Source organism: Salmo trutta, chromosome 6 (genome assembly GCF_901001165.1).
Source record: "Salmo trutta chromosome 6, fSalTru1.1, whole genome shotgun sequence".
Taxonomy (NCBI): Eukaryota; Metazoa; Chordata; class Actinopteri; order Salmoniformes; family Salmonidae; genus Salmo; species Salmo trutta.
The window spans coordinates 27,278,355-27,400,250 of NC_042962.1; the positions used below are offsets into that span (position 1 = coordinate 27,278,355).

The 121,896-nt window shown below is 42.1% G+C and overlaps 9 protein-coding genes across 14 annotated transcripts; 7 read left to right on the plus strand and 2 right to left on the minus strand.

The window, feature by feature from the left end:
* Positions 1-17,915: 17,915 nt before the first annotated feature.
* LOC115195777 (delta-type opioid receptor) lies at positions 17,916-32,555 on the plus strand. The gene is made up of 4 exons (XM_029756012.1): positions 17,916-18,051; positions 18,294-18,595; positions 30,209-30,561; positions 31,237-32,555. Exons 2-4 carry the CDS (start codon positions 18,357-18,359, stop codon positions 31,770-31,772), a joined length of 1,128 nt encoding a protein of 375 aa, XP_029611872.1. The 5' UTR covers positions 17,916-18,051; positions 18,294-18,356; the 3' UTR covers positions 31,773-32,555.
* Positions 32,556-42,846: 10,291 nt separating this feature from the next.
* On the plus strand, positions 42,847-46,819 carry LOC115195782 (tripartite motif-containing protein 16). Its single transcript, XM_029756018.1, has 6 exons — positions 42,847-43,514; positions 43,872-43,964; positions 44,821-45,054; positions 45,257-45,413; positions 45,561-45,620; positions 45,818-46,819. Exons 1-6 carry the CDS (start codon positions 42,942-42,944, stop codon positions 46,360-46,362), a joined length of 1,662 nt encoding a protein of 553 aa, XP_029611878.1. The 5' UTR covers positions 42,847-42,941; the 3' UTR covers positions 46,363-46,819.
* Positions 46,820-52,872: 6,053 nt separating this feature from the next.
* On the plus strand, positions 52,873-73,827 carry LOC115195779 (tripartite motif-containing protein 16-like). Of its 2 annotated transcripts, none has more exons than XM_029756015.1 (6): positions 52,873-53,573; positions 53,942-54,037; positions 59,220-59,453; positions 59,692-59,851; positions 59,999-60,058; positions 60,256-61,666. In XM_029756015.1, the coding sequence occupies exons 1-6, from the start codon at positions 52,980-52,982 to the stop codon at positions 60,783-60,785; spliced, it is 1,674 nt and encodes a 557-aa protein (XP_029611875.1). In that variant the 5' UTR covers positions 52,873-52,979; the 3' UTR covers positions 60,786-61,666. The 2 variants fall into 2 exon arrangements, with proteins under 2 accessions (XP_029611875.1, XP_029611876.1); XM_029756016.1 differs by lacking the exon at positions 60,256-61,666 and adding an exon at positions 73,534-73,827 and having other exon boundaries at positions 52,875-53,573.
* Positions 73,828-75,911: 2,084 nt separating this feature from the next.
* Positions 75,912-79,855, plus strand: LOC115195780 (tripartite motif-containing protein 16-like). The gene is made up of 6 exons (XM_029756017.1): positions 75,912-76,601; positions 76,959-77,054; positions 77,911-78,144; positions 78,347-78,503; positions 78,651-78,710; positions 78,908-79,855. The coding sequence occupies exons 1-6, from the start codon at positions 76,008-76,010 to the stop codon at positions 79,435-79,437; spliced, it is 1,671 nt and encodes a 556-aa protein (XP_029611877.1). The 5' UTR covers positions 75,912-76,007; the 3' UTR covers positions 79,438-79,855.
* Positions 79,856-80,527: 672 nt separating this feature from the next.
* Positions 80,528-87,973, plus strand: LOC115195778 (tripartite motif-containing protein 16-like protein). 2 transcript variants are annotated; one of them, XM_029756014.1, is made up of 7 exons: positions 80,529-81,206; positions 81,561-81,656; positions 85,531-85,764; positions 85,993-86,152; positions 86,300-86,359; positions 86,719-86,789; positions 87,539-87,973. In XM_029756014.1, the coding sequence occupies exons 1-7, from the start codon at positions 80,613-80,615 to the stop codon at positions 87,698-87,700; spliced, it is 1,377 nt and encodes a 458-aa protein (XP_029611874.1). In that variant the 5' UTR covers positions 80,529-80,612; the 3' UTR covers positions 87,701-87,973. The 2 variants fall into 2 exon arrangements, with proteins under 2 accessions (XP_029611873.1, XP_029611874.1); XM_029756013.1 differs by having other exon boundaries at positions 80,528-81,206; positions 86,719-87,973.
* A 5,015-nt stretch (positions 87,974-92,988) lies between these two features.
* Positions 92,989-98,735, plus strand: LOC115195783 (E3 ubiquitin/ISG15 ligase TRIM25). Of its 2 annotated transcripts, XM_029756019.1 has the most exons (6): positions 92,989-93,671; positions 94,030-94,125; positions 94,989-95,222; positions 95,467-95,623; positions 95,769-95,828; positions 96,026-96,981. In XM_029756019.1, exons 1-6 carry the CDS (start codon positions 93,078-93,080, stop codon positions 96,553-96,555), a joined length of 1,671 nt encoding a protein of 556 aa, XP_029611879.1. In that variant the 5' UTR covers positions 92,989-93,077; the 3' UTR covers positions 96,556-96,981. The 2 variants fall into 2 exon arrangements, with proteins under 2 accessions (XP_029611879.1, XP_029611880.1); XM_029756020.1 differs by lacking the exons at positions 95,467-95,623; positions 95,769-95,828; positions 96,026-96,981 and adding an exon at positions 98,580-98,735.
* Positions 98,736-99,683: 948 nt separating this feature from the next.
* LOC115195784 (charged multivesicular body protein 5) lies at positions 99,684-105,181 on the plus strand. The gene is made up of 8 exons (XM_029756022.1): positions 99,684-99,859; positions 102,357-102,461; positions 103,374-103,420; positions 103,575-103,668; positions 103,763-103,834; positions 103,993-104,101; positions 104,340-104,455; positions 104,650-105,181. The coding sequence occupies exons 1-8, from the start codon at positions 99,791-99,793 to the stop codon at positions 104,698-104,700; spliced, it is 663 nt and encodes a 220-aa protein (XP_029611882.1). The 5' UTR covers positions 99,684-99,790; the 3' UTR covers positions 104,701-105,181.
* Positions 105,182-106,050: 869 nt separating this feature from the next.
* fastkd3 (FAST kinase domains 3) lies at positions 106,051-110,252 on the minus strand. Of its 3 annotated transcripts, none has more exons than XM_029756025.1 (7): positions 109,992-110,012; positions 107,569-109,061; positions 107,355-107,440; positions 107,057-107,231; positions 106,860-106,929; positions 106,637-106,751; positions 106,051-106,437 (listed from the first exon to the last, which is right to left on the minus strand). In XM_029756025.1, exons 2-7 carry the CDS (start codon positions 109,025-109,027, stop codon positions 106,339-106,341), a joined length of 2,004 nt encoding a protein of 667 aa, XP_029611885.1. In that variant the 5' UTR covers positions 109,028-109,061; positions 109,992-110,012; the 3' UTR covers positions 106,051-106,338. The 3 variants fall into 3 exon arrangements, with proteins under 3 accessions (XP_029611885.1, XP_029611883.1, XP_029611884.1); XM_029756023.1 differs by lacking the exon at positions 109,992-110,012 and adding an exon at positions 109,154-109,777; XM_029756024.1 differs by lacking the exon at positions 109,992-110,012 and adding an exon at positions 110,037-110,252 and having other exon boundaries at positions 106,052-106,437.
* A 438-nt stretch (positions 110,253-110,690) lies between these two features.
* myl12.1 (myosin, light chain 12, genome duplicate 1) lies at positions 110,691-115,422 on the minus strand. Its single transcript, XM_029756026.1, has 4 exons — positions 115,304-115,422; positions 113,815-114,018; positions 112,473-112,634; positions 110,691-111,877 (listed from the first exon to the last, which is right to left on the minus strand). Exons 2-4 carry the CDS (start codon positions 113,996-113,998, stop codon positions 111,705-111,707), a joined length of 519 nt encoding a protein of 172 aa, XP_029611886.1. The 5' UTR covers positions 113,999-114,018; positions 115,304-115,422; the 3' UTR covers positions 110,691-111,704.
* Positions 115,423-121,896: the final 6,474 nt, after the last annotated feature.

Genomic DNA, 121,896 nt, shown 5'->3' on the forward strand with positions numbered 1-121,896 from the left:
GTTGGCAATCAAGCCTACACCTGTTGTGTCATCTGCAAACTTGATGATTGAGTGGGGGTGTGCTTGGCCACGCAATCATGGGTGAACAGGGAGTACAGGAGGGGGCTGAGCACGCACCCTTGTGGGGCCCCAGTTTTGAGGATCAGCGAAGTGGAGGTGATGTTTCCTACCTTCACCACCTCGGGGCCGGTCTGTCAGGAAGTCTAGGACCCAATTGCACAGGGGGGGGTTCAGACCCAGGGCCTCAAGCTTAATGATGAGCTTGGAGGGTACTATGGTGTTGAATGTTGAGCTATAGTCAATGAACAGCATTCTTGCATACAGTAGGTATTCCTCTTGTCCTGATGGGATAGGGCAGTGTGCAGTGTGATGGCGATTGTATCGTCTGTGGTCCTATTGGGGCGGTAAGCAAATTGAAGTGGGTCTAGGGTGACAGGTAAGGTGGAGGCGATACGATGCTTCATTATGACAGAAGTGAGTGCTACGGGGCGATAGTCCTTTAGTTCAGTTACCTTTGCATTCATGTACTGATCCTTTGCTCTACTGTTACAATTGCTTTGTCTATTCAGGTTCTGATATCCTAATCACGCTACAACCTTGAATCCTAATATCCTAATCTCACAGCACCAGTTGTTCTGTAAACACCAGAGAGAATCCCACAACATCGGGAACCATCCGTGTCCTTTGTTCCTCCGTTCGACGTCGATGCCTGAGCATGTCATTCATAGACGCTACTGAAAGCAAGCGCGCAACACACGGAAATGGAAATGCAATTATCATGTGGAGTTTCACCAAAGGTGTTCACTCTTGGCCAGTTCCCCTGGCGTGAGCAGAGCCACATATCATATCGTATGGAGTTGGACTTCACCCCGGCTATGTTCTCCTAATGTGAACGCAGCAACCTTGAATCGTATGGGGTTGAACCTAAGTATCACAACACAACCATAGAAGACACCCCAGGAGACCTGCACTGTGAGAAACATTGTGAGCGCGCCTCACTGCATGCAGAATTGACCGGAACTACAGATGCCAAAGAAAATATGAGAGAGAGATAGAAATCGCGAGAGAGAGTACGAGTGAGAGAGAGCGAGAGAGAGAGAGAAAGTGTGTGAATGTGTGTGCAGTTGGAACACATGTCCCTGAACTTGTTTTGGATACTGTAAAGGCAGAAAGGCTGGCTTTTGGCCATGGGTAGCTGAAACAGTCCAGTGGTGTTAAACTCAGCCCTCGGATACAGAGCTAGTCAGCCCTCTAAATGGGACACGTCTGTTGGTGTGAGAGTCAGATGGTGCTCTGGGCATCTCTCCACTGATGACTTCCCAGGCATGAGTGAGTCCAGTCCTTCGTGTTTGGCCTCAAGCTGGAGTGTTGTATATCTAACTGGGACAGTTACTGTTAACCATTAGGCTGGAATGACATATGAAAACAAGGTCTTTATTCAATAGGGCACATTGTAGCAAAATGTTTTACCACTGAAAATATTGTTTGTTATTGGACGTTTAGGTAGTCCCTCTCTGTTTCTGTCTGTTTTCTTCAGTTTAGTGATTAATGAATACGACCTGATGTATTTGTTCACTGCGTTTATACTAATATTGGAAATATGGAAACAGAGAGGACTAGGCGACGCGAGAGGGTCGACTCCGCCCAAAATCTCTCAGCGTAGATTAAGCAGACTTGGGGTTCTACACTGAGTGTACAAAACATTATGAACCCCTGCTCTTTCCATGACATAGACTGACCAGGTGAAAGCTATGATCCCTTATTGATGTCACTTGTTCAATCCCCTTCAATCAGTGTAGATGAAAGGGAGGATACAGGTTAAAGAAGGATTGAGACATGGATTGTGTATGTATGCCATTCAGAGGGTGAATAGGCAAGACAAGAAATGTAAGTGCCTTTGAACAGGTTACGGTAGTAGGTGCCAGGCGCATCACATTGTGTGAAGAACTGCAACGCTGCTGGGTTTTTCATGCTCAACAGTTTCCCATGCGTATCAGGAATGATCCACCACCCAAAGGTCATCCAATCAACTTGGGGGAAGCACTGGCATCAACATGTGCCAACATCCCTGTGGAACGCTTTCGACACCTTGTAGTCAATGCCTCGACGAATTGAGGCTCTTCTGAGGGCAAAAGTGTGGTGGGGGGTGCAACTCAATATTAAGAAGATGTTCTTAATGTTTTGTACGCTCACTGTATTTTCGGCTGGCATTAATCCAGCACAATTGTCGAACACATGCTCGTTTGCAATTTCGACGTGTGAAAGCCGGCGCTCATCTATTTTCAAACCCTAGAGCCATGATCGGTAATTTACGTGTCTTATATCAGCTGACTTGAGCTGAGGTGGCAGGGGTGGCAATATCTGAGGTGTGTCCTTAAAGGGTGACCGCTCACACTTCGCAAACAACAGGTGTGGACTAACAGTGAAATACTTAGTTACGGGCCCTTCCCAACAATGCAGGGAGAAAGAAAATAGAGAAATAATAGAAAGGTAAAACACGTAATAATAAAAGTAATAATAGATACACATTGAATAATGATAACTTGTCTATATACAAGGGGTACCACTACAGAGGTGATTTGCAGGGGTACGAGGTCATTGAGGTTGATAGGTACAGTACCAGTCAAAAGTTTGGACGTCTTCATTTTTTACTATTTTCTACATTATAGAATAATAGTGAAGACATCAAAACTATGAAATAACACATTTGGAATCACGTAGTAACCAAAAAAGTGTTATTCAAATCAAAATATATTTCAGATTTTAGATTCTTCAAAGTAGCCACCCTTTGCCTTGATGACAGCTTTGTACACTCTTGGCATTCTCTCAACCAGCTTCACACATATGCTGGGCACTTGTTCGCTGCTTTTCCTTCACTCTGCAGTAGGTGTGTCCAAACGTTTGACTGGTACTGTGAATATAACTAAGAATAAAGTGACAGAGAGGAAACAGTAGCAGCAGCGTATGTGATGATTCAAAAAAGTTAGTGCAAAAAGGGTCAATGCAGATGGTCCGGGTACCTATTTGGTTAACTATTTAACTAACAATTTAGCAGTCTTATGGTTTGGGGGTAGAATCTGTACATGGTTCTGTTGGTTTCAGACTCGGTACCGCTTGCCGTGCGGTAGCCAGGGTTGGGTAGATTACTTTCTAAATGTAATTCATTACAGTTACTAGTTACCTGTCCAAAATTGTACTCAGCAATGTCATTTTTTGATTACCCAAACTCAGTAACGTAATCTCATTATATTCCGTTACTTTTAGATTACTTTCCCCTTAAGAGGCATTAGAAGAAGATAAAAATGTATGTTACCAATCTATTGCAGGATAACTCAATGTTAAAGTTTACATAGCCATATATGGATGTTAAATTTGACTTCATAAGTTGGTTATGTAGGCTTCTTGTAACCCAGTGGTTTCCAAACTTTTTATAGTCCCGTACGCCTGGAATATACATCTGTCCAAATGAAAGCTACCCAGTCAAATGCTAGCTATGGGGATTCATTAAAGTAAAAAAGAAGTCTACATTGTCCAAACCGAAACAGTCACAACCAAAACAATTGACACCATAGAGATACATATTATTATCTGTGTCATTATGGCGTGTGACAGCCTCAATAGGTGCTGACAGTGCTGTCTCCATTTTGAAGTTGCATGCGCCATGCTCTACCAACTGAGCTACAAAGGACCACCATGTGGGTAGTGGACAAGTGCACACATTAGGAAAAAGTGTAGAGTAATGAAATGCATAGTAGGCAGGGGGCTCCAACCTTCCAAGAGCCAAAATATTAATATTCCAAGAGCCAATAATATCTATTATGTTCTGTACTCTACTGAACTGTACTCTACTATCCTCTACTGTTCTGTACTCTACTGTAGTGTACTCTACTGTTCTGTACTCTACTGTAGTGTACGCTACTGAACTGTACTCTACTATCCTCTACTGTGCTGTACTCTACTGTAGTGTACTCTACTATCCTCTACTGTGCTGTACTCTACTGTAGTGTACTCTACTATCATCTACAGTGCTATCCTCTACTGTAGTGTACTGTACTGAACTGTACTCTACTGAACTGTACTCTCCTATCCTCTACTGTTCTGTACTCTACTGTAGTGTACTCTACTGAACTGTACTCTACTATACTCTACTGTTCTGTACTCTACTGTAGTGTACTGTACTGAACTACACTCTCCTTAAATTGACTTACTCGAGTTTCTTACATTTGAAGAAAAGGCCCATGGAGTCTTGATCTAGTGGTCTTGGTATTGAGATCACTTGAGACCACGTACATTTGGCCTTTAACTTGTCATGGTCTCAAATCACTGGGTCTGGGTCTTGGGACCAATGTCCAGGTTTAAATCTTGGTCTTGGCTCATGATCTTGGACAATACCTTAATCGTTGGTTTACAAACCATAGACAACCCAATTTGAAGAAGACGTTACTCTCTGTTCATTGACTTATCGCTCCCACCCGATAGGAAAGCCTACCTAGCTGACTATAAAATGGTGGAAGCCCTCAATGGCAATGTCCACACTAAAACGGGTTATATCCATCTAGAGTACTCTATATATCTCTATGATTGACACTTGATTGTTAGTCCACTATATTTCCTGACACTTATTGGAAAACAAATATTTTATTGTGATAATAATACATGTCATTCACATGTTCGTCATTAGATATGGTAGGAAGTAAGCAGTTCATTTCAGAGTGAATATGCCAGGTCACAACTGAAACATGTAATGAACACGAGGGGAGACAGAGAGCTGGTTTCAAGCGCAGGGTGCAGCAGGTGTTTATAGCAAAGGACCACAGGAGGAGGCAGGTAGCTGGGTCCAGGGGCAGGCAGAAGGTCATACAAAGAGGGTCCAAAAGGGCAACAGTACAGGCAGGGGAAAAGGCTAGTAACGTAGTCCGGGAGATCAGGCAAGAGGTTGATGACAGGAAATCCGAAAGTAAAAAGTACAGGCAGGGAATAGGCGTGATTAGTGAGACAGGCAAAAGGCGTGATTAGTGAGACAGGCAAAAGGCGTGATTAGTGAGACAGGCAAAAGGCGTGATTAGTGAGACAGGCAAAAGGCGTGATTAGTGAGACAGGCAAAAGCTATCATACACGGGAGGCATCAATCACAGGAAACCAAGCGGGCCAAAAGAAGTGTGTCACAAAACAAACAATACCTCACAGTGATGGGGTGCAAAGAACTGAACTAAATGGTGTGTGATAATGACATACAGGGGTGTGAACAGGTGATTAGAATTCAGGTGATTGGGATCTGGAGATTGAGCTGCGTTCAGGGGATCTATGTGTTTGAGAGTGTGAGTTGGCGGCAGATGTTACAAAACAATGATATCACTACAGAAATGCCTGTTTTTTTCTCCATAATAAACATAGGGAAAGCAACGATTTAAACATCTAACGACATATGTATATATTTTGTTATGTACTGTATGTTGAAGACCATAACTAATGAATATATACTGAACAAAAATATAAACCCAACATGTAAAGTGTTGGTCACATGTTTCATGAGCTGAAATAAAAGATCCCACATCAAGAAGCTGATTAAACAGCATGATAATTACACAGGTGCAGTTTGTGCTGGGTACAATAAAAGGCCACTCTTAAATGTGCAGTTTTGTCACACAACACAATGCCACAGATGTCTACACTTTGAGGGAGTGCGCAATTGGCATGCTGACTGCAGGAAGGTACACCAGAGCTGTTGCCAGAGAATGTAATGTTAATTTCTCTACCATAATCCGCCTCAAACATCGTTTTAAAGAATTTTGTTGTACGTCCAACCCGGCCTCATAACCGCAGACCACGTTTAACCACACCAGCCCAGGACCACATCTGGCTTCTTCACCAGGCTGGTGATACTAAGGAGTATTTCTGTCTGTAATAAATCCCTTTTGTGGGGAAAAACTCATTCTGATTGGCTGCACCCCTGCCCAGTCATGTGAAATCCATAGATTAGGGCCTAATAAATGTATTTCAATTGACAGATTTCCTTATGTGAACTGTAACTCAGTAAAATCGTTGAAATTGTTGCATGTTGCGTTTTATATTTTTGTTCAGTAATGGAGTGTTTCTGTTTATTACTGTCACTTTCTGTGTGAATTATGAGTGGACGGTTCTTGTGTTGCCCGGGGTTCAGTGCGGGGGAAGGCTGCATTTGGTATAGTGCACAAAGTTTAATAGGGGCATCCAGACGCTGTCTGGGCCTCCTTCTGCGCTGTGCCCCCGCTGAGTCAAGGAGTGTGTGCCTCACATGGTATGGTTAGATCTATGACAGTCTTTTGTTAAACTGACACTGTTTCCCCTTTTCTTTTTCTTTATCAATTACTAGACAAAAGAAGGAAGCGAAAACAAATGTGTTGGAGGTCTCCTCTTGCTTTATCTTTATTTTGCATTGCCAAGTGCAACATGGACTCATACTAGGAGCAACACTAGGGGTCCAACCTCCACTAGAAAGACAGGTTGGGATAGGGATTAGACTTTTGGGGGTAATTGTATTTTGTAACAAAAATCAATAAATTGTGAGAGTGGTATTGGAGGACAACTGGAGGTTGATTTACAGTTAGTATGGATAAGTGTATCAAAATGGTGGTAAGGACAGTGATAAGTATCTTAAAATGTAACCCATCATGGTAATCTGTGAATTAAGATTAGCTAGCCATAATGCCAATGGTTTGGCTGATAATAAGAATAGAAGAGCAGTTTTTACATGGCTTAAGGAGAAGGGTTACCATATTTATTGTCTTCAGGAAATTCATTCAATATCTTCTGATGAAGTGGTCTGGGAAAAATTAGTGGGATAGTAAAACCTATTTCAGTCATGGGTTCACGAAATTCAAAAGGTCTTATGATCCTACTCAAAAACAATTTGGATCTTGAGAAACAATCAGTTAAAATACTGTAGATCCTCAAGGAAGATGGATTGCCTTGAAATGTATGACTTGATGACAAACATTTATGGCTCATATATCTATATGGAAAGAATAATGAAGATTCAAACTTCTTTGAAAATATTTACAATAATCTAATTAGTCACCAAAATGTAAGTAACTCTGTTATAATGGTATGGGACTACAACACAGTATTAAGTACATCACTAGACCATAAAGGCAATCATACTACCAATTATCACCCTTTGGTGCACAAAGAGACTACAAATATGCCTTCGGAAAGAATTCAGACGGCTTGACGTTGTCCACATTTTATTACGTCATAAAATGAGTTATTTACACCCGGGGAACCCTTTGCAGGATAGATAGATCACAGAGAAGGAGTTATTTTCATACGACAGGGGGAAAAAAAACTGTAATTCCGAGCCTCCAGAATTGTAAATCTATTTAGAAAATGAATGAGAGGAGATGGGTAATGTTACAGGGGAGAAAACACAACATGATTTAAAAATGGTAAATGATGCCCAATCGTTTATTTTTCTCTCTCCCTCACTTCCCCCTCTCTCATTTTCTCCCTCCCTCTCTCTCTCTCTCTCTGATCTACAATCCTGCTTGATCTACCCCAAGACCTGTCCCCTTGCTCATCATTTCTGCCCCCCCCCTCTCTCACTCTAGCTCCCTCACTCTTTGATGTAGTGTGCACTGTGCAGTGGGTCTGCACTCTGCAGTCCCGTTGGCTCTGGCACCGGCTATAAACGCCCAGGCGTCCCGTCGCGCGCAGTCTGCGCTTTGGAGAGATGATCACCTGTTCCTCGGGGCCACACATCAAACGGGGAGCCCTGCTGACTGTGTGCACTAAGGCTGAGCTGACCCTGGCCATGGTCCCAACCACACACACTTACTCAGCACCCACCCAACGTGAAGCAAATCCCGCCTCTGCAAGGCGTTCTGCTTTGTTTGCATCAGCGGGCTCCTTGGACCAGAGGGGTAAACTTCAAAGTAGGATCAATGAGTTAGCCAGTTAACTTGCCTAAGTATTCTGAAATAAACTTGAAAAGGCCATGGTCTAATTGACTCAACAAGCAAAAACATAAATCTAAGTTTAACTTTCTTAACGCTCCAGAAAATCAATAGTTATTTCCGGTTGTTTATCAAAGTTAGCTGGCTAACTCATTGATCCTGCGTTGTAGTATACCCATCTGTCCTTGAGTTTTAGTGTACATTTGGTGGTTTTAGTTGTTTTGACATCGATTTTATATGGATTTTCGGTATACAGTGTACTGTAGAGGTCCCCATTTAAAGATCTGAAGTGTAATAGTTCATTTTTCGAGGCGGTAAATATGAAATAGGCCTGCGCACTGCTTATAAATGCATCCATCGCATGATGCTGTTTTATTGGATCCAAATCATGTTTTCACGCTAGTAAAGCTGCTCCTCCTGTTGTAACATTTTTAGGCTTAGCCCTGTCAAGAGTGGATGACGGGTGAGATTTTCTTCCTCTTCTAACTCCATGCTGTATGAGGCAAGACTGGTTGGTAAAGATTATCCCTGTTGGTTAGTCCTTATGTCAGCTCACCATTCCTGGTGACAAAACACATTCAGGCCTTACGACATCCTTGTTAGAAGTAACAGCACAACAGCAGCTTTCGGAAAGACACGCACTTAATCAGGGCAGATAAGCTGCAACTTCAAACCTTTTTTTTTGGACAGCTGGCTTCTCAATTCCCTCACTCTCTCACCAGTGGTTCACGTCATAGGCAAAACTAGCCAGCGACATCTTAACTTCAGCCGTAGACCCATACTAAAGGGGAGAAGTGAAAGCAATCGGTAACTTTGATTAATCAGAACAGACAGACGGATGTGTTCTCATGGAGCCTTGAGCAGATAGAGTACAGCAGGATGCTTATTACTTGTTATGACCCCAGAGCATCATTGCAATTAACTTCTGAGAGAGGCAGTGGGGATTTTTCAGTAAGTTCTCTAAGTAAGTAATTAAGCCTATCTATACTCTGGCTGTTATTCCCTTCTCACGTCTCGGTTTAATGACACAGAATTGCAAAGGTGTCCCAGTGCAATAATTTCGCATGAAAATGACTGAATATTAGCATTTATCATGCATGAAAAGGAATGAATAGATTCTCAAAATACCAGCCCAAACTCCACAGGATTGCAAAATATCATGTATGTGACATGCACGGCCATCACCATGCTTCATGGTAGGTATGGGGTTAGACAGGTGATGAGCTGTGTGTGTGTGTGTGTGTGTGTGTGTGTGTGTGTGTGTGTGTGTGTGTGTGTGTGTGTGTGTGTGTGTGTGTGTGTGTGTGTGTGTGTGTGTGTGTGTGTGTGTGTGTGTGTGTGTGAGAGAGAGAGAGATGGTGTTTGGGTACTTTTGGATTCTTTAAACAGTTTCTCTCATTGAACAGGTCAGAGTCTATGTTTGAAATTGTTGAGTGGCATGGAGGTTTTAGCCAATACACTGTAGTAGAGGTCTTCACAGGTCCAAAAAGTTGGGACCCGTTCAGAAATGGACCTGAAGATATCCCACCATGACCCGATATGCATAAATCTTTTTTTTTTTTTTAATATAGAGACCCCAGGACAATTAGGCCGTACTGTGAGGGAGTTACAGAGGGAGGAGGGAGGGCGAGATGAGAGACGAGAGACAGCAACCAACCAAGCTGACTGAGTGCATTAAAAAGAGACATGTAGAGAGAAAGAGAGAGTGAGTGAGTGAGTGAGTGAGTGAGTGAGTGAGTGAGTGAGAGAGTGAGAGAGTGAGAGAGTGAGAGAGTGAGAGAGTGAGAGAGTGTGAGAGTGAGTGTGAGAGTGTGAGAGTGAGTGTGAGAGTGTGAGAGAGAGAGAGAGTGAGTGAGAGAGAGAGAGAGAGAGAGAGAGAGAGAGAGAGAGAGAGAGAGAGAGAGAGAGAGAGAGAGAGAGAGAGCGAGAGAGAGAGAGAGAGAGAGAGAGAGAGAGCGAGAGAGAGAGAGAGAGAGAGAGAGATTCACGATGTGATTTTCTTCTTTTTTAATCAAGCTACATTTTATCCTCCTGCTGGCAAAGGGTTTTTATTCAACTTGTGTGTGTTTGTCAGCAATCCCTTCAAGTGAAATCCAGGAGAATGGCACTGACCCTGACCCCAAACATACTCACAAGAAAAATAAACAAAGACAGAACCCAACAACAAGAACAAGACCCTGCATTAGACATGCCAGTGCTAAACTAAGATTAATTCAACCATACATTTTATAGGAGTTGGCTCACTGGCTATAGAAGTACCCAAGTGTCAGTATGCCATTCACTGGTCATCTGAGCGTATCACTCACACAAGCACACACCCACACACCCACACACACCCACACACCCACTATTTTAAATCATTGCGATCCTAGAGATTCTTCCAGGGAATAGATACAATCATCAAATGACCGGCGCAGATTTAAAGCCACATTACTATTGATCTTTGTCCCTCACTGTTTCAATAAACGGAAAGATCATAAATTCATTTCCAGCAACAATAGGTTCGTGGGAGGATAGAAACGTAAGCTGTTCGTCAAATTGGATCTCTGTGTTTTCACACTGCACAGTATTCTTGTTTGCTGCCATGAGATTGAAACCCTTGGTCTGTGGACGGCTACTGACCAAATAGACAGTCAGCAAGTATTACAATATATGTGTAAGAGATGTAGTCTAAACATGGCTTGGAAGATTAAATGGAATTCTATATAAAATACAGATTAAACATCTCAGCTTTAGGCTAAATAGTTACTTGACATGTGCTTGTAAAGTGTAACACATTGACAAATGTTAAAATACAGTGCATTTGGGAAGTATTCAGACTCCTTGACTTTTTCCACATTTTGTTATGTTACAGCCTAAGGTTTTTAGATTTTTTTAGCAAATTTATAAAAAATAAAAACAGAAATATATTATTTGCATCGGTATTCAGACCCTTTGCTATGAGACTCGAAATTGAGCTCAAGTGCTTCCTGTTTCCATTGATCCACCTTGAGATGTTTCTCTGACATGCACTGTCAACTGTGGTAAATTCAATTGATTGGACATGATTTGGAAAGGCACACACCTGTCGATATAAGGTCCCACAGTTGACAGTGCATGTCAGAGCAAAAACCAAGCCATGAGGTCAAAGGAATTGCCCGTAGAGCTCCGAGACAGGATTGTGTCGAGGCACAGATCTGGGGAAGGGTACCAACACTTTTCTGCCTCATTGAAGGTTCAGTAGAACACAGTGGCCTCCATCATTCTTAAATGAAAGAAGTTTGTAACCACCAAGAATCTTCCTAGAGCTGAATGCCCAGTCAAACGGAGCAATCGGGGGGGAGAATGGCCTTGGTCAGGGAGGTGGCCAAGAACCCGGTGGTCACTCTGACAAAGCTCCAGAGTTCCTCTGTGGAGATGGGAGAACCTTCCAGAAGGACAACTATCTCTGCAGCACTCCACCAATCAGACCTTTATGGTAGAGTGGCCAGACGGAAGACACTCCTTAGTAAAAGGCACATGACAGCCTGCTTGGAGTTTGCCAAAAGGCTCCTAAAGGACTCGCAGACCATGAGAAACAAGATTCTCTGGTCTGATGAAACCAAGATTGAACTCTTTGGCCTGAATGCCAAGTGTCACGTCTGGAGGAAACCTGGCACCATCCCTACAGTGAAGCATTGTGGTGGAAGCATCATGCTGTGGGGATATTTTTCAGAGGCAGGGAGTAAGGATCGAGGCAAAGATGAATGGAGCAAAGTACAGAGAGATCCTTGATGAAAACCTGCTCCAGAGCACTCAGGACCTCAGACTGGGGCGAAGGTTCACCTTCCAACAGGACAACGACCGTAAGCACACGGTCATGACAACGCAGGAGTGGCTTCGAGACAAGTCTCTGAATGTCCTTGAGTGGCCCAGCAAGAGCCCGGACTTGAACCCGAACAAACATCTCTGGAGAGACCTGAAAATAGCTGTGCAGCAATGCTCCCCATCCAATCTGACAGAGCTTGAGAGAATCTGCAGAGAAGAATGGGAGAAACTCCCCAAATCACGAGTGCCAAGCTTGTAGCATCATACCCAAGAAAACTCGAGGCTGTAATCGCTGCCAAAGGTGCTTCAATAAAGTATTCAGTTAAGGGCCTGAATACTTATGTAAATGTGATATCTCTGTTTTTTGTTGTTTTTGTAAATTAACAAAAATGTCTAAAATCTTGTTTTTGGTTTGTCATTATGGGATATTGTGTGTAGATTGATGAGGGGAAAAAATATTTAATCAATTTTACAATAAGGCTGTAACATAAAACAAAATGTGAAAAAAGTCAAGGGGTCTGAATACTTTCTGAATGCATTTCTTTACATTCTATTGTGTGACAAAGTGGGATTAAAATGGATTTAATTGGAATTTTTGTCAACAATCTACACAAAATAACCCGTCTTTGCCCAGTAGGATATGACTTGTGAAGGTTGATTTTATCCTGCACTCATGTTGAAATTAAAGCATTTCTCATCTGTGTCTCTCGTCTCATCTGAGTCCTCCTAATCAAATGCAGTCAATCCATTTTGCAGCTGATGAACAGTGTGTGCCTCCATCCCTCTCCTTCAAATCAAGGCATTTTCTAATACCATTTGAAAATGCAATACCCAAATGTACAACCACCGTTGTCCCTGAGACCTCTAATCAAGAAAGCTGCTTATGCAGAGTAAGTATGCATTCCAAATGGAATCCTATTCCCATAGGGCTCTGGTCAAAAGTATTGAACTATATACAGACGTGCTCACACTTGTTGGTACCCTTACAGCTCATTGAAATAATGCTTCATTCCTCCTGAAAAGTGATGAAATGAAAAGCTATTTTATCATGTATACTTGCATGCCTTTGGTATGTCATAGAATAAAGCAAAGAAGCTGTGAAAAGACATGAATTATTGCTTATTCCACAAAGATATTCCAAAATGGCCTAGACACATTTGCTGGTATCCCTTAGAAAAGATAATAAATAATTGGGTTATAGGGATATTTCAAACTAATTTGTTTCTTTAATTAGTATCACACTAATCACACACAATCTTGTAATCAGTCATTCAGCCTATTTAAATGGAGAAAAGTAGTGAATGTGCTGTTTGGTATCATTGTGTGCACCACACTGAACACGGACCAGAGAAAGCAGAGGAGAGATTTGTTTGAGGAGATCAGAAAGAAAATAATAGACAAACATGGTAGAGGTAAAGGCTACAAGACCATTTCCAAGCAGCTTGATGTTCCTGTGACAACAGTTGCAAATATTATTAAGAAGTTTAAGGTCCATGGAACTGTAGCCAACCTCCCTGGGCGCGGCCGCAGGAGGAAAATCAGCACCAGATTGAACAGAAGGAGAGTGCGAATGGTAGAAAAAGAACCACGGATAACTGCCAAAGAAATACAAGCTGAACTCCGAGGTGAAGGTACGTCAGTTTCTGATCGCACCATCCGTCGCTTTTTGAGCGAAAGTGGGCTCCATGGAAGAAGACCCAGGAGGACTCCACTTTTGAAGAAAAACATAAAAAAATCCAGACTGGAATTTGCTAAAATGCATATTGACAAGCCACAATCCTTTTGGGAGAATGTGCTTTGGAGTCAATACTGGAGCTATTTGGCAAATCACATCAGCTCTATGTTCACAGATGAAAAAATGAAGCTTTCATAGAAAATAACACCATACCTACAGTGAAACATGGAGGAGGCTCGGTTATGTTTTGGGGCTGCTTTGATGCGCCTGGCACAGGGTGCCTTGAATCTGTGCAGGCCACAATGAAATCTGAAGACTATAAAAGCATTCTGGAGCGAAACATACTGCCCACTGTCAGAAAGCTCTATCTCAGTCGCAGGTGATGGGTCCTCCTACAGGATAATAACCCAAAACACACAGCTCAAAGCACCCAAGAATGGATAAGAACTTTTGGTTTTCTTTTGTTCTACTGTATTATTGACTGTATGTTTTGTTTATTCCATGTGTAACTCTGTGTTGTTGTATGTGTCGAATTGCTATGCTTTATCTTGGCCAGGTCGCAGTTGCAAATGAGAACTTGTTCTCAACTAGCCTACCTGGTTAAATAAAGGTGAAATAAAAATAAATAAAAACATTGGACTATTCTGAAGTGGCCTTCTATGAATCCTTTCGAACATCTGTGGAAAGAGCTGAAACTTGCAGTCAGGAGAAGGCACCCATCAAACCTGAGACAGCTGGAGCAGTTTGCTCAGGAAGAGTGGGCCAAACTACCTGTTAACAGGTGCAGAAGTCTCATTGAGAGCTACAGGAAACGTTTGATTGCAGTGATTGCCTCTAAAGGTTGTGCAACAAAATATTAGGTTAAGTGTCCCATCATTTTTGTCCATGCCATTTTCATTTGATTCATTATTTACAATATTATGTTGAATAAAAAAAAATCAAAAGCAGTCTGATTTCTATTAAATATGGAATGAACAATGGTGGATGCCAATTACTTTTGTCAGTTTCAACTTATTTCAGAGAACATTATGCATTCTTCGGTTTTTGTGGAGGGGTACCAACAAATTTGAGCACGTCTGTACAGGGAATAGGCTGCCATTTTGTATTACTACCTTAGAGATAGCAGTCCAGGCTTCTCTGCCAGGCTTACTTTTGGGGATATCTTTATGAAATGTCCAACGTAACAAATGAAAGTAGACTCCGCCAGGTGACACCCTCATTATTTCCATTTGTCTGATTTGCCTGACGTTGTGAGATCCGTTTGTGATGGAAGCTGTGAAATACAGTTTCCGTTCAGGTCAGGAAGATTTCACTCCTTAAATCCAGAGATGACTTGAGCCTTACATCAACAACTACCAGAAGAGCAAGACACGGGATGTGATCCACGCACAAAATGTCAAGACATCCACGTGGACAATCGATTCAGTGGGAAAATAAATCACACTGTTATTTTAAAGAAATGTATTACATTTCAAAATGGCCGTCATACGTTTCAAGCATTGCAGTTGAAAAAGCCATTTCGCTTTATTATATTTTCATGAATAACACAAGGTTGAGCCATTGATGCTATTCCTTTATGTAATACAGAGTGTTGCTGGAATGTCATACCATATTACTTCTATTTTGACAGAGACACAAACCAGTTTACACTTTCAAAAAATGATGAGAAATGCATTAGGAAATGTATTAGAACCCCACCCCAGCAGATAAAACATATTGTTCAATGCTTAACGGAGAACTTCCAGGGAAACATTTTTGCTCTTCTGTAGTGTTTGAACACAATGTCCGATGATCTTCCACAAAAATACAACTGTTCAACCAAAATAAGATATTTTTTTTGAGGAAAAAGGGGCTTGAAAATATAACCCTTTAGAGTAGAGTTTCCTAAACTCGGTCCTGCCCCCCTGGGTGCACATTTTGGTTTTTCCTCTAGCATTACACAGCCGATTCAAAGCTTGATTATTAGTTTGATTATTTGAATCAGCTGTGTAGTGCTAGCGCAAAAACCAAAACGTGCACGGGGGGCAGGACCCTGCTTTAGAGTATGACTAAAGATTGACGTGGAGAGCTATCAATCAATCAATCAATCACATATATTTATAAAGCCCTTTTTGAATCAGCAGTTGTCACAAAGTGCTTATATGGAAACCCAGCCTAAAACCCCAAAGACCCCAAAGAGCAAGCAATGCAGATGTAGAAGCACGGTGGCTGAGGGTTGAAACAGCAGGTCCAGGACAAGGGAGCACGTCCGGTGAACAGGTCAGGGAGGATATAACCCCACCCACTTTGCCAAAGCGGACGCCCTATGCTCCCGAAGGGTCCAAGAGGATTATGTCAAGTCAGAGTTTGACTGAATAATCATCAGTACTATAGCAATATAGAATAAAAGTGCACTAATCAATAGACAACTATGGAGACGATGACTCTTAAACATTGCATGACCTGTGCTTCCTGCTGTTTGTGTATCTGCTGAACTCATTTGAACTAGGGACCCATCATGCATGATATCCACTATGTGAATCACTGCGGAAGCATTTTGGCTTGTGCTAACGAGGTTTGATTGCTCATTTGTTTTCCCCTCTGATTAGCCGTAATTAGTGGTAAGAACTCATGGATCCTTGGTTTCCCTCAGGCTACCCAGGATACTACAAATCGAGACTGAGACCCAGGATTTCCAATCACATCAGTTAGAGCTTGTAAACGCATTTCCAGACATACACAGAGTAGCCACTACACTGAGTGTACCAAGGAATACCTTCCTAATATTGAGTTGCACCCCCCCCCCCCCCCTCCCTATTTACCCTCAGAACAGCCTCAATTCGTCAGAATGGATCTACAAGGTGTCGAAAGCATTCCACAGGGATGCTGGCCCATGTTGACTCCAATGCTTCCCACAGTTGTGTCAAGTTGGCTGGGTGTCCTTTGGGTGGTGGACCATTCTTGATGCACACGGCAAACTGTTGAGCGTGAAAAACCCAGCAGCGTTGAGGTTTTTGACACAAACCGGTGCGCCTGGCATCTACTACCATACTCAGTTCAAAGGCACTTACATCTTCTGTCTTGCCCATTCCCCCTCTGAATGGCACACACAATCCATGTCTCAATTGTCTCAAAGCTTAAAAATCCACCTTTAACCTGTCTAGGACTGAAGTGGATTGAGCAGGTGACATCCTAAAGGGATCCTAGCTTTCACCTGGATTTACCTGGTCAGTCTATGTCATGGAAAGAGTATGTCATGTTCTTAATGTTTTGTACACTCTATGTATTTAACTACATTACAGGATAGAGGATAGGCACTGTGTCACTATCGGTAATATGCATACTGCACAGCATATGATTATTCACAGTGCATAGTCACATAGCATACATCCAGGACATCCTCTTTGACAGAGGGTCTTTTGTGTCTCTGATAAATGATTAATGATGATGGATGATTGGTTTTGTGCTGCTCTAACATACATTTTCATGCAACCAGAGGTTAGAACAAGAGGCACAGCGGAATTATCTTATTTCTATGATCAATCTGATTATTGATGTATGTTATATCAACTGGTATTATTGCCTTGATGTTATGGCTACATGTTTTTAAATTATTTCATAAATGAAACCAATTTATTACACAGATGTTCTCCAAATAACTTGTTGAAGACCCCTGCAGAATAGAAAAGTGTTGAAGTTAATTCTAACAATTCAAGTGAGTCTGGAGTAGATTAGCATTATATATTACTCATGGTCAATAACTTCCACATATAATACTATATAGTGTAATAATAATTGATATGATGAAGATACTATTGTTGTGAATAAAATGATGTAATAAGGAAACGGATGTATGTATTTTCTTTGCACACTTCGTCTCTCACAGTTGTAGGCTATTCCATGGTTACATCGAATTATATGGTTACACGGGGACGTAGACGTTGCCTTGAGGTTCATAGAGATCCTATGTTGAGGCTCATAGAGATCCTATGTTGAGGCTCATAGAGATCCTATGTTGAGGCTCATAGAGATCCTATGCTGAGGTTCATAGAGATCCTGTGTTGAGGTTCATAGAGATCCTATGTTGAGGTTCATAGAGATCCTATGCTGAGGTTCATAGAGATCCTGTGCTGAGGCTCATAGAGATCCTATGTTGAGGCTCATAGAGATCCTATGCTGAGGTTCATAGAGATCCTATGTTGAGGTTCATAGAGATCCTATGTTGAGGTTCATAGAGATCCTGTGTTGAGGTTCATAGAGATCCTATGTTGAGGTTCATAGAGATCCTGTGTTGAGGTTCATAAAGATCTTATGTTGAGGTTAATATAGATCCTATGTTGAGGTTCATAGAGATCTTATGTTGAGGTTAATAGAGATCCTGTGTTGAGGTTCATAGAGATCCTGTGTTGAGGTTCATAGAGATCCGATGTTGAGGTTATTGTTATTTCTCTGACGTCATATTTGAGCGGGAGGGCGCGGCACTACCCGCGCTGTGCGTGTGCTCGAGTCTCCGCTGAGCCGCGGTGTTGTGCTTGTCTCTCTCATACTCCACTCTACAAAGTTTGGCGAGCCATATCCTTCTGCAATCAAACAGCAAAGATCTAACATCGTTTCGCTCTGCACAATTTCCATATTTTACAGACACAAAAAAAAGGAACAGAAGGAACTAATATCCAGAGGGTAAGTTACCAATTGCCCGGATTGGTGAAATGATGCATTATGCATTAAGCTTTAATTGTGTTATCACAGTAAAAATACGATTAAATTACTCTGTATATATAATGGAGTTGGATCGTTTTCATTCGTTTTTTGAACGGCACATAAGAAAGTTGGTTTAATATACAAACGTAAATTATGAATTATAATTTGACGCACACCAACTTTTTAATCGTTTCTCTCTCACTGGTTTCCTTCCCGCATAGCCAAAGGCATATGCTGGTAGCCCCATTATCTCTTTTTCGTTAGGTGGTCAAGCATAACCAAATATGGAAGGCACCCCGGTTGAAATTTTCAAAGAAGACAAGTGCCTCACGGCGCTCATCGAAGACTGTTATATGAATGCTACTTCGCAGTCTGGATACCCAGAAGGTCACAATCTGACTTTTGACTCTGACTGGGAAGAGGACCCCATGTCCCCAATCATCCCCATCATCACAGCTGTGTACTCCGTGGTGTTCGTGGTGGGCCTGGTGGGCAACTGCCTCGTCATGTACGTTATCATCAGGTAAGGTTTTATCGTGATCTATTTGTTCACTCACCTTGCATTGCATTGCATTGCATTGATATCAACTTTGACAATTTATAGGCTATTGCTAAAGATTTGGGTGAAATTAAGGGTATGCAAAAAATACAACAATACAGTAAGATGCCCATGCAATACACCTGACTACATTTTAGCACCAAAAAAACAAAAAGTACATATTTATGACATCTGTAACTCTTGTGAGCCACCCAGTGGCAGGTGCATGTTTAAACTTTATTGTACAAAGTGTACAAACACTATATGATTGGTTGATTATTTTGTTTCAATCATGACCTATACGGAACATATACTGTACCGTTCTATTGGAGGGAACAATACCTTTTTACTATTGGGCTTTTTTACAGTTGGAATGCTACCTTTTTGGGGCAGTGTTTAAAAGTGGTCCTCTATAATGCTTGCACCTCATTGGGTTTTATTTATGTGGTGTAGGCAAATAAATCAGAGCTGGTGTCATGTGCATTGCACCAACGCCTCACAAAGTGCTCCAGACATTACCGCAAATCAGATTGATCGCACATTACCTGTCTTCCATAGGGCCATTCCGTCACCTCCCCAAGTTAATTCAATTCTATTGGTTAGCTAATTGTGATACTCTCAGCTCTCCATTTTTTGTAGCCAGCTCAGTTCAGAATTTGTATATTTTTTATCTGGTTGACTTATTTTTTATCTTCACATTTTCTTCTTAATATAATTTTCCTAAGTTATACATTTAGTAATTTATTTTACCCAGAAGTCAAGTTCTAGTGAAAATTTCAGTCCATGAGAGATTATACATTTATCAATCAGGAAATGGAATGCACTTGCAAAGGGGATCAAAATATGCCTTATTTCACATGATTTATTAGCATATAACCATATGGGCATAATGGAATTCCTCTACTGTACTTCTGAACTGAAGTGGCAACATGTCTCTGTTGTTATGGTTAAATTACCACCACAGAGCTGTGATTGATTTTAGGGAAGATTGTTTTTTCAGTCCTGTTGTTATGGAGTTATTTCACCTGTGACAGAAGTCATTGGAAGATGGAGGCCTCATCACCCCTGCGATGGCTGGAACTTTCTCATGTGCTCCTAAGGACTAGGACTTGACTATGGTTATGTCCCAAATGGCACCCTATTCCCTATATTGTGCACAATTTGACCAGAGCCATATGTGTAACATACAATATGTTTTGTGCAAATTGCAACAAAATGAGAGACAAGCTTTTTATGGGAGGGTTAAACGATATGCAAATATACAGTACCAGTCAAACGTTTGGACACACCTACTCATTCAAGGGTTTTTCTTTATTTTTACTATATTCTACATTGTAGAAATAATAGTGAAGACATCAAAACTATGAAATAACACATATAGAATCATGTAGTAACCAAAAAACTGTTAAACAAATCAAAATATATTTTACATTATAGATTCTTCAAAGTAGCCACCCTTTGCCTTGATGACAGCTTTGCACACTCTTGGCATTCTCTCAACCAGCTTCACTTGGAATACTTTTCCAAAAGTCTTGAAGGAGTTCCCACATATGCTGAGCACTTGTTGGCTGCTTTTCCTTCACTCTACGGTCCAACTCATCCCAAAACATCTCAATTGGTTTGAGGTCGGTTGATTGTGGAGGCCGGGTGATTTGATGCAGCACTCCATCACTCTCCTTGAGGTGTGTTGGGTCATTGTCCTGTTGAAAACATTGTCCTGTTGAAAAACAAATGATAGTCCCACTAAGCGCAAACCAGATGGGATTGTGTATCTCTGCAGAATGCTGTGGTAGCCTTTCTGGTTAAGTGTGCCTTGAATTCTAAATAAATCACAGATAGTGTCACCAGCAAAGCACCCCCACACCATCACACCTCCTCCATGCTTCACGGTGGGAACCACACATGCGGAGATCATCCGACACGGTTGGAACCAAAATTCTCAAATTTAGACTCATCAGAACAAAGGACAGATTTCCACTGGTCTAATGTCCATTGCTTGTGTTTCTTGGTCCAATCAAGTCTCTTCTTATTATTGGTGTCCTTTAGTAGTGGTTTCTTTGCAGCAATTTGACCATGAAGGCCTGATGCGCGCAGTCTCCTCTGAACAGTTGATGTTGAGATGTGTCTGTTACTTGAACTCTGTGAAGCATTTATTTGGGCTGCAATTTCTGAGGCTAGTAACTCTAATGAACTTGCCCTCTGCAGCAGAGGTAACTCTGGGTCTTCCTTTCCTGTGGCGGTCCTCATGAGAGCCAGTTTCATCATAGTGCTTGATGATTTTTGCGACTGACTTCCTCATGAAGGTGGTTGAGAGAATGCCAAGAGTGTGCAACAAGGCAAAGGGTGGCTACTTTGAAGAATCTATAATCTAAAATATATTTTGATTTTTCCAAAAGGACAACCATCTCTGCAGCATTCCACCAATCAGGCCTTTATGGTAGAGTGGCCAGACGGAAGCCACTTCTCAGTAAAAGGCACATCAGCCCTCTTGGAGTTTGCCAAAAGGCAACCTAAAGATTTTCAGACCATGAGAAACAAGATTCTCTGGTCTGATGAAACCAAGATTGAACTCTTTGGCCCGAATGCCAAGCGTAATGTCTGGGGGAAACCTGGCACCATGCCTAGAAGCATGGTGGTGGCAGCATCATGCTGTGGGGATTTTTTCAGCGGCAGGGACTGGGAGACTAGACAGGATCGAGGCAAAGATGAATGGAGCAAAGTACAGAGAGATCTTTGATGAAAACCTGCTCCAGAGCGCTCAGGACCTCCGACTGGGGCGAAGATTCACCTTCCAACAGGACAACGACCCTAAACACACAGCAAAGACAATGCAGGAGTGGCTTCGGGACAAGTCTCTGAATGTCTTTGAGTGGCCCAACCAGAGCCTGGACTTGAACGAGATCGAACATCTCTGGAGAGACCTGAAAATAGCAACGCTCCCCATCTAACCTGACAGAGCTTGAGAGCATCTGCAGAGAATAATGGGAGAAACTCCCCAAATACAGGTGTGCCAAGTTTGTAGTCATACCCAAGAAGACTCTATGCTGTAATCGCTGCCAAAGTACAGAGTAAAGTACTGAGTAAAGGGTCTGAATACTTATGTAAATGTAATATTTCAGTTTTTTTGTTTTAATACGTTTGCAAAAATGTCTAAAAACCTGTTTTGGCTTTGTCATTATGGGGTATCGTGTGTAGATTGATGAGGGGAAAAAAACTATTTAAAACATTTTAGAATAAGGCTGTAACGTAACAAATTGTGGAAAAAGTCAAGGGGTCTGAATACTTTCCGAAGGCACTATATATGTTAGCCTATATTCTTCATTATAAACTGGGTGGTTCGAGCCCTGATTGCTGATTGGCTGACAGCCATGGTATATCAGACCATATACCACTGTTATGACAAAACATTTATTTTTACTGCTCTAATTACGTTGGCAACCAGTTTATAATAGCAATAAGGCACCTCGGGGTTTGTGGTATATGGCCTACAGTGAGGGAAAAAAGTTTTTCATCCCCTGCTGATTTTGTACGTTTGCCCACTGACAAAGAAATGATCAGTCTATAATTTTAATGGTAGGTTTATTTGAACAGTGAGAGACAGAATAACAACAAAAAATCCAGAAAAGCGCATGTCAAAAATGTTCTAAATTGATTTGCATTTTAATGAGGGAAATAAGTATTTGACCCCCTCTCAATCAGAAAGATTTCTGGCTCCCAGGTGTCTTTTATACAGGTAACGAGCTGAGATTAGGAGCACACTCTTAAAAGGAGTGCTCCTAATCTCAGCTTGTTACCTGTATAAAAGACACCTGTCCACAGAAGCAATCAATCAATCAGATTCCAAACTCTCCACCATGGCCAAGACCAAAGAGCTCTCCAAGGATGTCAGGGACAAGATTGTAGACCTACACAAGGCTGGATGGGGCTACAAGACCATCGCCAAGCAGCTTGGTGAGAAGGTGACAACAGTTGGTGCGATTATTCGCAAATGGAAGAAACACAAAAGAACTGTCAATCTCCCTCGGCCTGGGGCTCCATGCAAGATCTCACCTCGTGGAGTTGCAATGATCATGAGAACAGTGAGGAAATAGCCCAGAACTACACAGGAGGATCTTGTCAATGATCTCAAGGCAGCTGGGACCATAGTCACCAAGAAAACAATTGGTAACACACTACGCCGTGAAGGAATGCAATCCTGCAGCGCCCGCAAGGTCCCCCTGCTCAAGAAAGCACATATACATGCCCACATGAAGTTTGCCAATGAATATCTGAATGATTGATTCAGAGGACAACCGGGTGAAAGAGTTGTGGTCACATGAGACAAAAATGGAGCTCTTTGGCATCAACTCAACTCGCCGTGTTTGGAGGAGGAGGGATGCTGCCTATGACCCCAAGAACACCATCCCCACCGTCAAACATGGAGGTGGAAACATTATGCTTTGAGGGTGTTTTTCTGCTAAGGGGACAGGACAACTTCACCCCATCAAAGGGACGGCCATGTACCGTCAAATCTTGGGTGAGAACCTCCTTCCCTCAGCCAGGGCATTGAAAATGGGTCGTGGATGGGTATTCTAGCATGACAATGACCCAAAACACACGGCCAAGGCAACAAAGGAGTGGCTCAAGAAGAAGCACATTAAGGTCCTGGAGTGGCCTAGCCAGTCTCCAGACCTTAATCCCATAGAAAATCTGTGGAGGGAGCTGAAGGTTCGAGTTGCCAAACGTCAGCCTCGAAACCTTAATGACTTGGAGAAGATCTGCAAAGAGGAGTGCGACAAAATCCCTCCTGAGATATGTGCAAACCTGGTGGCCAACTACAAGAAACGTCTGACCTCTGTGATTGCCAACAAGGGTTTTGCCACCAAGTACTAAGTCATGTTTTGCTGAGGGGTCAAATACTTATTTCCCTCATTAAAATGCAAATCAATTTAGAACATTTTTGACATGCGTTTTTATGGATTTTTTGTTGTTATTCTGTCTCTCACTGTTCAAATAAACCTACCATTAAAATTATAGACTGATCATTTCTTTGTCAGTGGGCAAACGTACAAAATCAGCAGGGGATCAAATACTTTTTTCGCTCACTGTATATACGACGGCTAAGGGCTGTATCCAGGTACTCCGTGTTGCGTCGTGCATAAGAACAGTCCTTTGCCGTGGTACATTGGCCATTTACCACACCTCCTTGTGCCTTATTACTTAAATAATTAATGGCCGTCTTGCCTAATCTGTCCTGCCTACTTCTTACTTAAACTGTGTACTAATCGTACTACATGCTCTTTAGAACATACTGTTTCTACAAAAAATGATGCATTAAGCAACAAATATCAGCATACTTGGCTCATCCTACTGAGAATGCATCATGTAATGCGCAATTACGTTGATTCCCACCATTCGTTCATTTTGGTATAGCATGTCCCAGCAGCTGATTATCAGTTGTTGTCAAACACACGTGGGTCTCGAAAGACAATTCTCTTCCTCAATAGTGTGCAGCGAATTGATGAAAAGCCGAGATGAATATGACATCCTGGCATTTGAAGCATTCTACTTTGTGTATTATTTCGCATACCCAAAATGCCTACTATTTTGAACGCAAGTAGTCGGATACAGCTAGTGACTATATATAATTTATTTAAACGTCCCAAAATGTATGTACCAACCCCAGATTGCCACTTTAAAGTATATATCTGTTTAAGTAGATTACTTACATGATTACATGATTGGGACACAATTTAAAGCACCCCTCCCCCGTGGATGTTGCCGCTACTATTTTAACATAATTTCCTGTCCAAGAGAGGAAATGCACCACAGGAGGTTGGTGGCACCTTAATTAGGGAGGATGGGCTCGTGGTAATGGCTGGAGCGGAGTCAGTAGAATGGTATTTGCTCCATTCCAGGCATTATTATGAGCCGTCCCCTCAGCAGCCTCCAGTGAAATGTATGTTTAGGTTCCACCGCCGAAGAATGATGAAGGTTACTTATACATATTCACGAATTGGGTGTGGGAATTTCCTCACGGAGTTGATAAACATCAACAAATAGGGTACTTACAGCTGTCAGTGTAACTAGCTAGCATACTAACCTAATCTAGCTAGCTAATCGTCTCTTGTTTTTTAACCTTTTTTTTTACTACACCATATTCAAATGATTAGCCAGATGGCTCTATGGCTGGAACTGGAGCTGGATTTATCATAAGCATTGATATAGGGAAAGCTTTACCACAGATGGAAACCACTGGCCTATCTTTGACTTCGCCATCTATTGTTATCTCCAAAGTTTTGGCATCTTCCATAAATTGAGGCCGTGAATCCACCATAGAAATCGTTTGAAAGAATAAGATGAAGCTCATGGTTTTCACAGGGGAAGTGAAATGATAGGCTACAATGACTTTGCTCATGATCGTAAATCACCAGTGGTGGAAAAAGGGCTCAATTATCATACTTGAGTAAAAGTAAAGATACTTTAATAGAAAATGACAAAAGTGAAAGTCACCCAGTAAAATACTGCTTGAGTAAAAGTTGAAAAGTATTTGGTTTTAAATATACTTAAGTATCAAAATGGAATTGCTAAAATGTATTTAAGTATCAAAAGTAAAAGTATAAATCATTTCAACTTCCTTATTAAGCAAACCAGACAGCACAATTTGTAAAAAAAATAAATAAATATTGGACGGATAGCCAAGGGCACACTCCAACACTCAGACATAATTTACAAACAAAGCATTTGTGATTAGTGAGTCTGCCAGATCAGAGGCAGTAGGGATGACCAGGGATGTTCTCTTGATAAGTGTGTGAATTGGACCATTTTCCTGTCAAAATGTAACGAGTACTTTTGGGTGTCAGGGAAAATGTATGGAGTAAAAAGTACATTTATTTTATTTCCCCCCCCAAAATAGTGGAGGTGCAAAAACATACGTTTGCTCCCCCTATTTTTATTTGCTCCATGGCTCAGGCGGCTAAGTGGACACAAGGGTGTTTGGCTCATCTCAGTCGCGAAGAGGAATAACTTTGCAACGTTTTCTGATTAAAAAAACAATGCCATGCTGGTGGGTGGTAACATTCAAATTAACTCAGCCCTGATACTAACGTAGGCTGAAAATAATGTGTATATCATATGAAAAGACACCGCATTCACATAGATTTGCACGAAGAGGGTAGTTCAGATTTGTCACTTCAAGCCCAAATTTACACTATATATGCACAAGTACGTGGACACCCCTTCAAATTAGTGGATTTGGCCATTTCATCCACACCTGTTGCTGACAGGTGTATAAAATCGAGCACACCGCCATGCAATCTCCATAGACAAACATTGGCAGTAGAATGGCCTTACTGAAGAGCACTGTGACTTTCAACATGGTACGATCATAGGATGCCACCTTTTCAACATGCCAGTTTGTCAAATTTCTAAACTGCTAGAGAAACCCTAGTCAACAGTAAGTGTTGTTATTGTGAAGTGGAAATGTCTACTGTATGAGCAACAACGGCTCAGCAGTGAAGTGGTAGGCCACACAAGCTCACAGAACGGGACCGTTGAGTGCTTTAGAGTGTAGCGCGTAAAACTCGTCTGTCTTCAGTCGCAACACTCATTACTGAGTTCCAAACTGCCTCTCAAAGTAACGTCAGCACAAGAACTGTTCGTCGGGAGCTTTATGAAATGGGTTTCCATGATCAAGCAGCCACACACAAGCCTAAGATCACCATGTGCAATGCCAAGCGTCTGCTGGAGTGGTGTAAAGCTCGTCACCATTGGACTCTGGAGCAGTGGAAACACTTTCTCTGGGGTGATGAATCACGCTTCATCTTCTGGCAAGTCCGATGGACAAATCTGGGTTTGCGGATGCCAGGAGAAAGCTACCTGCCCCACTGCATAGTGCCAACTGTACAGTTTGGTGGAGGAAGAATAATAGTCTGGGGCTGTTTTTCATGGTTCAGGCTAGGCCCCTTAGTTCCAATGAAGGGAAATCTTAATGCAACAGCATACAATGACAGTCTGTTCGATTCTGTGCTTCCAACTCTATGGCAACAGTTTGGGGAAGGCTGTTTCCTGTTTCAGCATGACAATGCTCCCGTGCACAAAGCGATGTCCATACAGAAATGGTTTGTCAAGATCGGTGTGGAAAAACTTGACTGGCCTGCAAAGAGCCCTGACATCAACCCCATCGAACACCTTTGGGTTGAATTGGAACGCCAACTGCGAACCAGGCCTATTCGCCCAACATCAGCGCCTGACCTCACTAATGCTCGTGGCTGAATGGAAGCAAGTCCCCGCAGAAATGTTCCAACATCTAGTGGAAAGCCTTCCCAGAAGAGTGGAGGCTGTTATAGCAGCAAAGGGGGGGACCAACTCCATATTAATGCCCATGATTTTGGAATGAGATGTTCGACGAGCAGGTGTCCACATACTTTTGGTCATGTAGTGTATTATACTTTGACTAAAACAATGACTTATTGACTTAAATGGTTGTGCAACATCATGGGTAAGCTCTGGCCATCATCTTTCAGCTCGAAAAAGTGGATTTCAACTGGTGTGGGCGTTTAAAAGTATGACAGCTGCTAAGCTAGCCCTGCCAAGGTTTTTTTTCTCCAAATCAAAATATCAGAAAGAAATGACTTTACACAGTACATGACTGTTGTCATTTTCTCCCCTAGTTACATATATAGTTGTTTACAGATACAAAATACCTTGCATGAGAATTTAATTACTTTTAATCTGCCTCATGTTGTTGGGACTATCAATAGAATCACCAGCTTAGATGATAACAATTTAACAGATGGAAGAGTTTTCTCATTGGGTTTCATCAAGTTCTTTAATTAACTGTCAATAACAATCTTACATCACCTGAGTTCAAATACTATTTGAAATCTTTCAAATACTTTTGGACCCCCAACCATTATTTGAATTGTATTTAAACTATTCCATGACCAGCACACCTGATTAAACTATTCAACTAATCATCAAGCCCTTGAATCAGGTGTGCTAGTTCAGGTCTACAACAAAATTGTGAAACGTTCCAAGTATGGATAACACATAGACTTAGATAGACATCGCATCATTGAATTCATTGGCTGATCCCTGTTGATGACCCGGATGGAATCATGTGATCCTTCCTAACCCATAGGAAGTCCACCTAGTTGACAACTTAAAAATGGTGAAAGTCCTTAAATGCTAAAATGGTCTTTTGGGCACTAGAGTCCTCTATCTATCTCTATGTGGTAACTGCCTACGTGAAATGTGTATGGAAGTGGGCATGGTGAAATAAGTGGGTGGATCATCGGCGATGGGCGTAACATCAGTGCTATGTGATTGGTTAGACGGTTTTGATTGAGAGGTGTTGTTTTTAAATTCTTAAAATGTTTTCATTGGTCAGTTCCTGTGTGGTGATGGCATCCTATACTGACGGTATGAGGTCAATATCCTTCCAGGTTACCCGGGCCAGGTCGATTAGAAAGGCCTGCTCGCTGAAGTCTTTTAGGGATCATTTGACAGTGATGAGGGGTGGTCGTTTGACCGTGGGCCCATTACGCACGCAGGCAATGAGGCAGTGATCGCTGAGATCCTGGTTGAAGACAGCAGAGGTGTATTTAGAGGGCAAGTTGGTCAGGATGATATCTAAGAGGGTGCCCATGGTTACGGATTTAGGGTTGTACCTGATAGGTTCCTTGATAATTTGTGTGAGATTGAGGGCATCTAGCTTAGATTGTAGAATGGCCGGGGTGTTAAGCATATCCCAGTTTAGGTCACCTAACGGTACAAACTCTGAAGATAGATGGGGGGCAATCAATTCACTCATCGTGCCCAGGGCACAGCTGGGGCTGAAGGAGGTCTATAACAAGCGGCAACGGTGAGAGACTTGTTTCTGGAAAGGTGGATTTTTAAAAGAAGAATCTCGAACTGTTTGGGCACAGACCTGGATAGCATGACAGAACTCTGCAGGCTAACTCCGCCCCCTTTGGCAGTTCTATCTTGTCAGAAAATTTTATTGTTAGGGATGGAAATTTCATGATTTTTGGTGGCCTTCCCAACCCATGATTCAGACACGGCTGGGACATCCGGGTTGGCGGAATGTGCTAAAGCAGTGAATAAAACAAACTTAGGGAGGAGGCTTCTAATGTTAACATGCATGAAACCAATGCTTTTACAGTTACAGAAGTCAACAAATGATAGCGCCTGGGGAATGGGACTGATGCTGGGGGCTACAGGGCCTGGGTTAACCTCTACATCTCCAGAGGAACAGAGGAAGAGTAGGATAAGGGTACGGCTAAAGGCTAAAAGAACTGGTTGTCTAGTGCGTTCGGAACAGAGAGTAAAGGGGGCAGGTTTCTGGGCACAGAAGAATAGATTCAAGGCATAATGTACAGACAAGGGTATGGTAGGATATGAGCACAGTGGAGGTAAGCCTAGGCATTGAGTGATGATGAGAGAGGTTTTGTCTCTAGAGGTACCATTTAAGCCAGGTGCAGTCACCGCATGTGTGGGGGGTGGAACAACAGGGCTAGCTAAGGCATATTGGGCAGGGCTGGACGAGCTCTACAGTGAAATAAGACAATAATTACTAACCAAAACAGCAATAGACAAGGCATATTGACATTAGGGAGAAGCCATGTGTAGCCGAGTAATCATAGGGTCCAGTGAGTAGATAGGCGACCTGGAGGCATGGAGATTCAGACAGCTAGCAGGCCGGGGCTAGCAGCAGGCTAGCAGATGGGCCTCAGGGGGACGTCGCAACAGGGAGCCTGTTGAGTCCCCCTCGTTCGGTTACGTCGGCAGACCAGTCGTGATGGAGGTCCAGGCCAAGAGTTATTATCTGATGGATTTATTCGGCTAGCCGGGAGATGGGCCAAGCTCGAAGCTAACAACAGGCTAACTGGTGCTTGCTTACTTGCACATCATCGTCTGCACATCTATCACTCCAGTGTTAATGCTAAATTGTAATTATTTCGCCTCTATGGCCTATTTAATGCCTTACCTCCCTAATCTTCTACATTTGCAAACACTGTACATAGATCTTTCTATTGTGTTATTGACTGTATGTTTGCACTGCTTTGCTTTATCTTGGCCAGGTCGCAGTTGTAAATGAGAACTTGTTCTCAACTGGCCTACCTGGTTAAATAAAGGTGAAATAAAAAATACAAATAAAAAAGAAGGTTAGGAGAATTCAAGTAGGAAATTAGGAGAAATAGCGTAGCAGGTTAGGAGAATAAGGTTAAGGTTAGGAAAGGGGTTAGGGTTAGGCTTAGCTAAAATGCTCTCGCTCACAGAAACAGTCTTGAGTGGCAACAAATCTGCCCAATTAGCTGTTCGCTTTCCATACACTCACTTGTGTTGATACGCCCGTCTATGTTGACACACCCATGTTCCCGCAGCCATGTTGAGTTGCAGTTACCCATGACTTAAACGTCTGGGGGTCCCCGAGGAGAGGTTTGAAAAAGGCTGCTCTAATCTGCCAGATGGATGGAGTTTGCACTGGAGTTCCACTGTGCCAGACAAGCTGAATCAAGCCCAGATAGAGTATTTAAGATGATTTCAATTTGTATTTAAACTCAGATGTGGACCTAACACATTCTACCCTCCATTCTTGACTCTGTTTTGAAACAGGTATACAAAGATGAAGACAGCCACCAACATTTACATCTTCAACCTGGCTCTGGCCGACGCCCTGGTCACCACGACGATGCCTTTCCAGAGCACTGACTACCTGTTGAACTCGTGGCCGTTTGGCGAGGTGGTGTGTAAGGTGTTCATCTCCATCGACTACTACAACATGTTTACCAGCATCTTCACCCTGACCATGATGAGTGTGGACCGCTATGTGGCCGTGTGCCACCCAGTCAAGGCCCTGGACTTCCGGACGCCGATCAAAGCCAAGATCATCAACATATGTATCTGGATGCTGTCCTCTGCAGCAGGGGTACCAGCACTGCTACTGGGTGGCACCCAGTCCAACAATGGTGAGAGCGCTGGTATGCATACATGCAGGCACACACTAAATCATAAAAGCACGCACACACACACACACACACACACACACACACACACTCATGAAGCACGCACACAAACATGAATGCATGAATATGCACGTACGCAGGCAAACACACACACACATATACACACACACACACACACAGTTCTTATGGGTGAAATTGTCCCAAGAGAACATAATGAACATGCCTTACACTGTGCACAGATTGAGTTGGTTCATTTTGTTTTTACTCTCAGATTCCTTAGGTGGAGTGAATCAAAGTGCAGAAGTGCCCGTCTAATCCTAGAACATAAAGGTCTTAATACAGACCATCTCTCCTCTACTTTGTAGAGGGGAAATGCATTACGTCTAAGCCATCTGTTGGTAATGAGCTTGCCGTTATCATTACACCACATATTGTTTCTGAATACAGATGGAGCTGTGGATAAGTGCAAAAAAAAATCAAATCTGCGCTATTAGTAAGATGTTCCCTTTTTGAGTGCGTATTAGCCGTTCCATAACAGTGTCGCCGAGTGAGAGATGAACCAGACGCAGCGTGAAATGTTATGTGTTCTCAGAACACTTTGCTTGAGCGTAGGTGCATTTCATCAGTGCTTTTTCTTTCTCGACCTCCCCTCCCCTCCCCTCCCTCCACTCCCTCTAGGAACCACGGAGTGTGCCTTGCAGTTCCCGGAACCGTACGTGTACTGGGACACCTTGATGAAGGTCTGTGTGTTTGTGTTTGCCTTCGTGGTGCCCGTGCTCATCATCACCGTGTGTTACACCCTCATGGTGCTGCGACTCAAGAGCGTGCGTCTCCTCTCGGGCTCCCGGGAAAAGGACCGGCAGCTGCGGCGCATCACCCGCCTGGTCATGGTGGTGGTCATGGTGTTCGTAGTGTGCTGGACGCCCATCCACATCTTCATCCTGGTCAAGGCGCTGGTGAGCGTGCCCGAGACCACCGCCGTCATGGCCGCCTACTTCTTCTGCGTGGCGCTGGGCTACACCAACAGCAGCCTCAACCCCGTCCTCTATGCCTTCCTGGATGAGAACTTCAAGAGGTGCTTCAAGGACTTCTGCCTGCCGAAAAAGCTGAAGGGGGACAATGCCTCAGGGAAGACCAATAGGAGCACCGTGAGGGGAGGAAGGGAGGCCCCACTTCCACTGGAGAACCCAGACGGGACTAGAAAGCCGGCATGACTAGCCATGGAGATGTCTTCCATTTCCCGCGTTGGAAAGGAAGACTCCAATGATCTGGGCCTAACCCAGGTGACATCAGGAATGTAAGCACACACAACAGTGCTAATTTAGATGACTGGTGTTCGTTCCATTTGTTTTACTATTAGGCCCAAATCATTGGTCCGTTTCCTCACACTTAGAAAAGGATATATCAATATTCTTTGATGTCAAATTTATTTGCACACATCAAGAGGGAAATAAAACATTTCACATGCCAACTATATGACACACTTCAAATGATAAGAACCTATATTATCTCAGTTTTACTGTGTTCCTTCATAGTTACTTGTTATGCTGACTCTGCATCTGCACAGTTCTAAATGGATTGCAAGATGCAACATCCTCCTTCTAGCCTTTGCCATTCAATTAAATAGTTATCCTTGCCAAAACATCAATAATGATTGGGGAAGCACTTTAAAGGAGCAACCGGTGATTGGCACATCCATCGATTTTGCCATATCTGTCTCTACCAACCAATGTGTATGTGGTGCAGAGATCTATTACCTCCTTTGGGAGTGGGGTACCCTTATGGGTGGCAGGTAGAACAAGGCAGTTAACCCACTGTTCCAAGGCCGTCATTGAAAATAAGAATTTGTTCTTAACTGACTTGCCTAGTTAAATAAAGGTAAAACATTTTTTTTTAAATGGCATGATAACACAAAAACCTTCAGTATTTTTCAAGTCAAAACAAATTTGATTTGTCACATGCGCCAAATACAACAGGTGTAGACCTTACAGTGAAATGCTTATTTACAAGCCCTTAACCAACAGTGCAGTTTTAAGAAAATACCCCCCCCCCAAAAAGTAAGAGATAAGAATAACAAATATTTAAAGAGCAGCAGTAAATAACAATAGTGGCGCTATATACAGGGGGTACCAGTACAGAGTCAATGTGCGGGGGCACCGGTGTCGAGGTAATATGTACATGAAGGTAGAGTTATTAAAGTGCCTATGCATAGATAATAACAGAGAGTAGCAGCAGTGTGTGTGTGTGTGGGGGGGGGGGGGGGGGGGGGCAATGCAAATAGTCTGGGTAGCCATTTGATTAGCTGGTCAGGAGTCTTATGGCTTGGGGGTAGAAGCTGTTTAGAAGCCTCTTGGACCTAGACTTGGCGCTTCGGTACCGCTTGCCGTGCGGTAGCAGAGAGAACGGTCTATGACTAGGGTGGCTGGAGTCTTTGACAATTTTTAGAGCCTTCCTCTTACACCGCCTGGTATAGATGACCTATCTATATATCTTTTTGGGGCTAGGGAAAGGTTGTATTCTATGGAGATGAAACACAGGCCTCTGCATGGTGGTCTGCAGGATAGTAGCTACTAAAGAGCTGCTGGAAATGAGTCAGTCAGAATATCCTTTATACATGTTGATGAAATCCTCAGGGACATAGAAAGTACTGGGTGTTAGACATTTTGCCTTGTAATATACTCACCGGCCAGTTTATTAGGTACACCACCACGTTCATAGAAATGGATCGCTCCTACAGACAGTGAGCCGCGTGGCCATGGCTTGCTATATAAAGCAGGCAGACAGGCATCGAGGCATTCAGTTAATAATCGATTGAACGTTAGTATGGGCAAAACAAGTGACCTAAGCAACTTTGAGCGTGGTATGATCTTTGGTGCCTGGCGCGCCAGATCCAGTATTTCAGAAACGACCGCCCTCACGCACGACAGTGTCTAGGAGAATGGTGCGGCAAACAAAAAACATCCAGTCAGCGGCAGTCCTGTGGTTGATAACAGCTCGTTCATGAAAAGAGGTCGAAGGAAAATGGCAAGAATTGTGTAAGCTGACAGGCGGGAGCCATAAACAGACAAATAACTGTGCAGTACAACAGTGGTGTGCAGAACTCGTCGATCTTTGTCACGGATGGGCTGTTGCTATCACGTTTGCAGTAGACGACCACACCGGGTTTCACTCCTATCGGCTAAAAACAAGAAGGGTCTCCAGTGGGAACATGATCACCAACACTTGACAATTGAGGAGTGGAAAAACATTGCCTGGTCCGATGAATCTCAGTTTCTGTTGCGTCATGGTGATGGCAGTCAGGATGTGGCGTAAGCAGCATGAGCCCATTCTGCCTGGTGTCAACGATACAGGCTGGTAACGGTGGTGTAATGGCGTGGGGAATGTTTTCCTGGCACACGTTATGTCCCTTGATACCGATTGAGCAACGCTTGAATGCCACAACGGGTCTGAACATTGTTGCTGACCAAACCCAATAGAGTATCTTTTTATGTGAGATGGAACAGGCTGTTCGAAGCATGATTGTACCGCCATCCAATCTGCAGCAACTGCGTGATGCCATTGCATCAGCATGGACCAACATCCCTGTGCAACATTTCCAACACTTTGTAGAATCCACGTCCCGAAGAATTCAGGCTGTTCTGTTGGCAAAGGGGGGTCCGACCTGGTACTAGATGTGTGTACCTAATAAACTGGCTGGTGAGTGTTGCTGCTGATGACAATTCACTACAAAAAAATATGTTATGCTTAGAGTTTTATTTGCTATATTCTATAAATGAATGTAGTTGTCTACTTATTTACATATCTTATTGACTTGATTTTTGGTCCATTTGTGTTTTTAATGTATCTATTTATCTTACTGTATTTATCTTGTATGCATCCCAAATAGCACCCTATTCCTTATATATTGCATATGTAATCCATGGACCCTGGTCAAAAGTAGTGCACTATATGGGGAAGAGGGTGGCACTTTTTTTTGTAATGCAAGTTTGTCATTCTGTATGTTTCCGGGCCATATGTTTTGCCGAAGCAGCAGCAATTCTTCCTGGGGTCCACACACAAACATAAAACACGACAAGTAACAAAGCACTGAAACACTGATCGACAAGAACAGTCACACAAATGTAAAATATGATATACAACAAAAACAACAAAAAAATAAAATATATATGTATGTGCCTTTTACGTCCAGGATAAAGCATCTCCAGCCAGAAGTAAAGGTTTGATACTACAACATGGACACTGGGGTCAATTCAGCACTCACATTTATCAAAATACAGCCTTGCCAAACCCAAAGTCAAGCATGTATCTGTGTGCTGTTTGACCCTAGTCTGGCTGATGCTTGGGGGACTTCGAGAAGCCAACAAACTTCCCAGTGAGCTAAATTTGTTTAAAAGGACGTTGAAAAGATGCTGTAACGACGTTAAAAAGACGTCTTTTCAACCAATTTTGCTCACTGGGAACATGTTCGTTAAGAAGAGTTACTGTAGGTGACTTGAGACAGGCTCATGTGAAAATCCTGGACTTGAATGTTTTTTTCAAATTTGACAGAGGGCTTACATCAACGTTGACGTCTGGAGCTATCTCCTTTGTGTCAAGTTGTTCATTTTATGATATCAATCGCGTGCTGTTTATATGGCTTGCGCCTGGATATGCGTGTTCATATTTGTATATTCTTACCGTAGAGAAACATGAGTATATCAATGCAACCTAAGAAAAATAAATACATTCAGATTACTGTGTGATAAAATATACATAAATAAATACTATATGCATCGTATACATAAATTGCGTAGTCAGAAAATATAATTGCACAGGCATTTTGAAATGTGCCAGTATTTCACTCATGTCAAGGAGCATTGCAACGGGACATATTTAAACTAAATCATTCAAGTGTTTAAACGTTTGGTCAAGCAACGTTAGCGAAGTAAATGCTTGATAGTCAGCTCGGTTTGTAAATGTTCTAATTCTCACCGCTTATCCTTTGGAATGTATATTCAATGACTTTAAGATGTACTGTGTAACTTACACGTCTTTCATTCTTCGAACGATGGCATTTGTAAAACATATGATTCATTCTCAGAGCCATGTAGTACGTTATAAATACATTCCTCTTCAGTTTAAAGGGGCAATCTGGGACTGTTTCATCCATTTTTGGACTGTTAAATGAAATGCAACCATTGATTCTTACAGAATATAACTTATGAGTGCTTCATGAGCTTAGTTCAACTATTATCCCAGGACTCAAATTCTAAAGTTGTTTGTCATTTTGTTTTCATGAATGGTCAGTCCTCGCATCAATAGCTCTGTCTATGAATTTCTGAGTGGTTATATTACATTTCTCCAGCCCCATCCCTCAGCTGTTTTACCAAATCAAGTGGCGTTGTGACTGCTTTGTTGTTTTTCAAATCCCAGATTGCCCATTTATGAGAGTTTGATAACCGACCTAATTCAGTCCATCGTATCTGAATAACGACCTGGGTAGAGCACTGTTGATCATAGCCTTCGAATGATTTTAAAAAGGAAGATATATAAACACAATCTTGGTGTATTTTTAGACCTGTTTCGTCGTGTCCTTTTCTTTATGACTAATTGCTGTGTATTTGTTGGAGTACAGACACCCGTTTAGTCATATCAAAGGCACAGACACACAGTTATGTAAGTGGCTGTCTTGCTGTGAAAACACAGAACCACTTTTTTTATGTGTTTAGAGTTGAGGGCAACAAGACTTTGAGATATGATTCAAAATGATAACAATGGTTTATTAATTCATACGAGACAGAAATGTGTTTTCTGCTGTACCCAATTCTGCTGTAGTTTGAGAAAACATGTCCTAATTTGTCATGAACTGTTGTTTAATATCACTGTTTCAAAATCTCGTTCACCCGTTCAGTTCTCTTTCAAATGTACAGGAGGTGCTCAGCAGTGGCGTCATTAGGCCTGGGTTTCCGTGTCTTCAGCCCCGCGTGTTTTTGATGCAGCCCCGAACCATGCAGTACACAAATGAAATATATGTTTTACTGACAACTTTAATGACAAAAAAAACAATCCAATATACTGTGCTAGGCAGTAGCAGGCGCTGCAAGAAGCCCCTGGAGTGACGCGGTGCCTGCTGTGGTGTCAGACGCGGTGCCTGCTGTGGTGTCAGACGCGGTGCCTGCTGTGGTGTCAGACGCGGTGCCTGCTGTGGTGTCAGACGCGGTGCCTGCTGTGGTGTCAGACGCGGTGCCTGCTGTGGTGTCAGAACGCAGTGGACCATTATTTTTATTACTCTTTTTATTCACTTAGCTACTTGCGTTTTCTATGGTGGTTGCATTGCCAAGATGTTAATCTGCAAGTAAGAATTTCATTGCGCTGTGTACTCCATGTATGTTATGTGTATATGACAAATAAACAAACTTGAACTTAGACGGGAAGGGTAAGGGCTGCCAGAAAGAGAGGGGAAAAGATGACCAGCTTTGCGGTTAGATTTTTGTTGAACAAAACATTGAAAATGCATAGGGCCTTAAAGGTGCTACATATAGGATTTTGGGGAATTTTTGTGAACTCACACTTAAGCCTTTTACTTTCGGTTTTGGTCCACCTGCTTCAAACAGCTGTAAAGCCACATTTTTTTTGTTATTTAAAGGATAGTTCACAGCGATTTTTAGATGGTACAATGATTCCCTACACAATTCAGTGCTTGTTCTCATATAAACTCAATTTATGTGAGAAACCAATTGGCGACTGTCACAGCAAATCACAACACTGGGGGTATGTAATACTGTCAAACACTATCATTCCACTATTACTGCCATTATATTATGGCACTTTTCTGAAATTACAATGCAAAAATTCTAAAAAATGCTGTGTAGCACCCATTTTGTAAGTAGGATAATAAGTAGGATAATTTTGGTCTTAACTCAGTTTTGGATGAAACTGACTTTTTATGAGACTGCATCAGAATGTAAATGAAGGTTGGGTTTGTTTCAATCCTGCCCAGAGTTGGGAGCATACAAGTAATCATCAATTCGGAGTGCAGCAGCACCCGACCCGATCGTAATGATTGTGGTAAATTTGGATTGACTTTGGATATCCCTATGGGGCTAATTAGGGACAGTATGTTAAAATTCCAAAAGCTCCAAATTTCAATTACTTAAAAACCTCAAACCAACAATAAATTGTAGAAATTAATTTACAAATATTGTAAGCATTTAACCTTTTACTGCAGTGGGCTAAATCAGGGTTACACAGAGTGTTTCTTGTTAGTCTTAAACAAATCGACTTTGAAACAAAAGTATACACCCACTGTACCATATCAGATATAGTGTTAAAATGTAGTCAATTTTGAGTTTGCATCCCAATATTACATCTTATATACATCATAGAAGACTGAAATACAACAAAACCGTTTGACATAAAAACACCGGATTTTCGGCAGTTTTTTATGTTTATAAATTATGAAAAATATGAATAATATTCCACCCATGAGGACACTAGAGGGTGATTTGGTCATTTGACTGCAGGAAAGGCTGAGAACTAAAAGGTGTGCAACATGAAAGTATTTAATATTTCTCATTTACATTGTGTAATTTATTGATGGTCCCTAACTAGCCCCGGCAATAGGCCTGTTCTGTTCTTCTGGTGTCTCTCTCCATCATATCGAAAGTCAGGTCCCACACCAGCCAGCTGAAGCTAATTGGCAAATTGGCGAAAGTGCAGTCGCCCTTTAAATCTAACTAATTACATGTAGCACTTCTACCTTGCTACCTTTTCAGATGAGCCAAGGAGGTGGACAGATGAGAACAGCAGGCAAGTGGAGCACTTAGAACAGCAGCAGCCAGGGGGAAATGGTAGGGAAGAGGATGATTTAGGTGACCCGGACACAGGCCCGGAACAAGTTAAGCTACCCCGGTATCCCCTTGACCATTTTGCATTGCAAAACTAAAGGAACACTAGATGAGACACAGAGACGGCAACAGAAGAATAGGAAATGATGGAGAGAGACACCAGAATAACAGAACAAGTCATAACAGAAGAAGATAGACAAATGAGACGGTAACAAACAAGAACCTGAGACCGCGACAGACGGCACGAGAGAAAAGTGACAGAACAGGACAGATGGAGAGAGAGAAAAGAGGTGGGTTGACCACACAGTATACTGTATCACTTCAAGCTGCTCTATAGATTCCAATTCAAGAGGTGAAATACAGACAGTGAAAACGACACAGAGAAAGCGAAGGAGAGAGGCAGAGGAGTGGTGAGCAAAAAGCTGCTCTATGGATTCTAATTGTGTGTGTCTGTGTGTGCACACTGGGATTCTTCAATCAGTTTGGCTCATTGGACAGGTCAGAGTCTGACGTTGAGTGGTTTTTGGCAATACACTGTAGATGTACAGTACCGGTCAAAAGTTTGGACACCTACTTATTCCAGGGTTCTTCTATATTTTTTTTACTATTTTCTACATTGTAGAATAATAGTGAAGACATCAAAACTATGGAATCATGTAGTAACCCCAAAAATATTTTATATTTGAGATTCTTCATTGTAGCCAACCTTTGCCTTGACAACTTTGTACACTCTTGGCATTCTCTCAACCAGCTTCATGAGGTAGTCACCTGGAATGCATTTCAATTAACAGGTGTGCCTTGTTAATTGGTGGTATTTCTTTCCTTCTTAATGACTTTGAGCCAATCAGTTGTGTTGTGACAAGGTAGGGGTGGTATACAGAAGATAGCCCCTATTTGGTAAAGACCAAGTCCATATTATGGCAAGAACAGCTCAAATAAGCAAAGAGAAACAACAGTCCATTACTTTAAGACATGAACGTCAGTCAATGTAGAACATTTTAAGAACTTTGAAAGTTTCTTCAAGTGCAGTCGCAAAAACCATCAAGCGATATGATTAAACTGGCTCTCATGAGGAACGCCACAGGAAAGGAAGACCCAGAGTTACCTCTGCTGCAGAGAATAAGTTCATTAGTTAACTGCACCTCAGATTTCAGCCCAAATAAATGCTTCACAGAGTGCAAGTAACAGACTGCGTTGAAGTAACAAACTGCGTGAATCAGGCCTTCATGGTTGAATTGCTGCAAAGAAACCACTACTAAAGGACACCAATAAGAAGAAGAGACTTGCTTGGGCCAAGAAACACGAGCAATGGACATTAGGCTGGTGGAAAAAATACTTCCTAAGTTAACTTAGGAAGTATTTTATAAGACTTGGCAAGACTTGGCATTTGTCCTGTTCTGAATTCAGGTTCCATTTGGAAAAGAATGTGATGGGTCAGGCTATGGCCGCTGAAAAAAAGGTAATGAAAGAAAAAGGTAATATCATCTCACTACAACATCTCATTGACTGGGCCAAACTTTTAATCATATTTCTCTCTCAATGAAATTCTCCCCTTTTACTACTACAGATTTATCATATCAAAGGTTATTTGCATGTGGACATTGAATTAACCTTTTAAATAGTTCAATATAGCAGCTAATCTTGCACTTTTCAGAATCTGCAGGATTTTTGAAAAGTATGGGAACATGCTACATTCATAGACAGTTCTATATGCCACTCGTTTTGAAAAAAGGATAGATGATCATAGACCCCAGACAAATGACAAAGAAATAGTAATGTATTTTATTATTTCTCATCATGCATTAGTGCCCTTTAGTTTGTCTAGTGGGCTTTAATGTAGACATCAGAAAAATAACACATTTGGCCTAGGTACACAATGTACCTTTTTATGTTTCATGGTATGTTGGCTGCACATAATATTCAAGTGGTTGATCACAATCGGGTAGATTATACAACACATTATACACACAGAGGCCAATCAGTCATTAACTTTGCTTTCTGTTTCAATATTCAGTATACATTTATGTCTGACTAATATATAGTGAAGGTAGGAACCATGAACTTATAATGAAAGTGATTTACTAGTACTGCGCTTTGAGCCAAAACGTGTGAATAGGCTGCTGTAATGTTTAGTCCTGGATCACAATGCATGTTACTGGAGCGCCCCCTGTTGGAGAAGATGTTACCTCTAAATATGCTTCTGGGGGAAAGTGTGTTGAAATAGCAGTGGGCAGGATTCGAACCCATGTTTCAGAAGTACATGGAGTGTACAAAACATTAGGAACACCTTCCTAAAATTGAGTTGCACCACCTTTTGCTTTCAGAACAGTTTCAATTCGTCTGGGCATGGACACTACAAGGTGTCGAGCGTTCCACATACAGTTGAAGTCTGAAGTATACATACACTTAAGTTGGAGTCATTAAAACTTGTTTTTCAACCACTCCGCATATTTATTGTTAACAAACTAGTTTTGGCAAGGCGGTTAGGACATCTACTTTGTGCATGACACAAGTCATTTTTCCAACAATTGTTTACAGACAGATTATTTCACTTATAATTCACTGTATCACAATTCCAGTGGGTCAGAAGTTTACATACACTAAGTTGACTGTGCCTTTAAACAGCTTGGAAAATTCCTGAAAATTATGTCATGGATTTAGAAGCTTCTGATAGGCTAATTGACATAATTTGAGTCAATTGGAGGTGTACCTGTGGATATATTTCAAGGCCTACCTTCAAACTCAGTGCCTCTTTGCTTGACATCATGGGAAAATCAAAAGAAATCAGCCAAGACCTCAGAAAAAAAATTGTAGACCTCCTCAAGTCTGGTTCATCCTTGGGAGCAATTTCCAAATGCATGAAGGTACCACGTTCATCTGTACAAACAATAGTACGCACGTATAAACCCCATGAGACCATGCAGCAGTAATACCGCTCAGGAAGGAGACGCGTTCTGTCTCCTAGAGATGAACGTACTTTGGTGCGAAAAGTGCAAATCACTCCCGGAACAACGACAAAGGACCTTGTGAAGATACTGGAGGAAACCGGTACAAAAGTATCTATATCCACAGTAAAACGAGTCCTATATCGACATAACCTGAAAGGCCGCTCAGCAAGGAAGAAGCCACTGCTCCAAAACCGCCATAAAAAAGCCAGACTACGGTTTGCAACTGCACAGGGGGACAAATATCGTACTTTTTGGAGAAATGTCCTCTGGTCTGATGAAACAAAAATACAACTGGGGGAGGCTTGCAAGCTGAAGAACACCCCAAGAACAGCCCAACCGTGAAGCACGGGGGTGGCAGCATCATGTTGTGGGGGTGCTTTGCTGCAGGAGGGACTGGTGCACTTCACAAAATGGTAGCGAAATGATGTGGATATATTGAAGCAACTTCTCAAGACATCAGTCAGGAAGGTTAAGCTTTGGTCGCAAATGGGTCTTCCAAATGGACAATGACCCCATTGTCCATTTGAGGTGCAGCATGGTGACTGATCATCTTAAATCGGAACACTTAAACAAAATAATAAACAAATACAAACGACCGTCATGTCTTGCAGGCTAAATACGAGCAGTACAAAATTAAGATCCCACAAACACAGGTGGAAAAAGGCTGCCTAAGTATGGCTTCCAATCAGAGACAACGATAGACACCTGCCTCTGATTGGAAACCATACCCGGCCAAAACATAGAAAATAAAACATAGAATGCCCACCCCACACCCACCACATAGAGAAACAAACCCTCTCTCTCAGGTCAGGGCGTGACAAAGTTAAACAATTTAAAGGCAATGCTACCAAATACTAATTGAGTATTCATTCTCTGTACTATTATTCTGCTATTTCACATTCTTAAAATAAAGTGGTGATCCTAACTGACCTAAGACAGGGAATCTTTACTAGGATTAAATGTCAGGAATTGTGAAAAGAACTGAGTTTAAATGTTTTTGGCTAAGGTGTATGTAAACCTCCGACTTCAACTGTAGATTCTGGTCCACGTTGAGTACAATGCTTCCCACAGCTGTCAAGTTGGCTGGATGTCCTTTGGGTGGTGGACCATTCTTGATACACACGGGAAACTGTTGAGCGTGAAAAAACCCAGCAGCAAACCAGTGCGCCTGGCACCTACTACCATACCCTGTTCAAAGGCACTTAAAACTTTTGTCTTGCCCAATCACACTTTGAATGGCGCACATACACAATCCAAGCCTTAATTGTCTCAAGGCTTTAAAATCCTTCTTTAACCTGTCTACTCCCCTTCATCTACACTTATTAAGTGGATTTAACAAGTGAATAAGGGATCAATAAGGGATCAAAAAGGGATCATAGCTTTCACTTTGGATTCACCTGGCCAGTCAATGTCATGGAAAGAGAATGAACCCTAAACTACCCTAGCATTTTATGAATTGTACTACATTGCTCTCACCGTCCCTCTAACTAACCCCACCTCCTGGCATAACCAGGAAGTCCCTCCCCCTCCCACAAACTCTCTTCTGAGAAAACGAAACTTATCTGAGTCGCGGTGTCGTTTGTCTGAGTGAAAGCGAAAAGCAGTCCAAATGGCTCAGCAGGGAATTCTGCTGGACCAGGATCAGTTCTGTTGTTCTGTCTGTCTGGATCTACTGAAGGAGCCAGTAGCTATTCCCTGTGGACACAGTTACTGTAGGAGCTGTATTGAGGGCTGCTGGGATCAGGATGATCTGAAGGGGGTCTACAGCTGTCCTCAGTGCAGACAGACCTTCAAAAACACCATATTGGCTGAAGTGGTGGAGAAACTGAAGAAGACAGGACTTCATGCTGCTCCCCCTGATCTGTGCTATGCTGGACCTGGAGATGTGGCATGTGATTTCTGCACTGGGACCAGAAAGCAGAAAGCCCTCATGTCCTGTCTGGTGTGTCTGGTGTCTTCCTGCAAGACTCACCTCCAGCCTCACTATAGTGTCCCTGCACTAAAGAAGCACAAGCTGGTCAAAGCCTCCACACAGCTACAGGAGAACATATGCTCCCGTCATGACGAACTGCTGAAGATTTACTGTCGTACCGATCAGAATTGTATCTGTTATCTGTGTATGGTGGATGATCATAAAGGCCATGATACAGTGTCAGCTGCAGCGGAGAGGACAGAGAAACAGGTTAGACCTGAATAACTTGTTGGTGACTCTGATAAACAAATAAGGAAATATACAGTAGGAGAGCTGTTTGAATATGATAAACATATCTAATTAGTTACATGATTCTCTAAATGTATCACCATTTTGCTGTAGTCACACACCCTCATTTTCTTTAGAGTCCAAAATTCAGTTTAAACTATGATATGAGTACTGTAAAATACATCATATTTAAACTAAAATCATAGATATATAATTTTGCAAAGAGACTTCTATTAAAATGTAATTACTACCCTCTATGCGCACTATATCGTAATACTATACTATTGCACTACTGGACAAATAAATCTTGATAGCTCAATGAACAGTGTTTCTTCATAGAGTCAGCTGGGGATGAGTCAGCAGAATCTCCAGCAGAGGATCCAGGAGAGAGAGGAGCTGAAGGAGCTCCAACAGGCTGTGGAGTCTCTCAAGGTAAGTATTGTTGACCAGGGCCCAGTTTTTCAAAATGTTTAATCTGGATCGGGATATATTTTTTGGTTAAATTCACTTCAGTCAGTGTAGATTAAGGGGAGGAGACAGGTTAAAGAAGGATTCTTAAGCCTTGAGACTATTGAGACATGGATTGTGTGTATGTGCCATTCAGAGTGAATGGGCAACACAAAAGATTTAAGTGCCTTAGAACGGAGTATGGTAGTAGGCGACAGGCGCACCGGTTTGTGTCATGAACTGCAACGCTGCTGGATTTTTCATGCTCAACAGTTTCCTGTCTGTATCAAGAATGGTCCACCACCCAAAGGACATCCAGCCATATTGACACAACTGTGGGAACCATAGGACACAACATGGGCCAAATCCCTGTGGAATGCTTTCAACACCTTGTAGAGTACATGCCCCGACGAATTGAGGCTGTTCTGAGGGCAAAAGGGGTTGCAAAAGCAAAATAATATTAGGAAGGTGTTCTTAATATTTTGTAAAGTCAGTGGATAGTATTTTTTATGTAGGCCTCTATGAAGGGTTCTACCTAGAACCCTTATCTTCTAGGTTTTACATTTTGTTGGAGGGTTGTGGGTAATTGTTCATCTCTCTTTGCATTAGTTCACTTACGGTTGTACCTATGATTTTGATTGTTGTTTTATTCTACTTGTATTGTTTCTGGGTTTATGTTTCTGGGTTTCGTTGGGGCGGCTAGACTGATACCATCAGTGAGAAAGCTTATTCAGATGAGAAGGCTTCTAGGTAGAACCTTACAGCGAAAATAAAAACGTTTTCGGTAGAAATTAATTCTACTTAACATGAAGCCTTCTCTTCTCTCTTTGTGTTTGAACAGCGCTCTGCACAGGCAGCAGTGGAGGACATTGATAGGATCTTTACTGAGCTGATCCACTCCATTGAGAGAAGGCGTTCTGAGGTGAAGGAGTTGATCAGAGACCAGGAGAAGGCTCAAGTGGGTCAAGCTGATGGACTCCTGGAGCACCTGGAGCAGGAGATAGCTGAGCTGAGGAGGAGAAACGCTGAGCTGGAGCAGCTCTCACACACAGAGGATCACATCCATTTCCTCCAGGTAACTAAACTGCCTTGTTACAGGTGATACAGAAATGTAGTTGTTGTGAAACTATACATTTTGTCAATTATACTTTATTCTCTATATCAGTGTTCATGTTACCTGACATTAATAAAAAATATTTGATCACAAAAAACATTGTCAATTATCTACTCTCGCTCTGTCTGTCTCTCACACTCTCTTTTTCTTTGTCTCTCCCCAGAGTTATCAGTCTCTCTCCAGTCCCAGTGTCTCTTCAGACTTACCCAGCATCGTTATCCATCCTCAGTACTTTGGAGATGTGAATAAGGCTGTTTCTGATGTCAGAGAGAAACTAGAAGACGTTCTTAAAGGAGAATGGACCAAGATCTCCACCACAGGTGAGTTGAATATAATACTAACACAATACATAGTGTAAGAACACCTAGTTTAGACCAATCAGAGGTCCTATAGTCATCACTTTATACATGTGCAATATGGTATGCTGATAATATTCTCTCTTTCTGGGAATGTCTGTGTGTCTGTAGTGATTTCAGTGGATATTTTACTGCCTCCAGAGCCCAAGACTAGAGAACAGTTCTTAAAATGTGAGTTTCTTCATCAAGTAACTACCGGTCTCATTTTTCTGACACTCCTCACAAACCTTGTTATATTTCAGTAGTAGATACTGATCTCATTGATCTCTGCTCTGCTGTAATCAAAGACAGGGTAGATACAGTACAGTATGTGCCTTAATTTACTGTTCTAACTCCCCTCATTGGTCTCTGCTCTGCTCTTCTCCCAGATTCCTGTCAGCTCACACTGGACCCAAACACAGCACAGAAATCCCTCTCTCTGTCTGAGGGAAACAGGAAGCTGACAGTTCTTAATGCTGTTGAAGATCCAAATCCTGACCATCCGGACAGATTCACTACTTGGTGGCAGGTCCTTTGTAGAGAGGGTCTCTCTGGACGCTGTTACTGGGAGGTGGAGTTTCATCGTGGGACTGTTTTTATAGCTGTCTCATATAAAGACATCAGTAGAATACGGATGGTTAATGATTCCAGATTTGGATACAATGACAAGTCTTGGGGTTTAGAGTGCTCTAGTAATGGTTATAGTTTCAGACACAATAATGTTAAGACTAAAGTGTCAGGCCCTCAGTCCTCCAGAGTAGGAGTGTACCTGGATCACAAGGCAGGTATTCTGTCCTTCTACAGCGTCTCTGACACAATGACCCTCCTCCACACAGTCGAAACCACGTTCACTAAACCCCTCTATCCTGGGATATGTGTTTGGTACGTAAACAATTCTGCTGAACTGTGTAAACTGTGGAGTTCCCCATATTAGAGTGATGGTTTATGCTGTTTTAGTCTGGTATGTACAATAATTGTTCTGAGTGACATCATCTTAATTTTAGTGTATGTTTTCATCTTATACATTCACATTCATATTGATTTATTATCACTTTGATGTACTTTCTGAATAACAACCGCTGTATTGATATCTTGTTTAATACGTTGTATTATGATTTACCTGTTGATCCTTGAATTTGAATCTGTTGAATTTCCTCAAATGTATCTAGGCCTATTTATTGTATATCAATCTGGTGCTAAACAATTACTACTCAATCAATAGCCCAGCAGATGGTGATATGGCAAAATAAAATGAATCCACATTTTTTGTTTTACAGTACCTCTGCCTCTCAGTAAACCACCAAAATTAACTAGATTTCTATTTTTTCGTCTTTAAGTGTTTATGTTCTAAACTACATGAGTGACAAGGCAATTAAAGAACCTTATATTTAGCAGCAGTGTGTGTGCTTGCCTGCGAGTGGGGTGCATGTTTGGTGAGGTACGTGTGTGTGTGTGTGTGTGTGTGTGTCTGTGTGTGTGTGGGGGGGGGGGGGGGGGGCGTATCTACTCTGACACTAGGTGAATGTTTACTCCATATAATTTCATTCATGATCAATAAGTAAAATATAAGCGAGCAAGAAGACTTCACTTTGGATTCACTCTTTGAGATGTTTTAAATCAAAGTTAACCGAGGAAGACAGTCGACTGCACTTTATACAAACAACCAAACAACATGGTCTGAGTCTTTTATAAGACTTGGCATTTGTCCTGTTCTGTTTCCATAGCTGTGCCATTTAAGAGAGAATGTGGTTGGTCAGGCCAAAGCACAACAATATATCAACAACATATCAAAGAATATTTTCATGTGGACTGTGGAGGGGGGGAGGAGAGCAGCGTGGGGCCATGAGGAAAGAATCAGAATCGGGCCGAGACACTAAGGGAAAAACCGGAAACCGGGACTGGGGGTCGAAGGGGGTCTCCCCCCCGGAACCCTATTATCTGTTACAATTGTAATCGACCGGGACATATTGCAGCCTACTGCCCTATTAAAGAAGAGCCAATGCAATGTAACCTCGGTGAAAAAGAAGATGAGATATGGTATGCATGTCCCGTGGTAACCACTGTACTTGAAAGATCAAGAAACAAACATATGTGCAGGGTGAAGGTTGAAGGGAAGGAGGTTGAAGCACTACTGGATTCCGGCAGTATGCCAACCCTGGTCGTTGCAAACCTAGTGCCGACGCATAAACTGGATACAAGTCAGGATATCAGTGTTACGTGCATTCATGGGGATACCCGTCTGTACCCCACAGCATTAGTGAGCATACAAACAGAGGACGGTCTGCTGGATTATGAGGTCGGCGTGGTCCCAAAGATGCCATATGATGTAATATTGGGTAGATACTTTCCTAACTTTGCGAAGTTAGGTCAAAAGAACGGCATATTTGAGAAGCCAACAACCCTGACCAAGCAGGAAGAAGCATGGGGCCTTCAACCAAGGCCAAGAAAAGAGGTCTCCCAGGGGCCAACCTCACAGGTACTAGTAGGGGAGGATGAGGATGAAGTGGCAAACCTCGTTGATAATGAACAGCCCAGTACTAGTGGGGCTGGGGTCGATCTGAATCCAGAGGACGACTATCTAGAACCAGCAGACCTGGCAGGGTCCATTACTAATTTCGGGACGGCCCAACACCAGGATCCAACCCTGCAGCAAGCCAGAGCAGACGTGCAGGTCATAGATGGTACTCCCATAAATGATAGGATGATGCCTAATAGTTTTCCCCACTTCATCATGAAAAATGGTTTGGTGTACAGAGTCTCAAAAATAGGGGTTGATGTGGTGGAACAGTTGTTGGTCCCCACCCGGTACAGAAAGACAGTACTGGATCTAGCTCATGGGCACATTCTCCCCGACCAGCGTTTAGAAGCCCGTTAGTGCCACTCCCCATAATCGAAACGCCATTTGAGAGGATAGCGATGGACATAGTGGGCCCACTACCCAAATCTGCCAGAGGGCACCAATACATTCTGGTCATTCTAGATTATGCCACTCGCTACCCAGAAGCCATTCCCCTTCGGACAATGGCTTCCAAAAATATCGCCAAGGAACTAGTGCTATTGTTCACCAGGGTTGGGGTCCCAAAGGAGATCCTTACTGACCAGGGGACTCCCTTTATGTCCCGCCTTATGGCAGACCTTTGTAAATTGTGGCAGGTGAAACAGTTGAGGACATCGGTTTACCATCCACAGACGGACGGGCTGGTTGAGAGATTCAACCGGACCCTGAAGTCAATGCTCAGGAAGGTAATCGACAAGGATGGGAAAAACTGGGATTGCATGTTGCCATATCTGATGTTTGCCATTAGAGAGGTTCCTCAAGCCTCGCTGGGGTTTTCTCCCTTCAAGCTGGTATATGGGAGGCACCCCCGGGGAATCTTAGACATTGCCCGGGAAACCTGGGAACACCAATCCACCCCGTATACTAGTGTCATAGAGCACGTCACGGCAATGCAAAACAGGATAGCCACAGTCATGCCCATCGTCAGAGAGCACATGAGACAAGCACAAGAGCACCAGCGGCACACTTATAAACGGCAGGCTACCCTGAGGGAATTTCAACCGGGAGATAAGGTGTTAGTGCTGATCCCCACGGTAGAGTGCAAACTACTAGCCACATGGAAAGGACCATATGAAGTACTGGAGAGAATAGGAGAAGTTAATTATCGGATCCGACAGCCAGGTCGACGGCCCCAGGAACAGATCTATCACATAAACCTGTTAAAAGCATGGAGAGAGAGAGAAACACTAATGGTCACGTACCCCACACACACTCAGGAGACAGCTGAAGTAAATATTTCACCTACTTTGTCCCCAGCACAAGTACAGGAAGTAAAGACCCTGATCCAGAAAAACAGAGATGTGTTTTCAGAAGTACCCGGCCGAACTGAGGTTACAGCTCATGATATCGTTTCCCTACCAGGGAGAAAAGTGAGCATGAGGCCATATCGGGTACCCGAGGCTCGACAGGCAGCGATTAGAGCAGAGACAGAGAAAATGTTGACAGCTGGAGTGATCGAAGAGTCACATAGTGAGTGGTCTAGCCCAATTGTGATGGTCTCCAAGCCCGATGGGTCTTTGCGGTTCTGTAACGACTTTCGGAAGGTAAATGAAATCTCCAAGTTTGATGCCTACCCCATGCCCAGAGTAGACGAACTACTGGAGAAAATTGGTAAAACTCGGTACATTACGACCCTGGACCTGACAAATTCCTCTGACCCCCAGGGCCAAAGAAAAGACAGCATTTTCAACCCCTGACGGTTTGTTTCAATACACCGTCATGCCATTCGGCCTACAAGGGGCCCCAGCCACCTTTCAACGGCTCATGGACAAGGTCCTAAAACCGCACCAAGCATACGCCGCAGCTTATTTAGATGACGTGGGGATCTACAGCCCAGATTGGGAATCCCACTTACCCCGGGTACAGGCGGTGTTAGACGCCCTTAGAAAGGCAGGGCTCACGGCGAACCCTGCCAAGTGTTATGTGGGGTTAGAGGAAACGGAGTATCTGGGATACACCGTGGGAAGAGGATTAATCAAACCCCAACGTAAGAAGGTGGAGGCAATTAGAGAATGGCCGAAACCAGTAAATAAGAAGCAGGTTCGAGCCTTCCTAGTGCTGACCGGGTACTACCGGAAGTTCATCCCAAGTTATGCCACAGTGGCCGCCCCACTCACCGACATGACTAGAGCCAGAGGGCCAAACATGGTCAAGTGGGATGAAAGGGCCACCAAAGCATTTAGGACATTACAGGAGGCCCTCTGCTGTAATCCAGTGCTGGTGGTACTAGACTTTGAGAGAGAGTTTGTGGTTCAGACAGATGCTTCAGAGGTCGGCTTGGGAGCAGTGCTGTCCCAAGAGGTAGAAGGGGTGGAACACCCCATCCTGTTTTTAAGCAGGAAGCTGGAACCACGGGAAACCAACTACTCAGTTGTTGAGAAAGAGGCGCTGGCAGTAAAGTGGGCTCTGGAAAGCCTGAAATACTACCTGCTGGGGCGCCACTTCACCCTCATCAGTGACCATGCACCACTCACCTGGATGCATAGGGCTAAAGAGAAGAACGCTCGGGTGATGCGGTGGTTTTTGAGTCTCCAACCGTTTCACTTTGACTTGAAACACAGAGCAGGAAAGGAAATGGGAAATGTGGATGGGTTATCCCGCATGCACGCATATTTTGCTGCGGTAGCCCGACCTAGGGGGTCGGATCTAGGGGGGGAGATGTGTGGCAAAGAAGGGGGTCGAGTGATAAATGTCAGATATGTGAGGGCAGAACTAATAAACGGGCTCTGCCCGATCACTAAAATGGCCACCCCGATCAGAACTACAGATCACAAAATGGCCGACTGCCAAAACTACAATTCCCAGAAGCAAGGGGAACCCTCAGAAGGTGGAGCCGACCCACAGATAAAAGGTCAAGAAAAACCAGGAAGAGAGAGAGAGAGGGTGGGAAGGATCTATGAACCATAGAGAGAGAGACATTCTACATTGGCTGGATTTACCGTGTACGAGCTGGACTGTTTTGGACTTACCTGTTGGCGTTTAGACCTGGACCTACCGAGAACCAGATTTGTGTACCGAACCCTGCTATCCTTGACCTTACCTGCGGCCTGGGTGGACCAGGACAGAGAAACAAACATACAGGTACTGTCATGTTCGAAAGAACTTTAATTCTGGGCTGACTTTGGTGACAGTTTCTCACTTAATTTGTGACAAACGCTCCTAGCTTTGAAGAGGTTTGCCACAGGACATTGAATTAAACTTTTAAATAGCTCAAAATAGCAGCTAATCTGTCCCTTCTTACAATTGCAGTATTTTTGAAAAGCTATAGAAACATGTTACATTCATAGACAGCTCTACTTGCCTCTCATTTTGAATAAAGACTCCAGTAAACTGATATTGAAATATTAATGGATTTCATTATTTCTCATCCTGCATTAATAACCTTTAGTTTATCTAGTGAACTCTAATGTAGACATCAGAAAAATAACATATTTGGTCTAGGTACACAATGTACCTTTTAATGGTTAATTGTATATTGGCTACCCATAATATTCATACTCATAATAGTATACAATGAATTCTGGACACAGAGGCAAATCAATCATTCACTTTACATTATGTTTCAATATCCAGTATACATTTGTCTGGCTAATATGTTGTAAAGGTAGGAACCATACACTTACAATGAATGTTATTTACAAGTATTGCACTTTGAGCCAAAACTTGTTATGTGAATAGGCTGCTCTAATGTTTAGTCCTGGATCACAATGCATGTTACTGGACCTCCCCCTGTCGGAGAAGATATGTTACCTCTGAATATATGGCTCTGGAGGAAAGTGTGTTGAAATAGGAGTGGGCTGAGCTGATCCACTCCTTTGAGAGAAGGCGCTCTGAGGTGAAGGAGTTGATCAGAGACCAGGAGAAGGCTCAAGTGGGTCAAGCTGATGGACTCCTGGAGCAACTGAAGCAGGAGATAGCTGAGCTGAGGAGGAGAAATGCTGAGCTGGAGCAGCTCTCACACACAGAGGATCACATCCATTTCCTCCAGGTAACTAAACTGCCTTGTTACAGATGATACAGAAATGTACTTGTTGTGAAACTATTCATTTTGTCAATTAAACTTTATTCTCCATATCAATATTCATGTTTGCTGACATTAATAAAACATATTTGATTACAAAAACATTGTCAATTATCTGCTCTCTCTCTCTCTCTCTCTCTCTCTCTTCTTTTTCTTCTTTCTCACTCTCTCTCTCTCTCTCTCCAGAGTTATCAGTCTCTCTCCAGTCCCAGTGTCTCTTCAGACTTACCCAGCATCGTTATCCATCCTCAGTACTTTGGAGATGTGAATAAGGCTGTTTCTGATGTCAGAGAGAAACTAGAAGACGTTCTTAAAGGAGAATGGACCAAGATCTCCACCACAGGTGAGTTGAATATAATACTAACACATCACATAATGTAAGAACACCTAGTTTAGACCAATCAGAGGTCATATAGTCATCACTTTATACATGTACCTTTTAATGGTTCAATGTATATTGGCTACCCATAATATTTATACTCATAATAGTATACAATGAATTCTGGACACAGAGCCTAAGCAATTATTCACTTTACATTATGTTTCAATATCCAGTATACATTTATGTCTGGCTAATAAGTAGTAAACTTCTTAAAGTATGTGAATAGGCTGCTGTAGGGGTTTTGTCCTGGATCACAATGAATGTTACTGGAGCAACCCCTGAGAATAATTGTCACCTCTCTAAACATCTGGCTCTGGAGGAAAGTGTGTTGAAATATTAGTGGGCTGGATTCCAACTCATGCTGCAGAAGTAAATGTCGCAAAGTTGCTTAGACCCCTAAACAACCCTAGGCCACAGGATATTCATTATTGCATTGGACTACATTCCTTTATCTCCCTCCCTCTAACTAACCCCACCTCCTGGCAGAACCAGGAAGTCGCTCCCCCTCCCACAAAATCTCTTCTAGGAAAACAAAACTTATCTGAATCTCGGTGTCGTTTGTCTGTGTGAAAGTGAACAACAACCGTCCAAATGGCTCAGCAGGCAGTTCTGCTGGACCAGGACCAGTTCTGTTGTTCTGTCTGTCTGGATCTACTGAAGGAGCCAGTCACTATTCCCTGTGGACACAGTTACTGTAGGAGCTGTATTGAGGGCTGCTGGGATCAGGATGATCTGAAGGGGATCTACAGCTGTCCTCAGTGCAGACAGACCTTCACTCCAAGGCCTGATCTGAGAAAAAATAACATGTTGGCTGAAGTGGTGGAGAAACTGAAGAAGACAGGACTTCAGGCTGCTCCCCCTGATCTGTGCTATGCTGGACCTGGAGATGTGGCATGTGATTTCTGCACTGGGACCAGAAAGCAGAAAGCCCTCATGTCCTGTCTGGTGTGTCTGGTGTCTTTCTGCAAGACTCACCTCCAGCCTCACTATAGTGTCCCTGGACTAAAGAAGCACAAGCTGGTCAAAGCCTCCACACAGCTACAGGAGAACATCTGCTCCCGTCATGACGAACTGCTGAAGATTTACTGTCGTACCGATCAGAATTTTATCTGTTGTCTGTGTATGGTGGATGATCATAAAGGCCATGATACAGTGTCAGCTGCAGCGGAGAGGACAGAGAAACAGGTTAGACCAGAATAACTTGTTGGTGACTGTGATAAACAAATAATGAAACATACAGTAGGAGAGCTGTTTGAATATGAGATAAACATATATAATTAGTTACATGAAAAACATTGTCTAAATGTATCACCATTAGCTGTAGTCATACACCATCATTTTATTTTGAGTCCAAAGTTCTGTTTAAACTATATGATATGAGTACTGTAAAGAAACATAATAATTCAACTAACAACATAGATATATAATTTTGCAGTGAGGACTTGTATTACAATTTAAATCCTACTCTCTATGGGCCCTATATCATAATACTATACTATTGCACTACAGGACAAATCAACCTTGATAGCTAAATGAACAGTGTTTCTCCATAGAGTCAGCTGGGGATGAGTCAGCAGAAGCTCCAGCAGAGAATCCAGGAAAGAGAGAAGGAGCTGAAGGAGCTCCAACAGGCTGTGGAGTCTCTCAAGGTAAGTATTATTGACCAGCGAACAGTTTAAAAAAAAAAAGTAATCTGGATCATTATAATCTGGATTCTGTAGTGCTATTATTTATTTTTTGAATCCATGATCAGATCTCTCTACCTGTTTTTTGGACCAGTTTACTGGACTGGTTATGGTACTACTTCTACACTGTCATAGGGAAACAGAGATGAGTAAACTAAATGCATTAAGGTACCTAGATTAAGGAGAGACATTTAACAACTGACCACATACCTATTATGCGGTCAATTTAATGAACCTCTGTTTTTCAGATGTTAGAAAGTTTTTAGTTAGTTCCATTGAAATGTATTCGTTGTAGTGCCTTTCACCTTTTTAAATCCATCCTGAATCCAAGGTTTCCTGTGGGATTAAGATAATCAAAATTTTTGGCATCAAAACTATCCTAATCACTACCTTTGAGATTAGAAAAATGCAAAAACAGCTTTAAATCCTTATAAAGGTCAGATTGGATTACCACATTCAAATATATAAGAGGGCGCCGGAGAAGAAGGTAGATTAAGATGTTTTACGTGCCCCCAACTGATTATGTTTTTTTTTGTTTGGTTATTTGCGTTGTTTGTACTTATTTTGTTCATAATGTTGCCGCTACCGTCTCTTATGACCTGACAGATCTTCTGGACATCAGGACAGCGATTACTGCGACTATGTTTCCTTCAACGAGTCTCACGAGGCCGACGCAAACGATATACTGCTTTCGATATACTGCTTTCTCGGGAACATGCCTTGATCCCCCAGGATTTGCGTGAAGAGGAGGTGGGGAAAAAGGGTCCGGAGAACGTGCTGCATTCTGAGAATTCGTAGGCGATCGAATACGCCCAACGGGACACTGGAGGGGAGCGGGCTCTGTACGCAATGCCTGCTCAATGTCTGCATCCAGATCCCACACTACCGGCGCTACCAGGCAGGAGGCCGGGCGTATGGGAGTCTGATCCATGGGCCGCTCCTCTGTGTCATACAGCCGGGACAGTGCATCTGCCTTGTTCTGGGAACCTGGTCTGTAGGATAGGGTAAACACAAAACGGGTAAAGAACATGGCCCACCTTGCCTGACGAGGATTCAGTCTCCTCGCTGCCCGGATGTACTCCAGGTTGCGGTGGTCAGTCTAGATGAGGAAAGGGTGTTTAGTCCCCTCAAGCCAATGTCTCCACGCTTTCAACGCTTTAACCACAGCCAACAACTCCCGGTACCCCACATCATAGTTACGCTCCGCTGAGCTTCTTCGAGAAGAAAGCACAGGGGCGGACTTTTGGTGGCGTGCCTGAGCGCTGAGAGAGCACAGCTCCTATCCCAGCCTCGGACGTGTCCACCTCCACTATGAACGCCAAAGAGGGATCCGGAAGGGCCAGCACTGGAACCGAAGTAAACAAAGCTCTTAGCTGCCCAAAAGCCCTGTCCACCTCAGCCGACCACTGCAACCTTACAGGACCCCCCTTCAGCAGTGAGGTAATGGGCGCAGCAACCTGGCCAAAACCCCGGATAAATCTCCGGTAGTAATTGGCAAACCCTAAATATCGCTGCACCTCCTTTACTGTGGTGGGAGTCGGCCAATTACGCACGGCTGCAATGCGGTCACTCTCCATCTCCACCCCTGATGTGGAAATGTGATACCCTAGGAAGGAGACGGCCTGCTGAAAGAACAGGCATTTCTCAGCCTTGACATACAGGTCATGCTCCAACAGTCGTCCAAGTACCTTGCGCACCAAGAACACATGCTCGGCACATGTAGCGGAGTAAATCAGATTGTCATCGATATACACCACTACACCCTGCCCGTGCAGGTCCCTGAAAATCTCGTCTACAAAGGATTGGAAAACTGATGGAGCATTCATCAACCCGAACGGCATGACGAGGTACTCATAATGCCCTGTGGTGGTACTGAACGCTGTCTTCCACTCGTCTCCCTCCCGGATACGCACCAGGTTATACGCACTCCTGAGATCCAGTTTTGTGAAGAAGCACACCCCATGCATTGACTCAATCGCCGTGGCGATAAGAGGTAGCAGGTAACTGTACCTCACCGTGATTTGATTGAGACCTCTATAGTCAATGCACGGGCGTAAACCTCCATCCTTCTTCTTCACAAAAAAGAAACTCGAGGAGGCGGGTGAAGTAGAGGGCCGAATGTACCCCTGCCGCAGGGATTCAGAGACATATGTATCCATAGCCACCGTCTCCGCATGCGACAGGGGATACACGTGACTCCTGGGAAGCGCAGCATCTGCCAGGAGATTTATCGCACAATCCCCCCCCGTCGATGAGGTGATAATTGAGTCGCCTTCTTTTTACAGAAGGCGAGAACCAAATCGGCATATTCTGGGGGGGATGTGCACGGTGGAGACCTGGTCTGGACTTTCCACCGTGGTAGCACCAACGGAAACCCCTACACACCTCCCTGAGCACTCTCGCGATCCCCCCGTGAGAGCCCTCTGTTGCCAAGAAATAGTGGGGTTATGCAGAGCCAACCAGGGAAAGCCTAGTACCACAGGAAATGCAGGAGAGTCAATGAGGAAGAGACTGATTCTCTCCTCATGATCCCCCTGCATAACCATGGCCAAGGAGATGGTGGCCTCCCTGATTAGCCCGGACCCTAATGGTCGACTATCTAGAGCGTGTACCGGGAAGGGTCTAATTATATGAAAAATGGGGATCCCTAACCTAATGGCTAATTCTCTGTCGATAAAATTCCCAGCTGCGCATGAATCGACGAGCACCTTATGCTGGGAATGTGGGGAAAACTCAGGGAAACAAACAGGCACAAACAGTTGATCAATAGAGGACTCTGGATGAGTGTGGTGCAAACTCACCTGGGGTGACGCCAGAGTGCCCTGCCTGTTGCCTCGACTCCCAGAGGAACCAACACGGCACCGACCGGCAGTGTGTCCTCTGCGGCCACAGATGGCGCACGTGATGGCTCCTCCTCCAGTCTCCCTATGAGCAGCCCCTCCTAACTCCATGGGCACCGGAGCGGGAGTGCTGGATGATGGAACCGACAAAGCCCCCTCTGGACGTCTGCGGGTGACCAGCAGGTTATCCAACCGGATGGACAAATCCACCAGTTGGTCAAAGGAAATGGTGGCATCCCTGCAGGCCAGCTCACGTCGGACGTCCTCTCGTAGGCTGCATCGATAGCGGTCGATGAGGGCCCTGTCGTTCCAGCCTGCTCCGGCGGCCAAGGTCCAAAATTCCAGGGCGAAGTCCTGGGCGGTCCTCGTCCCCTGTCTCAAATGGAAGAGCCTTTCCCCAGCCGCTCTGCCCTCAGGTGGATGGTCAAAGACGGCCCTGAAGCGACGGGTGAACTCCTCGAAGTGGTCTGGCGCCGTGTCTCCTTCTCTCCACACGGCGTTTGCCCACTCCAGCGCTCTTCCTGTGAGGCAGGAGATGAGGGCGGCCACTCTCTCCCCTCCCGAGGGAGCTGGGTGCACAGTGGCCAGGTAGAGGTCCAGTTGTAACAAGAATCCCTGGCACTGTGCTGCCGTTCCATCATACTCCCTGGGAAGGGAGAGACGCATGCCACTGGAATTCTCTCCGGATGGAATGGGTGGAGACAACCCCGGTTGTGCTGGTTGAGGCACTGGAGAGACTTCCTGTCTCTCCCAGCGGTACATGGTCTGAACAACGCGATCCATCATGGCACCAAGATGATGTAACATGGCTGAATGTTCCTGGACGCGCTCCTCGACTCCTCTAACCGGGGTACCTGCTCCTGCTGACTCCATTAGAGGTGTGTAATTCTGTCAGTGGGTGTATTAGAGGCGAAGTCAGGTGCAGGAGAGTAGAGTGATATAAACAGGCGCCCTTTTATTTTAGTTCCAAAAACGAGAGCACTTCATAAATCAAATGCGCTCAAAACACGGACCATAACAAAAGAAAAGCGCGTAATAAAACACCACAATAACATGAAACAATTACACACAAAACATGATGGGAAACAGAGGGTTAAATACAAGTAGATTGATTGGGGAAATGAAAACCAGGTGTGTATGGAAACAAGACAAGACAAATGGATATATGAAAAATGGACCCGGCGATGGCTAGAAAGCTGGTGACGTCGATCGCCGAACGCCGCCCAAACAAGGAGAGGAGCCAATTTCGGCGGAAGTCGTGACAACGTGAGAATGCTATTCATTGACTACAGCTTAGAGTTCAACACCACAGTGCCCTCAAAGCTCATTACTAAGGACCCGGGGACAAAACACCTCCCTCTGCAACGGGATCCCGGACATCCTGACGGGCCGCCCCCTGGTGGTAAGGGTAGGTAACAACACATCTGCCACGCTGATCCTCAACACAGGGGACCCTCAGGGGTGTATGCTTAGTCCCCTCCTGTACTCACAGTTCACCCGTGACTGCACGGCCAAGCACGACTCCAACACCCTTATTAAGTTTGCCGACGACACAACAGTGGTAGGCCTGATCACCGACAATGATGAGACAGCCTATAGGGAGGAGGTCGGAGACCTGGCATTGTGGTGCCAAGGTAACAACCTCTCCCTCAACGTGATCAAGACAAAGGAGATGATTGTGCCCTACAGAAAAAGGAGGACCGAGCATGCCCCCATTCTCATCAACAGGGCTGTAGTGGAACAGGTTGAGAGCTTCAAGTTCTTTGGTGTCCACATCACCAACAAGCTATCATGGTCCAAACACACCAAGACAGTCTTAAAGAGGGCACGACAATGCCTATTCCACCTCAGGAGACTGAAAAGATTTGGCATGGGTCCTCAGATCCTCAAAAAGTTCTACAGCTGCACCATCGACAGCATCCTGACTGGTTGCATCACTGCCTGGTATGGCAACTGCTCGGCCTCTGACCGCAAGGCACTACAGTAGGTAGTGCCTATGGCCCAGTACATCACTGGGGCCAAGCTTCTTGCCATCCAGGACCTCTATACCAGGCGGTGTCAGAGGAAGGCCCAAAAAATTGTCAAAGACTGAAGCCAGCCTAGTCATAGACTTGTCTCTCTGCTACTGCACGGCAAGTTGTACCGGAGCACCAAGTCTAGGTCCAAAAGGCTTCTTAACAGCTTCTACCCCCAAGCCATTAGACTCCTGAATAGCTATTCAAATGCCTACCCAGACTATTTGCATTGTATGCAAAGAACAGGGATTCCCCACTTTTACCTTCTCTTCTCTCTTTGTGTCTGAACAGCACTCTGCACAGGCAGCAGTGGAGGACAGTGATAGGATCTTTACTGAGCTGATCCACTCCATTGAGAGAAGGCGCTCTGAGTTGAAGGAGTTGATCAGAGCCCAGGAGAAGGCTCAAGTGAGTCAAGCTGATGGACTCCTGGAGCAACTGGAGCAGGAGATAGCTGAGCTGAGGAGGAGAAACGCTGAGCTGGAGCAGCTCTCACACACAGAGGATCACATCCATTTCCTCCAGGTAACTAAACTGCCTTGATACAGGTGATACAGAAATAAACTTCTTGTGAAACTGTACATTTTGTCAATTATACTCTATTCTCTATATCATTATTCATGTTTTCTGACATCTATAAAAAAACATATGATCACAAAATACATTGTGTCAGTCATCTGCTCTCTCTCTGTCTCTCTCTTCTTTCGCTCTCTCTCACACTCTCTTTCTCACTCTCTCTCACACTCTCTCTGTCTCTCTCCAGAGTTATGAGTCCCTCTCCAGTCCCAGTGTCTCTTCATACTTACCCAGCATTGTTATACGTCCTCTTCAGTACTTTGGAGGTGTGAATAAGGCTGTTTCTGATGTCAGAGAGAAACTAGAAGACTTACTTAAAGGAGAATGGACCAAGATCTCCACCACAGGTGAGTTGAAAATAATACTAACACAATACATAGTTTAAGAAGACCTAGTTTAGACCAATCAGAGGTCCTATAGTCATCACTTTATACATGTGCAATATGGTATACTGATAATATTCTCTCTTTCTGGGAATGTCTGTGTGTTTGTAGTGAATTCAGTGGATGTTTTACTGCCTCCAGAGCCCAAGACTAGAGAACAGTTCTTACAATGTGAGTTTCTTCATCAAGTAACTAACGGTCTCTTTTTTCTGACACTACTCACAAACCTTGTGATATATCAATAGTAGATACTGCTCTCATTGATCTCTGCTCTGCTGTAATCAAAGACAGGGTAGATACAGTACAGTATGTTCCTTAACTTACTGTTCTAACTCCCCTCATTGGTCTCTGCTCTGCTCTTCTCCCAGATTCCTGTCAGCTCACACTGGATCCAAACACAGCACAGAAATCTCTCTCTCTGTCTGAGGGAAACAGGAAGGTGACTGCTGTTAATGCTGTTAACAATCTACATCCTGACCATCCAGACAGGTTCACTGATTGGTGGCAGGTCCTTTGTAGAGAGGGTCTGTCTGGACGCTGTTACTGGGAGGTGGAGTGTCATCGTGGGACTGTTTTTATAGCAGTCTCGTATAAAGACATAAGTAGAATAGGGTTGGTTAATGATTCCAGATTTGGATACAATGACAAGTCTTGGGGTTTAGAGTGCTCTAGTAATGGTTATAGTTTCAGACACAATAATGTTAAGACTAAAGTGTCAGGCCCTCAGTCCTCCAGAGTAGGAGTGTACCTGGATCACAAGGCATGTATTCTGTCCTTCTACAGGATCTCTGACACAATGACCCTCCTCCACACAGTTCAAACCACGTTCACTAAACCCCTCTATCCTGGGATATGGGTTTGGTGCGTAAACGATTCTGCTGAACTGTGTAAACTGTAGAGTTCCCCATAGTAGAATGACGGTTAATGCTGTTTTAGTCTGGTATGTACAATAATTGTTCTGAGTGACATCATCTTAATTTTTGTGTATGTTTTCATCTTATACATTCACATTCATTTTGATTTATTATCACTTTGATGTACTTTCTGAATAACAACCGCTGTATTGATATCTTGTTTAATACGTTGTATTATGATTTACCTGTTGATAATTAAATTTGAATCTGTTGAATTTCCTCAAATGTATCTAGGCCTATATATTGTATATCAATCTGGTGCTAAACAATTACTACTCAATCTATTGCCCAGCAGATGGTGACATGGCAAAATAAAATGAATCCACATTTTTTGTTTTACAGTACCTCTACCTCTCAGTAAACCACCAAAATTAACTAGATTTCTATTTTTTGTCTTTAAGTGTTTATGGTCTAAACTACATGAGTGACAAGGCAATTAAAGAACCTTATATTTAGCAGCAGTGTGTGTGCTTGCCTGCGAGTGGGGTGCATGTGTGGTGAGGTACGTGTGTGTGTGTGGGGGGGGGCGTATCTACTCTGACACTAGGTGAATGTTTACTCCATTTTATTTCATTCATGATCATTAAGTAAAATATAAGCGAGCAAGAAGACTTCACTTTGGATTCACTCTTTGAGATGTTTTAAATCAAAGTTAACCGAGGAAGACAGTCGACTGCACTTTATACAAACAACCAAACAACCTGGTTTGAGTCTTTTATAAGACTTGGCATTTGTCCTGTTCTGTTTCCATAGCTGTGCCATTTAAGAGAGAATGTGGTTGGTCAGGCCAATGCACAACAATTCATCATATCAAAGAATATTTGCATGTGGACATTGAATTAAACTTTTAAATAGCTCAAAATAGCAGCTAATCTGTCCCTTCTTACAATCGCAGTATTTTTGAAAAGCTATAGAAACATGTTACATTCATAGACAGCTCTACTTGCCTCTCATTTTGAATAAAGACTCCAGTAAACTGATATTGAAATATTAATGAATTTCATTATTTCTCATCCTGCATTAATACCCTTTAGTTTATCTAGTGAACTCTAATGTAGACGTCAGAAAAATAACACATTTGGTCTAGGTACACAATGTACCTTTCAATGGTTAATTGTATATTGGCTGCACATAATATTCATACTCATAATAGTATACAATGAATTCTGGACACAGAGGCAAATCAATCATTCACTTTACATTATGTTTCAATATCCAGTATACATTTGTCTGGCTAATATGTTGTAAAGGTAGGAACCATACACTTACAATGAATGTTATTTACAAGTATTGCACTTTGAGCCAAAACTTGTTATGTGAATAGGCTGCTCTAATGTTTAGTCCTGGATCACAATGCATGTTACTGGACCGCCCTCTGCCGGAGAAGATATGTTACCTCTGAATATATGGCTCTGGAGGAAAGTGTGTTGAAATAGGAGTGGGCTGAGACCAGGAGAAGGCTCAAGTGGGTAAAGCTGATGGACTCCTGGAGCAACTGGAACAGGAGATAGCTGAGCTGAGGAGGAGAAACGCTGAGCTGGAGCAGCTCTCACACAGAGGATCACATCCATTTCCTCCAGGTAACTAAACTGCCTTGTTACAGAAATGTACTTGTTGTGAAACTATTCATTTTGTCAATTAAACTTTATTCTCCATATCAATATTCATGTTTGCTGACATTAATAAAACATATTTGATTACAAAAACATTGTCAATTATCTGCTCTCTCTCTCTCTCTCTCTTCTTTTTCTTCTTTCTCACTCTCTCTCTCTTCCTCTCTCACACTCTCTGTCTCTCTGTCTCTCTCCAGAGTTATCAGTCTCTCTCCAGTCCCAGTGTCTCTTCAGACTTACCCAGCATCGTTATCCATCCTCAGTACTTTGGAGATGTGAATTAGGCTGTTTCTGATGTCAGAGAGAAACTAGAAGATGTTCTTAAAGGAGAATGGACCAAGATCTCCACCACAGGTGAGTTGAATATAATACTAACACATCACATAATGTAAGAACACCTAGTTTAGACCAATCAGAGGTCATATAGTCATCACTTTATACATGTACAATATGGTATGCTGATAATATTCTCTCTTTCTGTGAATCAAATCAAATTTTACTGGTCACATACTGTTAAAGGAATTTTATATCTTTGATGATAATAATCAAGAATCAATTCGCCTTGACTAATGCCCAAGGTTTGTAAGACAATGGGTTAAAATAATTAGGCAAGGACTCAGCTTTCTGCAAAAGGTATCTGTAGCTTTTATTCAGAGAACGTTCTGAGGTCAGGATAACAAAACAGTCATTATATAGTTCTTGTTTTCTTACGCACATGCATTTACACACACTGTTGGTGACCTGTCTCCCCCACAACCTTCTCACCCTCTTTATCACTCTCCCGAGCTCGCCTGTTTCTTTCCCTCAAGATAAGAAATGCTTTGAAGCTTTCACTCCCAGGAACATGTGTCTCCTGGTGTCCCTCGTAATTGCATATACACATTCCTTTCCCTATCACATGGTTCCTGAACTTTCCAGAACTAATCAAACTTATCTATCCATACATTGATCATTACATTGATTATTCATTAACCATTCTGTATGACTAATAATTCATCATGGTCTATTGATTCATTTACCTTTAATAGATAATTCCCTTATCAATTCCACCCTTAAATGATTCAATAATTCACCATGATTTGATCAGATGCTATATGAGAACCATACTAATCACACGCTATATGTAAATGCAATAATCACTCGCTACATGGAAATACATCACACACTATATGGAAATACATCACATCACACACTATATGGAAATACAATACATCACACGCTATATGGAAATACAATACATCACACTACAATGATTTAAACAAGTCCAATACATGAATATTCCTCATATTCATCCATTAATGTCCTAGGCCTATTTCCAATTATGACACTTCTGTTTAGGATTTTCATCATAATTTTCATTTAAGGAACAGTGTATCTAAATGTTGAAAATTGTTTCATCAAACATTGGCTCCTCGTTGTCGAAAGAGACGGAATCATCTCCCTGGCCTGGAGGCCCGTAATCGCCATCCCACTGATTGGAGCTCGGAATCGGTACATATCTCACCATCTGCTGCGTCATCGATCTCTCTAGAGTCCTGGTGATTAAACCTCTCACACATGGGATGAGACAACATCCACACAACACAAACACACTCATACAGGTGAAAGCAGCCCATAATACAGTTCTTACAACACTTTTCCATTTCCCAACCATGGGATGTATTATCAGGAATGTACGTGTAGCGCTGAACCTAATCATTCTACCTACACTGCCCTCTTCTGCCAATAACATATCGAGAGTCAGTCTATTTTACCAGGTCATGAGGGAGGTGGCGGATAATTGATCAGAGAACCTCTTTACTGCATCCTCGTTTTCATTCATGAATCTCTGTTGATTATAAAAGATGTCATTAATCCAATCCACATTTCTATTTATTGTCAACCACCAAAATAATGTAGTGTTAAAGCCTTCACATATTTGATTCATAGCTTTGTATTCATCTGGAACTTCCCTGAGGATGCCAATAGCATCCATCTAGACAAAGCTACTCCAATCCTGGTCAAAACTCCTTCTGTGCCTACTTTAGCCTCCTATAACTGGCCTCTGATGACTAACTTGACCTGGTTGGACCTATAACCCCAGGGCGCAAGTTCCTAACCACCCTTTGTGGTAATTTCCGTCGTATGCGTCCTTTGCTGGTACTAGCCCACCCTTCATCAGTTATAGGTGCTGTGAGGTTAAGAATGTTCTATTCATCTCTCAAACCTAAGTCAGTCACATTACCAATTACCTTTCAGTCATTAAAATCATCTAAGTTCTCGGTGCCATTCTTGTATCTATAACACTGGTATTCATCCGGAATTTAGGTGAACCAAGGTGGGTTGGCTGAGTACTTCAATCTGGCCAACCCCAATTCCTGTACAGTTGTCTGCTTCCCCAGGAAATTGTTTAATGTTTACCTTAAATTCTACATCTTGATCTTCTTCGACTCCTTATTCTGTATGTCACTCATCAGTGTATTATATAGTTTATCTTCTCCTTCATCTCAATGACAACGGTATCGTATGATTAGTACCAGAAGGTGGTGGATCAATGTATCAGTCAGATTAGACTATGATGCAGCTCAGAGTTTCTACTCTTCTCAAAAACCGCCAACCCTCTCCTGCCCTTAGTCTCTCTGCTAGGTACCACCCCATACTCACACCTCTAGGAGCACACACAGTGATGAACGGTCGGGATAGGAAATCTTCGTTAAGGAGGTAACCCCCGGACCCTGTTGGTATCGGTTCTTCTCCTAACTCTGTGTGTGATCAACAGTGCTCATATGTGTACATACCTCCTTGCAGTGGGTAACGTGGACCCAAGTGACTCTCTCAGCTTTTCTAATGGCAAAGGCAGTGGTTTAACAGAACCTGGTATGGGCCTTCCCAACTGTGTTGCTTCCAGTTTTTTCTCCTCAGGGACTGGATCCACACCCAGTCTCCTGGTTGGATTGAGTGAATCACCTTCTCCTGTAATTCACCTGTTGGACACAAATTCTTGGACATACGGGTTTGGTTAACAAACAGTCTTCTCATGTGCTCTGCCAGTATATCTTTAATTTCTATGTCTACCTGTTCTGGTATTTTTAACTCTGTCATTCTATAGGCTCTACCTGATTAGCTAAACTGTCATCCATCATTTAAAGAGATGGCTCCTAGTAAACCAACTCTAGGGATAATATCTTTACTTAATATTTTAGCTACCATAATCATGTCCACCAAGTAAGTTGGGAACGTTTCTACCCATTTGCTATACTTATCTATTCTTGTTAAACACCCCTTCTTCCCCTCCTTTCGGAATATTTCAATAAGTCCAATTCCAAATGTTGGAATGGATCTTCTTACAAATGTAATTTTTTATTTTTAAGTAATTATCCTCTAGGTCATCACTCTTTCCTAACTACTCTACTATACTCCCTTCCCCTTGATACATTGCTTAACCTATGTATCAATATTGCTGCGTATCCATACAATTTCTTTGGTAGGATAAGTAAATTATCCTTATGTCAGATCTTCTCTTGTAGGATGCCCCCTTTCATTTTCTACATGTCCAATTCTCTCTGGGGCCTTCATCCTCGGCTATCATCTAACAATCCTCTGTCAAGTGTCTTATCTTCTTTAAGATATCTATGCTGCTTTGTATGGTTTTAAATGTCTATGTGCTTGTCTGTGTAAATAGTAACTTTTCTCTCCTTTCTTATTTCACCGGTTCTAGTCAATGCTACTATTTCGGCCTACTGTGCAGAACAGTGTCTGGGCAATGGTTCAGTCTACCCCCTGAAACCAACTAAGCTTTCATTGCTCCTCCTAGTGAATTTACCAAACTTAAACTAAAATCAAAACTAAAATACATGCCTGCCAATGGAGCCGATAGTCTCTCCATGAATTAATATCCTAAAGCTAAGTGAACCAAATTCTCTTCCTATCTACTCCTGCTGGCCCCCCTTCTTTCTTCTTACTGCTCCCCAACCCTCAAGGTTTCAGCAGTGCAGGGGAGGATCTCTCTGTCTGCCCTTCTATCTGTCTCCAGCTTTTACTCATAACAGAAAGTATCAAATCTGGGTTGTTTCCAAATATTGACTAAATGTCTCATTGACTCCTTGGTTGCACTCCTGAACTTTAGAAAAATCAACCTGTCTAGATATTGCATATCTACTTACATTTATCTCGATACCCTCAATAATCCTGGATCACCTACAGATGTCATGTATCCCTGTCCTGTTGACCTAAGTCTACCATTATTAAACTTCTTCACAACAAAATATAGTAATACTAGTATATCAATTCCACAGCCTTGTTGTGTTAAATCTCTTACACTGAATTCAACAACAGCTGACTTCCTAAGGGAAAATAAATGTATCTACATCATGTAAAAAAATACCCCTGCTACTGGTCAAAATATTTTCAAATCACATAATCAGATCAAAATGACTCATCTGATTTACTCCACCCAGAAAAAATATTTTACCCTTATTGTTCTAGGAAAATAGACTTAAGGAAGCCTACCCTTAGTCTAAGGCTTTGCCCTTTTAGTCCTATCATTGGTTCAAATTATCAATTGTCTCTAAGAACTTTAACTCCATCATCATTATCAGTTCTTCAAATTCCCTTAAAATCAATATCACCAATGACCTTAATTCACCATCCAAATGGCTTTTCAATGTGGCTGATCAGACCACACAGGAAAAGTCACCAGAGGGGTCAACAAGTCATACCACCCTTTCAGAACCGTGTTTCTTACTACATTAAACAAATTAAAGCTAAGAACTTCATCTACATTTTGTATCCCAGGTTCCCAGAACATTCCCTATCAAATGAATTCCATGTGTTTATTAAAACTGAAAACAAGACACTCCCCAGTATCACACAGAAATTTGATTCTCTCTCCCATTACTGTTAGTTTCTAAATAGGGTTTCTGTTCTTGTTGTACTGCCAAATCAATTGTAGCCAATTCAAAAACTTCACAATCGCTGTTTATAACTAAATTCTGAAAATCGTCCTTCCCCCCACTAGTGTCTGTTCCCCTGCTCTCCATAGTTAGTCATGCCCCATCCTCCTCCTCTGAGTCTGGCTGGGGTCGCCTGATCTTCTTTTCTTTATCTCTACTCCCTCTCTGGCCTTGCTTGTCTCTGTACCTCTTACAATCTCTACCAGAATGATTTCCATCCCTGCAGCGGTCACACGGTGCTTTACACTGTCTAACCATATGTCCTAGCTTGTTACAATTGTAACACTTGTATTCCCCTTTAAGATATCATGTCTCTAGGAATTTTTTATTTATTTATTTATTTTTTCCCAAAGAGCTAAGCGCTTCTTTTTCCATACAATAACCACTTGGTCAGCATTTCATCCTGTCACACTGATTGCAAAACCCAAAAGTTGACTATAAACAAAACCTAATAATACTTAAAATTCCATTGTACTCCCCCCAATCATTAGTTTTAAACTTTCTCAATGGTTTATGTGATTGAACATGCCTTTCTGTGGGCGCCTGACCTTCTTCTCTCTGTATTTGTCTCGACCCCCTCTCTGGCCTCTCTTACTTCCCTCAGATCTGCTAGCCCCCACCCTACGAGGTTCTGTTTGGTGGCACGATTTATCTCGGGATGCATTCCACTGAGGAAAGCAATTTTTCATTGCTGATAATCCGGGGCTTCAAATCCATCCACTACCGTGGTTTCTATTAACCCAATATTAGCGTTGGACACGTCCTTTAATCTCTCTAGGTATTGGTTTATAGTCTTATGAAATGTCCAAGGGTTTAAAAATATCATGTATATCGCCACAATTCTGTCGCAATTATTAATTTCCGCTCCTTATAATTCATTAGATTTAAGTAACTGCCTTTTCCTTGATTCCGTCCTTCAATTACAACTCCCATTCTCTCTATAAATCATTTAAGCAGGCCATTTAGACCACAAACAACGTACTTTATCGAATTCGCTCCGCTATTCTTTTGAAAGAATCTCCCTTCCTATTTACTAAACAAGCTCTCCAAACATTCGGTTTCTATCTTAAACAAACACTAACAACCGTATCGTTCCAGTCAAAACATAATAATTACATTCACTTTTAGTCCCATGGTGCATGGGCTGGGATCCGAACACGGGTCCCCCGCATGGCAGGCAAGAATTCTACCACTAAACCACAATGCTATTGTTCATGTTTAAAATTTCGGTAGTTCTTTCCTGCTCGGATACAATGTTCACAGGGTGTTTTACAGTCTCTGGCGAAATGTCCTGTTCTATCGCCATTAAAACACCGCTTCTTTCCGTCTTTGTCAGCGCGTCTCCCTGTTTTTTCCCTTCTGTCTACAGAGTCTGTTCTCCTCCCCGCTATTTCCCCTAGGGTTGCTATCAGGTACTCTGTTTTTTTCTGTTCTTTTTTAATTCTGTTGTTTTTCCCATGCTGCTCATAGTGAACGGCATATCTCTTTACCTCTGCCAGAGTCGCTGTTCCCCATCCTACTAGAGTCCTTTTTATGGCACGACTTATCTCTGGGCGCATTCCACTGAGGATAGCTATTTTCAGTTGCTGGTGAAATGCTGTGTCGTTCCCCTGCTCTACCCGTGGCTCTATTAACCCACTGTTGGCATTGAATACCTCCTTTAATCTCTCTAGGTATTGATTTATAGTCTCATTCTCTTCTTGTTTACACTCGTGAACCTTAGAGAAATCTGCATGTCGGTGATAGTGGTCCCTCAGATTATTACACAGCTGTGTGACTTTATCGACATATTGTCCATCTATCGCCCAGGGCATTACTATCAAATCCCCATTCCCTGGTATTCAATTCCCCCTAACTGCTGCCCAATCTTTTCCCACCAACTGTCTGACTGCACGCTCTACTTCACCCGTGTTTAGTTTAAAGCTGGCTGCCAGAGCCTCCAAATCTCTCTTGAATCCATCCATTCCTGTCTTGGGATGTCCTACCCCTTCTACTGCCCTGGCTACATCTCTTTGTCTAGCTTCTGCCAGCCAAACACGAGCGGTGTCAAGCCCCTCTGTGCGCTGCTTCTCCGTCTTACCCCCACTGACCTTATGTATTTGTTTTACCATTAATTCCAATCTTTCAACATTTAAACATCCATCAAAATCATAGTTCTTCCTCCATCTTTGCCCAAAATGAATGTTTCTTTTATCTTTTCCCAGCATGAAACGTTCATCTCCCGTCAAGACCGGGATTCCCTTAGAGGATTTACTACTCATGTTGCTTAAATCGTTTAAAGTACACCCGTATTTATTCGGTTTCTTCTCCCAATCTAGAGTTTTAGAAATATTATTCGTAAGAACCTTAAACTATGTGCTTTAATTTATACAACTCCAAACCAAATACGATCAGTGTCTCCTCGTTGTTAATCTTTAGGTGTATGCTATTTTACCGTTATTAACCTAGAATTTGGGGAATAATCGTTCTATATTACAAATTGCTTCTATCTCATCGCTCAAAAAGGACAAACGCTTTTTTCTTGCGACTGTTGATTCTAACAATATGTTCTCGTTGTTAACTATTCAATTTGGGGAATAATTATTCTATATTACAAATTGCTTCTATCTCATCGCTCAAAAAGGACTAACCCGCTTTTTTCTTGCGACTGTTGATTCTAGCAAGATGTTTTCGTTATTAACTATTCAATTTGGGGAATAATTATTCTACTTTACAAATTGCTTCTATCTCATCGCTCAAAAAGGACTAACCCGCTTTTTTCTTGCGACTGTTGATTCTAGCAAGATGTTTTCGTTATTAACTATTCAATTTGGGGAATAATTATTCTACTTTACCAATTGCTTCTATCTCATCGCTCAAAAAGGACTAACCCGCTTTTTTCTTGCGACTGTTGATTCTAGCAAGATGTTTTCGTTATTAACTATTCAATTTGGGGAATAATTATTCTACTTTACAAATTGCTTCTATCTCATCGCTCAAAAAGGACTAACCCGCTTTTTTCTTGCGACTGTTGATTCTAGCAAGATGTTTTCGTTATTAACCTTCTTTTCAATTACAGAGTAGTTCTGCTAGAATGATTTATACGTATATATCCTAACCCGGTCTTTATCTTGCTCCCAGGCAAACACTGCAACCCGTTTTATATTTAGGTTTTACTGTCCGTCTTTTCCTCGCGATTTATCGACAGAATTCTCCTCACACGCAATCCCTCATAACAGCATAATCACTCTATCTCTCTCGAAACTTTATCTACAGAGGGGACTCTTGATCAGACATTAGGTCGCATACGTATGCAACTATAAACTACTTTCCAGGGGTCTTTCTATATTACAAATTGCTTCTATCTCATCGCTCAAAAAGGACTAACTGCTTTTTTCTTGCGACTGTTGATTCTAACAATATGTTCTCGTTAAAGCCCTAGTTAACAGCCTATTTATCTGTTGCTTCATGTAACTCTTGACACCAATACCTGTATCTCACTCCACCATATTAGGTCTCACTTCACCCATAGATATCAGACCCAAAGCCGTATTTAGGTACCGACTATCCCCCTATGGACTATTAACCCTTTTACGTTATCAGGTTCTCACCATAAGACCTAGTTTAGTTTTATGCAGTGGCCACAGTTGCCGAGGGTCTATTTCGGACCCTCCCCCGTTTTCGAATTCGTCCTTTTGGATTTACAACTAATTTCTGCCTTCCATTCGCGCAGAATACTTGATTCCCTTTAAAACCGATTTTTCTCCACGCGAACTTCCGAAGCCAGATCACCAGCTATAACCTCCCCGACTTTCAGCGTCTAACACCCAGAGTACATTAAAATCCTCTACATCAATGAGATTTTGAATTTACGACTGATTCCTCTCTTCTATTCGCGCAGACTACTTGATTCCCTTTAAAACCGATTTTTCTCCGCACGAACTTCTGAGCCCCGGTCACCAGCTATAACATTCATCAATCTCAGCGTACCCAGAGTACCTTTCACTCATAACAATCGCTTTTGCCTTGCACTCTCAACAATCGTTTTTGTCTTTCACTCATTTCTCATCAAATGCCAACACCCAATTGTGTCCCTTATTCCCTCATGCAATGCATACACACAGGTGTATCACTCATTTCACTCATTTCACCATGCAATGCAAACCTATAGGTATATCACTCATTTCACTATGCAATGCAAACCTATAGGTATATCACTCACCCCTTATTTAATTTAATCATACAGGTGCTATTCCCCAAAAGTATGAATAAAGTCTACTAACCTTATCATTTGCAGCTGAGTTTTTTTTTAATGTTCGTTGAATCTCGTCACCACCTCTGTCGCGTACCAATTTGCCACCGGCCTGTAAAGAACCCACAGAAAAGGGCCAGGTCTTTGATTTACGGATATTTCATCCGCCCGTGCACGGTTTCGGTGTCTCCTTGGAACGACAGCGGCAGTTTGAAATCCGTCTCGAAGGACCAATTGTTAAAGGAATTTTATATCTTTGATGATAATAATCAAGAATCAATTCGCCTTGACTAATGCCCAAGGTTTGTAAGACAATGGGTTAAAATAATTAGGCAAGGACTCAGCTTTCTGCAAAAGGTATCTGTAGCTTTTATTCAGAGAACGTTCTGAGGTCAGGATAACAAAACAGTCATTATATAGTTCTTGTTTTCTTACGCACATGCATTTACACACACTGTTGGTGACCTGTCTCCCCCACAACCTTCTCACCCTCTTTATCACTCTCCCGAGCTCGCCTGTTTCTTTCCCTCAAGATAAGAAATGCTTTGAAGCTTTCACTCCCAGGAACATGTGTCTCCTGGTGTCCCTCGTAATTGCATATACACATTCCTTTCCCTATCACATGGTTCCTGAACTTTCCAGAACTAATCAAACTTATCTATCCATACATTGATCATTACATTGATTATTCATTAACCATTCTGTATGACTAATAATTCATCATGGTCTATTGATTCATTTACCTTTAATAGATAATTCCCTTATCACATACACATGGTTAGCAGATGTTAATGCGAGTGTAGCGAAATGCTCATACTTCTAGTTCCGACCATGCAGTAATATCTAACAAGTAATCTAACAATTTCACAACAACTACCTTTTACACACAAGTGTAAAGGAATGAATACGAATATGTACATATAAATATATAAATGAGTGATGGACGAACGGCATAGGCAAGATGTAATAGATGGTATAGAGTACAGTATATACATATGAGATGAGTAATGTAGGTTATGTAAACATTATATAAAGTGCCATTGTTTAAAGTGACTAGTGATACATTTATTTCATCCTATTTTTTATTATTAAAGTGGCTAGAGATTTGAGTCACTATGTTGGCAGCAGCCACTCAATGTTAGTGATGGCTGTTTAACAGTCTGATGGCCTTGAGATAGAAGCTGTTTTTCAGTCTCTCGGTCCCATCTTTGATGCACCTGTACTGACCTCGCCTTCTGGATGATAGCGGGGTGAACAGGCAGTGGCTCGGGTGGTTGTTGTCCTTGATGATCTTTTTGGCCTTCCTGTGACATCGGGTGGTGTAGGTGTCCTGGAGGGCAGGTAGTTTGCCCCCGGTGATGCGTTGTGCAGACCTCACTACCCTCTGGAGAGCCTTACGGTTGTGGGCGGAGCAGTTGCCGTATCAGGCGGTGATACAGCCCGACAGGATGCTCTCAATTGTGCATCTGTAAAAGTTTATGAGTGTTTTTGGTGACAAGCCAAATTTCGAGGCGCTATTGCGCCTTCTTCACCACGCTGTCTGTGTGGGTGGACCATTTCAGTTTGTCCGTGATGTGTACGTCGAGGGACTTAAAACTTTTCACCTTCTCCACTACTGTCCCATCGATGTGGATAGGGGGGTGCTCCCTCTGCTGTTTCCTGAAGTCCACGATCATCTGCTTTGTTTTGTTGATGTTGAGTGTGAGGTTATTTTCCTGACACCACACTCCGAGGGCCCTCACCTCTTCCCTGTAGGCCGTCTTGTCGTTGTTGGTAATACATAAAAAAACAAAATACTGCATAGTTTCCTAAGAACGCGAAGCGAGGCGGCCATCTCTGTCGCTCGCCGGAAGTTAGATGTCTGTGTCTGTAGTGAATTCAGTGGATGTTTTACTGCCTCCAGAGCCCAAGACTAGAGAACAGTTCTTACAGTGTGAAATTCCTGCTCTTCTCCCAGATTCCTGTCAGCTCACACTGGACCCAAACACAGCACAGAAATCCCTCTCTCTGTCTGAGGGGAACAATATACAAACAACATAAACTTAGCAAGTCTTTACATTTGTCCTGTTCTGGTTCCTTAGATGTACTATTTGAAACAGAATGTGATTGGTCAGGCTGTGGCCACTGCACAAAGTTCTCTCTCAATAAACTTCTCCCTGTTACTACGACACATTCATCAGATCAAGGGTTATTAGCACGAGGACATAGAATTAACCTCCCTGGGCGAGGTGGGACGTTACTCAACAGCCAGTGGAATTGCGTGGCGCGAAATACAAATACCTCAAAAATGCTATAACTTCAATTTCTCAAACATATGACTATTTTACACCATTTTAAAGACAAGACTCTCGTTAATCTAACCACAATGTCTGATTTCAAAAAGGCTTTACAGCGAAAGCAAAACATTAGATTATGTCAGGAGAGTACCCTGCCAAAAATAATCACACAGCCATTTTCAAAGCAAGCATATATGTCACAAAAACCAAAACCACAGCTAAATGCAGCACTAACCTTTGATGATCTTCATCAGATGACACTCCTAGGACATTATGTTATACAATACATGCATGTTTTGTTCAATCAAGTTCATATTTATATAAAAAAACAGCTTTTTACATTAGCATGTGATGTTCAGAACTAGCATTCCCACCCAAAACTTCCGGTATATTTACTAAATTACTCATGGTAAACGTTCACAAAATACATAACAATTATTTTAAGAATTATAGATACAGAACTCCTTTATGCAATCGCGGTGTCAGATTTTAAAATAGCTTTTTGGCGAAAGCACATTTTGCAATATTCTGAGTACATAGCTCGGGGATCACGGCTAGCTATTTTGACAACCACCAAGTTTGGGACAACCTAAACTCAGAATTACTATTAGAAAAATTGGATTACCTTTGCTGTTCTTCGTCAGAATGCACTCCCAGGTCTTCTACTTCAACAACAAATGTTGTTTTGGTTCCAAATAATCCATAGTTATATTTAAATACCTCTGTTTTGTTCGTGCGTTCAGGTCACTATCCGAAGGGTGAAGCGTGAGCGCATTTCGTGACAACAAATTTCAAAATATTCCATTACCGTACTTAGAAGCATGTCAAACGCTGTTTAAAATCAATTTTTATGCAATTTTTTTCATAAAATAGCGATAATATTCCAACCGGGAAACGTTGTATTCATTCAAAGGCTGAAAGAAAAAAATGGAGAATTCTCGTGACCGCGTATCTCCAGTGTCACTGTCCCCAGGCTGACCACTCACAAACTCTCCTGCTGTTCTTCGCCCAGAGACAGCAGACACCAAATTCCACTTTCTGCCGGCTTTAGAGAGCCAATGGGAGCCTTAGAAAGTGTCACGTTACAGCACAAATGCTGTATTTTCGATAGAGATGCAACAGAAGGACAACAAGTTGTCAGACAGGGCACTTCCTGTATGGAATCTTCTCAGGTTTTGGCCTGCCATATGAGTTCTGTTATACTCACAGACACAATTCAAACAGTTTTAGAAACTTTAGAGTGTTTTCTATCCAAATCTACTAATTATATGCATATTCTCGTTTCTGGGCAAGAGTTGTAACCAGTTTAAATATGGTATGTTTTTTATCCGGCCGTGCAAATAATGCCCCCTAGCCCCAACAGGTTAACCTTTTAAATGGCTCAAAATAACAGCTAATCTTGCACTTTTTACATTCTGTAGTATTTTTTCTAAGGTATGGGAACATGCTGCATTCATAGGCAGCTCTATTTGCCTAATTTTGAATAAAGACTCCAGATAACAGACATTGAAATAGTGATGGATTTCATTATTTCTCATCCTGCATTAATACCCTTTAGTTTATCTGGTGAACTCTAATGTAGACATCAGAAAAATAACACATTTGGTCTAGGTACACAATGTACCTTTTTATGGCTCATTGTATATTGGCTATCCATAATATTCATACTCATAATAGTATACAATGAATTCTGGACACAGAGCCTAAGCAATTATTCAATTTACATGATGTTTCAATATCCAGTATACATTTATATCTGGATAATATGTAGTAAACAGGACTTCAGGCTTCGACCAGAAAGCACTCATGTTTATTCCTGGATCACAATGCGTGTTACTGGAGCGACCCCTGAGAATAATTGTTACCTCTCTAAACATCTGGCTCTGGAGGAAAGAGTGTTGAAATAGTAGTGGGCTGGATTCCAACACATGCTGCAGAAGTATATGTCACAAAGCAGCTTAGACCTGTAAGCCAGTCTAGGCAACAGGATATTCATTTTTGCATCGGACTACACTCCTCTATCTCCCTCCCTCTAACTAACCCCACCTTCTGGCAGAACCAGGAAGTCCCTCCCACAAACTCTCTTCTGGGAAAACAAAACTTATCTGAATCTCGGTATCGTTTGTCTGTGTGAAAGTGAACAACAACCGTCCAAATGGCTCAGCAGGCAGTTCTGCTGGACCAGGACCAGTTCTGTTGTTCTGTCTGTCTGGATCTACTGAAGGAGCCAGTAGCTATTCCCTGTGGACACAGTTACTGTAGGAGCTGTATTGAGGGCTGCTGGGATCAGGATGATCTGAAGGGGGTCTACAGCTGTCCTCAGTGCAGACAGACCTTCACTCCAAGGCCTGATCTGAGAAAAAATAACATGTTGGCTGAAGTGGTGGAGAAACTGAAGAAGACAGGACTTCAGGCTGCTCCCCCTGATCTGTGCTATGCTGGACCTGGAGATGTGGCATGTGATTTCTGCACTGGGACCAGAAAGCAGAAAGCCCTCATGTCCTGTCTGATGTGTCTGGTGTCTTTCTGCAAGACTCACCTCCAGCCTCACTATAGTGTCCCTGGACTAAAGAAGCACAAGCTGGTCAAAGCCTCCACACAGCTACAGGAGAACATCTGCTCCCGTCATGACGAACTGCTAAAGATTTACTGTCGTACCGATCAGAATTGTATCTGTTGTCTGTGTATGGTGGATGATCATAAAGGCCACGATACAGTGTCAGCTGCAGCGGAGAGGACAGAGAAACAGGTTAGACCAGAATAACTTGTTGGTGACTCTGATAAACAAATAATGAAATATACAGTAGGAGAGCTGTTTGAATATGAGAAACATATCTAATTAGTTACATGATCCTCTAAATGTATCACCATTTTGCTGTAGTCACACACCCTCATTTTCTTTAGAGTCCAAAATTCAGTTTAAACTATGATATGAGTAGTGTAAAATACATCATATTTTAACTAAAATCATAGATATATAATTTTGCAAAGAGACTTCTATTAAAATGTAATTACTACCCTCTATGCGCACTATATCGTAATACTATACTATTGCACTACTGGACAAAAAAATCTTGATAGCTCAATGAACAGTGTTTCTCCATAGAGTCAGCTGGGGATGAGTCAGCAGAATCTCCAGCAGAGAATCCAGGAGAGAGAGAAGGAGCTGAAGGAGCTCCAACAGGCTGTGGAGTCTCTCAAGGTAAGTATTATTGACCAGGGCCCAGTTTTTCAAAATGTTTAATCTGGATCGGGATATATTTTTTGGTTAAATCCTCTTCAGTCAGTGTAGATTAAGGGGAGGAGACAGGTTAAAGAAGGATTCTTAAGCCTTGAAACTATTGAGACATGGATTGTGTATATGTGCCATTCAGAGTGAATGGGCAAGACAAAAGATATATGTGCCTTAGAACGGAGTATGGTAGTAGGCGACAGGCGCACCGGTTTGTGTCACGAACTGCAACGCTGCTGGGTTTTTCATGCTCAAAAGTTTCCTGTCTGTATCAAGAATGGTCCACCACCCAAAGGACATCCAGCCATATTGACACAACTGTGGGAACCATAGGACACAACATGGGCCATATCCCTGTGGAATGCTTTCAACACCTTGTAGAGTACATGCCCTGGCGAATTGAGGCTGTTCTGAGGGAAAAAGGGGGTTGCAAAATAATATTAGGAAGGTGTTCTTAATATTTTGTAAAGTCAGTGGATAGTATTTTTTATGTAGGCCTCTATGAAGGGTTCTACCTAGAACCCTTATCTTCTAGGTTTTACATTTTGTTGGAGGGTTGTGGGTAATTGTTCATCTCTCTTTGCATTAGTTCACTTACGGTTGTACCTATGATTTCGATTGTTGTTGTATTGTACTTGTATTGTTTCTGGGTTTATGTTTCTGGGTTTCGTTGGGGCGGCTAGACTGATACCATCAGTGAGAAAGCTTATTCAGATGAAAAGGCTTCTAGGTAGAACCTTAATCCTCAGCGAAAATAAAAACGTTTTCGGTAGAAATTAATTCTACTTAATATGAAGCCTTCTCTTCTTTCTTTGTGTCTTAACAGCGCTCTGCACAGGCAGCAGTGGAGGACAGTGATAGGATCTTTACTGAGCTGATCCACTCCATTGAGAGAAGGCGTTCTGAGGTGAAGGAGTTGATCAGAGACCAGGAGAAGGCTCAAGTGAGTCAAGCTGATGGACTCCTGGAGCAACTGGAGCAGGAGATAGCTGAGCTGAGGAGGAGAAACGCTGAGCTGGAGCAGCTCTCACACACAGAGGATCACATCCATTTCCTCCAGGTAACTAAACTGCTTTGATACAGGTGATACATAAATGTACTTGTTGTGAAACTGTACATTTAGTCAATTATACTTTATTTTCCATATCAGTGTTTATGTTACCTGACATTAATAAAAAATATTTGATCACAAAAAACATTGTCAATTATCTACTCTCGCTCTGTCTGTCTCTCACACTCTCTTTATCTCTGTCTCTCTCCAGAGTTATCAGTCTCTCTCCAGTCCCAGTGTCTCTTCAGACTTACACAGCATCGTTATCCATCCTCAGTGCTTTGGAGATGTGAATAAGGCTGTTTCTGATGTCAGAGAGAAACTAGAAGACGTTCTTAAAGGAGAATGGACCAAGATCTCCACCACAGGTGAGTTGAATATAATACTAACACAATACATAGTGTAAGAACACCTAGTTTAGACCAATCAGAGGTCCTATAGTCATCACTTTATACATGTACAATATGGTATGCTGATAATATTCTCTCTTTCTGGGAATGTCTGTGTGTCTGTAGTGATTTCAGTGGATGTTTTACTGCCTCCAGAGCCCAAGACTAGAGAACAGTTCTTACAATGTGAGTTTCTTCATCAAGTAACTAACGGTCTCTTTTTTCTGACACTCCTCACAAACCTTGTGATATATCAATAGTAGATACTGCTCTCATTGATCTCTGCTCTGCTGTAATCAAAGACAGGGTAGATACAGTACAGTACGTGCCTTAACTTACTGTTCTAACTCCCCTCATTGGTCTCTGCTCTGCTCTTCTCCCAGATTCCTGTCAGCTCACACTGGACCCAAGCACAGCACATAAATTCCTCTCTCTGTCTGAGGGGAACAGAAAGGTGACAGTTGTTAAGAATGTTAAAGATCCTAATCCTGATCAACCAGACAGATTCACTGATTGGTGGCAGGTGCTGTGTAGAGAGGGTCTGTCTGGTCGCTGTTACTGGGAGGTGGAGTTTCATCGTGGGACTGGTTTTATAGCAGTCTCATATAAAGACATCAGTAGAATAGGGAAGGTTAATGATTCCAGATTTGGATACAATGACAAGTCTTGGGGTTTAGAGTGCTCTAGTAATGGTTATAGTTTTAGACACAATAATGTTGACACTAAAGTGTCAGGCCCTCAGTCCTCCAGAGTAGGAGTGTACCTGGATCACAAGGCAGGTATTCTGTCCTTCTACAGCGTCTCTGACACAATGACCCTCCTCCACACAGTCAAAACCACGTTCACTAAACCCCTCTATCCTGGGATATGGATTAGGTCCGTAAATGATTCTGCTGAGCTGTGTAAACTGTAGAGTTCCCCATAGTAGAATGACGGTTAATGCTCTTTTAGTCTGGTATGTACAATTATTGTGATTGATTTAATCTTTCATTTAGTCTAGGTTTTAATCACATCCATATTGATGTATTCTCACTTTGATGAAGTCTAAACTTAAAAACGACTGCTGTATTGATGTCTTTTTTTTAATGAAAGATTATTTGTTCATTTCAATAAATTGTATTATTATTTACCTATCCTTGAATGTGAATCTGTTTAGTTTTTTAAAATCTATTTAGACCTATGTACTGCATATACTCTGATGCTGCAGATTTACTACTCAATCAACCGTCCAGCAGATGGTGATATACTGTAGATAACAATACAAATATTAAGTGTTTCTTGATTTACCTCTTGCTACTCAGCAAACCACTAAAATAAACAATATTTCCATGTGTTCGTCTTTGAGTGTTTATGCTATAAACTAAATGAGTAACTAAAGAAGATTATATTTAGCTGTGTCTGCAATGACACTGTTGGTGAATTTTTACTCCAATTTATTTAATTTCTCAATCATTAAGTAAAATGTAAGCAAGCTAGATTACTTCACTTTGGATTCACTCTTTTGAATGTTTGAATTTGTAAGTTAACTGAGGAGGACCAACTGCTACAATTTATAAAACAACCAAACAACAAACTTAGCAAGACTTGGCATTTGTCCTGTTCTGTTTCCAAACAGAATGTGATGGGTCAGGCTGTGGCCACTGCACAAAGATACTGGAAAAAAACATAGCTACATCTCATTGACTGAGCCGAGCATTTAGTCATATTTCTCTCTCAATAAACGTCTCCCTATACTACTACAGATGTATCAGTTCAAGGGTTATTTGCATGTGGACATTGAATTAACCTTTCAAATTGCTCAAAATAGCAGTTAAAATTGCACTTTCTACAATCTGCAGTATTTTTGAAAAGGTATAAGAACATGATGCAGAAGTATATGTCACAAAGCAGCTTAGACCTGTATACCAGCCTAGGCAACAGGATATTCATTTTTGCATCGGACTACATTCCTTTATCTCCCTCCCTCTAACTAACCCCACCTTCTGGCAGAACCAGGAAGTCCCTCCCACAAAGTCTCTTCTGGGAAAACGAAACTTATCTGAATCTCGGTATCGTTTGTCTGTGTGAAAGTGAACAACAACCGTCCAAATGGCTCAGCAGGCAGTTCTGCTGGACCAGGACCAGTTCTGTTGTTCTGTCTGTCTGGATCTACTGAAGGAGCCAGTAGCTATTCCCTGTGGACACAGTTACTGTAGGAGCTGTATTGAGGGCTGCTGGGATCAGGATGATCTGAAGGGGGTCTACAGCTGTCCTCAGTGCAGACAGACCTTCACTCCAAGGCCTGATCTGAGAAAAAATAACATGTTGGCTGAAGTGGTGGAGAAACTGAAGAAGACAGGACTTCATGCTGCTCCCCCTGATCTGTGCTATGCTGGACCTGGAGATGTGGCATGTGATTTCTGCACTGGGACCAGAAAGCAGAAAGCCCTCATGTCCTGTCTGGTGTGTCTGGTGTCTTCCTGCAAGACTCACCTCCAGCCTCACTATAGTGTCCCTGCACTAAAGAAGCACAAGCTGGTCAAAGCCTCCACACAGCTACAGGAGAACATCTGCTCCCGTCATGACGAACTGCTAAAGATTTACTGTCGTACCGATCAGAATTGTATCTGTTATCTGTGTATGGTGGATGATCATAAAGGCCATGATACAGTGTCAGCTGCAGCGGAGAGGACCGAGAAACAGGTTAGACCAGAATAACTTGTTGGTCACTCTGATAAACAAATAATTGAATATACAGTAGGAGAGCTGTTTGAATATGAGATAAACATATATAATTAGTTACATGAAAAATAATCTCTAAATGTATCATAATTTGCTGTAGTTATACACCATCATTTTCTTTTGAGTCCAAAGTTCAGATTATGCTATATGATATGAGTACCGTAAACAACCATAATAATTCAACTCAAATCATAGATATATAATTTTGCAAAGGGACATCTATTACAATATAATTCCTACTAAATCATAATACTATACTATTGCACTACTGGACAAATAAATATTGATAGCTCAATGAACAGTGTTTCTTCATAGAGTCAGCTGGGGATGAGTCAGCAGAATCTCCAGCAGAGAATCCAGGAAAGAGAGAAGGAGCTGAAGGAGCTCCAACAGGCTGTGGAGTCTCTCAAGGTAAGTTTTATTGACCAGGGACCAGTTTAAAAAAAAGTAATATGGATCATTATAATCCAGATTCTGTAGTGATATTATTTATTTTTTGAATTCATGATCAGATCTCTCTACCTGTTTTTTGGGCCAGTTTACTGGACTGGTTATGGTACTACTTCAACACTGTCATAGGGAAACAGAGATGAGTAAACTAAATGCATAAAGGTACCTAGATTAAGGGAGAGACATTTAACAACTGACCTCATACCTATTATGCGGTTAATTTAATGAACCTTTGTTTTTCAGATGTTAGAAAGTTTTTAGTTAGTTACATTGAAATGTATTCAAATTTCAATCCATCCTGAACCCACTGGTTCCAGTGGAATTAAGATAATCAACATTTTTGGCATCAAAACTATCCTAATCACTACCTTTGAGATTAGAAAAATGCAAAAGCTGCTTTTAATCCTGATTAAAGGTCAGATTGCATTACCACATTCAAATATATAAAATGGCGCCGGAGAAGAAGGCAGACGTTTTAACGTGCCCCCAACCGAGTGTGGTTTTTTTTGTTTTTTTTTTGCGTTGTTTGTAACTTATTTTTGTACTTATTTTGTACATAATGTTGCCGCTACCGTCTCTTATGACCTGAAAGAACTTCTGGACATCAGTACTGCGATTACTGCGACTTTGTTTCCTTCAACGTGTCTGACGAGGCCGACGCGAACAATATACTGCTTTCGATATACTGCTTTCTTGGGAACATGCCTTGATCCCCCAGGATTTGAGTGAAGAGGAGTTGGAGAAAAATGGGTCGGAGAACGGGCTGCATTCTGAGAATTCGTAGGCGATCGAATAAACCCTCACTTCCTTCCATTCTGCTAGCAAGCCTGCAATCTTTGGACAATAAAATAGATGACCTATGCGGAAGATTAAACTACCAATGGGACATTCAATACTGTAATATGTTATGCTTCATGGAGACGTGGTTGAACGACGACACTATCAACATACATCTGGCTGGTTATACGCTGCATCGACAGGATAGAACAGCGGCGTCTGGTAAGACAAAGGGCGGCGGACTATGTATTTTTGTAAATAACAGCTGGTGCCCGATATCTAAGGAAGTTTCGAGCTATTGCTCGCCTAAGGTAGAGTATCTCATGATAAACTGTAGACCACACTACCTACCTAGAGAGTTTTCATCTGTATTTTTCGTAGCTGTTTACATACCGCCACAGTCATAAGCTGGCACTAAGACAGCATTGAATGAGCTGTAGAAAACGCTCACCCAGAGGTGGCGCCCTAGTAGCTGGGGACTTTAATGCAGGGAAGCTTAAATCCGTTTTACCAAATTTCTATCAACATGTTAAATGTACAACCAGAAGGTAAAAAAACGCGACCACCTGTACTCCACACAGAAAGACGCATACAAAGCTCGCCCTCCATCTGACCATAATTCTATCCTTCTGATTCCTGCCTATAGGCAAAAATTAAAGCAGTAAGCACCAGTGACAAGATCAATAAAAAAGTGGTCAGATGAATTAGATGATAAGCTACAGGACTGTTTTGCTAGCAAAGACTGGAATATGTTCCGGGATTCCTACGATGGCATTGAGGAGTACACGACATCAGTCATTGGCTTCATCAATAAGTGAATCGATGACGTCGTCCCACAGCGACCATACGTACATACCCCAACCAGAAGCCATGGATTACAGGCAACATCCGCACTGAGCTAAAGGATAGAGCTGCCGCTTTCAAGCAGCGAGACTCTAACCCAGAAGCTCATAAGAAATCCCACTATGCCCTCCGACAAACCATCAAACAGGCAAAGCGTCAATACAGGACTAAGATCGAATCGTACTACACCGGATCTGACACTCGTCAGATGTGGCAGTTCTTGCAAACCATTACAGACTACAAAGGGAAGCACAGCCGAGAGCTGCTCAGTGACAAGAGCCAACCAGATGAGCTAAACTACTTCTATGCTCGCTTCGAGGCAAATAACACTGAAACATGCATGAGAGCACCAGCTGTTCTGGAAGACTGTGTGATCACGCTCTCTGCAGCCTATGTGAGTAAGACCTTTAAACAGGTCACATTCACAAGGCCACAGGGCCAGATGGATTACGAGGACGTGTACTACGAGCATTAGCTTACCAACCCGCAAGTGTCTTCACTGACATTTTCAACCTCTACCTGTCCGAGTCTGTAATACCAACATATTTTAAGCAGACCACCATAGTGCCTGTGCCCAAGAATACTAAGGTAACCTGCCTACTAAGGTAACCTGCCTGCAGCACTCACGTCTGTAGCCATGAAGTGCTTCAAAAGGCTGGTCATGGCTCACATCAACACCACTATCCCAGAAACCCTAGATCCACTCCAATTTGCATATCACCCCAACAGATCCACAGATGATGGAATCTCTATTGCACTCCACACTGCCCTTTCCCACCTGGACAAAAGGAACACCTACGTGTGTCAGCGGGTGTATTAGAGGCGAAGTCAGGTGCAGGAGAGTAGAGTGATATAAACAGGCACCCTTTTATTTTAGTTCCAAAAACGAGAGCACTACATAAATCAAATGCGCTCAAAACACGGAACATAACAAAAGTAAAGCTCGTAATAAAACACCACAATAACATGAAACAATTACACACAAAACATGATGGGAAACAGAGGGTTAAATACAAGTAGATTGATTGGGGAAATGAAAACCAGGTGTGTATGGAAACAAGACAAGACAAATGGATATATGAAAAATGGAGCGGCGATGGCTAGAAAGCCGGTGACGTCGATCGCCGAACGCCGCCCTAACAAGGAGAGGAGCCGACTCCGGAGGAAGTCGTGACAACGTGAGCATGCTATTCATTGACTACAGCTTAGTATTCAACACCACAGTGCCCTCAAAGCTCATTACTAAGCTAAGGACCCCGGGACAAAACACCCCCCTCTGCAACTGGATCCCGGACTTCCTGACGGGCCGCCCCCTGGTGGTAAGGGTAGGTAACAACACATCTGCCACGCTGATCCTCAACACAGGGGACCCTCAGGGGTGTATGCTTAGTCCCCTCCTGTACTCACAGTTCACCCATGACTGCATGGCCAAGCACGACTCCAACACCCTTATTAAGTTTGCCGACGACACAACAGTGGTAGGCCTGATCACCGACAATGATGAGTCAGCCTATAGGGAGGAGGTCGGAGACCTGGCAGTGTGGTGCCAAGATAACAACCTCTCCCTCAACGTGATCAAGACAAAGGAGATGATTGTGGCCTACAGAAAAAGGAGGACCGAGCATGCCCCCATTCTCATCAACAGGGCTGTAGTGGAGCAACTTCAAGTTCTTTGGTGTCCACATCACCAACAAGCTATCATGGTCCAAACACACCAAGACAGTCTTAAAGAGGGCACGACAATGCCTATTCCACCTCATAAGACTAAAAAGATTTGGCATGGGTCCTCAGATCCTCAAAAAGTTCTACAGCTGCACCATCGACAGCATCCTGACTGGTTGCATCACTGCCTGGTACGGCAACTGCTCGGCCTCTGACTGCAAGGCACTACAGAGGGTAGTGCGTACGGCCCAGTACATCACTGGGGCCAAGCTTCCTGCCATCCAGGACCTCTATACCAGGCGGTGTCAGAGGAAGGCCCAAAAAATTGTCAAAGACTGAAGCCACCCTAGTCATAGACTTGTCTCTCTGCTACTGCACGGCAAGTTGTACCGGAGCACCAAGTCTAGGTCCAAAAGGCTTCTTAACAGCTTCTACCCCCAAGCCATAAGACTCCTGAATAGCTATTCAAATGCCTACCCAGACTATTTGCATTGTATGCAAAGAACAGGGATTCCCCACTTTTACCTTCTCTTCTCTCTTTGTGTCTGAACAGCACTCTGCACAGGCAGCAGTGGAGGACAGTGATAGGATCTTTACTGAGCTGATCCACTCCATTGAGAGAAGGCGCTCTGAGTTGAAGGAGTTGATCAGAGCTCAGGAGAAGGCTCAAGTGAGTCAAGCTGATGGACTCCTGGAGCAACTGGAGCAGGAGATAGCTGAGCTGAGGAGGAGAAACGCTGAGCTGGAGCAGCTCTCACACACAGAGGATCACATCCATTTCCTCCAGGTAACTAAACTGCCTTGATACAGGTGATACAGAAATAAACTTCTTGTGAAACTGTACATTTTGTCAATTATACTCTATTCTCTATATCATTATTCATGTTTTCTGACATCAATAAAAAAACATATGATCACAAAATACATTGTGTCAGTCATCTGCTCTCTCTCTGTCTCTCTTCTTTCGCTCTCTCTCACTCTCTCTCTCTCTCACACTCTCTCTGTCTCTCTCCAGAGTTATCAGTCCCTCTCCAGTCCCAGTGTCTCTTCATACTTACCCAGCATTGTTATACGTCCTCTTCAGTACTTTGGAGGTGTGAATAAGGCTGTTTCTGATGTCAGAGGGAAACTAGAATACTTCCTTAAAGGAGAATGGACCAAGATCTCCACCACAGGTGAGTTGAAAATAATACTAACACAATACATAGTTTAAGAACACCTAGTTTAGACCAATCAGAGGTCTTATAGTCATTACTTTATACATGTGCAATATGGTATGCTGATAATATTCTCTCTTTCTGGGAATGTCTGTGTGTTTGTAGTGAATTCAGTGGATGTTTTACTGCCTCCAAAGCTCACGACTAGAGAACAGTTCTTACAATGTGAGTTTCTTCATCAAGTAACTAACGGTTTCTTTTTTCTGACACTCCTCACAAACCTTGTTATATATCAATAGTAGATACTGCTCTCATTGATCTCTGCTCTGCTGTAATCAAAGACAAGGTAGATACAGTACAGTATGTGCCTTAACTTACTGTTCTAACTCCTCTCATTGATCTCTGCTCTGCTGTAATCAAAGACAGGGTAGATACAGTACAGTATGTGCCTTAACTTACTGTTCTAACTCCCCTCATTGATCTCTGCTCTGCTGTAATCAAAGACAGGGTAGATACAGTACAGTATGTGCCTTAACTTACTGTTCTAACTCCCCTCATTGGTCTCTGCTCTGCTCTTGTCCCAGATTCCCGTCAGCTCACACTGGACCCAAACACAGCCCAGAAATCCCTCTCTCTGTCTGAGGGGAACAGCAAGGTGACAGTTGTTAATGCTGTTAACGATCCAAATCCTGACCATCCGGACAGATTCACTGGTTGGTGGCAGGTCCTGTGTAGAGAGGGTCTGTCTGGACGCTGTTACTGGGAGGTGGAGTTTCATCATGGGACTGTTTTTATAGCAGTCTCATATAAAGACATCAGTAGAATAGGGATGGTTAATGATTCCAGATTTGGATACAATGACAGGTCTTGGGGTTTAGAGTGCTCTAGTAATGGTTATAGTTTCAGACACAATAATATTGAGACTAAAGTGTCAGGCCCTCAGTCCTCCAGAGTAGGAGTGTACCTGGATCACAAGGCAGGTATTCTGTCCTTCTACAGTGTCTCTGACACAATGACCCTCCTCCACACAGTCAAAACCACGTTCACTAAACCCCTCTATCCTGGGATATGGATTAGGTGCAAAAATTATTCTGCTGAGCTGTGTGAACTACAGATTTATTTCGCCTCTAGATTAAACTACATATTAGAATGATGGTAATTGCTCTTTTAGTCTGGTATGTACAATTATTTTTGGAGTGATTGAATCTTTAATTTAGTATAGGTTTTAATCACATTCATATTGATCTATTCTCTCTTTGATTAAGTCTAAACTAAACTACTGCTCCCACGAGAGGGCAGGCTGCTCCCACGGACAGTTGCCCAGCCGGGCATGTGAGTCAAGGTGATCAGAGGCAATTAAGCACAGCTGACGGTACTAATGAGTTATTCTTTTTCCCCTACAAGAGAGAGGAGGGAACCGGCAGAGAGGGGAGAAAGAAAACACTGTCTCATTCAATAAATGAGTTGATGTACATGTCGGAAGGGAGAAGAAGGAGACAAACTACCAATTGGGAAAGGCCATCACAGATCCGGACCACCAGCCGAAGGGAGCTCTCCACGGACTAATCGTTTAGGTGGTGACACACCCGTGATTTATGTTATAGTTTAAAGATACTCTCTTTATGTTCCTTGTTCTTGTAAAGAAGAAGATTTGTGTTTTCCTTGGGAGATCATCCTTGATTGTGTTGGATTGTTTAAGAGGAAAGAAATACCTCGGAGAACTTTGTTCAATTAAGAAAACCTGCTCCTGACTCGTTTATTCCACCTTTCCGCTTTAGAGCAACCTCAAAGGACCTGGTCCGCTCACAATAATAAAAAATGGTTTGTTCATTTCAATAAGTTGTATTATTTACCTATTGATCCTTGAATTTGAATCCGTTTCATTTTCTGAAATCTATGTAGGCCTATGTACTGTTAGCTTCTAGCTTGAAATATACTTATTCATGTTACCATACTAGAACTTATTGATTACTGTACATGTATAAGGAATGTACAGGTTGGGGTCAATGGAGGGTGGATAAAAACTAGGTGTATGGAAAGTTACTGAGTAAGGAAGGGGGAGTGCAGAAGGGGGAGTGCAGAAAGTTTACATTCTGTACAAAGATGGTATTGTTAAATCTTATGGCTCCTAAGGAGGGAGGCAAAGGACACTGATAAGGTAGGACAGCCGTGGATTAGGGAGGAGTGAGGAATTCGGCCCGAGGTCAGGTCAGATGAAGTGAAAAGGAACAGTCCTATTTCACACATATACTTCCACACCCATGAAGGTTCTACCATGAGGCAGGGCCATGACTACACCAGTGAGAGGAACCAATGAAGTTCCTGACTAGCAACAGAGATGTATTGGCTGTCTAGATGTGCAAGGAGTTGAGTCCGCCTAGAAGGAGGGTATAAATATACAGTACCAGTTAAACGTTTGGACACACCTACTCATTCTTCTTTATTTTTACTATTTTCTACATTGTAGAATAATTGTGACATCAAAACTATGAAATAACACACATGGAATCATGTAGTAACCAAAAAAGTGTTAAACAAATCAAAATGTATTTTATATTTGAGGTTCTTCAAAGTAGCCACCCTTTGCCTTGATGACAGCATTGCATATACTTAGTTCAACTGTCACACTCCATTAGAACCCAAAATATAAGCTTGTTTTATTCCAATGTTTGTAAACATTGTAAACGTAAACAAACACTGTATAGCCTCATAACATGGTTAAAACAATTTTGATATCATGGATGGTCAGTCCTTGCATCCATAGCTCTCTCTATTAATCTGAGGGTGGTTACATTTCTCCAGGCCCATCCCTCAGCTTTTTACCAAAACAGTGGCGGGGCGCCCATTTGGTTATTGTTTCATCTGTGGATTTACCCTTTAAACAGCTGCATATTATCAAGATATCAAAGTGTCACCAACAAAAGGTATACAATAGGCCTATGTATGAAATGTATGCATTCACTACTGTAAGTCGCTCTGGATAAGAGCGTCTGCTAAATGACTAAAATGTAAAAAATGTAAATGTCTATAGCAAATGCTGCATATTGCATTCATTTTTCACATGTAAAAGCACTTTCCAGTAGTGCTCAAAGCATGCCATTCCATGAGCGCAGCATTTATTTTTCCACCCGAATCAATGAGACCAATCAGTCCTCCATGACAACAAAATCATAAACAGAGTAGGGCTGGCTAATAAATCCTTCGTTTTGGGGTTATGCTGAGGTAAAACAATTTGGTTAATCTATACTTCCATAGTTCCCGAGTGGCGCAGTGGTCCAAGGCACTGGCTCTCCGTGCTAGAGGCGTCACTACAGACGCTGGTTCGATTCCAGGCTGTATCACAACCGGCCGTGATTGGGAGTCCCATAGGGCGGCGCACAATTAGCCCAGCGTCGTTAGGGTTTGGCCAGGGTAGACCGTCATTGTAAATAAGAATTTGTTTTTAACTGACTTGCCTAGTTAAATAAAGGTAAAAAATATAAATATTTCCAAGTCCTATTCTTGAAGATCAAGGGGTATAACATTTATTGGAATGACTGGAATTCTGTTAGACTTTGGTTTTTAATGTAAAGATATAATTTAATTGCATTATTATATGTAGTAGAAAGCTTTGGGTTAGAAGAAGCCTACATAACCAACCCATGAAGTAAAATGTAACATCTATATATGGCCAGCTATGTAAACTTTAGTATTGATTTATCCTACAATAGATGTCGTTCATTTGGTAACATACATTTTTGTCTTCTTCTAATGCCTGTTAATAAGGGGAAAGTAATCTAAAAGTAATTGAATGTCATCAGATTGTTACTGAGGTTGGGTAATCCAAAAGTTACGTTACTGATTACAATTTTGGACAGGTAACTAGTAACTGTAATGGATTACATTTAGAAAGTAACCTACCCAACCCTGACTACAGATGTATCATATCAAGGGTTATTTGCATATAAACATTGAATTAACCTTTTAAATGGCTCAAAATAGGAGTTAATCTTGCACTTTTTACAATCTCCAGTTTTTTTTAAAAGGTATGGGAACATGCTACATTCATAGACAGTTCTATTTGCCTCTCATTTTGAATAAAAGACTGAGTGAGTGAGTAATCCCCCTCTACCATCTGTCCTATTAGCCAACAGGCAATCATTGGATAACAAAATGGATGAGCTCCGATCAAGACTATCCTTCCAACAGGACATTAAAAACTGCAATATCTTAAGTTTCATCGAGTCGTGGCCTCCGGTAAGACAAGGGGTGGTGGTCTATGTCTATTTGTAAATAACAGCTGGTGCACAAAATCTAATATTAAGGAAGTCTCAAGGTTTTGCATCTCATGACCACACTATTTACCAAGAGAGTTTTCATCTATATTTTTTGTAGCTGTCTGTTTACCACCACAAACCGATGCTGGCACTAAGATGGCACTCAACGAGCTGTATAAGGTCATAAGCAAACAAGAAAATGCTCATCCAGAGGCGGCGCTCCTAGTGGCTGGGGACTTTAATGCAGGGAAACTTAAATCCGTTGTACCTCATTTCTAACAGCATGTTAAATGTGCAACCAGAGCGAAAAGAACTTGAGACCACATTTATTCCACACACAGATACGCGAACAAAGCTCAGTCTCGCCCTCCATTTGGCAAATCTGACCATAACTCTATCCTCCTGATTCCTGTTAACAAGTCAAAACTAAAGCAGGAAGTACCAGTGACTCGCTAAATAAGGATGTGGTCAGATGACGCAGATGCTAAGCTACAGGACTGTTTTGCTAGCACAAACTGGAATATGTCCCGGGATTCTTCCCATGGCATTGAGGACTACACCACATCAATCACTGGCTTCATCAGTAAGTACATTGATGACGTCCCCACAATGACCGTATGTACATACCCCAACCAGAAGCCATCGATTACAGGCAACATCCGCACTGAGCTAAAGGGTAGAGCATCTGCCACGTTGATCCTCAATACCGGGATGGGTGCTCAATCCCCTCATGTACTCCCTGTTCACCCATGACTGCATGGCCAAGCACGACTCCAACACCATCATTAAGTTTGCCGACGACACAACAGTGGTAGGCCTGATCACCGACAACAGAGACCTGGCAGTGTGGTGCCAAGATAACAACCTCTCTCTCAACGTGATCAAGACAAAGGAGATGATTGTGGACTACAGAAAAAGGAGGACCGATCATGCCCCCATTCTCATCGATGGGGCTTTGGTGGAGCAGGTCGAGAGCTTCAAGTTCGTTGGTGTCCATATCACCAACAAACTATCATGGTCCAAACACACCAAGACAGTTGTGAAGAAGGCACGACAATGCCTATCATCCCTCAGGAGACTGAAATTATTTGGCATGAGTCCTCAGATCCTCAAAAAGATCTACAGCTGCACCATCGAGAGCATCCTAACTGGTTGCATCACTGCCTGGTATGGAAGGCACTACAAGGGGTAGTGTGTACGGCCCAGTACATCACTGGGGTCATGCTTCCTGCCATCCAGGACCTCTATACCAGGCGGTGTCAGAGGAAGACCCCAAAAATTGCCAAAGACTCTAGCAACCGTAGTCATGGAGTGTTTTCTCTGCTACTGCACGGCAAGTTGTACCGGAGCGCCAAGTCTAAGTCCAAAAGGCTTCTTAACAGCTTCTACCCCCAAGCCATAAGACTCCTGAACAGCTAATGAAATGGCTACCCTGACTTTTTGCATTGTCCCCGCCCCCCACCCCCATTTTTACGCTGCTGCTACTCTCTGTTAATTATCAATGCATTGTCACCTTACCTCTACCTACATGCACATTTTACCTCAATTACCTTGACTAACCAATGCCTCCACACATTGACTCTGTACCTGTAACCCCTGTATATAGCCTCTCTACTGTTATATTATTGTTGCTCCTTTTTTCTTATTTTTAAATAGTATTTTACTTTATTTCTTGATCGCATTGTTGGTTAAGGGCTTGTAAGTAAGTATTTCACTGTAAGGTCTACACCTGTTGTATTTGGCGCATGTGACAAATAACATTTGATTTGATTTGAATACTGTAGTACTTACTATTTAATTATATAGAAACTGTAGTATACTGTAGAATACTATACTAAACACTGTAGTATCAGTTGATCATGTGTAGTACTTATTATAAAGTGTTGTAGTGTACTGAAATACTATTGTGAATACTTCAGCATTATCCTCCCAAAAACCACTGTAGTAAATAATAACACAATTGTATTTGTCACTTTACCGTGAAACGCTTACTTATGTGCACTTTCCCAACAATGCAGAGTTAAAAAGTATGAAAAATGTGCTAATAAAAAAAGGAAATAGTAACACAATAAAATAACAATAACGAGGCTTCATGCAAGGAACACCGGTACCCAGTCAATGCGCATAGGTACGAGTTACTTGAGGTAACTGAGGTAATATAAACTGAGTGTACAAAACATTAAGGACACCTGCTCTATCCATGATATAGACTGACCAGACACAGAGGCAAATCAATCATTCACTTTACATTATGTTTCAATATCCAGTATACATTTATATCTGGATAATATGTAGTAAACAGGACTTCAGGCTTTGACCAGAAAGCCCTCATGTTTAGTCCTGGATTACAATGCATGTTACTGGTTCAACCCCTGAGAATAATTGTCACCTCTCTAAATATATGGCTCTGGAGGAAAGTGTGTTGAAATAGCAGTGGACTGGATTCCAACACATGCTGCAGAAGTAAATGTCGCAAAGCAGCTTAGACCCCTAAACAACCCTAGGCCACAGGATATTCATTATTGCATTGGACTACATTCCTCTCTATCTCCCTCCCTCTAACTAACCCCACCTCCTGGCAGAACCAGGAAGTCCCTCCCCTTCCCACAAACTCTCTTCTAGGAAAACAAAACTTATCTGAGTCGCGGTGTCATTTGTCTGTGTGAAAGTGAACAACAACCGTCCAAATGGCTCAGCAGGGAATTCTGCTGGACCAGGACCAGTTCTGTTGTTCTGTCTGTCTGGATCTACTGAAGGAGCCAGTCACTATTCCCTGTGGACACAGTTACTGTAGAAGCTGTATTGAGGGCTGCTGGGATCAGGATGATCTGAAGGGGGTCTACAGCTGTCCTCAGTGCAGACAGACCTTCACTCCAAGGCCTGATCTGAGAAAAAATAACATGTTGGCTGAAGTGGTGGAGAAACTGAAGAAGACAGGACTTCATGCTGCTCCCCCTGATCTGTGCTATGCTGGACCTGGAGATGTGGCATGTGATTTCTGCACTGGGACCAGAAAGCAGAAAGCCCTCATGTCCTGTCTGGTGTGTCTGGTGTCTTCCTGCAAGACTCACCTCCAGCCTCACTATAGTGTCCCTGGACTAAAGAAGCACAAGCTGGTCAAAGCCTCTACACAGCTACAGGAGAACATCTGCTCCCGTCATGACGAACTGCTGAAGATTTACTGTCGTACCGATCAGAATTGTATCTGTTATCTGTGTATGGTGGATGATCATAAAGGCCATGATACAGTGTCAGCTGCAGCGGAGAGGACCGAGAAACAGGTTAGACCAGAATAACTTGTTGGTGACTCTGATAAACAAATAATTGAAATATACACTAGGAGAGCTGTTTGAATATGAGAAACATATCTAATTAGTTACATGATCCTCTAAATGTTTCACCATTTTGCTGTAGTCACACACCCTCACTTTCTTTAGAGTCCAAAATTCTGTTTAAACTATGATATGAGTACTGTAAAATACATCATATTTAAACTAAAATCATAGATATATAATTTTGCATAGAGACTTCTATTAAAATGTAATTACTACCCTCTATGCGCCCTATATCGTAATACTATTCTATTGCACTACTGGACAAATAAATCTTGATAGCTCAATGAACAGTGTTTCTCCATAGAGTCAGCTGGGGATGAGTCAGCAGAATCTCCAGCAGAGAATCCAGGAAAGAGAGAAGGAGCTGAAGGAGCTCCAACAGGCTGTGGAGTCTCTCAAGGTAAATATTATTAACCAGGGCCCAGTTTTTCAAAATGTTTGATCTGGATCGGGATATATTTTTTGGTTAAATCCACTTCAGTCAGTGTAGATTAAGGGGAGGAGACAGGTTAAAGAAGGATTCTTAAGCCTTGAGACTATTGAAACATGGATTGTGTGTATGTGCCACGCAGAGTGAATGGGCAAGACAAAATATATATGTGCCTTAGAACGGAGTATGGTAGTAGGCGCCAGGCGCACCGGTTTGTGTCACGAACTGCAACGCTGCTGGGTTTTCATGCTCAACAGTTTCCTGTCTGTATCAAGAATGGTCCACCACCCAAAGGACATCCAGCCATATTGACACAACTGTGGGAACCATAGGACACAACATGGGCCATATCCCTGTGGAACGCTTTCAACACTTTGTAGATTCCATGCCCCGACGAATTGAGGCTGTTCTGAGGGCAAAAGGGGTTGCAAAAGCAAAATAATATTAGGAAGGTGTTCTAAAATATTTTGTAAAGTCAGTGGATAGTATTTTTTATGTGGGCCTCTATGAAGGGTTCTACCTAGAACCCTTATCTTCTATGTTTTGCATTTTGCTAGAGGGTTGTGGGTAATTGTGAATCCCTGTTCTTTGCATTAGTTCACTTATGGTTGGTTGTACCTATGATTTTGATTGTTGTTTTGTTCTACTTGTGTTGTTTCTGGGTTTATGATTCTGGGTTTCGGTGGGGTGGCTACACTGATACCATCAGTGAGAAAGCTCATTCAGATGAAAAGGCTTCTAGGTAGAATCTTTTTCCTCAGCAATAAAACGTTTTGGGGAAAAAATATTCTACTTAACATGGAGCCTTCTCTTATCTCGTTGTGTCTAAACAGCACTCTGCACAGGCAGCAGTGGAGGACAGTGATAGGATCTTTACTGAGCTGATCCACTCCATTGAGAGAAGGCGCTCTGAGTTGAAGGAGTTGATCAGAGACCAGGAGAAGGCTCAAGTGAGTCAAGCTGATGGACTCCTGGAGCAACTGGAGCAGGAGATAGCTGAGCTGAGGAGGAGAAACGCTGAGCTGGAGCAGCTCTCACACACAGAGGATCACATCCATTTCCTCCAGGTAACTAAACTGCTTTGATACAGGTGATACAGAAATAAACTTGTTGTGAAACTGTACATTTTGTCAATTATACTTTATTCTATATATCAGTATTCATGTTTTCTGACATCAATAAAAAAAACATTTGATCGCAAAAGACAGTGTGTCAATTATCTGTTCTCTCTCTGTCTCTCTTCTTCGCTCTCTCTCACACTCTCTCTTTCACATTCTCTCTCACTCTCACACTCTCTCTGTCTCTCTCCAGAGTTATCAGTCCCTCTCCAGTCCCAGTGTCTCTTCAGACTTACCCAGCATCGTTATCCATCCTCAGTACTTTGGAGATGTGAATAAGGCTGTTTCTGATGTCAGAGAGAAACTAGAAGACGTTCTTAAAGGAGAATGGACCAAGATCTCCACCACAGGTGAGTTGAATATAATACTAACACAATACATAATGTAAGAACACCTAGTTTAGATCAATCAGAGGTCCTATAGTCATCACTTTATACATGTACAATATGGTATGCTGATAATATTCTCTCTTTCTGGGAATGTCTGTGTCTGTAGTGAATTCAGTGGATGTTTTACTGCCTCCAAAGCTCACAACTAGAGAACAGTTCTTACAATGTGAGTTTCTTCATCAAGTAACTAACGGTCTCATTTTTCTGACACTCCTCACAAACCTTGTGATATTTCAATAGTAGATACTGCTTTCATTGATCTCTGCTCTGCTGTAATCAAAGACAGGGTAGATACAGTACAGTATGTGCCTTAACTTACTGTTCTAACTCCCCTCATTGGTCTCTGCTCTGCTCTTCTCCCAGATTCCTGTCAGCTCACACTGGACCCAAACACAGCACAGAAATCCCTCTCTCTGTCTGAGCGAAACAGAAAAGTGAAAGTTGTTAATGCTGTTAAAGATCCAAATCCTGACCATCCGGACAGATTCACTGGTTGGTGGCAGGTCCTTTGTAGAGAGGGTCTGTCTGGACGCTGTTACTGGGAGGTGGAGTGTCATCGTGGGACTGTTTTTACAGCAGTCTCATATAAAGACATAAGTAGAATAGGGTTGGTTAATGATTCCAGATTCGGATACAATGACAAGTCTTGGGGTTTAGAGTGCTCTAGTAATGGTTATAGTTTCAGACACAATAATGTTGAGACTAAAGTGTCAGGCCCTCAGTCCTCCAGAGTAGGAGTGTACCTGGATCACAAGGCAGGTATTCTGTCCTTCTACAGGATCTCTGACACAATGACCCTCCTCCACACAGTCGAAACCACGTTCACTAAACCCCTCTATCCTGGGATATGTGTTTGGTACGAAAACGATTCTGCTGAACTGTGTAAACTGTAGTGTTCCCCATATTAGAACAATGGTTCATGCTCTTTTAGTCTGGTATGTACAATTATTTTGAGTGATTTAAACTTTAATATAGTCTAGGTTTTAATCACATTCATATTGGTGTATTCTCACTTTGATGTAGTCTAAACAAAGAAAATACTGCTGTATTGATATCTTTTCTCAATAATAAAAAGTAATTGTTTGTTAATTTCAATAAGTTGTATTATTATTTACCTGTTGATCCTTGATTTTGAATATGTCAAATGTTTTCAAATCTTTCCAGGCATGTATACTGTATATACTCTCATGCTGTAGATTTACTACTCAATCAACCGTCCAGCAGATGGTGAAATACTGTAACAAACAATACAATATTAAACATGTCTTGATTTACCTCTTGCCACTCAGACAACCACTAAAATAAAATACATTTCTATATGTTCGTTTTTGAGTGTTTATGCTATAAAATTCATGAGAAACTAAAGAAGAAGATTATGTTTAGCAGCAGAGTGTTTGCGCGTGTTTGTGTGTTTTATGTTTTACTATCATTGAGGGGACCGGGAGTCGGGAGGCTATTTTAGGCTTTGGGCTTAGGTTTAGGGTTGGGGTTACAATTAGGGTGAGGGTTTAGGGGTTTTTGGTATGTGTGCCATTGGGGGGAGTATTGTTTCTACACTCTTGGTAAATGTTTACTCAATTTTATTTCATTCATCGATCAAAATGTAAGCAAGCTAGATTACTTTACTTTGGATTCACACTTTAGAATTTTTGGAATTTGAAAGTTAACTGAGGAGTCCTCAGATCCTCAAAAAGTTCTACAGCTGCACCATCGAGAGCATCCTGACTGGTTGCATCACTTCCTGGTATGGCAACTGCTCGGCCTCTGACCACAAGGCACTACAGAGGGTAGTGAGTACGGCCCAGTACATCACTGGGGCCAAGCTTCCTGCCATCCAGGACCTCTATACCAGGCGGTGTCAGAGGAAGGCCCAAAAAATTGTTGAAGACGAAAGTCACCCTAGTCATAGACTGTTCTCTCTGCTACCACACGGCAAGTTGTACCGAAGCACCAAGTCTAGGTCCAAAAGGCTTCTAACAGCTTCTACCCCCAAGCCATAAGACTCCTGAATAGCTAATCAAATGGCTACCCGGACTATTTGCATTGTATGGAAAGAACAGGGATTCCCCACTTTTATCTTCTAGGTTTTACGTGTTGCTGGAGGGTTGTGGGTAATTGTGAATCTCTGTTCTTTGCATTAGTTCACTTAAATTTGGTTGTAGCTATGATTATGATTGTTGTTTTATTCTGCTTGTATTGTTTCTGGGTTTATGTTTCTGGGTTTCGTTGGGGTGGCTAGACTGATACCATCAGTGAGAAAGCTTATTCAGATGAGAAGGCTTCTAGGTAGAACCTTATTCCTCGGCAATAAAACGTTTTGGGTAAAAAATATTATACTTAACATGGAGCCTTCTCTTCTCTCTTTGTGTTTGAACAGCGCTCTGCACAGGCAGCAGTGGAGGACATTGATAGGATCTTTACTGAGCTGATCCACTCCATTGAGAGAAGGTGCTCTGAGGTGAAGGAGTTGATCAGAGACCAGGAGAAGGCTCAAGTGGGTCAAGCTGATGGACTCCTGGAGCAACTGGAGCAGGAGATAGCTGAGCTGAGGAGGAGAAACACTGAGCTGGAGCAGCTCTCACACACAGAGGATCACATCCATTTCCTCCAGGTAACTAAACTGCTTTGATACAGGTGATACAGAAATAAACTTATTGTTAATAATTATACTTTTTTAATTATACTTTATTCTCCATATCAGTATTCATGTTACTGGCAATAATATAAAACATTTGATCACAAAAAACGTTAATTATCTGCTCTCTCTCTCTCTCTCTCTCTCTCTCTCTCTCTCTCTCTCTCTCTCTCTCTCTCTCTCTCTCTCTCTCTCTCATTCTCTCTCACACTCTCTCTCTCTCTCTCTCTCATTCTCTCTCTCTCTCTCATTCTCTCTCACACTCTCTCTGTCTCTCTCCAGAGTTATCAGTCCCTTTCCAGTCCCAGTGTCTCTTAAGACTTACCCAGCATCGTTATCTGTCCTTTTCAGTACTTTGGAGGTGTGAATACGGCTGTTTCTGATGTCAGAGAGAAACTAGAATACTTCCTTAAAGGAGAATGGACCAAGATCTCCACCACAGTGGACAAAGTGCTATTTGAAAGTTTAATGCTTAAAACCAGCAAATTAAGTTGTTTGGGTACAGACTTGGTGGAGACAACTGAGCTCTGAAGGTGTTCCTTGGTAAAGATTGCAACTCCACCACCTTTGGAAGATCTGTCTGTCCAAAAAGGGTTATAACCAGAAAGGTTAACATCAGTGTTCAAAACACTCTTCCTTATCCATGTCTCAGTAATGACCAACACATCTGGATTGGAGCTGTGAACCCACACTTTCAATTGATCAATTTTAGGTAATAAGCTTCCTGTGTTAAGGTGCAGAAAACCCAGGCTTTTACGAGAGCAGAAATCAGTGAAGCAGATATCAGAGCAAAAGTCAGAGTTGGGGCTAGCAACAGTAGATGGGCCAGGGTGTACATGCACATAACCAGATATCTTCAGCAGTAATACAATCAGGGCAGGGCAGAGGACAGGGAGAGCTCTGCAGTGTTGATTTATGACATTTGAATGTGCGTTAGATGGCAACAAGATCCTATTGTACAGCAATTTCATCAGGTAACGTGATGTAGCCTATACTGAATAACAACTACTGTATTGATATCTTTTCTCAATTAAAAACAACTTTTTGTTTGTTAATTTCAACATGTTTTATTGTCATTCATCTATTTATCCTTACATTTTAATCTGTTAAATTTCCTAACATATTTAGCAGGCCTAGTCTAGTTTATGCTGCACATGTACTACTCAATCAACCATCCAGCAGATGGTGATATGGCAAAAATAAATACAAAGATTGCACATTTCTTGATTGACCTCTTGCCTCTCAGTAAACCACCAAAATAATCTATATTTCTATATGTTCTTCTTTAAGTGTTTATGTTATAAACGACATGACTTGACAATGTAAGTAAATCAAATTATATTTAGCACCACATTCCTGCTTTAGGGCGGTGGAAGATTTGTGTAGAAGTAAATCATGTGACGTCAGCTCAGTGTTGCTTCCGGGTTTGCCTTATTTTTTTGACGGGCAGATAGATTCTTTGTTGTTTTGAGTTATTGGTTATTTATTTCAAAATGAACCGTATTTTTGGTCGAGGAAAACCGAAGGGGCCACCACCAAATCTAACTGACTGCATAGGAAATGTAAGTATATGGAAATAACTTAATCAGAGCAGTGTCTTTGACAAACAAACAAAAGAACTTTGCATGCTGGCTAGCTGGCTAGCTAGCTGGATGACATCTGATTGTTCTAGAAATAATGGGAGAGTTGTCCTGCATGACAGCCCATTTGATACCTATAGCTTATAGAATACTGTTTAGCTACGTCATTTTCAGCGTGGTGTTGTAAGTTAGTTTGATTAGTCTTGTAGTATTGTCGTAGTTACTAAGCTAAGTTGCCTAATTTATCTAGATGGTCAGTTGACAAAAGTACAGTAAGGTGATGTTGGTTTTCCACTGTAGGCTAAAACAATGATTCCCAACCATGGGTACTTAAGACTCATGAGACCAAAGACTTATTGGTCAAATGCACATGGGGGGGGGGGGTACTTCAGGGGTACTCCGGGCAGAGCCAAATTCAGTTGGTGGTAGAGTCACCGAAAGAAGTTTGGGAATCACTGGCTAAAAGGTGTTGTTCCTCCAACCAACCAGTTTTACAGGTTTGACCAAAGGTATTTAGCTAGTGCCATTGAAGGTAAAAATAGAAGGTATGATTATTATAATAACTCATACACGTATTTTAATAACTTTCTGATACCACAAAATGTTATTACAATGACTTCAGACTCAAACAAAAGAGTTGAGGTACAGCGCATTCGGAATGTATTCAGACCCCTTGACTTTTAACATTTTGTTATGTTACAGCCTTGTTCTAAAATGAATTAAATTGTCCCCCCTGCCTCTGAATAACATCCTCTGAATAATATGCCTTTTACTGAAGTGGCTTCAGTCTGGCCAATCTATCATAAAGGCCGGATTGGTGGAGTGCTGCAGAGATGGTTGTCCTTCTGGAAGTTTCTCCCATCTCCACCGAGGAACTCTAGAGCTCTGTCAATGACCATCAGGTTCTTTGTCACCTCCCTGACCAAGGCCCTTCTCTCCCAATTGCTCAGTTTGGTCGGGCGGCCAGCTCTAGGAAGAGTCTTGGTGGTTCCAAACTTCAATTTTAAGAATGATGGCGACCACTGTGTTCTTGAACCTTCAATGCTGCAGAAATGTTTTGGTACCCTTCCCCAAATCTGTGCCTCGACACAATCCTGTCTCAACAGACAATTCCTTTGACCTCATGGCTTGGTTTTTGCTCTGACCTGTCAACTGTGGGACCTTATATAGACAGGTGTGTGCCTTTCCAAATCATGTCCAATCAATTGAATTTACCACAGGTGGACTCCAATCAAGTTGTATAAACATCTCAAGGATGATCAATGGAAACAGGATGTACCTGAGCGCAATTTTGAGTCTCATAGCAAAGGGTCTGAATATTTATGTAAATAAGATATTTCTGTTTTTATTTTTAATACATTTGCAAAAGTAAAAAAATGTGTATATGTTTTTACTTCGTCATTATGGGGTATTGTGTGTGTAGATTGCTGAGGATTTTTTTTCTTAATTTAATCAATTTTAGAATAAGGCAGTAATGTAACAAAATGTGGGAAAAGTCAAGGGGTCTGTATAGTTTCCGAAGGCACTGTAAGTGCTTTTGGCAACGGGGGTATATTAACATACAATAACGTTGCTTTCAAATGTATTGCGTTGCACTAAAATAGTCAGTGGGAAGCCAGAAGTAAATACAATTCCATTTCAATTTACTGTGCGTTCATTATGATTGGGGAAAATTGACAAAATATCTAAGGGATAGTATTATTAAACAGACTTTCTAAACGTGGGTCTCTGCTTACCTCATGTCAAAATAAAAGTCCTGCACAAGCCATATGTGGACAACAAATAAATAACTTTTGGGGGACTTTTTTTATTTTGACATGAGGTAAGCAGAGAGGAAGTGGGTCTACAACAGGTTAGTGCAGCATTTCCCAAACTCTGTTCTCGGGACCACAAGAGGTGCACGTTTTGGTTTTTGCACTAACACTAAACAACTGATTCAAATTATCAAAGCTTGATGATTAGTTTTGATTATTTGAATCAGCTGTGTAGTGCTAAGGCAAAAACCAAAACATGCCCCCCTTGGTGTCCCATGGACAGAGTTTGGGAAACCCTGGGTTATTGTTATCTGGGTTCCTTGGGACGTCCCTACCCTAACCCCTTAATCCTTATCTAACCCAACAAAACCCATTTTAAAATTTCCACTTCAATGGGGTGACGTCAGAGTTGGGACATCCCAAGGATCCTTTTTAAACTTTTTCCTACACAGACCCACGTTTGGAACGTCTGTTTAATAATAAGATCCTTTAGATATTTTGTCTCAAATTCCCTCCGTCGTAATGACCAACCGTCCTGCCCAACGGCACAGTAAGTGGAAATGTTATCGTATTTAACTTCTGGCTTCGCGTGGAGTGTTTTCGTGCAACCCAATACAATTGAAAGCAACGCTTTTGTATGCAAATACACCCGTGTTGCTAAAAGCACCTAATGAGTTATGAAAAGAGTCTGCCTGGCTAATTCGTTACTCTTTCTCTCTTCTAAGGTTGACTCACGAGCGGAGTCTATTGACAAGAAGATTGCCAGACTAGATGTTGAACTGGTCAAGTACAAGGATCAGATGAAGAAGATGAGAGACGGTCCTTCAAAGGTAAGAGTGAAGGCCTACACTGAGTGAAGCAGACTGGGATAGTAGATATGTTTACCAGTCAGTCGTTTATTGTACCAACCTGGTCTCAGAGCATTTCGTATTATTATGTACGTAAATCCGAGAAACGCTGTTTAGTATGATGTGTTACATTTCGTATGGTATGTATTAATTTGTGGCTTTTCATCACCCATTTCCTACGATATGTTAATTACAATTCATATTATATGTTACGAATTTGAAAACGTACAATATTTTACAAATTTGCAAAACGTATGATGTAACCATACCAAACGTAACATATCATATATCATACTAATTTGAATGTTTACAATTTGTATCGTGTTAAATATTATCCACCATCGGTAGCCACCGTCAGTTATACCCACATACATTTATAACTAGTGTCAGTTTCCTTACATTTTCCATCATTCCATTACATCGTTAGTTGACCTTTCTTTCCTCTGTCACGTTCGTGTCGTTGTTCATGAGGATCGCTAGCACTAGTGGATCATATTAAGCAAACAATAATTTGGGACATGTAGCCTATTTTAATCAAAATGGAACGCAGACCTTATGTAGCAGGTTAAACATGGAGCCTGGCGCACGGTTTACGACGTCTGGACAGTTGTCATCACAGTTCCATTATTAGGGGACGACTTGTCCCTATTTTACACTTTTCTCACCTGCATAGTGCGTAGGAAAGGCATGCATTTCCTAAGTCTGAATCGGACCCTTGAATAAAACACAACAGTTTGTCACTGTGTGGGGGGGTCTGCATCCTCTCTACAGTTCCACTTGTTGTTAGGAAGATTATAAATGTATGTCTGTCCATCCACGTGGACAGACATACAGTATACCAGTATTTATGCCTGATGTTGTATAAATTGTATTTCCTGGTTATGTTTTCATTAGAACATGGTCAAGCAGAAGGCAATGAGAGTGCTGAAGCAGAAGAGAATGTGAGTCATTTATGAAAGCAGTCTGCCGATGCATGAAACACCTCCAATCAGTCAGGACCAACATCACAATGATGAACCACAAACCATAGTCATATGAGTACATCATAACGTCTTAATTAATAGAGGTTATCATTTGAATTGTGATGTTTTTCAGGTATGAGGGCCAGAGAGATAACCTCACACAGCAGTCCTTCAACATGGAACAGGCCAACTACACAATACAAACTCTCAAAGACACAAAAACAACAGTAAGGTGGATCAGTAATGTAATGACTGTAGCACTTACAATTTACTGTCGTTGCCATAGTCCTCTGGGTAAACATGTCTGATATTGCATTATAGGTGGATGCCATGAAAATTGGAGCCAAAGAGATGAAGGCGGCATACAAGAATGTGAAGATCGATCAGATTGAGGTAAACCGTTTGTCTTCTGTTTGGCTACTCAATATATTCAAGTTATCTGGTTTGTGTTCACCCAGGTTAAGTGAATGTGGGGTTTCAGTGAGGATGGCCCATTGGGTAATGAGAATGACAGACGTTTGGGTTAAGAGCTCTTTGTGTTCCTGATGCAGGATCTCCAGGACCAGCTGGAGGACATGATGGAGGACGCCAACGAGGTGCAGGAGGCGATGAGCAGAAGCTACGGGACGCCAGAGATCGATGACGATGACCTGGAAGCGGGTCAGTACTGTGAGAGTATGACACAGCCACAAGACAATATTGTGTTACAACAGTTGGTTTTGCTCCAGTAGACCAGGTCTATATTAAAACACTGCCGTATATCAATAGATGGCATCATTTCCCACCACACTACAGAGAAGTTTTGTTCACTTCAGCCCAGTGATACAACAGCAGTCAATAAAGTCCTTACATCAATAGGATGCATGTAATAACTGCATCAATGGCTATGTGTTCCCAGAGCTGGATGCCCTGGGAGATGAGCTGCTGCTAGATGATGACAGCTCCTACCTGGATGAGGCCAGCACTGCCCCCTCCATCCCAGAGGGAATACCCAGCGACAGGGCAACAAACCGGGTACACATCTCTCTCTGACCACCTTATTCACATTTACCATGTTTGGTAGTGGATCACTGGCAAACATAACTGCCACCAGTACAGCTGCCTTGTTCAAAGGGTTGTTTTGTTTTTTAGGGAATTGCATTGAAGACACATTTTATGCACTCATTTAGATGTTTCCTAATAAAATGTCATTTGTGCATGTTTTTCAGGATGGAGTTCTGGTGGATGAATTTGGCCTACCACAGATCCCTGCCACATAATGGATAGACAGCAGGCAGGAATCAATGGCAACACTCCCAACTGTTTTTTTTGTATGTATCATAGCCTTTTTACAATGTATATCCCGACTGATGCATTATTACGTGGTGGTAAACAAGACTCAACCCACCTTAGCTTATCTTTTGAAGAGAATCATTGATAATCTAATCAATGGTGATGTATCAGCTATGCTATTAATTCTTGATCGTATGAACAAATGTTTTTTTTCTCCAAGGTGTTTCTTGGTATTTGGTTGTTCTAACTTCTACTGCAGCACTGTGTTGCCAACTACCAATAAATATAAATAATATATTTCAAATGATGCCAATGGTGGATTAGTTACAAATCAGGCATATTTTGTTGTATTTTTTTTTAAACAAAGGAGGGAGACAGGACTAAATAAGTCATTTAATTATACAATAGAACACTAGTAGCGTGTAGAATTATAATCGCTCAAAAGCAATAAATACATTTCTGAAAGTATTCATGTAGTTGAACGATATGCTTTCTGTGTACAAATGTTGGCCAATGTAGCATTTAGACGAGGGCTCTCCAACCCTGTTCCTGGAGAACTACTGTCCTCTAGGTTTTCACTGATTCTAATAATTACCGTAATTTCCGGACTATTAAGCGCACCTGAATATAAGCCGCACCCACTGAATTACATTTTTTTTATTTTGAACATAAATAAGCCGCAGGTGCCTACCGGTACATTGAAACAAATGAACTTTACACAGGCTTTAACGAAACACGGCTTGTAACAAAAATAAATAGGCTTTAACGAAACACGGCTTGTAACAAAAAATAAAACATTTGCAGTAAGCTTTAGTTGTCTTTTTGCACTGAGTCAATTCCTCAAGCTGCTGTTTCCAACGTCTTATCATCGACTCATTAAGACCAAGCTCCCGTGCAGCAGCTCTATTTCCTTTTCCAACAGCCAGATCAATCGCCTTCAACTTGAAAGCTGCATCATATGCATTTCTCTGTGTCTTTGCCATGATGAGGGTGACAAAATGACTACCGTAATCAGAATGATGGGAAGTTTGAGAGCGCTCAATTTAATCTAAACAGTAAACAAAAAAGTTGTTTGACCTTAACCCGTTTGGCAATTTCATTGGTGTAATGAAAGCGTCATGCCGCCAAAAAACTGAGCACGTCACAGAATGTTTTTTTGAGAAAAAAAATTGAAAGCGGGAAAAATCCATATATTAGCCGCGTCATTGTTTAAGCCGCGGGGTTCAAAGCCTGGGAAAAAAGTTGCGGCTTATAGTCCGGAATTTACGGTAGCTTACATTTTACATTTTAGTCATTTAGCAGACGCTCTTATCCAGAGCGACTTACAGTAGTGAATGCATACATTTAATTTCATGTATTTTTTGTTGTTGTTGTACTGGCCCCCCGTGGGAATCGAACCCACAACCCTGGTGTTGCACACACCATGCTCTACCAACTGAGCCACAGGGAAGGCTTGTTAATAAGCTGAATCAGGTACAACTGGGGTTGAGGCGAAAACCTACAAGAAGGTAGCTCTCCAGGATCAGGTTTGGAGAGCCCTGATACAGACCCTTACAAAAACACATTGCCCAAACTGTATAGTTTTATGACAACCACAGCAACAAAGGCCTTGTTTGAGCCAGTCATCACCAACTGAGCCTATAGCTGAGGGGGAAGATCTTCTTGTGAAGGTATTCAACAACCTCAGTCTTGTTCCAAAGCTTTTCAAATTCATAGTAAGGAATCTGAAAAAACAAAAAAGACTATTAGTAACAAATGGAGCCCAGAGCAAAAACAGAAGATCCAACTGAATACAGATATGCTCTTGACAGAACACTAGCAGAGGGGCTGAAATCAGAATTTACAGCAGACAGAACTCAGAATTTACAGCAGATGGAACACTTGGGAAAACAGAACTCAAAGGTTGCAGAGTGAATTTCTGACCTGAACAACTTCGTATCCCAGAAGCCTCAGGTGCCGCTGCTTGATGGCCTCTTTCCCTAGCAGCTGTCTTGTGTTCACAGTGAACCTCTTGTGGCCGTCAATGCAAACTGCTATCCTGCAAGTACACAACAAACAGAGTGAATGGGTCTGAATAAAATTGCTTTAATACAACAATTTTATCACCTATGTTTATGAATTTCATAGTTTAAATGTCTGTTTATACCTCTTGTAGATATCATCGATTTGACTGGCAGGCAATACATATCCTTCCTCATCAAGCTTTATTTCCACATCTGAAATGACAAGAAGCAGAGGCCGGATATGTCTTTACACCTTTCATTTTCAGCATATGTATGTCTGAAGCTTTGAACTAAAGGTTAGCGGTGTTGTATCTTACAATGTGCTGTGTCTGTACGTTACCTAGCGTGTAGCAGTATGGCGTGAGGACTCTGGAAGCGAAGTAGGTGCGGGCGCCTAGTAGATCCACCAGGCCAGTTTTCACATGGTTGTAGAGGTGTCCGTCAACCGGCGTCTCCAGAGACCGACCAGGAGTTAGGAAAGACTTGACACGGTACTTAGGAAGGAGCCTTGGACCCTGGGGTTAAAACAGGGTGTTAAGGGTGAGTCAGAGGATAGTGTGCTAGGATGTCAACACTGCAGTTGAAGTTGGAACGCTATCATAGAATGAACATTGATTTGTACTAACTTGTTAGCCTACCTCATAGAAAGGGCATTCAAGCTTCACAGTCATGTAGAGTTGGGTCAGTTGTGCCAGAACAATCCGGTCAACCCCTGAGCCTTGCTCTGGGACACAAATTCATTTAAAATGTATTAATCAAAGGCCGTGCAATTGATTAACCAAATAAACTGTGCCGATATAAGTATGGAGAGTAGTAAAATAAGCCTGGGCTAATTTATTAAGGCTGCATTACCTTGTAGTTGCTGGAGGAAGTAGCGGTTGAAGACCTTGGACACAAAGTTGACAGGGAACCGCTCTACCAGGATGCAGGAGTGCAGCAGGTTGAGGAGTGTCCGGGGCTGGAAGTGAGAGAAGCGTGCGTGCAGGATGGCCTCCACCTTCCGGAACACCTCCCCGGCGTTGGGCGGCAGGTAGCCCAGCTTCCCGAAAGGCATGATCTGCCTGGCCACTTGGCTGGTGCTGTATTCGTCTGCCCGGTACACAAAGCTCTCTGCCACTGCGTCAAACACCGGCAGCGACAGGATGTTCCGGCGCCCAAAATACTGCATCACCTTGGTCACTGTCTCTGGGTGGGACGTGAACGTCATCTTGGGCACGTGTCTCTCCATGGCCTCCACCAAGAAGTGGTCGCTATGGCCGAAGTGCATCAGCGCCCCGAGCACTAGACCCAGCTCCTCGTCTCTGAAGTGGGGTATGTGCCTGACCGCCTGCTTACACAGGCTAATGACCAGGGGCATGGCCTGGGTCTGGTTCAGGACCACCAAAGCACTGAGCACGCTGCTGACAGCAGGGGGGTCCATACGTGAGGTGACTGACACAGTGTAGGCGTGCATCGCGTTTAGGAGGTCCTGGTAGCGGCCCTCCTCCCCTACTCCAGCCTGCAGCAGTCTGTATACTGCAGTGAGTTCTACCAGACTCCACTCACCAGGTTCCTGCCTCTGTACCTGCACCATCAGCTGCTCCAGCATCCCACAGCCCGGGCCCTCCAGGGCCAGCAGGGCCTGGCCCAGGGTGCACAGCTGGCCCACGCTCATCTGGCCCCTGTCCAGCCGCTCCTGGCTCTCCGACACCAGCCGAACCACCAGCGTGCTCCAGGGGTCCACATAGAGGCGTGTGCAGGCCAGCAGGGAAGAAACCAGCCCGGCCTCCGTCAGACGCCCAGAGTCCTGCTCCAGCTGGCAGCACAGGGCCCTGAGAGTGTCCTCTTCCAGCACTTTGGGGTCCTTCAGGGAGGTGCCATCCTGCTCTATGTCAGCCACGCGGTGCAGGGCTGCCGCTGCCATAGTGTCAGACATAATCTCCACTGTGCGGAGGAGTCTCAGCACCTGCCTGGAGGAAGAGCAGCTAACCAGGCGGTCATGGAAGGCCTTCTCCTCTGCATCAGTGGGCAGGTGCAGCTGACTCAGACGGAACCTGGGGACTGAGTCTTTGTGGAGGCTGACTGACCCAGCGGTGTAGAAAGGGTCCTTGGTAATGGTGGACAAACTCATCCTCCCACAGTTTGGCGGACTGAGTTTCCGACAGCCTTGCCTCTGGATACAGCGGTCCGCTGAGGTCCATAGACACGCCACACACATGGGCTCCCCTATCGGAACACTCAGGAGTCTGGTGTGACTCAGCTCGCCTGGAGGACAGAGGTGTGCCACTGTCTGCCTGAGCAGTTGAAGCCTCTGAATCACCTTTAAAGCCATGGCTGTGTTCCAGGACTCAATAGGCAGTTCAAACCTGTATGAGCATAGGAGCAGATGGTTAGCTAAGCCTACAAAGTTCTGGTAACTAAGTTGACCTAATGGGCAGTTTCAGTTGACAATAATCACCGCAGTAAGATGGATGGCAAGATGGTTTCCATGAAATGTCCCATTCATTTTGATGTTAGCTTGCTAATTGTGGGGCGGTAGGTAGCCACCATTACCAAGGAAAGGTTGCAAGAACGAATCCCAGAGCTGACAAGGTACAAATCTGTCGTTCTGCCCCTGAACAAGGCAGTTAACCCAGGCCGTCATTAAATATATGAATTTGTTCTTAACTGACTTAAGGTTAAAATATATAAAGTAACCATGGCTTGCTGGTGGTTATCAAACCAGCGACTGCACGCAGCATATGCTAACTACGCATACCACGACCTAGCCATACATTAAGAACATCCATTCAAATGTCAGCATTTTCCGAACTAATGCAGTGCAACCCACGGGAGAGCACAACATGTCATTTTGCCCTTGTGTTAGCTAGCGGTCATGGCTAGAAGGGATACAGATTGTCAAATGAACGTCAAAAGTTTATACTGTTTTGCATTTTAGCAAACTATAACCCCAAATATTTTCATAACCTTAACAATTATCCTAACTGATACGTTAATTATCCTAACCTGCTACGAAAAGTCAAACCTGACAAAGGCTGTATCCGTTCTAGTGAACAATTTAGCTAGCTAGCTGCAAAGCGGAAGTTCATGTTATATTATGGGCAATACAATAGTAAACGTGACTACATTGGTCTGTTAAATCTGCAGTATTTTCTTGTGAAACGGAATCTCTTAATGAGTTTGTTAGCACAAGTTGTTTATCATAATTTAATAAATTAATCAAACGGTAAAACAAAAAAAATAGTAAACGTGACAATGTCCTACAACGGAGGCATTGAAATTATGAATTTCCTTACTTTATTAAACTAAACAGTTCGCAAGAAGAGTACTAGGTAGTTTACCTTTCGTGGAACAGGAAGCACTGACAAAACAAAAAGTAAAATCCACCCACCGGTAAAGCTTGGTTCGGTAACGAAGGTGCTCATTCGTGATTGGCCCCGTTGTAAATCTGTTTTACAAAGCCACTAGGACGCGCTGTAAACCATTTGTAAAATGTTACCAAACTAATACTGTACCGAGTGGGTTGGTGATATTTCAAATTATTCAGCAAATCCTGCATATCCTTGATTGACTAAAAGTATCGATGGGGATAAGTACACTGAAAAAGTTTAACTGAACTGTGCATTCAAAGTGGACCCCCCCCGATGATTTGACCTACATTTTCTTCAGAGGCAAAAAAAATCAGGTTGAGGTCATACTACTCGGATTCCTCTGAATTAACGTGGTTTATTGCAGTTTTTGCATTGATATTACTGTATATATATTTCCCCCTTGATTTGAACAGTATCTAGGCATTTAAAACGTCCTTTCGCAGTAGCTGGTGCTCCGTCTGACATGCACGGCCACACAAACTAGGTGGAATGAGTAATGTGAGACATGACATAACAGCCTGTTGCACAGGAAGACAGAAGGGAACCATCAGCTTACTAGACAAATCCACATTCAGACAACGTAATGTTTATTTCAGTCAAATCATTTAAACAGGGTCAAGAATGGAGAATACAAGTTGAGTACTTTATTTTAAAAGTTTATATTTATTATAAAATGTAAAAATTCAGCTAGACCAAGCCATTAGAGTAACTTAGCGTCAAGTTGCATTTTCCATCATTTTGATGTCACAGACCAGTACCATGTTTTGGATTTTCACATTCACCAGCTAGCTACATTTCTTACAGATATTTAAATCTGCCAATACTGAAATGGGAGCTTACAGGTGGGTCATTCCACAAAAAGTGCCTTTCACGTCCCTTTGATAGTTTGAGTCAAATTTGTGAACCAATATTGCATTTTAAAAGTGCCCTTTAATATAAACCACATGGAGAATAATACATCTGAGTTTTATATGAAGACTAGCTAAAGTGCCAAGAGTCAGTATTTTGATATGCCCCGCCATGCACACCAACTTTTTTTTTTTAAAACCCACTTAACACCAAAATGTCACCATCATTGTAAAGCACCATTTATTTTGTTGCTCTGACAGTCCTTTCAGAAGATTTTTTATTTCATTTCATGTGACTAGTGAATCATTTACACTTGCCCCTCATTTAAGGTAAACCCTGTTACATGAACTGAACTCTCATTTTAACCATTACTCTTTAATTATTTTTTTCTAACGAAACATTGAACAGGTGGGGCATAACACATCAACCCTATGACACAGATTTAAACAATTTATTCAATTGCCACGCCATTGCACACAAGCTTCCATTCCCAATGAAAAGGTGATTTAAGAGGAAATCAGCCCTGTTACTATAGTAATGCTTATTTATCATATGGAAAACGTATGAAGATGAACAAGAGGCCTTGACAGAAAATTGTTCTTTTACCAAGTTAGACTTTTCAAAAGGCATTGAATTGGTGGAATGACCCAGGTATGGTTGATAGCAGTGGTTTCACCTTGCTTAACATGGGTTTTATAGAGCCGAGACATGCAGCAAGATGGTCTAGCTGGGTGTAAAGGAGAAGAGGGGCCAGAGAGAAACCATAATATGACTGTCATGGCTGTGGTCTTAATCGTCCTTATCCTTGGCTCCGTGTTTTAGGATGCGCGTGAACTCCACATAGTTGAAGTTGCTCTTTTTGTCAATGGGCGCCTCCCTGAAGAGCTCGTCCACTTCCTCGTCTGTGAAGCGGTCACCCATGGTGGTCAGCAGCTCTCTGAGGTATTCCTCCTGGATGACACCTGAGGACAGAGGGTGACAGACAGGTATGCAAAAATGCTTATGGTACTTTCCCCAGGCAGGTATGCACGAGTTAGGTATGTTGAGTCACACCCAACCCATCAGCTGTTTCTGAAATGATCTGCGCAAACAAAGCAACCTGAACACATTTGAGCAAAGTTCACAGAAAGCATCTTTGTATTTACAATCCATTTAAGGAATATGTAGCCCACTCAAGGGTGGTATTTTGAAAGGAAGTTAGGCTAACGATCCTGTCAAGGAAATAATTCAGTGTCCTGTGTGTATTTTTATAAGCATGAACTTTCCATATGGATGCATTTCATTTTTTATTTTTTTCCCCCAGCCGAACCCTTAGGAGCTATGGTTTAACCCACAGGTCCAGTTGTTATTGGGACAGCCCACATTACCATCTCAGAAGATAGTCCAGTCTATCCAGCTGAGTCAGAGATTAGGGATATCTTGAAAAGCAAACAACTCAGGAACTTTGTTCTCTACACAACACTGGCATCCGTTATCAGCATCTAAAACAGCATGATCTATACAGCCACAGAGACCAATGTGAAATCATTCCCATTAGACTAATTCCCTAAACCTTACCTGTACCCTCTTCGTCGAAGCAGGCAAAAGCATTTCTGATGACGTCCTCAGGGTCCGTGCCGTTGAGCTTCTCACCAAACATGGTGAGGAACATGGTGAAGTTGATGGGCCCAGGAGCTTCAGTCATCATAGCCTCCAGGTACTCATCAGACGGGTTCTTCCCTGAGAAAGAGTCAGTGCCACATTAGAACAGACTGCAACTCCCTGTTAACAGTAACCTAGTTTTACAAAACTGGCATAAATGGTTTCAAGCGTATAAAACAATGGGAACAGGGTGTAGGGAATGTTAATGGGAAACCGCCTGCTCTTTACTAATGCATTACTGTTTCAATAGAATACCACTCTCCTAACACTAGCTGGAAGACACACCCAACCCCAATAAAAAGAGGCAACTCAGTGCTCTGCCTCAATCTGTCAAACACTTGATCAAGATAACCATTGAAGGGGGAGCGTAAAGGCCTAATAAACACTCAAGAGATACCCGAGCACCATACTACAAATCAGGTTGGAGTTAACGAGGTAATTTCGGTCAGCTCTGGGTAACCGGTACCACAAATGTGGCTCACCTTTCAGCCAGGTGTATTTCTATGGCAATGAATCCTTCACAACTAACCTGCTCTGGGGCAGGCTAACTCAGTTAACTCCATTTAAACTGAATCAAGTGTCTGAGCCACAAGTTGAGGACCAATGACAGATACCCTCCCACCAAGACTGCGCCATCATCCTTCATTTAAGGAAGTCTAATGATTGAATATTTTATCAAATGTCGTAAAAGACACCCATCACATTAGAGTACTTGCTTTGCAAACTGTATATTTCACACGACAGCATTTTACGAAAAGGAAACTGACAGCTGCAACCAACCATAGACTGCAGTTCCCATTCAAGTCAGGACAGGCAGCCAGCGTACCCATGAATTTAACAGTCAAAGTGCCAGGGTTAGAGGTTTCAAAACACTTCTCTGGATCATACATTTGTGGCCACAACGCAACAAGACTGCATTTTTAAAAGCCCACTTCATACCATAGCCTGCTGAATTTGAGAACTAACTTTCATTTAGAGCAACAGTTTGGCCTTCAACTAGCATGTGCAGTTACAAGCCTGCTAGAGTTAACGACAGGCAGACGAGCAATATCCAGTCGTAGTACGGATGAAGCCCAACCTGGAATGTGAAGCAGCCTAGCTTTATAAAAGCCTGAATTGATCTAGCTTGCGTCATAGCATTCCACTCGGGAAATCATTCAGTTACTGTTTGAAATTGAGTGAATTAAACAACGTCCAAGAGAAAACACTGATTCCAGATCAGCAGAAAGGGGTTTCAGGGACAAGCTAAGATACCCACCCAGTGAGGCTAGCATGTCGTGCAGATCCTCCTTGTCAACAAACCCATCACGGTTCTGGTCAATCATGTTGAAGGCCTCCTTGAACTCCTGGATCTGAGACTGGTCAAACATAGCGAACACATTGCTAGTAGCACGCTGGGGGCGCTTCTTGGTGGTCTTTCCCTTTGCCCTTTTGCTCGACATTTTGGCTGATGTGCGTTTACCTGTAAGGGCCAAAAGAGCATATTCTGAAGTCAACACCCCAGATTTGTAAAATCCCAAAAATCACTTCACATTTACCATTTCAAAGCAGACTTAGAAAGAGTTCAGATGTCAATGAATCTCAGTTCCTGGGACAACATCTTATGATACTTAAGAGGCTATGAAAAACATATTGAGAGCAGCAGTTACTGGCTCATGCAATTACCCAAAATAAGATTTGACCAGTTATGCCCAGCTTTCCTTGGATATGGGCTAATCTAATTCAGACTGGAAAACAATCCCTGGAGAGGTGTCCTCACTACACTATAAATGGAAATGTTATACTGCTGTTGAAGGCTGTTCTAGTTCCCTTAACACGGGATAGGAAAAACTACTGACGTGAGAGAAAAAAAATTCTGGCAAGTTCAACAACCTCATTCAGAGAGAGGGCCACTGCTTCAATAATAAGCCTCCTACCTAGCTAGTAATAGATGGAGCCAGTGGTCCACACCATTGACTAACTATTATGGCAACAGCACAGGGCAGGATAAGACCGGTTTAGTGACCTATTTTGAGATTGTGCAATACTAGGTGACTGAATTCAGACTTAAATTCAATATGATACATGTTAGCTAACATGAACCATATAAAAGTAGCGGTACGATAAACTAAAAAACACCAGTTAATTCCATACTTTGAGAAAGAATTGAGTGAAAAGGCAACTTTTAGTTAGCGATACTACGTCATGAATGGACAGTGGGGCCTATAAAAATAGATTAATCTAGCTGCCAGCTGTTGCTACTATCAACGCAAGAAGGTATCGTAGAAATTAACATACAGCACAAATATCAATTTACCAAGATGTGGGAATGGCTATGATAAAGTTATGAGAAAGCTGACGTTAGCGACATTGTTGAGGAGACGATAAAAACATTACGAATGCCAGGATGCTCGCTAGGTAGATACTGTACTTTGTTTTGGCACATCTCGTTAATACACAGGTATCTAGCGTACGGTCTCTTGATGCAACTTAAAACAATTAACTTGCTAGTTAGAACAGCATTTTCTTTCTCCCCCTTCAGGAAATACTGTAATCTTTGCAGTTAACAAGCCGACTGTTAGCTTATTTAGCGAGCCTGCTGACTCTGCTAGCTAAGGCTAAATCATCCAGCAAACAAATACTTCCATATGAAAACGATTGTAGCGTATACATTGCAAGCTGTACAGCCAACAGTTCAATAGTAGCATGGGATTAGCAAGTGAAATAACGTTTATACGTTCAAATAAGCAAATATTAGACCTAGCTACCTGATTCCGAAAAGCTGGATAGTCAGTTAGCCCGTGCTGCCCTCTCACAACCACCGCCCTAACTTCCTTAAATGTTTCCTGACAGGAAATACAGACCAAACTAACTTCGGAAAATGGGGAGGGCTTTAGAATTTCTAAATCATTTTTATTTGATTTCAATTATTTTTCTAAACAGTATAATAACATAGTTATACATTTAGATATTTAGTTCATGTACTTTGCTTTGACTATAAATAACTTGATGTAATGCTTGTAAATCAGTTCAGTTTTACATAGGTATACCCTCCATTGAAGTTAATGAGTTTCCTCAAAACACTCCTTTGCTACGTAAACATTCTTGAGATATGCCCAAATACGGAGAAAATAAATGCATCTTCCTGTGCCTTGTCATGAGTAAGATAACAATGCTTTGGTGACACCATTTTTATTATACTAAAACTCTGATTTCCTCAATTTACAAAACATATAGCCTAGCAAATACAATGATTATATAACAAAAATATGTTTAATTGTCACATACACCAGATGGGGCCGTGAAATGTGTTGTTTTACAAGGTCAGCCATAGTAGTATGGCAGCACTGGAGCAAATTAGGGTTAAGTGCCTTGCTCAAGGGCACATTGACAGATTTATTCATATTATAGCTCAGTAGCCTAACACATCAATATTTTGATAGTACCCTAAATGTTTTGGTAAATTGACATTTCCACATATGCTCCAAATATGAAGAATAATGACTGGATGGATAATTATAGATGCTTTGGGGAGAATTTATGACATCCCCATTTGGGTCAGAGTGAACAGTTGGTTCCCCATTGCCGCTTGGAGAAGGTTAATGCTGGAGATCCAAAGCAAGAAAGCCCTATGGGACCCATGATGACTCACTGGTTAAAATGGGCCACAGCAGTAACCTAATGTGGGTTCTCAGTGAACACACACTCCTCAAAGGGAACAAGAGAAGGGGTTTAACAATGTAGACAAGCCACAGGCACATTCAGCATGTAGGAAAAAGGCTTATGATGCCAGCCATACAATGCAGCTGTGAGACCCTGGCATTTTCAACACTTGTTTATACAACATTGACTAACATTTTAGTTGAGCCCCACCACCTTGTCATAGGCCAAAGGAAAAGTAAACATAAATAATTATCCCTATTAGTGCTATTTTACAAATGATTAGTTTGCTTGTTCAAGATATGAGCTACTAGTATGGTTTACAACTATGGTCCAATAACCATCTGCTTAATGAAAAAGAGTGCATTCTGCCTGCTCCCAAGAGAAGTGGAATTATTCTTAGTTTGTTGAACCGTAAAAAACTATTTTTACTATAGAGTCAGCATATTGGAACCAGAGACATGTATTTATCTAAACATATACTAAACCCTGCACCTTAGAGGCTGCTGCCTATGTACATAGACATAAAACACTGGTCACTTTAATAATGGAACAGTGGTCACCTTATGGACAGTATATGTAGTATATATGAAGAATACAAAAGGTCGAGTAGTATATGTACAGAAGTAGTTATATAGGATGAGCCATGACTAGAATACAGTATATAGACATACACACACAACCAGTCAAAAGTTTTACAACACCTACTCATTCAAGAGTTTTTAAATGTATTTGGCTAAGGTGTATGTAAACTTCTGACTTCAACTGTACATACATACAGTTGAAATCAGAAGTTTACATACACCTTAGCCAAATACATTTAAACTCAGTTTTTAACAATTCCTGACATTTAATCCTAGTAAAAACTCCATGTTTTAGGTCAGTTAGGACCACCACTTTATTTTAAGAATGTGAAATATCAGAACAATAGTACAGAGAATTATTTATTTCAGCTTTTATTCTTTCATCACATTCCCAGTGGGTCAGAAGTTTACATACACTCAATTAGTATTTGGTAGCATTGCCTTTAAATTGTTTAACTTGGGTCAAACGTTTCAGGTAGCCTTCCACAAGCTTCCCACAATAAGTTGGGTGAATTTTGGCCCATTCCTCCTGACAGAGCTGGTGTAACTGAGTCAGGTTTGTTGGCCTCCTTGTTCGCACACAGTTTTTCAGTTCTGCCCACACATTTTCTATAGGATTGAGGTCAGGGCTTTGTGATGGCCACTCCAATACCTTGACTTTGTTGTCCTTAAGCCATTTTGCCACAACTTTGGAAGTGTGCTTGGGGTCATTGTCCATTTGGAAGACTCCACATAATTTTCCTTCCTCATGATGAAATGTATTTTGTGAAGTGCACCAATCCCTCCTGCAGCAAAGCACCCCCACAACATGATGCTGCCACCCCCATGCTTCACGGTTGGGATGGTGTTCTTCGGCTTGCAAGCCTCCACCTTTCTCCTCCAAACATAACGATGGTCATTATGGTCAAACAGTTCTATTTTTGTTTCATCAGACCAGAGGACATTTCTCCAAAAAGTACAATCTTTGTCCCCATGTTCAGTTGCAAACCATAGTCTGGCTTTTTTTATGGAGGTTTTGGAGCAGTGGCTTCTTCCTTGCTGAGCGGCCTTTCAGGTTATGTCGATATAGGACAAATGTTAATGTGGATATAGATATTTTTGTACCTGCTTCCTCCAGCATCTTCACAAGGTCCTTTGCTGTTGTTCTGGGATTGATTTGGACTTTTCAATCCAAAGTACGTTAATCTCTAGGAGACAGAACGTGTCTCCTTCCTGATTGGTATGACGGCTGCGTGGTCCCATGGTGTTTATACTTGCGTACTATTGTTTGTACAGATTAACGTGGTACCTTCAGGCGTTTGGAAATTGCTCCCAAGGATGAACCAGAATTGTGGAGGTCTACAATTTTTTTTCTGAGGTCTTGGCTGATTTCTTTTGATTTTCCCATGATGTCAAGCAAAGAGGCACTGAGTCTGAAGGTAGGCCTTGAAATACATCCACAGGTACACCTCCAACTGATTCAAATTATGTCAATTAGCCTATCAGAAGCTTCTAAAGCATGACATAATTTTCTGGAATTTTCCAAGCTGTGTAAAGGCACAGTCAACTTAGTGTATGTAAACTTCTGACCCACTGGAATTGTGATACAGTGAATTGTAAGTGAAATAATCTGTCTGTAAACAATAGTTGGAAAAATTATTTGTGTCATGCACAAAGTAGATGTCCTAACCGACTTGCCAAAACTATAGTTTGTTAACAAGAAATTTGTGGAGTGGTTGAAAAACGAGTTTTAATGACTCCAACCCTAGCGTATGTACATTTTACATTTTAGTCATTTAGCAGACGCTCTTATCCAGAGCGACTTACAGTAGTGAATGAATACATTTCATAGCTTTTTTTTTTTGTACTGGCCCCGCGTGGGAATCGAACCCACAACCCTGGCGTTGCACACACCATGCTAGCGTTGCAAACACCATGCGCTACCAACTGAGCCACAGGGAAGACCTATACACTTCTGACTTCAACTGTACATACATACATATAAAGGGAAAGGGATACCTAGTCAGATGTACAACTGAATGCATTCAACTGAAATGTGACTTCCATACACTGTATATATACACATACATACATAACATATAAAGATAAATAAGTACAGAAAAATGAAACAGAAGGCATTTGAACCCAGTCTGGCACAAAAAGAAGATTCATGTGGGAGACAAGCCTATACACAATCTATATACACACGTACCATTTACCACATAGAAGCTAAATATTTTTTATAATTTAATTATAGGTAGCCCTTTTTCTTTTATTCCAGGCTTTACCTAAATATTCTGCAAACGTAAATATACAATGGGCAAAAATCTTGCTTTTATTTTAATTGTAATCATTTTTTATTGAACCTTTATTTATCTAGGCAAGTCAGTTAAGAACAAATTATTATTTACCGTGACGGCCTACCCCGGCCAAATCCGGACTACACTGGGCCAATTGTGCTCCACACCTATGGGACTCCCAATCACATCCGGATGTGATACAACCTGGATACAAACCAGGGACTGTAGTGATGCCTCTAGCACTAACATGCAGTGCCTTAGACAGCAGGCAAATGCAGGGCCTTAATATCTGTTTCCCTTAATTTGGTTTCCGTACAGATTTTAACAGTCAGACTGTTGAAAAAGGTCAGACATTTCAGTTGCCCAGGCTCCCCCTATGGATAGATCCCATTGAAAAACTTTACTAGCAATTCTGGCATTTGGCATATCCAACAGTCTATTCCAAAGTCTCACCATACACACCTTCCTTCTCACCTCACAGGGTTCCCAGCCCATGTCCCCAGTTATCGCAAATATAGGTGCAAACTTGTGGACACCTAAAAAGTAACGTACTGCTCTCTTATGGACATGTTCGTTTTTGAGATACCGCTTAGCACCCCACACTCCTGCTGAATATTCCAGAACAGGACACACGCATGTCTGATACAGTTTGGAATACGTAGCATAAATAACTCTACTCATTTTTTCCTATAGCTCTACTTGCTGAGTCGGCCAGGGCGGGTGTTCCGTATAGAAAGGTGTTAGCAATTTATGTTATTCTTTAATAACACAAACTCCAAAGCAAATCAGGGGGAGGAAAATAGGTTTATTCAAAGAGGACAAATCATAAGGGGAGGTAGATGGTCATTCTCCCCTGTCTTCAGTAATGCTCTCCAGTGATGCTCTCCTGTGGTTCTCTCCTATGATTCTCTCCCCAGAACAAAGGGACAGCATGTAGTTTTATAACCCAGCCCTAGCCTGTGGTTGACCAATTAGAATTCCTTGCAATAAAACTAGCCAATGGCCAAATAACAAGTATCCTATTTCAGAAGACCTATTCCTCCCATGTCTCAGAACCATTGATCAATAATTCCCTATTACAGAAAAAACACTGTTTCCATTGATCGTTAGTACTCTATTGACTCTCGTCCTCTTGACCTCTCGTAATCTGTCTCTGCGTTGTGTATTTATCTTTGATATATTCTTACAAAGGTAATATGTTCATCAATACAAATACCCAAATATTTGTAATTGCTAGTAAACTCAAGAATGTCTTCACCAAAACATAACTGAAAAACACCTATCTTAGTACCTGGTTTTCTAAAATGCATTATCTGTGTTATTGTCTGGTTGATCATGAGTCTTTTACACCAATTGACTGCACATAATAACCTATATTGTTCAGTTTCTGCCATCAAAATAATATCAGCATATAAAAGGGTACTTAGCATTTCATCATCCTATCTTACTCCAATATTTAACTGTTTAATTTATTTTGCCAAATCATTTATAAACATATCAAACAAAGTCGGTGATTAGGGGTCTCCTTGTTTTAGACCCGAGGGTCAGGGAAACCAATCTGTACGATATTCATCAACTCGCACACAAGAAATTGCTACTTTGTAAAGAGACTGGATTGCCTGATAAAATGTCCCATCAACCCGTCTTTAACAAACTATAGGATAAAAGATCCCTATTTACAAAATCAAAACGATATATACTCCGGACCGCGACATTGCTCATATTTCTCTATTTCTTAATTCCATTATTTTACTTTTTAGATTTGTATGTATTGTTGTGTATTGCACGGTTGGAGCTAGGAACACAATAATTTCGCTACACCCACAATAACATCAGCTAAATATGTATATGCGACCAATAAAATGTTATTTCATAAAATAATTATGGGAACAGGTGCTGCGCTACAACGACGGGAATGAGCAATGGAGAACAATATCTTGAGACCCTAATGTGTTCATGTTTACTCCGAGGATACAAAGGGTCTGCTACTCGAAACTGGGAAGGCGAGGAGAGCTTAAATCTCAAAACCTTTAAACGAACTAATAATAACACACCCGAGTCAGTTAAAACTAGTTAAACGTCTAGTTTTGATTTACATGTGGTTGAGTTGTCAACTATTGTGAATTCAACGTGAAATCAACAAATGTCACATGTCGTTGTATTTAGGAAAAGAAAGGGTGAAAAAAATACGAAATTCCCTTGCTTTGATGACTTTTTGCAAATCCAACGTCATTACGTTGTTTTTTCCGGTTGAAATGACGTGGAAACAATGTTGATTCAAACAGTTTTTTCCAGTAGTCATTGATTACTGAATTTAGTGTTTTTCTGCTGGGCTAGAACAAAAGCCTGCCCTGTGCCTGTCTGACCAGAATCAAATAATACTGTCTACAATCATGACCTCATATTGCACTGCCCATATTGACCACTAGAGGGTATTGGTCTCATAGGGGTGGAAACTAAAACAAAGTTCGCATTCATAATCACAATCGACCAACTTCCAGTGGGAGTTTCACAGAAGACTAGCTTGAAATGATTCTGTCTCGTCACGATCCACAACACCCACTCCTATCCAGTTGTACGTTGTGGGGTTGTTGATTGTTGGCATAACCAGGGAAAACTTTGGTGTGATGCTATCTTTCCAACTGGCAAGATAACTTAATTCTAAAATTGATTAAATAAAAACATTTTCTCAGCAATATACACACAATACCCCATAATGACAAAGCAAAAATAGGTTTTTAGAAATGTTTGCAAATTTATTACACATAAAAAATTGAAATACCTTTTTTACATAAGTATTCAGACCCTTTGCTATGAGATTCGAAATTGAGCTCAGGT

Coding starts and splice junctions, on each gene's coding strand:
- LOC115195777 (XM_029756012.1), top strand. CDS start 18,357: ATGGAAGGCACCCCGGTTGAAATTTTCAAAGAAGACAAGTGCCTCACG. Junction 18,596..30,208: donor GTCATGTACGTTATCATCAG/GTAAGGTTTTAT, acceptor GTTTTGAAACAG/GTATACAAAGATGAAGACAG. Junction 30,562..31,236: donor TGGCACCCAGTCCAACAATG/GTGAGAGCGCTG, acceptor CACTCCCTCTAG/GAACCACGGAGTGTGCCTTG.
- LOC115195782 (XM_029756018.1), top strand. CDS start 42,942: ATGGCTCAGCAGGGAATTCTGCTGGACCAGGATCAGTTCTGTTGTTCT. Junction 43,515..43,871: donor CGGAGAGGACAGAGAAACAG/GTTAGACCTGAA, acceptor GTTTCTTCATAG/AGTCAGCTGGGGATGAGTCA. Junction 45,621..45,817: donor TAGAGAACAGTTCTTAAAAT/GTGAGTTTCTTC, acceptor CTCTTCTCCCAG/ATTCCTGTCAGCTCACACTG.
- LOC115195779 (XM_029756015.1), top strand. CDS start 52,980: ATGGCTCAGCAGGCAGTTCTGCTGGACCAGGACCAGTTCTGTTGTTCT. Junction 53,574..53,941: donor CGGAGAGGACAGAGAAACAG/GTTAGACCAGAA, acceptor GTTTCTCCATAG/AGTCAGCTGGGGATGAGTCA. Junction 54,038..59,219: donor AGGCTGTGGAGTCTCTCAAG/GTAAGTATTATT, acceptor GTGTCTGAACAG/CACTCTGCACAGGCAGCAGT.
- LOC115195780 (XM_029756017.1), top strand. CDS start 76,008: ATGGCTCAGCAGGCAGTTCTGCTGGACCAGGACCAGTTCTGTTGTTCT. Junction 77,055..77,910: donor AGGCTGTGGAGTCTCTCAAG/GTAAGTATTATT, acceptor GTGTCTTAACAG/CGCTCTGCACAGGCAGCAGT. Junction 78,504..78,650: donor GACCAAGATCTCCACCACAG/GTGAGTTGAATA, acceptor GTGTGTCTGTAG/TGATTTCAGTGGATGTTTTA.
- LOC115195778 (XM_029756013.1), top strand. CDS start 80,613: ATGGCTCAGCAGGCAGTTCTGCTGGACCAGGACCAGTTCTGTTGTTCT. Junction 81,207..81,560: donor CGGAGAGGACCGAGAAACAG/GTTAGACCAGAA, acceptor GTTTCTTCATAG/AGTCAGCTGGGGATGAGTCA. Junction 86,153..86,299: donor GACCAAGATCTCCACCACAG/GTGAGTTGAAAA, acceptor GTGTGTTTGTAG/TGAATTCAGTGGATGTTTTA.
- LOC115195783 (XM_029756019.1), top strand. CDS start 93,078: ATGGCTCAGCAGGGAATTCTGCTGGACCAGGACCAGTTCTGTTGTTCT. Junction 95,223..95,466: donor ATCACATCCATTTCCTCCAG/GTAACTAAACTG, acceptor GTCTCTCTCCAG/AGTTATCAGTCCCTCTCCAG. Junction 95,624..95,768: donor GACCAAGATCTCCACCACAG/GTGAGTTGAATA, acceptor CTGTGTCTGTAG/TGAATTCAGTGGATGTTTTA.
- LOC115195784 (XM_029756022.1), top strand. CDS start 99,791: ATGAACCGTATTTTTGGTCGAGGAAAACCGAAGGGGCCACCACCAAAT. Junction 103,421..103,574: donor GTGCTGAAGCAGAAGAGAAT/GTGAGTCATTTA, acceptor GATGTTTTTCAG/GTATGAGGGCCAGAGAGATA. Junction 104,102..104,339: donor TGACGATGACCTGGAAGCGG/GTCAGTACTGTG, acceptor ATGTGTTCCCAG/AGCTGGATGCCCTGGGAGAT.
- fastkd3 (XM_029756023.1), bottom strand. CDS start 109,197: ATGGGACATTTCATGGAAACCATCTTGCCATCCATCTTACTGCG. Junction 107,232..107,354: donor TTGAATGCCCTTTCTATGAG/GTAGGCTAACAA, acceptor TTTTAACCCCAG/GGTCCAAGGCTCCTTCCTAA. Junction 106,752..106,859: donor ATCGATGATATCTACAAGAG/GTATAAACAGAC, acceptor GTGTACTTGCAG/GATAGCAGTTTGCATTGACG.
- myl12.1 (XM_029756026.1), bottom strand. CDS start 113,998: ATGTCGAGCAAAAGGGCAAAGGGAAAGACCACCAAGAAGCGCCCCCAG. Junction 112,635..113,814: donor CGACATGCTAGCCTCACTGG/GTGGGTATCTTA, acceptor ACTCTTTCTCAG/GGAAGAACCCGTCTGATGAG. Junction 111,878..112,472: donor CTTCGACGAAGAGGGTACAG/GTAAGGTTTAGG, acceptor CTCTGTCCTCAG/GTGTCATCCAGGAGGAATAC.